Below are 144179 nucleotides of genomic sequence, written 5' to 3'. Positions count from 1 at the left end.
CCAGCTACCGGCCATGGTGCACAGGATTGTGCATAGGAGTTATGAACAACACCTGTGCTGGATTGAGGGCATACTCGAAAACCTAGTGGGCCCTGGTCGCCCTGGCATCCAGCCTCCAGCAAAGCCACCTTTGGGGCAGAGAAGGAGCAGTGTTGACTTCCCATGGGTGGGCAGCTCAGTCACACTGCTGTTGCCTGGGAGCACATGTGTCTCTGATCCCAAAACACCCTCCCCATCCAAGGCATTTACCCCCCTCATGTCACACACCACCCTGGTAAGCTGTCTTGTCTGTCTTGTCTGTCTGCAAACGCAACCTCTTCTACCCAACTTACCTCCCCACACATACCTACATCCCTTCCCCAATGTTCCACTCTTTCCTTAAAAAAAAAAGTGGGCACCTGTCCCACAAAAAAAAAAAAAAAAAAAATTGCCCATACATATCTCTTCATTTCACACGTGTCCACTGAGCATAGCTAATTAGGTCCAATTGGCTGGACAACTCATTCATGTTCTCACCCATCTCTCTTGAGTTTGAGGGTCCAAATACATAAACAAAATCTGTAAAATGACACAGCTGTTGCTGTACAAGAAATGGAAAGATATGGGCCTTTCCTTCACCTTTCCTGCACAACCCTACCTGCCTTTCAGTATGTTTTGCCCCTGCTTGCCCCCATTTCACCACTGTCTTATCACCCTCTTTTATTTGTTAATTGTTAGTGTGGGTTTGCGCAGAGCTAAGTAGCATGCCACGACATGGCGGTTCAAGCAAACCCATGCAAACCCTCTTAAATGTGCTTTAATATTCTTATGTGTTTCTCACAGTGTTAGGCACATCTGCAAAATAACCACCCCTGCCACAGCTTGAACCCAAGGTCCCTGTCAACTCCAGCATAGTGCATTAATCCACTAGGCCAGTCATCTCTGAATTAATGTAACTGTTTCCAGCAAAATATACTGAATGCCACTGACACACTGTAACTACATATACTGGGAAAATGAGAGTGTACCTGGGACTGTGATGCCAAAAAAATAATGGATGTACATGAGGCCTGAGATAGCAGGCATACCTGTCAACTGTACAGATTGTTGCAGAATGTCCCCCTATTTTTGGTTCAGTTTTCATAAAAGCATATTTTTCTGGCAAAGTAGTGGCAAATCATGAAAGACTGTGGTTAAAAAATCATGGCAGACATTTCAGTGTCACACTTCATACCCTTCAGAAAACAGATGCTAATGCATCACCTGTTATTCTATCAACATTCTAATTTTGTAAGAGAAATATGTATAGATTGTCCCAATTCATGGGCCTTTGTCCCACTTTCATTTATGGCTTTGTCCAGATTCCTTGCTTTAACAGGTTGAGAGGTATGATAGCAGGTAATTATTCCCTTTTATCAGCAACATCTTTGCACACACTTGCAAAGGCAGCAACGGCAAAGTACATGTGTACAACTGGGACCGTGCTGCACAACAACTGCCTTTGAAAGCCAAGCACGTAATGATGGATGCAGACATGTGTCACCGACTGTATGTATGGACATATATCTTGCAAATCCACCTGCTACAGCACTGACCCAGTAGCTCATCTGTTAAATGCTTTCCATGTGGTATATTTTGCCACCCACAGTCCTGGGTTTGAATCCAGTGTGTTGCATATTAATTACCTTCTTGTGAACACAGCAAATAATGACTGAATCATGCAGTTTTAACCCACACAGGTTGCTGTTACTGCATTAACTGCTACTTATATTTGCAAGTCAAAGGCATGTAGGTAGGGACACACTGCACACATTTGTATAGCCAAACTATATGCTGCCTACTACTCTGTGATTGGCACTGTTACATAACAGATGTAGCTTATGCACATGCCTTGATTGGACTGTAAAGGGTACCCTTGCCCTGGCTCTGCTGTGACAACCCAGCTAACACTGCTGCCTCAGTTACATGTACATCTTGCTGTCCTCCAAAGAGTTCACACTCCCCCCTATGTGTCCTAGGCTGCAGAAGCAGCTGCAGCCTGGAACATGCGCAACTGTATGTTCAGCTAGCTGCTACAGATCTACCATATCTCACAACCCCCTAGAACAAGGGATCCAGACACACCCAGACATAAAGGTTGAGGGGCAAAGGTCCATTGACAGGGACATGTTTCATAGTTTGCCCCTACAAAAATAGAGAGCTGACAGAATAGCAGCTATTGCATCAGCATGCATAGTCTGATGGCTATGACATCTGACATTCACATGTCTCCCTCTCCTTACTGACCTCAACCCACAATGTATACAACTGAAATGCCAGACAATCACAATGTCATGGAACAATGGCCAAACATATCATGTAAAACCGTGAACATACCTCAGAAAACTCAACTGTGGACAGTATTGCTGTACTCTCCACACCTCGCTAATGTCCATCCAAAGACTAAGAAAGGGGTCAAAGCCTAACTGAAGGCATTAAATATTGCACTGTGGTGCCATGTCATTGATTAATGAAAGTGCAGTCTAGCTGTTTTGGATGCAATTAGCAAGTCTGAGCCACAGATTGGTGCACAGGCAATTAACTATTAATGAGCATTACATACAAAACACAATCAACTGCCTATGGAACAGGTCTGTATGTTGTTTTGCTCACACAGACAACAGATTTGAAAGCTATTTGCAGAGGAGCACTTCAAAAAAGGAGTACTTCACTCTACCAGGTATGTAATACATTTCCCTATATAATTGGATACAGATGGTATTGTAGAGATATGGGGAATAGGGATTACAACAATAGGCCAGTCATACATCTATGGTATTGACATGTTGGTGATACTGTGCTGTCCAACAGCTACATGCATACCTCTTGACTGTCCCTGCTTTTAGTCACATCCCAGCTCTGCCCCAATTACTCCCTCCTACAATGGTCAGTTGTTGTAGGAAAGCTGGTGGAATCTGTGTTAGACATAGTGACACTATGTAAGAGTATACACTCCTGTAACATCAAATGATGTACTGTCATTCAAAACCTCTCAGTCTGTCAATGCCACACATAAATAGTGCTGGCATTCTACAGGTGTCCCTGACTGCCCATGATGTACCCTGGCTAGGTCACTGTTTTGTTGACCTTCATCCCTCATAGGTTGGGGGCTATGGCTAACATACCTGTCAACCCCCTATAGCAGGGATTCAGTCATAGCCATAAGTAATGGGGGAACACAGGCCCAACCTTATTGACAGGGGATAAATATTGGCCATACAATATATAACTATGAGTACACTAACATATATTACTGTAGTATATGTGTTTTCTGAGGGATATGGCATGTGACAGACTGATTCTCTGTTGTCCATCAACAACCATTAATGAATGGCCAACTATATGTCAGACATCCACATGTTTGTGCTAAAAGAAACACATTCATGAGGCACACGTTCACAGTACACAAACATCTGTGTAGTGGGAAGGTGGGATGCCTACAGGGAACATATACTACAACAAGTTTGCATTGATGTCTGCCATTGTGGCACACAGCTGTTGCTGGACTGTCCACATATAGCTGTTGTAACATCACACAGCTATTTGTCCCACAGTGGCTGTATGGAATATTAGTCTGAGCTTGCCTGTAGGGGACACACCACAGTAGACTGCAGTGATGGGTGTAGAGACATAGAACAGAATCCGTCATTGCACACAGGGATGTACCCAGTACTGCTACTATCTTAGTGATACCACACATGTAGTGTGTTGATCGACTGCGGGATATGACATGTGAGGCAGCAGTGGATAGTGCAGGTGTATTGGTTGGGCAGTGTATGTACATAGTGGATGTTCACGTATCTGGTCCTGTAATGTGTCCCCCTTTTGTTGTCTTTCAGGAACAATGTATTGAAGGAGGCATCCCCCATTCACAGCTTCTGAGAATGCTATTATCCTGGATGGCCTCAGACTGCATCATCACATTCTGCTTTCAAGGGGTTGCCAACATCGTGACCAGCATGCAGCATTGTGGAGTGACCTTGTCTGGGTGGTTAACCAAAGTAGACATTAAGACAGGACCTACAAGCAGATCTGACACAGGGCCACTGATATGATCAATACTGCACATTAGGCAGCTACTGTGGCCAGGGATTGTGCTGCCACTGGTGGAGGGGCTGCAACAGAACAACCACTCAGAACCATAGAGGAATTCCTGGCAAGCCTAGAATCAACCACCAGCTCCCAGGCATCCATCACCCCATATATCCTGGAGTTTGGTGCCACAGAGTCCACATCAGAGGAGTGTCCAGGTAGGCTTACTTTGTTCAGCAGTGCAATACTGTATCAGTCACTATGGCCGGTTCTGCATACCTGTACATGGGTGCCAGGTATATCTGCATTGTCAGGGTTTTGTTTTAATGCACAGTTGTGCACACATATTCAGAATTTCAGCAATGTAGGCAGTATCACATTAGCTACTGTGCATATGGATATATGTACATATTACCCTCTAACAGTGCAACATTTGGTATTGCTGATAATCCTTCTCCCTCATATTTTCATAGGTACATCAGGTGTGGCAGGAGTCTGTGGTTCTGTACCTGGTAAGTGTGATACCATTATTTTATGGCTTATACATAACATACAAGCATTAAGGACTACCATTTAGCCCAAGGCACAACAGTTATGCTTAGCCAGAGTTGAATAGTTGTATGTTCCATATCAGAGCAGTTGACTACAGTGCATGCAATGGATAATCATAGGTGTGTATTTGTACAAACACTAACACATTTGCAGTTATAGTCATGATGAAGTATGCAGCCTGCTATACAGGAGGCAATGACTCCAAGATGTCTGTTAAATCGCTATAGGGAGATGGTATAACCTGCGGCAGTGATACTAATGCAGGCATATCATTCTCAGGATAAGTGTACTGAGTATTATGTATAGTTCTATCAAATACATTGTCATATAGCATAGCCCACACGTGTAGTGTACTGGCAGGATTCACTGGATGTAGCTGCAGTGTATGTTAGAAAGAACCTGTCTCATCTGTGTATGTTGTGTGTTGTGCATGAGCTCAATGATGAGAAGACATGTGATTGGTAATGCAGTTGTGTCTCCTCATCTGTTTGACTCTGTATTGATTACCATACATAATAGTGCAGGTAATTATGTACTGATTTTGTCTTCCTTTTCACAGGTGAATGGGGTGGTTGGAGTCTGTCCCCCTCACAACTTGATGTCAGTGTCCCATCAGGCTCTGTTGATGATGGTGGTCATAGTGAGGCACAGGTGGGGTTGTTGGGGGCTGATTCTGTCCCAGAGTTTGACATTCCTCTTCTGCCTCTATTGCCCCTGCACACAGTATTCCCTGTGAAAACTGGTAGAGATGGGTGAAGGCTGCCAGCTTAGTCAAATAGAATTTGATACATAATTCTGGCATTTGTAAATATAAATGTAAAATACAGGCTTGTGTCTTAAATGTAAAGAAATGCTGTTTCAACAATGTGGCAACATTGCATCTGCTGTAGGGGAAACTAAGTCAAGCATTTCAAATCTTCCTTTTGAAATTAAAATTATTTCATCACTGCCTTTGATGTTTTACAATTCGGCTCTGGTCCAGCTAGATGAAGGCTTCCTGCCTATTGTTTTAAGGCTAAAGTTAATGACCAGAATTTCATGTGGAATGTTCTTTATTGCTCTAAGTGTAAAATAATGTAATTGCAGTTTTTGTGTGGCCTGGGAACCAGGAAGGTGTAAAAGATGATATAATGTTTAGCAGAATTGCAGTTTCAATTGAAACAGTGAGAACCAGAGATTATTAAGCATTTTGATCTTGGACATCTAACTCAGCACTGCCTGTTTTCTTAAGTAAGTTGTCTTAGAAGTGTGTTTTCTTATAGAAATATCGAGGACTATAAAGAGTAGACTAAGTGTTTTTCTGCTATGTCAGAATTGTACAGCTGAATTATTTTAAGTTTCTGTGTGATCTCTGAACTCTTAAATAGCACTGTGGTGTAGTAGTATTATCTCGTGCTTTTAGTATTTATTATCAAATATTTTAAACCCTTTTCAACTGTGGCTGGTTTGTGTAGAGATAATTTAAGCTCTAGAGTACATTGCATGCTTATAATGATCCTATTATCAAGCCACTCCTATAGCTTTAGCCGTGGGCTATACTATCAATTGGATAATAATATTGCAGAGTAATAATTGGACACACTTTTAAGGGCCTTTGGGTAGCTGATAATTATTAGCTGGTGGTGGCAGTAATTACTACCATATAGTCTGGGTAAAGGGGCACAGCTGGAGAGTCTGTGTCAGCCTTCTCCAGGAGTGTCTGTAAAATTGTATAAATACTTATCTCTAAGTATGTGTGTGTGTGTGTGTGTGTGTGTGTGTGTGTGTGTGTGTGTGTGTGTGTGTGTGTGTGTGTGTGTGTGTGTGTGTGTGTCAGCTACTTGGCCAGGGACATGAAGACCTGGATGGACAGAGAGGGTACTGGAGGTTAGCTTGCCAGCCAGGCTGAGATCTGGACCCTATATCTTTGCCAGTGGAGAGTCTTATTGGGGACCTGGGGAGCAAGGGAGCGACCAGCCCCAGACTGAATGTGATCTCTGTGTGCTCTTAAGGGAAATTGCACTTTACTGGGTGTATTTGTTATCCTTTCTTGTCATATGAGACGCCCTCTCTGGTGTTAGTGGTGAGGATTGAGGCTCCTTGATTGCTGGGCCAGGGCACAGGTGTCACATGTGGTTTGCAGTGGTTGGGATATCCAAATCACATATTAAGTAGTTAGCAAATACTAATTGGCTTGTAGTGGTGTGGGTAGAGTGAATCCTGTAGCTTATGTACAGTGATCTCCAAAGGTGTTTTGTACTCTAAATCAGCCACACAGTGAATACTCAGAGTTCATATCACAATTGTTTTATTTCTTTTGTTAGCTTAGTTAGTCAGGGTGAGCAGGCAGCATGTCAGCAGAAGAGTATGGAAAGCTGACAAGAAGCTAGCTGGTGGAGATGGATAAGGCTAGGGGACTGGTGCATGGAAACCTGACTAAGGAAGTCCTGATTGCAGCCTTGGTTACAGCTGCATCAGAATACAGCATCCAGGAGGACAATAAGACTGGCAGTGGAGATACAATATTCTCAGAGAATGGACAGCTCAACCTTTCTGCAAAGGATACTCAGATTGGCAGTGGAGATATAATATCCTCGACGAATGGACAGCTCAACCTTTCTGCAGTGGACTTAAAAATCCAGCTGGAGCTAAGGAGACTTGAGTTGGAAGCCAGGCATTTGGAGATAGAAGCCGAAGAAAGGGAGCATCTGAGGAGGCATGAGAGGGAAATGCTGACTCTTCGCCAGAGTCATGGAGATAATGGGGAAGGGAGTAACTGGACACCAGAAGCACAACAAGTCAGTAATTTTCTTCTACAATTTAAAGAGGGGGATCATTTTGATTCATTCATATGTTTGAGATGGTATGCAAACAGTATAGAGTTGACCAAAGGCTCAGGGTATGGTTCCTGACCCCCTTACTCCATGGTAAATCTGTAAATGCATTGGCTAAAATGTATGACATTGCATGTTTTGGTTATACTGCTGTAAAAAATGTCTTTTAGAATGTTTTAATCTAACACCTGAACTGTATAGGGGAAAGTTTCATGAGCATAGACGCAAGGCAGATGAAAGTGTGTGTGAATATGTTGCTGAACTGAGCACTTATTTTTATAGCTGGGTGAGTGGCTGTCAGGTCATCAAGCCCTTAGCACTTTGCCTGAGGACATGAGGATCTGGTTACCTGATAGACAATGTGCTACTTCAGATGAGTTGGGGAAGAAGGGAGACCTATACGTGGCAAGCAGGGCAGCCCTGCACAGGAAGGGGACCCCCAGTCCTGTTCATTGGTCTAAAGGAACCCATGGTGGGCAGCACAGACTGCCACAACAAACTCTGCCAGTAGCAGGGGAAGCCACTAGTCCAGGTACATGTCCAGGAGCTAGGGTTAAATGTTTTGAATGCAACCATTGGGGCTATGTGGCATACAGGTGTCCATGGAGGCAAGTTGGGGAACCACAGGTGAGGGGAGCCAGTAAGTGGGAAAGACAAAATGCCAATAGTAGGTTGTTTTGAGACAACAGGGGTACTAAACTACCATCCTGCAGGTGTCCTGAGAGGGAAGGATTTGGATGAGTCAGTACCATGTAGTTATGCAGTTATACATGCTCAGGCTAGGAGACAAGCATGTGGGTCTGGTAGCCTGGGGGAGACCCAGGCAGACTGCATACTTGCAGCCAGGACTGCTGAGGTGGTTACTTCAGGAAGGGAGCTATGCTATAGCAGTGAGACTGAAGGTGAGCCACAGCTGCTTGTGGGTACTGATGTTCCATTGGACAGGGTAACTGCAAAGGTAGAGGTGAGTAGTAGTACCCAGGCTGACAGTGAGGCACCGCTGTCAGAGGATGCCAGACTGCCTGTGGAAGGGAAGCTGGGTAGGATTACAAGAAGAGAGTTGAGACAGGCTCAGCTCTCAGACCCTACATTGCAAGGACTGAGGCAGGTAGCTAGGATGGCACCTGATTCTCAAGGGAAGGTGGAATCTGTATACTGGAACAAAGGGTTACTATACATAGAGTGGACCCCTGAGGGAGGGCTAGAAGATGAGAGAGTACAGCAGTTGGTAGTGCCTAGAGCTTAAAATCTGGCACTTCTAATCATAGTCCATTAAATTCTCTTTGCAGGTCATATGGGCATAAAACGTACAAAGAGACGTATTATGTAGAACATCTATTGGCCTGGAATTTCCAGAGATATAACAGGGTACTGCAGGACCTTTGAGCAGTGCCAAAAGGTTGGCAAGGCAGGAGACAAGGTGAGAGCTCCTTTGATGCGTTTGTCTGTTATTGAGGAGCCATTTTAGAAGGTAGCTATTGATATTGTGGGTCCTCTGAGTACCTCAAATTCTACAGGGAAAAAGTATATCCTTGTGGTAGTGGATTATGCTACACTATACCCTGAGATGGTGGCTTTGTCTTCCATTGAGGCAGAGAAGGTGGCAAATGCTTTGTTAGAGATTTTCAGCAGGGTAGGTTTCCCAAAAGAAATACTGACTGACCAAGGTGCCAATTTCATGTCAGACCTGCTGGTTTGTCTGTGGAAGTCCTGTGGGGTGAAGCATATGAAGTCCACCCCCTACCATCACCAAACTAATGGTCTTGTTGAGAGGTTAAACTCTACAATCAAGTCCATGTTATGGGCATTTGCAGATCAGTTTAACAGGGAGTGGGACAAATATTTGCCCCATCTGTAGTTTGCTTACAGAGAGGTTCCTCAGGAATTTACAGGTTTTTTACCCTTTGAGTTGCTGTATGGGCATAGGGTGAGGAGACCACTAGATTTAATTCGAGATGAGTGTGAAGGTGAGTGTGAACCTCACAAAGAGTTTGTTGTGGAATACATCCTAAACCTCAGGACAAGGCTCAGGGAACTCATGGGCTTGGCCCAGGAGAACCTGGCAGAAACCCAACAATAGAAAACGTTGTGGTATGACAGGAATGCTTGAGCTAGAGAGTATGCTGTGGGGCAGCATGTAATGGTTCTCCTTCCTATCAGACATAACAAACTGCAAGCAGTGTGGGAGGCACATTACAAGGTGGTAAGAAAGGTGAGTGATGTTAACTATATGATGGAACAGCCAGGCAGATGGCAGGGGCACAAATTGTACCATGTTAAGATGATGAAATCTTACCATAATAGGGAGGCCCTTGTGCAGAACATTTGCAGTGGATTGCAGAAGGAGTCTGAGGGAGATCAGGGGTTTGATCTCCTTAATGAGGCTCAGGCTGACACCTCAGTGGAAGGGGTACCAATATCCCAGCAGCTATCACCTACCCAGGTTCAAGAAATCTGAACAGTGTTGCAGGAATTTGAAGAGATGTTCACTGGGAAACCAGGGTGCACCCACCTAGTACAGCAACAGGTGGATACAGGGCCCTAAAGGCCTATTAGGCAGGCCCCTTATAGGGTGCCTGGGAGTGTCAGACAGACTCTGAGGGAGGAGGAATAGGAGATGTTGGGACTAGGGTTGATTCAAGAGTCCAACAGTCCCTGGGCTTCCCCAGTGGTACTGGTGCCAAATAAGGATGGCAGCACCAGGTTCTGTTTGGACTACAGGAAATTAAATAGCCACACTGAGACAGATGCTTTCCCCATGCCTAGGACAGATGAGGCCCTAGAGCAATTGGCTGGGGCTAAGTATCTGACAACCATTGATCTTACCAAGGGTTACTGGCAGGTAACCTTGACTGCCAGTGCTAGAGAGAAGTCAGCCTTTATGACTCTTTTTGGCTTGTCCGAGTTCACAAAGATGCCCTTTGGAATAAAAAATGCCCCAGCAACTTTCCAGAGGCTGGTAGATAATATCCTAGCAGGAGCAGGAGGGTTTGCCCTTGCCTACCTGGATAATATTGCCATCTACAGCCATTCTAGGCCAGAGCACCTTCAGCATGTCAGGGAGGTGCTGGGCAGACTACAGAGGGCAGGGTTTACCATTAAGCCGAGCAAATGTCAGATGGGTATGTTAGCGGTCTCCTACCTATGACATAGAGTGGAGTGTGGTAAGATAAGGCCAGAACCTGCCAAAGTGGAAGCTATTCAGGCATGGCCTGCACCTGTTACTAAAAAGCAGGTGAGGGCATTCTTAGGGACAGCAGGCTAATACAGAAAGTTTGTCCGTAGTTATAGTACCATAGCTTGCTCCCCTCATAGACCTGACAAGGAAGAACAGGCCAGATAAGGTAGTATAGACCACAGCATGCGAGCAGGCATTCCAAAAGCTTAAAGAAGCTTTGGGAGGACCCCTGTGTTAGCTAATCCAGATTACAGCAAAGAATTTGTTGTGCAAGTGGATGCTTCAAACCGTGGGGTAGGGGGCTGTACTTAGTCAGATTTCTTCAAAGGGATAAGAGCACCCAGTGGTTTATCTCAGTCGTAAGCTCCTACCCAGAGAGGAATGCTATGCAGCAGTGGAAAAGGAACAACAACAAGTACAAATATGACTCCGTCATTGTCCATGTGGTTGTAAATTATCTGAGACGTACCTCCATGGACTACATGAAAAGAGACATGGAGGAGCTCTCCGATCTTGTAGCCCAAGCAGGTATGACCCTAGCACTGAGTAGCATCCTGCCATCACCCAGAATTATACCACAGTACAAGGACAAAATGATTGACTTCAGCAATTGGCTAAGCTTCTGGTGTCATTCTAAGGGGATCCAGTATCTGTCTGCCTGGGATGACATGATCGACAGTCCACAATGCTTTGCCAGAGATGGCCTGTACCTGACACCCTTGGGATTCTGGATACTGGCTAAGGCTCTTGCCAACCCTATAGTGCCTTTTTTAGACAAGGTTCAAATGACAAATTCACCACCGTAACATGTAGAAGCAAGCAAAATCTGAGGGTAATGCTACTCAGTGCTAGAAGTCTAAACCTCAAAATCCATTCACTGGAGGCACTCCTTAAAATGGAGAACAACGACATCTGTACAGTGACAGAGACCTGGTTCAAGGCTCCAGAGAGGACCCCTGCATTACCAGACTATAATTCATACCACACCTTTCGGGCATCTAACCTGGACCGAAACACTAAAGGTGGAGCCATGTTCATATTTATTAAGGATATCCACATTTCCAGGTTAGTTGCTCAGCATAATGCATCTGAAATTATCCAAGTGCAACTAACTCTGGGCAAGACTGCAATCCAAATTGTAACTTGCTACAGATCCCCCACCATGCCCCAGGATTCTCACTCCTCATTTCTTGATATACTGGAAAATATTAAGGTACAACCCAACACCCTAATAATGGCCAATTTCAACTACCCCAGCATTAACTGGGAAAACTACTCATGTACCAATTCTTTTACTCAACGTTTTCTGGAATTCATAAATTCCAATGCCTTGTATCAACTTATCCACACCCCTGCCAGGGGCAGCAATATCCTAGACCTGGCCATTACCAACATGGGTGACCAGTGTTCCACACCAGAGGTCAATTCCTCGTTGGTCAGATCTGACCACAAGCTAATCAGCCTAAACATCCACATCCCTCCCTCACCCTGCATTAGGGAAATCTCCATAAAAAATTACTCCAAAGCCAACTTCACGCTTCTTAAGACAGAAGTGGCAAACTTCACAACACCCATGCAGATGGACAATAGAGGTATGACTGCTAAATCCTACACAAATGCACTTTATAATCACTTACACAAATGCATGGATCATGCTATCCCTAACAGAACCAAGATGCTATCCTCCAAAAAAAGGAAGACAATCTGGTGGTCCTCGGCCATAAACAAACTATATAACAGAAAAAAGAAACGGTTGCAAAAAAGAGTAAAATCCCATGACTGGAAGAACTCCCTGGTCAGCCTAAGTAAGAAGCTGAGATCCCTCATAAAATCCTTCAAAGATAGTTATGAAAGGAAAATTGTCACTGATTCTAAAGACAAACACAAGGCATTCTATAGCTATGTCAAGAATCTCAATGCCAACACTCAGATCTGCTCTGAGTTACAGCACAACGGCACTAAATATACAGAACCAACTGATATTGCCAACATCCTAGCAGATAGGTTCAGTGCTAACTTTACCCACCCTCACCCCCTAAAGGGCCCATCTCTATACCAGAAGAATGCAAAGTACCTGTAATCATGGCTGCACAGGTAAAAAACACACTCTCCAAAGCCAAGAACACAGCATCTATGGGACCTGACAACATCCCAGGCTGCATTATACATGAACTACAGAATGAAATGGCACCCCACCTAAGCACCATGTTCAGTCATAGCCTCACCTCAGGCTTTGTACCCAATGAATGGCACACAGCAATGGTTATCCCACTCCACAAAGGAGGAACCACCACGGACACTGGGAACTACCGCCCCATTAGCCTAATGAGCCTGGTCTGCAAGGCCATGGAACGTATCATCATGGAACTTATAAACAAAGACATTGGTAAACTCTGGATCCCACCCAGTTCAGGTTTGTAAAAGGCATATGATCATGTCTCCTAATCCTGATTGACTTCTTTGAAGCAGTCACCAAAGCTGTAGATGAGGGTAAGGTGGTTCACACAGCCTATCTAGATCTCGCCAAGGCGTTCAACACCATCCCACACTCTGGAATTATAGATAAACTCACTAAACTAGGTATAAATCCCTAAGTCACAAGATGGGTTGCCAAATGGCTCACTGACAGAACCCACACTGTGAAAGTAGAAGACTACAAATCTGACTTCAGACCAGTGACAAGTGCCGTACCACAGTGTTCAGTCCTGGGTCCTCTCCTGTTTGGTATCTACTTTTCTGAAGTACAGGCTAACACAGAAGGTCTTTGGCTAATGAAGTTTGCAGATGACTGCAAACTAGGAGCCATAATTGAAACTCCTAACGATGTGGACATCCTAAAAAGGGCCTCACTGAGACAGATGCCTGGTGTCAAAGCCATGGCCTCAAGCTCAGTGCCAAAAAGTGCATTGTCATCCCCTTTGATAAAAACTCTGTACCCATGAGCTACCACATAGGTGGTAGTCTACTTAACACCGAAAGTGTAATAAGAGACCTTATGACAAAGGTGGACAGTAGTTTCTCCTTTGATAATCACATTGCCACAGTAGTCAGGAAATCCTTCTATGTGGCACACCTCATCACAAAAGGTTTCTCATCCAGGAAAAAAGAGGTCATTGTTCCCCTCTACTCATCACTCATTAGACCCATTATAGAGTACAACGCCCCTTTTGGTATGTACCTCACAAGACATCTACAACTGGAAAGGCCGCAGAAATACCTCACAAAGAGGATTATTGGCCTCAAACAGATGCATTACACAGACCGTCTCAAAAAACTCCAGCTTTACTCAATCGCATATCGCCTACTCAGAGATGATCTCTGTCTAACATACAAAGCTATGTCAAACCCAGAGCTGTTGGACATGCTCCACTTAAAGAAATCCAAATCCCTCCGAGCTACATGGTCTAGGGAACTAAACCTTGTCACCACAATAAACAGAACATGCTGGAGGGAAAGATTCCTGTCCCAGAGACTTCCCATACTCTGGAACAAACTACCTATCTATATCAAACACATCTCCTCATTAGCACTCTTCAAAGAAAACTTGATGATTGGATGGGAAATAGGAAATTCACCCCAGGGATCTCTCTGCAGTTCTGCTCGACAGGGGCACAGGAAAATAATTTTCTTGGGTGGTGAAAGCCAGGGTACCTTTTTGGCTAGGCTTGTATAGGCCTTAGGGCCAATAGCCCAGTACCTACCTATGAACCTATACATCTTCATTAAAGACAATATGCCTCAAGACTGATAAAACAATATGATAACCTAGCACATCTCTATGTCCAACTAACTGTAGGTAAAACCCCCTTCTAAGCCATTGTTAAGTATAGATCCCCCACTATGAACTACAAGAATCACTCTGCCTTCATGGACCTACTTCAGTCACTCACTATACAGCTAAACACCTTGGTCAAGTCTAATTTCAACTATCCTTCCATAAATTGAGAGTCATATATGAGTACAAACACACTCACCCTAAGGCTCCAGGACTTTGTTAATATACATACTCTGTAACAGATAGTCTGCAACTGCACAAGGGGCTCAAATGTCCTAGACTTAGTACTCATCAACATAGGGGGGGGGGTCCCTGCAATAACCCATGTGTTGCCCTCCCTGTTCAGGTTGCATCAGAATTCAGCCTTGTTCAAATTAATAATCATTCCTGACAGTACCTCAAGAGCAGAAAGAATGAAATATTTATCCAAAGGAAAGTATAACCTCCTAAGTGATGCCATAAATACTTGCAACCCCCCTCCCACTACCGCTGTCAACAATGACTGCTATACAGAGGTAAACACAAATGGCCTGTATAAACACCTATACAGTTATACAGAGTCAGCTGAACCTGAACACATCAAAACAAGGTCCTCAGTAAAACAAGCCTCCCTTGTGGGCATCAAGCATAACTAGGGAATACAACAAGTGGAATAAAGTAATGTCTTAGAACAAGAGTTAACTGACTCAGCAGAGGAAGGATACCCTCCTCAGCTTGATCAAGCAAATTAGCTATCTTGTAATGTCCTCTAAAGCCAAGTATGAAGCTAAACTAGCATCCCTAGTTATAGATAATCAGGAGGCATTCTTTAGCTACATCAGAAATCTAACAGGGAAGGGCCAGCTTTTGACGAACTAGTTGTGGGCAGTGCCACTCATACTGACCTGACAATATCACCAGTCTGCTAGCAGACAGATTTGGCTCAAACTTCTCCACTTCTGTCCCCACTTCTGTCCCCACCAGACATACCCCAAAAAGAATACCTGGCATCAGTCCTCTACCTAGTATCTTCAAAGAGCAAGTCATAACTGCACTCTCCATGTTCAAAAGCACAGCCTCTATGGGACCAGATAACATCCCAAGCTGCTTACTAAATGGTCTGAAACAGGATCTAGTGGAACCATTTGGCACTCTATTCAACCACAGTTTAAGTACTGGCTTTGTCCCAGCAGAGTGGAACACAGCAATATTATTTCCCATGCACAAAACTGGTCTGTCAACTGACCCTGGGAACTATAGACCCATAAGCCTAACCAGCCTTATCTGCCAGGCTAAGGAGAAAATAATCATGGACCTTATCAACAAAGAAATTCTTGACCTTGTAACTCTTGACCCAGCACAGTTTGGCTTTGTTAAGGGTAGATCATTCTTATTAAAGCAGGTGGACTTCTTCAGGAATGTCACCAAAGCCCTGAAGAAAAACAAAACACTACATACAGCTTATCTTAACTTATCCAAGGCTGTTGACACAATCCCTCACTCTGCCATCAATGTGAAACTCACACAGCTTGAAATTAATCATATGTCACTAGATGGGTAGCCAACTGGATTTATTTATTTATTTATTTTATTTTACATTTGTTGACTGGGCTAGTCTAACTGGATATATGTCCATTTTCAGTAGAGGCCCAGGGAGAAAAGCTCCACATAAAACAGATAAACACAAAGAGCATTAAAAATTCAGTTACAGAACATTAAACTTCAGATACAGATAGTTTGTCAGACTAAAACAAGTGTTTAAGGTAATTTAGCATACTTGATGGAACAGAAAAATAGAACAAAATATAAGATAAGGTAATCCTTTGTGGGGTTTTTTTTGTGAACACTGTGGGAAGAAACTATTCAGAAGAATATGGAAGATTCCGATCTCAGAGCTATAAGTAAGGAACAGAAGAACAGACTAGTTAAAAACAGGATTGGGAGAGTAGGTGGAGGGGCCGATCATGACTGCACTTCAAGAGGGCTAGAAGTCAAAGAAAGCTACTTCCTGACTGAGTTACATCACTTCCCGAGGCTTGCTACAATGCTGTAAAGATCTCCTGTAAGTAATTTGTATGTTGTAATTCTTTGTATTTAGAAGTGCTGTATATTATATATTCTGATATGTTGCTATTTGTATTGTGTTGCAGGTTTACAAAGAGTTAAGCAACAGAACACATACAAAGTTGGGGATTTCACCTCTGTCAGCTGACTACTTACCACTGGTGTATCACAGGGATCTGTGATGCACCCTCTACTGTTTGGAATGTATTTTTCAGAAGTCCAAGGGAAAAGAGATGGCCTGTGGCTTACCATGTCACAGATGACTGCAAACTAGGTGCAATCACTGAGTTTCTCAATGATGATGACATGCTATTAAAAGGTCTTACAAAGACAAATGATTGGTGCCGATGTCACAGAGTCAAAATAAATGCAAAATAATAACTTATCATTCCTTTGGCAAAGGGAAATCCCTGCACATTACAATATTAACAGTACCCCCTATTCTGCCCTTCATAGCAATTTAGGCAGCTTATATCATAGTTTTACAGTTTGAGCATTTTTGATCTGTTGTTGCCATCTAGTGGCCTTTTATTTATAACAGTTAGATTAACTTGTTTTACAGCATTGTCAGAAAGCTTCTTTCTTTTCTTCCCTCTTGGCGCATTCATCATGATCTTCTTTTCCAACCCCTGCATTTCATCCCCCCTAAGTAATTTGTATGTTGTAATTTTTTGTATTTAGAAGTGCTGTATATTTATATTCTGATATGTTGCTATTTGTATTGTGTTGCAGTTTTACAAAGAGTTAAGCAATCTCAGTAAAGCTACAAGAAACCCTGATTCTTTCGCTTATTGTATTTTCTTAAAGTGTTAAGCTACCCGTGTAGCTGTACTGCACCTTGCACAGTGATGTGAGAATGGGACAGTAAAAAAGGAGATTCTTGCAGTCCTGAATACAAGAGGTTGCTGCACTCCAAATATGAGTCTGAGATCAGGGAAGAAGTATAAACCTGAGGATATGTCCCCCATGACACGGCATGGCAGGGAGAACATCTCTAGTGTCCCTAAAGATGATGCATAGTCACATGGCTCCAAATCATCAAGATCCAGTAAGATGTCCTCAGCATGTTCCTTAGCAATCAGAGCTTGTGCCAAAGCAGATGCAGCAGATGCCCAACTGGCATTTGCTGAACAAGAATCCATTATGATGCAGCAAAAGGCAGAATTGGAGGCTAACCTACATATTCTTCAGCGCTAGAGTGCAGCTGCTGCAGCAGCAGCAGAGGCCGCTGCTTACCTGGAAGCAGATTCATGATTAAGCAAGATAACTCACTTACAACCAGAAGACCCAGAGAAACCTCTCTCCTCAGCTGAATGTACAAGTGAGTACATCCAGAAACTTACTAGTATGCATGCAATCCAGCAGTCACTTAGGATTATGCAAGAAGTATCTAGCCCAAAGCCAGCAGATGTCCCGAGTATGCCCTGTCAGTCTCGTGATGTCAGCAGTGACAAACCAACAAAAGAACAACCTCCAGAGCTCCTTAGAATTGGAAATCCAGGACTCCCACTACTACAGCCTAAAGATTACATGCCTGAACACCAAAACATACAAGATGTCACAAAGTATCTTATCAGCAAAGAAATGGTTAACTCAGGTTTTATCAATTTGACGACTGTCCAGAAAACTATTGGGCATGGATGTCCTCCTTTCTGAGTGCAACTAGGGACTTAAATTTGGCAGCTGCAAAAGTGCTGGACTTAATGATAAAATGGTTGGGCATAGAGTGAGCAGAGCATGTAAAAAGCATGCATAGAGTACACTTATTTAACCCTTTGGCAGGACTTAACATGGCATGGCTGAGGCTAGAAGAAAGGTATGGTTCACCTGAAGAAATTGAAGGTGCTCTACTGAAAAAGCTTGAAACCTTCCCCAAGTTGAGCAATAAAGACAATACAAAATTACAACAACTGAGCGATCTTCTAGAAATAGAGTGTGCTAAAGAGGAGGGCTATTTGACAGGGCTTTCATATTTAGACACTGCTCACGGTACAAATCCAATAGTGGAAAAACTACCATATACCTTGCAACAAAAGTGGGCATCTGTTGGAGCTAACTACAAAGAAGAAAAAGGTGTAGCTTTCCCCCTTTCTTTGTGTTTTCTAGGTTCATTCAGCAGCAAGCAAAGATTAGGAGCGACACCAGCTTTGCTTTCATTAGCAGCAGTAATCCGCCATCCAGACCAGAAAAGCCTTCCAGACCTCATGGTAATACTTCTATGTTCACACACAAAACAGTTGTACCTTCAAGGGCCACAAACTGTCAAGACAGCGGCAAGGTGAGCCCTACAGAAAGTCCTGATAGACAATGCCCAATTCACTGGAAGCCTCATCCTCTGAAAAGGTGTAAAGGCTTTAGAGGTAAGCCTATTGAGGAAAGAATGTCCTTTGTTAAACAAAATGGCATCTGTTTCAAGTGCTGTGAATCTACTAAGCATATAGCTAAAGACTGTAAAATATCAGTCGAGTGCACAGAATGTGGCAGTGAGAAACACATAGCAGCCTTACACCCTGATCCAACTCCACAACCAGCATGGATAGTAGAAGCCAGGAAAGATCATGGCAGGGAGCAAAAAGAGTATTCCCCTTCTTCAGTGATGTCTAAGTGCACTGAAATCTGTGGCCAAGGTAACAATCCATGGTCATATTCTAAAATCTATTTAGTTACTGTGTATCCCACTGGGAAGAGACAAAGCAGTGAAGATTTATTCAGTTCTTGATGAGCAGAGCAACAAATCACTTGCAAGGTCAGACTTTTTTTGATATCTTTAACATTAAAACAACTGCAGCTCCCTATACTCTATAGACATGCACAGCCATTATGGAAACTGTAGGCAGAAGAGCCAAAGACTTTGTTTTTGAATATTTTGATAAGGAAAAGCAATTTCTATTGCCTACAATGATACAATGTGACATGATACCTGATGACAAGTCAGATATTCCTTCTCCAGAGGTGGCTTATCATCACCCTCACCTCCGCCCAATTGCTCACCTCATTCTAGCTGTTAATTCTGGTGCTTCTATCCTTTTGCATCTTAGAAGAGACATTTTAAAAGTACACAAAGTGCATGAGCAGATTAATGGACCGGTCAATGCCCTTATGCTCAGAAACTTGACTTTGGGTGGGTCATTGTAGAATAAGTTTGCCAGGGATCAGCTCACCAGCAAACAGCATCAGTTCCTTCAAGACATCTGTGTTAACAAATGGCCGCACATCCATTTTCAGCCCATGACAGAACAATTTTACTGTTAAAGAAAGCTTTGATAATTTAACATGGTTTTGGGACTCTTCTTCACACAGCAAAGAAGATAACCAGCTTTAACACAGAAACTGACAATCTAGTGGTTTCAGTGTTCCAGAATCAAAGGATGATAATAAACAAGCCCTGTCCATAGAAGATCAAGCTTTTCTCCAGATCCTGGACAGAGAGACTTATCAGGATGATAATAACAGCTGGGTGGCCCCTCTGCCATTTTGCACACCCAGGTATCATTTACCTTGTAATAGAGAACAAGCCATGAATCACCCGAACTCTCTTCATAGTATCTTACAAAGAAAGCCAAAGTTAAAGAGAGATTTTACAGAATTCATCAAAAGGTTACTGGATAATGATCACGCTGAAATTGCAGGACCACTGGATCAAGGTAAAGAACACTGGTATCTGCCAATATTTGGTGTTTACTACCCACACAAACCTGATCAAATAAGAGTTGTGTTTGATTCCAGTGCAGAATGTGAAGGTATTTCTTTAAATAAGGTACTGTTAAGTGGTCCTGATCTAAATAATAATCTATGAGGGGCCCTCATGCACTTTAGAAAAGAGCCCATAGCCTACACAGCTGATGTGCAGCAGATGTTTTACTGTTTTCTGGTGAGAGAGGACCACCGAGATTATTTATGTTTTCTCTGGTACAAAGATCATGACATAGACGAAGAAGTGGTGGAGTACAGAATGAGAGTACCTGTCTTTGGGAACAGTCCCTCTCCTGCTGTGGCTATATACTGTATGTGTAAAGCTGCCCTAAAAGGTGCTGAACATTATGGACAAGATGCCAAACACTTTGTGTTGTGACATTTCTATGTAGATGATGGACCTGCATCTGCTAACACTCCTGAGATAGCAATTGACATTCTCAACAAAACAAAGCAGATGCTGGCAGAATCTAATCTGCAGCTTCATAAGGTTGCTTCTAACAGCAAACAGGTCATGGAAGCCTTTCCTGCAGAAGATAGAGCTAAGGACCTTAAAGATCTTTGTCTGGGTACAGACTCCCTTCCTCTTTAGAAAGGTTTAGGACTAGGCTGGGATCTAGAAACAGACAGCTTTGTTTTTCAGGTCTCTTCAGAGGAAAAACCTTTCACCAGAAGAGGAATCTTTGCTACCCTGAACAGCCTTTATGATCCCTTTGGGTTTGTTGCACCAGTGACTATAAAAATAAGGCCTTAGTCCGTGAACTGTCATCTGGGAAATGGGAATGGGATGCATTACTCCCACAAGACAGACTGCATGAGTAGATTGAGTGGAAGGAGTCTTTGCAGGCTTTGAAAGGCTTAAGGATACCCAGATGTTATGGGCCTGTTTCACTGACAGTAGCCTATGTCCAACTAACTGTAGGTAAAACCCCCTTCTAAGCCATTGTTAAGTTTAGATCCCCCAATATGAACTACAAGAATCACTCTGCCTTCATGGACCTACTTCAGTCACTCACTATACAGCTAAACACCTTGGTCAAGTCTAATTTCAACTATCCTTCCATGAATTGGGAGTCATATATGAGTACAAACACACTCACCCTAAGGCTCCAGGACTTTGTTAATATACATACTCTGTAACAGATAGTCTGCAACTGCACAAGGAACTCAAATGTCCTAGACTTAGTACTCATCAACATGGGGGTCCCTGCAATAACCCATGTGTTGCCCTCCCTGTTCAGCTTGCATCAGAATTCACCCTTGTTCAAATTAACAATCATTCCTGACACTACATTAAGAGCAGAAAGGATGAAATATTTATCCAAAGGAAAGTATAACCTCCTAATTGATACCATAAATAATTGCAACCCCCTCACCACTACTACTGTCAACAATGACTGCTATACAGAGGTAAACACAAATGGCCTGTATAAACACCTATACAGTTATACAGAGTCAGCTGAACCTGAACACATCAAAACAAGGTCCTCAGTAAAACAAGCCTCCCTGGTGGGCATCAAGCATAACTAGGGAATACAACAAGTGGAATAAAGTAATGTCTTAGAACAAGAGTTAACTGAATCAGCAGAGGAAGGATACCCTCCTCAGCTTGATCAAGCAAATTAGCTATCTTGTAATGTCCTCTAAAGCCAAGTATGAATCTAAACTAGCATCCTTAGTTATAGATAATCAGGAGGCATTCTTTAGCTACATCAGAAATCTAACTGGGAAGGGCCAGCTTTTGACGAACTAGTTGTGGGCCGTGCCACTCATACTGACCTGACAATATCACCAGTCTGCTAGCAGACAGATTTGGCTCAAACTTCTCCACTTCTGTCCCCACCAGACATACCCCAAAAAGAATACCTGGCATCAGTCCTCTATCTAGTATCTTCAAAGAGCAAGTCATAACTGCACTCTCCATGTTCAAAAGCACAGCCTCTATGGGACCAGATAACATCCCAAGCTGCTTACTAAATGGTCTGAAACAGGATCTAGCGGAACCAGTTGGCACTCTATTCAACCACAGTTTAAGTACTGGCTTTGTCCCAGCAGAGTGGAACACAGCAATATTATTTCCAATGCACAAAACTGGTCTGTCAACTGACCCTGGGAACTATAGACCCATAAGCCTAACCAGCCTTATCTGCCAGGCTAAGGAGAAAATAATCATGGACCTTATCAACAAAGAAATTCTTGACCTTGTAACTCTTGACCCAGCACAGTTTGGCTTTGTTAAGGGTAGATCATTCTTATTAAAGCAGGTGGACTTCTTCAGGAATGTCACCAAAGCCCTGAAGAAAAACAAAACACTACATACATCTTATCTTAACTTATCCAAGGCTGTTGACACAATCCCTCACTCCGGCATCAATGTGAAACTGACACAGCTTGAAATTAACCCATATGTCACTAGATGGGTAGCCAACTGGATTTATTTATTTATTTATTTTATTTTACATTTGTTGACCGGGCTAGTCTAACTGGATATATGTCCATTTTCAGTAAAGGCCCAGGGAGAAAAGCTCCACATAAAACAGATAAACACAAAGAGCATTAAAAATTCAGCTACAGAACATTAAACTTCAGATGCAGATAGTTTGTCAGACTAAAACAAGTGTTTAAGGTAATTTAGCATACTTGATGGAACAGAAAAATAGAACAAAATATAAGATAAGGTAATCCTTTGTGTTTTTTTTTTTTTTGTGAACACTGTGGGAAGAAACTATTCAGAAGAATATGGAAGATTCCCATCTTAGAGTTATAAGTAAGGAACAGAAGAACAGAATAGTTAAAAACAGGATTGGGAGAGTAGGCGGAGGGGCCGATCATGACTGCACTTCAAGAGGGCTAGAAGTGAAAAAAAGCTGCTTCCTGACTGAGTTACATCACTTCCCGAGGCTTGCTACAATGCTGTAAAGATCTCCTGTTTGTAATTTGTGTGTTGTAATTCTTTGTATTTAGAAGTGCTGTATATTGTATATATTCTGATATGTTGCTATTTGTATTGTGTTGCAGATTTACAAAGAGTTAAGCAACAGAACACATACAAAGTTGGGGATTTCACCTCTGTCAGCTGACTAGTTACCACTGGTGTATCACAGGGATCTGTGATGCACCCTCGACTGTTTGGAATGTATTTTTCAGAAGTCCAAGGGAAAAGAGATGGCCTGTGGCTTACCATGTCACAGATGACTGCAAACTACGTGCAATCACTGAGTTCCTCAATGACGATGACATACTATTAAAAGGTCTTACAAAGACAAATGATTGGTGCCGATGTCACAGAGTCAAAATAAATGCAAAATAATAACTTATTATTCCTTTGGCAAAGGGAAATCTCTGCACATTACAATATTAACAGTACCCCCTATTCTGCCCTTCATAGCAATTTAGGCAGCTTATATCATAGTTGTACAGTTTGAGCATTTTTGATCTGTTGTTGCCATCTAGTGGCCTTTTATTTATAACAGTTAGATTAACTGGTTTAACAGCATTATAGCAAGCCTCAGGAAGTGATGTAACTCAGTCAGAAAGCAGCTTTCTTTCACTTCTAGCCCTCTTGACGTGCAGTCATGATCTTCTTTTCCCAACCCTGGCATTCACATCTCCTGTAAGTAATTTGTATGTTGTAATTCTTTGTATTTAGAAGTGCTGTATATTGTATATATTCTGATATGTTGCTATTTGTATTGTGTTGCAGTTTTACAAAGAGTTAAGCAATCTCAGTAAAGATACAAGAAACCCTGATTCTTTCGCTTATTGTATTTTCTTAAAGTGTTAAGCTGCCCGTGTAGCTGTACTGCACCTTGCACAGTGCTGTGAGAATGGGACAGTAAAAAGGAGATTCTTGCAGTCCTGAATACAAGAGGTTGCTGAACTCCAAATATGTGTCTGAGATCAGGGAAGAAGTATAAACCTGAGGATATGTCCCCCATGACACAGCATGGCAGGGAGAACATCTCTAGTGTCCCAAAAGATGATGCATAGTCACATGGCTCCAAATCATCAAGATCCAGTAAGATGTCCTCAGCATGTTCCTTAGCAATCAGAGCTTGTGCCAAAGCAGATGCAGCACTTGCCCAACTGTCATTTGCTGAAAAAGAATCCATTATGATGCAGCAAAAGGCAGAATTGGAGGCTAACCTTAATATTCTTCAGTGCTAGAGTGCAGCTGCTGCAGCAGCAGCAGAGGCCGCTGCTTACCTGGAAGCAGATTCATGATTAAGCAAGATAACTCACTTACAACCAGAAGACCCAGAGAAACCTCTCTCCTCTGCTGAACGTACAAGTGAGTACATCCAGAAACTTACTAGTATGCATGCAAGCCAGCAGTCACTTAGGATTATGCAAGAAGTATCTAGCCCAAAGCCAGCAGATGTCCCGAGTATGCCCTGTCAGTCTCGTGATGTCAGCAGTGACAAACCAACAAAAGAACAACCTCCAGAGCTCCTTAGAATTGGAAATCCAGGACTCCCACTACCACAGCCTAAAGATTACATGCCTGAACACCAAAACATACAAGATGTCACAAAGTATCTTATCCGCAAAGAAATGGTTAACTCAGGTTTTATCAATTTGACGACTGTCCAGAAAACTATTGGGCATGGAAGTCCTCCTTTCTGAGTGCAACTAGGGACTTAAATTTGGCAGCTGCAAAAATGCTGGACTTAATGATAAAATGGTTGGGCATAGAGTCAGCAGAGCATGTAAAAAGCATGCATAGTGTACACTTATTTAATCTTTTAGCAGGACTTAAGATGGCATGGCAGAGGCTAGAATAAAGGTATGGTTCACCTGAAGAAATTGAAGGTGCTCTACTGAAAAAGCTTGAAACCTTCCCCAAGTTGAGCAATAAAGACAATACAAAATTACAACTGAGCGATCTTCTAGAAATAGAGTGTGCTAAAGAGGAGGGCTAATTGACAGGGCTTTCATATTTAGACACTGCTCACGGTACTAATCCAATAGTGGAAAAACTACCATATACCTTGCAACAAAAGTGGGCATCTGTTGGAGCTAACTACAAAGAAGAAAAAGGTGTAGCTTTCCCCCTTTCTTTGTGTTTTCTAGGTTCATTCAGCAGCAAGCAAAGATTAGGAGCGACACCAGCTTTGCTTTCATTAGCAGCAGTAATCCGCCATCCAGACCAGAAAAGCCTTCCAGACCTCATGGTAATACTTCTATGTTCACACACAAAACAGTTGTACCTTCAAGGGCCACAAACTGTCAAGACAGTGGCAAGGTGAGCCCTACAGAAAGTCCTGATAGACAATGCCCAATTCACTGGAAGCCTCATCCTCTGAAAAGGTGTAAAGGGTTTAGAGGTAAGCCTATTGAGGAAAGAATGTCCTTTGTTAAACAAAATGGCATCTGTTTCAAGTGCTGTGAATCTACTAAGCATATAGCTAAAGACTGCAAAATATCAGTTGAGTGCACAGAATGTGGCAGTGAGAAACACATAGCAGCCTTACACCCTGATCCACCTCCACAACCAGCAAGGATGGTAGAAGCCAGGAGAGATCATGGCAGGGAGCAAAAAGAGTATTCCCCTTCTTCAGTGATGTCTAAGTGCACTGAAATCTGTGGCCAAGGTAACAATCCATGGTCATATTCTAAAATCTGTTTAGTTACTGTGTATCCCACTGGGAAGAGACAAAGCAGTGAAGATTTATTCAGTTCTTGATGAGCAGAGCAACAAATCACTTGCAAGGTCAGACTTTTTTGATATCTTTAAAATTAAAACAACTGCAGCTCCCTATACTCTATAGACATGCGCAGCCATTATGGAAGCTGTAGGCAGAAGAGCCATAGACTTTGTTTTTGAATATTTTGATAAGGAAAAGCAATTCCTATTGCCTACAATGATACCGTGTGACATGATACCTAATGACAAGTCAGATATTCCTTCTCCAGAGGTGGCTTATCATCACCCTCACCTCCGCCCAATTGTTCACCTCATTCTAGCTGTTAATTCTGGTGCTTCTATCCTTTTGCATCTTAGAAGAGACATTTTAAAAGTACACAAAGTGCATGAGCAGATTAATGGACCGGTCAACGCCCTTATGCTCAGAGACTTGACTTTGGGTGGGTCATTGTAGAATAAGTTTGCCAGGGATCATCTCACCAACAAACAGCATCAGTTCCTTCAAGACGTCTGTGTTAACAAATGGCCGCACATCCATTTTCAGCCCATGCCAGAACAATTTTACTGTTAAAGAAAGCTTTGATAATTTAACATGGTTTTGGGACTCTTCTTCAAACAGCAAAGAAGATAAACAGCTTTAACACAGAAACTGACAATCTAGGAGTTTCAGTGTTCCAGAATCAAAGGATGATAATAAACAAGCCCTGTCCATAGAAGATCAAGCTTTTCTCCAGATCCTAGACAGAGAGACTTATCAGGATGATAATAACAGCTGCCATTTTGCACACCCAGGTATCGTTTACCTTGTAATAGAGAACAAGCCATGAATCGCCTGAACTCTCTTCATAGAACCTTACAAAGAAAGCCAAAGTTAAAGAGTGATTTTACAGAATTCATCAAAAGGTTACTGGATAATGATCACGCTGAAATTGCAGGACCACTGGATCAAGGTAAAGAACACTGGTATCTGCCAATGTTTGGTGTTTACTACCCACACAAACCTGATCAAATGAGAGTTGTGTTTGATTCCAGTGCAGAATGTGAAGGTATTTCTTTAAATAAGGTACTGTTAAGTGGTCCTGATCTAAACAATAATCTATGAGGGGCCCTCATGCACTTTAGAAAAGAGCCCATAGCCTACACAGCTGATGTGCAGCAGATGTTTTACTGTTTTCTGGTGAGAGAGGACCACCGAGATTATTTACGTTTTCTCTGGTACAAAGATCATGACATAGACAAAGAAATTGTGGAGTACAGAATGAGAGTACCTGTCTTTGGCAACAGTCCCTCTCCTGCTGTGGCTATATACTGTATGTGTAAAGCTGCCCTAAAAGGTGCTGAACATTATGGACAAGATGCCAAACACTTTGTGTTGTGACATTTCTATGTAGATGATGAACCTGCATCTGCTAACACTCCTGAGATAGCAATTGACATTCTCAACAAAACAAAGCAGTTGCTGGCAGAATCTAATCTGCAGCTTCATAAGGTTACTAACAGCAAACAGGTCATGGAAGCCTTTCCTGCAGAAGATAGAGCTAAGGACCTTAAAGATCTTTGTCTGGGTACAGACTCCCTTCCTCTTCAGAAAAGTTTAGGACTAGGCTGGGATCTAGAAACAGACAGCTTTGTTTTTCAGGTCTCTTCAGAGGAAAAACCTTTCACCAGAAGAGGAATCTTAGCTACCATGAACAGCCTTTATGATCCCCTTGGGTTTGTTGGACCAGTGACTATAAAAAGTAAGGCCTTAGTCCGTGAACTGTCATCTGGGAAATGGGAATGGGATGCATTACTCCCACAAGACAGACTGCATGAGTAGATTCAGTGGAAGGAGTCTTTGCAGGCTTTGAAAGGCTTAAAGATACCCAGATGTTATGGGCCTGTTTCACTGACAGTAGCCTGTAAAAAGGAACTGTATATTTTTTCAGATGCATCCATCACAACTATAGGTGTAGTAGCCTACTTGAAAACAACTGATGTAGTAAGTGTATGCCATGTTGGGTTCGTTATGGGAAAGTCTAAGTTAAGCCCTAGACCAGCACATGCAATCCTACATTTGGAGCTATATGCAGCTGTATTAGCGGTAGAACTGTATGAGCTAATCAGAGATGAAATAGACCTGGAAATGGATGTTGTGAAATTCTTTACAGACAGTAAAACCATTCAGGGGTACATCTGCAATACCTCTAGAAGATTCTTTCTGTATGTCTCTAACCGAGTAAATAGAATCAGACAAGTAACTCATCCTGATCAGTGATTCTACGTACCCACAGAGCAAAACCCTGCTGATTATGCTAGAAGGCCCACACAGACAGCCTGCCATCAGAACACTATCTGGTTCTCAGGCCCTTCTTTTCTTTACCAGCCAGTTAAAGACAATTCAAATTACATATATTGACAATGGTAAAAACGGAGCAAAAGCAGGAAAATCTGATAAAAAGTTCTGTTTTATTCTCCAACAAATAAAACGGATGAGCGTGCTTTCGCTTACAAAGCTTCATCAGATCCATGTTAAATAGCCTTCCCATAGGACATTTATACCTAAATTCAAAAAACTTATGGCCAATCAGGCTTACATATCAATTGCTACTTCAGAACAATGTATATTTAGTGAAGTCTTTTAAGAACATTTATACATTATAAACAACTTTATTATATAAATCTCCTTACAAAGATAGTAGAAGATATATACAAATATATAAAAAATATGTATGTATGTGTGTATACTAAAACTATAAATAGCTATATATTAAAAATAATATAAACGCACACCTACATCTATAACTAAATCAAACAAATAAAAAGCCGATGCCCTAATATGCATATAATACTGATAGATTAAATTACTAAATGAATTCGGTATAGTAAATTTCAGCTATATATATATATATATATATATATATATATATATATATATATATATATATATATATATATATATATATATATATACAGCTCTTTATGCATCCTATAAAGACCATATGTATTCTAGTTGAATATTAGATAGAAGGAAACATTCATAGTATTCCGTAACTGGGTTATCTTAGGAGAATATATGTAAAAAATGTGTGCAATGAACATTATAGTCATCTTTTCAAAGCTATCATATATTACATTTCCTTAATGATGGTTTTATAGATGCCCTTTCATTGAGTCCCATCCCTCTATCAGCCCTCAATATTATAATCCAATTATTCTCCCTAAACTCAGTATGGTTCCTAATATCTCCTTCACGTATACTGGGAGAAATGACCTCTAGGGCTCTAAAAAGAAAAGTATGACTTTTGTCATGTTGTTTAATATGTTTAGCTAGTGCATTGTGTTCCTGTTGATGCTCTGCTACCCTAGGGACAAGGAAGTACACTCTGATGAAGAATATACTAGACCATGTGGGCAATGTAATTTTTGTATGTACATAGACATTAATAAGAGTTTTTTTCATCCTGATTTATGTAGAGAATTTAGGACATCAGCTAGAGCTGATTGTATGACATCTAATCTAGTTTATCTGGCGGTATGCCAGAATTGTTCTTCCTTTTATGTCGGAAAAACCAATAGACTGTTCAGGGATAGAATACGTGAGCATGTGTACCATATTAGGAAACAACTGGAACACAATGCACTAGCTAAACATATTAAGCAACATGACAAAAGTCATACTTTTCTTTTTAGAGCCCTAGAGGTCATTTCTCCCAGTATACGTGAAGGAGATATTAGGAACCATACTGAGTTTAGGGAGAATAATTGGATTATAATATTGAGGGCTGATAGAGGGATGGGACTCGATGAAAGGGCATCTATAAAACCATCATTAAGGAAACGTCATAATATTAGATAGCTTTGAAAATTTGACTATAATGTTCATTGCACACATTTTTTACATATATTCTCCTAGAATAACCCAGTTACAGAATACTATGAATGCTTCCTTCTATCTAATATTCAACTAGTATACATATGGTCTTTATAGGATGCATAGAGAGCTGTATATATATATATATATATATATATATATATATATATATATATATATATATATATATATATATATATAGTTGAAATTTACTACACCCAATTCATTTAGTAATTTAATCTATCAATATTATATGCATATTAGGGCATCAGCTTTTTATTTGTTTGATTTAGTTATAGATGTAGGTGTGTGTTTATATTATTTTTAATATATAGCTATATATAGTTTTAGTATACACACATACATACATATTTTTTATATATTTGTATATATCTTCTACTATCTTTGTAAGGAGATTTATATATTAAAGTTTGTTTTTAAAAGACGTCACTAAATATGCATTGTTCTGAAGTAGCAATTGATATGTAAGCCTGATTGGCCATAAGTTTTTTGAATTTAGGTATAAATGTCCTATGGGAAGGCTATTTAACATGGATCTGATGAAGCTTTGTAAGCGAAAGTGCGCTCATCCGTTTTATTTGTTGGAGAATAAAATAGAACTTTTTATCAGATTTTCCTGCTTTTGCTCCGTTTTTACCATTGTTGATATTTGTTTACAGAGAACGTAGCTACAGAGCATTTACTTGGTTGGCTGGTGGTGAACTCTCTGTTTCTGACAATTCAAATTACATGGCTACTGGTTATCATCTCATAGAGCCTGAAGCTGATCCTGAAATTAAACCAGCAGTTACAAGCTTTAGCACTAGATTCCACTATTCATTCACATTGTTTTTAAAGATTTTCCACCTGAAAGGCACTAGTTGAAACTATAGCCAGACTTATTCATATTGCCAAAAGTTTTCAGAGAAAATTGGGTAGCTCTCTACTTAGAGGCTGGAAAAGTTTTCGTCAGCAAGTTAGCTTAGAGAAACTTTCACAAGCAAAGAATGTGATCATCTCTTCTGTTCAGCACAAACATTTCAAAAAGGAATATAACTGCGTAAAACAGCAAAAGGCATTGCCAAAACAAAGTCATCTCAAGATGTTTAGTGCTGTTATAGATCAAGATGGACTGCTGAGAGTTGGTGGACGCTTGTCCTTTGCAAAACTGACTGAACAAGAAAAGCAACCAATTATCATCCCCCACAATCATCACATTGCTATACCAATTGTGAGATATTACCATAATCAAGTGGCTCATCAAGGATGTCACATAACAGAAGGTGCAATCAGAGCTGCAAGTTTCTGGATCCTTGGTGGTAAACGCCTGACATCTGAAATTATTCACAAATGTGTTATCTGTCGTAAACTGAGAAGGGTATTAGAAAGTCAAAATATGGCAGATTTACCAGAATATAGAGTGTCTCCTGAACCACCATTCACTAGCATGGGTAGTGACGTTTTTGGCCCATGGACAGTGGTAAGCCACCATGCTAGAGGAGGTAGTGCTGACAACAAACACTGGGCAGTACTTTTTATATGTCTGTCTACATGAGCTGTACATATAGAACTAATTGAATCTATGTCAGCTTCCAGTTTTATTAATGCCTTGAGAAGATTTGTTTCAATCTGCGGCCCAGCAGAGTTACTTTGCTCTGATAGAGGGACAAACTTTGTGGGAGCTTGTAAGGAACTGAATATTTGTGCAGGTGATACAGCAGTACAACATTATCTACAAGACAAAGGATGCACATGGGTCTTCAATCCTCGGCACTCATCTCATATAGGTGGTGCTTGGGAAAGACTAATAGAGGTAGCTAGATGCATCTTGGATGCAGTGTTGGTCCAAGATAAGCCTACTCATCTGACCCATGTGAGTTTAAGTACCTTTGTGGCAGAAGTTATGGCTATTAAGAATGCAAGACCTTTAGTACCAGCGTCAAACGATCCAGATAATCCTGAGGTTATTATACCAGCCATGCTTTTGACTCAAAACTTCAAAACAGGAGGCCTTCATGTAAAACAATGGAAGCAAGTTCAGAGTCTTGCTGACACCTTCTGGAAAAGATGGAAAAGGGAATACTTCTCCACCTTACATAGTCACAGAAAGTGGAATCGAGACTATCCAAATGTTAAAGAAGTTGATGTTGTGTCAATGAAGGACAGTAAAAAATGCAGGAATGAATGGCCTGTGGGACTTATCATTGACACATTGCCAAGCAGAGATGGTAAAGTGAGAAAGGTGGAAGTAAGAGTTGTCAAACAAGGAACTGCTAAAGTTTATTTGGGGCCATTCTCGGACATTGTAGTTCTTGTTTCTGAAAATGGTTAAAATGTGTTATTGTGTGTAGTAATATTAATGAGTGTAGTGGCATCCCATAATATGCCAAGCAGGGAGTACTCTGGCCTTCATAGCAATTCAGGCAGTTTATGTCATAGTTGTACAGTTTGAGCATTTTTGATCTGTTGCTGCCATCTAGTGGCCTTTTATTTATAACGGTTAGATTAACTTGTTTTACAGCATTATAGCAAGCCTCAGGAAGTGATGTAACTCAGTCAGGAAGCAGCTTTCTTTCACTTCTAGCCCTCTTGAGGTGCAGCCATGATCTTCTTTTCCCAGGCCCTGGCATTCATATCTCCTGTAAGTAATTTGTATGTTGTAATTCTTTGTATTTAGAAGTGCTATATATTGTATATATTCTGATATGTTGCTATTTGTATTGTGTTGCAGTTTTACAAAGAGTTAAGCAATCTCAGTAAAGCTACAAGAAACCCTGATTCTTTCACTTATTGGATTTTCTTAAAGTGTTAAGCTGTCCGTTTAGCTGTAATGAACCTTGCACAGTGCTGTGAGAACAGAACACCCCCCTTAGCTGATTCCCTGTTGCTAGAGATTTAGGAGCACAAGTGATAGCAACCTTAACTTTGATCCCATGTTTCTACAGTGGTAAGAAAGGCCTTATTTGTTGCACATCTCATAACTAAGGGCATCACATCCAGAGCTAAGGATGTTACAACTCTCCTGTAGTCATCCATCATCAGACCACTAATAGAGTACAATGATACCTTCTGTATGGTTCCTCACCAGACTCCTGCAGTAGCTGGAGAGACCTCAGAGGTTTCAGAGCCTTCAACACATGACCTCCATGGACAGACTGAAGGCCCTGCCATTGCACTCTGTATCTTATAGGCTGCTGAGAGACAACTTGTGCCTGGCCTACAGAGCATTTCAATCCCTACCTTAATTGAAAGACTGCACATCCATGAGTCACGTGGGACAACATTCACTTACTCTAGATATCTTAACCTAGCTTAGAACATTAACAGAACATGCTGGAGAGACAGATATATCTCCCAGAGATTGCCACTCCTCTAGAACAAACTCCCAATTCACATAAAACAGAGCTCTCCAATTACCATATTTAAGCATAAGTTAGACAACTGGATGGGAGTCTATAAATTTACCACTGGTGTGTTACCCATGTCCCTCTTGTTTAAGGGAATTTGGTGCTGATCATTCATTTGGACTGGAAATATAGACCATACAAGTTGGTCAATAAGGAAACAGTAGTATAACATGGCTAGGCTTATAAAGACCCTAGGGCCAATAACCTAGCAAACTCCTATGAACCTAAGGTGACATCAGCCTGAGCTCCAGGCCAGTGTCTGTTCCTGCCCTGATGGGATGGTTGCACATGAAATAATCTGATATAGTTGATTACATCAACATTGTCTGTTGAGCATATGGTAATACATCAGTATTGTCTATTGAGCACAATTGAGCTAATGGTAATAATAGTGTCCTACATGCTGGTGTAAAATGCTCTCTGTAATGTCAAGTAACAGCTCACGCAACCACACACACACACACACACACACACACACACACACACACACACACACACACACACACACACACACACACACACACACACACACACATACACACACACACACACACACACACACACACACACACACACACACACAATTGAATGCAGTGAGAATAAACCCCCAACCTAACTACACAAACTACAGAACACAGTGCTATTTGCAAGCGTCACAGCACAAGTCTGACTTTTACATGTCTGCAGGTCAACTTATAGTGGATGACATCAGCAGTGCATGTTGGAGAGAAGAAGATGAGAGGCCTGCCTGAAATAGATGTGTAAACAGGTGCAGGTATCAAAATACTGCATAGCCATGCCAGTGGAGAGGTTACTGTAGATTAAAATGTCTACTCTGCTGAGTACAGACATGCGCACAGTTGATTGCAGTGAGAACAGAACTCCTACCTATCTAAGTACACATAATATAGAATGCAGTACCCTACGCAAGTGCCACAGCACAAGTCTGACTTTTACATGTCTGCAGGCAAACTTATAGTGGACAACATCAGCAATGCATGTTGGAGAGAAGAAGGTGATGGTCTGCCTGAAATGGATGTGTAGGCACGTGCAATTATCAGAATACTGTCAATTTATGGGTTTAGGGTGATAACTGCAGAATACATACTTCCTCTTCTGGATGGACACATACATAAACATACACAGTTGACTGCAGAGAGACCATAACCCTTCTTAAATATACAGACTACAGAACTCAGTACTTTATGCAAGCACCATGGCAAAAGTCTGACTTTTACATGGCTGCAGGTTAACTTATCATAGCTGACATCAGCAGGCCATGTGGGAGACAAAAGGTTGGGTGGCCTTCATTGGCAAATTGATTCATAGGTTCATATTGCCACTCTTTTTATGTGCATTGGGAAGATGTTGAGGCTTAGGTGTTCACTGAAGCAAATACATCAGGATGGATGGCAGGAACATTGAACTTTAATGAACTATCTGACTGGCTACATACTTGCATGCTCACACTCTGGCTTCTCACTCAAAACGAGCACTCTTGATTGTACATGCTCAGTACTTATATGTAAGTGCTGACTCAATGGACAACTTTTTAAAGGTATATCACACACACACTGATCTACATCCTGCCTCTTTACTCAGCTGTCTCATATAAACAATGACATTTCAATAGGCATGCAATTAATTCTACAGACACCAATACAGAAAAACAACAGTCATGTCTAGGTTGCCATGTATATGGAACTAGGTTTCCAGATGCAACCTGCTCTCATAGTTAGGACTGGGTTTAGGAACAGGGACAGTCTTTGGGGAATGTTCTGCATGAGGAGTCTCAGAGATTTTCTCAGGAATGGGGATTGCTGATGGAATGTCCTCTGGAACAGGAAAATTGGACATGTCTCTCTGAGAACTAGAGTCTTTATCACAGGCAAGATGCTGTAAGACTGGTTCAGACACTGGTAACAAATACTTCTGATTTCATCTGAATTCCACTCCTTGTGATTCCACAATGTACAATCTCGGCTCTTGACACAAAACTTTTAACAAATCTGATGCACTCAAAACCTTTTGACGTGTACATCCTCAATATCTCCCCTTTATGTAAAGAATGTAGTCATTTGCTGGTTTTATTATAATAAGACTTCTGGGACAAATGCTGTTGCCACAGTTGGCCTTTTGCTGCTTTGTTGTTTTTCGCACATGGAACCAATAAATTACTACCAATTGGTATTACAGTTCTGGTTTGTCTCTACATAAGTCTCTGGGCAGGTGAACCAAGAAGTTTATCATGAGGAATGTTTCTGAGATTTAATAAGTTTAGAAAAACATTGGTGTTGGCATGTTTGGATTTTTCTAACAGCTTTTTTGCACTTTGAACTCCATGTTCATCCAAGCCATTTGACTGAGGGTATTTGGGACTTCTCATACTATGAATAAAGTCCCACTTTCCATAAATTTCTTGAACTGCTGACTTGTAAACTTTGTACCATTGTCAGAAAAAAACCTGTGTGAACTACCACAGACAGAAAAATATCACTTCAATTTAGTAATGGCAGTACTGGAATTTAGCTTGAGTAGTAGGTCAATCTCAAATAAAATTGAATAAGAGTCTACAAAACCAAATAATGTTGACCATTCCACTCAAAGATATCTGTGGCCACTGTCAACCAAGGTAGTTCAGGAATCTGGCTTAACTTGAAGTGTTTTTTTTTTGTTGATGTGGCTTAGTACTATTACATACTGAATAAGATGAAAGTACTTTCTCACTATCTCTTGACATAGAAGGCCAAAATACTAGACCTCTCATCCTTCTTTTGGTAGAATCATTTCATGGGTGGGCATGATGCAAAATCTTAATATGCTATTGTTGCAAGGACTTTGGAACAATCACCTTGAGACGTTTCCTGATAATATCATTGTCTAACAAAATCTCATCTCTGTATGGAAAATATGTTGTACTTCTATTGGTAAGCAAGATTGCTTTGAAGGCCATCCTCAACTGATAAAGAAGTTTAGCTTCTGGAGAACTAGATCTGAAGCTACGTGAGTTTTGAGCTCATCAAGACATGAGGAAGAAACATTTCTCACTTCCATGACCTTAAAATCAAGTTGCTCATTGTTATGCTGTTCTTTGGTTATTCTGGGTAATCTGGATAAAGTATCAGCAAGATAAAGAAGTTTGCCTTTTGTGTAAACAAGATTGAAACTGTACTTCTGCAATTTGAGTATCATGCATTGCAGTCTAGCTGGAGCTGTATGCATAAACATTTTCAAAATAGTAACTAGAAGTTGGTGATCAGTTTCAATCTGGATAGGTCGACCATAAATATAATCATGAAACTTTGAACATGCAAACACAATTGCTAAAAGCTCTTTCTCAATCTGGCCATACTGCATCTCAGTCTGGGTAAGAGTTCTCGATGCATAGGCTACTGGTCTACCCTCTTGAAGAATGATTGCACCTAGACCAAATTTAGAAGGATCACAGGAAAGAGTAGCTGGTTTGTGAACATCATAGTAGCTGAGAGTTGGTGGGTTGGCAATTTTCTGTTTCAGGATATCAAATACTTTTTGGTGCTGCTCTGATCATGACCAAATTACACCTTTGCATGTTAGCTCTCTGAATGGTGCTGAAAGGTGGCTTAAATCTGAAATGAACTTGCCTAGATAGTTGGCCATGCTAAGAAAATGTTGTAGGGCTTGAACATTGTCTGAAGCTGGCATCTCGAGAATTGCTGCTTGCTTGGAAGGATCTGATCATAAGCCTGAAATGGTAAACAAATTACCAGCGTAAGTAACTTCTCATAGCCTGAACTTGCACTTCTGAGGATTCCGCTTAAGATTCTCTTCATGTGCTCTTTCCAGAACTTTCTTGAAGTTTCTGTCATGTTCAACTTCAACATTGCCTCCTAATAGAATATCATCTACTATAATAGTACAGGGATAGCCAGAAAATACTTGCTACACCGCACGTTGAAAGACTTCACTGGCAGAATTTATCCCAGATGGCATTCTCAAAAATCTGTATCTTCCAAATGGCATACAGAATGTGGTTAACAATGAAGATTTTCGATCAAGCAAAAATTTCCCAAAATGAACTCTTTGCATCTAAGACAGAAAAAAACAGTGGTGTTTGAAATGAAGGCAGCAACCTCTTCAACTGTGTGCATTGGATGATGAGATATTTTTAATGTTTTGTTCAGATCTCTTGGATCAATACATATTCTGATATCATCTGAGTTTTTCTTTTGAGCTACAACCATGGAGGATACCCATTCAGTAGGTTCTACTGGACAAATTACTCCTTGCTGTACCATTTTGTCTAGCTCAGCTTTGACTCTGCTCTGCATAGCTACTGGAAATTTCTGTGCTAGTGTGATAACTGGGCTGACTTCTGGGTCTAACTTCATAGAGTACAGAACTGATAGTTTGCCTAGTTTGTCTGCAAAAATATCATAAATTTGGGTGAAATTTAAGCTGTTGTCATTCAGGCTTACATTGTGAACTTCTTTATTAAATGAGAGCAGCCCCATTTTTGAACTGTCTCTGAGGCCTACTAATGACTGCACATGTCTCTTGACTATGAAAAATTGCAAGTTGTAGCTGTTCCCAGCAGACTAACATGAAAGCACTACTGAGCCTTCTGAATCTTTTCAACACCATAAGCAACAAGCTTCACACACTTTGGCAAATCAAGTTGTTCTACAGGTTTTACTCTAGCATAAGTTTCTGCTGACATAACATTGCACTTAGAGCCAATATCTACTTTGAGCTCTATGGGACTCCCATTAATCCAAATGTACAAAAGATTCCATTGTTTTCCCACAAATCTTCTGCATTGACTGTTTCACCAAGCACAGAACCACCATCAACATAAAAAGTAGGTTTGCAGCTTTCTAATTGATCAAATTGCCTCTTGAAATGCCCTCTTTTAATAAACGAATGTGCCTCATTTGACTTACAAAACCCTTTGAAATTATTCCAGTTATTGTAAGAATGACACTGCTGACCAAAAGCTAACCACTTTTCTCTTTTGGGTTCATGGCTTCCTCCACAATTACAACAGTTGACTATGAAGCTGGGTGGGAGCACATGTTTGGACTTTGCTGACTCACACTTATGCTTCACTGAACATGTCCTGGAATTTGCTGGAAAGATTCAGGGTTTTCCAGGGACTGTTACAGGACCTGCAGTAGCTGCCATGTGCTTAGGCCTGTTTTTTTTAACCATCTGCTGCATACTATCAACATAAGCTTTGCCACTGTGCCTTTCATAGCTATTCTCATTTGTAAGCATACTTGTTTGCTTTTCTGTAAGCTCATATATCTGACAAATCTCAGTGGCCTTATTTAACATTAAATAACTGTCTCAAAGAAAAATTGTTATCACTGTGTCATTATTAATACCACACACAAGCCTGTCTTTTATCACCTCATCTCTCAAATCACCAAATCTGCACATTTTAGCCTTATTTCTCAAGTCAGTTATATATGCTGCAAAAGTTTCACTAGGCTTTTGATCCCTTGCGTAGAATAATTGCCTTTCCATTGTAATATTTGTTTGGGGGTTATAAATTTCTCTAAATTTACATTTTAAGCACTCAGGGTCTTCCCTTATTTCAGGTGGTCTTCCCCCTCCCCTGCAAACACAGCAGGTACATACACAAATGAATGCTGTTTTTCAATGGCCTCTGAACCAGCTAAATTAAGCAGAATAAATGCTTCGGTGCGTGCATCTTTTTCAGAGAAAGCAGCCTGTGTGAAAATATCATATTCTTGCTCAAACACTTTCCAGTTTTCGACAATATTATTATCAAACACAAGAGGTGTGAGTCTGCGAAATCCTTTTGCCATGCCCACAGAATATAGCAAAACAATGCAAAATGGCCCTTGGAATTAAGTACAAACATTCACAAACACTAGGTAGTTGTATTTATATTCAAATGCACACTAAACTTTTCAAAATACTGTACTTTGCAAATATGCTTTGAAATAACTGTACTTTGAAACAACTTTCCTTTGTGAAATAACACCACTATAATACTGTACACACTTGCAAACACTTTGCACATTTTAGATATTTTGAATAGCTTTAGTTAATATGAAAAAGTAGCACATAGTGAAAAATACGGTCATTTTCCCTTTTTTGTACATTTTATGTGATTCAGATATTGTTTCAAGCAGTTTTGTAATTATTTCAGATATTTTTATCAATATGTCACAGTTTCGGACATTTAATTTAATAAGAAATTAGTTTGGAGCATTTTGAGTGTTTCATTTTATATTTGTAGCAAAATAAATCATATATGCAAGATTTAGTACCTGAAATTCATTTCTGACCTGTTTTGTGAGTCATTTGATCAGTAGGCATGATCCACTTCTATATATTCCTCCAACATTAACTGGTTGCCTCATAGATCTAACTCTGGATCCCATTCTGACACCATGTCTCTCTTCTTATGTGCATTAAGAAGACATTGAGGCTTGGGTATTCATTTAAGTAGTTTATTGTATACAAATACATCAGATGGATGCCAGGAACATTGAAATGAAACAAACTATCTAACTAACTGACTGACTACATACTTACCTGCTCACACTCTGGCTGCTCATTTAAAATGGCACTCTTGCTTGTTCATGCTCAGTATTTATATGCACGTGCTGACTCACTGAAAAGCTTCATAAAGGTATATCACACACACACACACACACACACACACACACACACACACACACACACACACACACACACACACACACACACACATACACTGATATGAGGGCAGTAGCCTAACTGTAGAGTGTGTCCTAGGTGTATAGAAGATTAGCTGTGTAAAAACACAAGTATCCTTGTGGAGTAGTTGGATGTGTTAGTTTAGCAGAGCAAGGTTGTAAGCACCACTAAATGGCCTGCCATGATGAACCACACAACATTATATATTACACTTTTTAGTGTGGTTGATATATGTATGTAAAAAATACTGAGCCCCTAGGGCTGTACTGGTTGTGGGGAGTGGGGTCGGACAACACATGTATGTCTTGTGATTATATGATGCATACTTAGAATGTTTCTACATGTAGTTTTATTTCATACAAAATAAATGGAGAATAAATACATAAGAAAGCATCATATATGCAGTTCCACAGTGCAGTGAGCATCAGATTTGCGTGATGGTTAACAAAGTGTACACACATGCAAGTTATGTCTGTTTGCATGTTCTTAAGAGGTGAGCAAACATGAGCTGCATTGTTAACATCAGTAAAAATAATACTATATTGCATATAGTGTATTTAATACCATGACCATGGGTATGCCAGTCATACACTTATACCTGTTGCCACAAGAATGTTGAGGAAACAGTTGTCTATGTTGCACTTCATTGCTGTAAACTGCAATGTCACATCAGTAAAACAAAGGTTACACACTCTGTACAAGAACCCAGTACCATCTGTATTCCAAGTCAGGTATTCACGATGGTGAAGGGCATTAATTGACCATATTCAGTTCATATTTATGGCTGTCAGCTTCATAGGTGGTCTGTCATGCTTCACCCAAACCCGACAAACACAGCCATTACCTGCTTACGCTATTTGCGCTATGCAATGCATCACACAAAAAATGCAATGATAAACAAGAGGAATAAAAAAGAAAACCTTAGTATTGGACACATATAAGTAAAATAAGTGTCTGCTGTCACATGGAAAAGAATTTCTTTGCAAATCCACCACTATTTACTTAATTCAAGTTAAGATATACAAGGCTATACCATAATATTATTACAGAATACATTCTAGGTTCAAGACTTGCCTTGCAAATGCAACAGTTGACACAATTTTATTTTAGGCCTATAATTTCCTTGTGTCTATGCCCATGGTATTGACGTATGCAGATAAAACAGAATGTGGTCTACATAGATGCTTTATAGCTTGGTGAATAGCTCCACTGTAATAAAAATCACCTGCTTATACTTTAATTAGCAGCTTTGAAAAACATCTGATACTTTACTGAATATATGAACTCTGTTGGTGCCCAATAGTGCATGGCACACACCTACACACTGCAGTGTGTACTGAAGCTGCATGCACTGAAGCTTAAATAAGATGAACACAAGGGATCTTATTATTTTTTTCTGTGCCTGTGATATTGTGCAAACATGCAGCTCAAAATGTTGAGGGAAGGGTGCAGACCCTGTAGTCGAACTCAGGATCTTCTATACTCTAGCCCTACACATACATATGCTGCCACAGGAATAGCTATGTGACATGCACCGAGAAACTTGCCATTCACTGTTTCATTTCTTGTGGTTGCTCTAAGCACTGCATAGTGCAAACAAGGACAAAAATGAAAAAATACATTCTAACCTAATGCAGACAGATATGATACATTTTAGCAAACAATAATAAGATGGCACAGAATTTGTGAATTGTGCATTGCTTCATGCGTTTGTTCACTTCACAGACTTACATGTACAGCTCTGTAAGTATAACCTGACACCCCTCCCCCAGTGTCATCATTCACTATTGCCATGCATTCGACACAAACACTGTAGAAGTGCCAACATGAAGTGAACCTCCCTACATGGCTACAAGTTTTTGGGATTCAGCAATTCTAATGAGTTTTGACCTCATTTGTATCTTCACCATGTTGACAGCCCTGAATCTACATGGTTGGTAACCATGTAGGCAGGGAAACTGAAGGGGAGCCCGATGTTCTACAGTCAAGAGAGGGTATTACTGAGGTATATATCTGCACAGAGAGAAATGCAGGTTTCGGATTCTATGTTGCACGGGGTTTACACCTTTTGCTGTCTCCATTAGTTAACAGTACATTGTTCATTTGTGAGTGGAGGTTCAAAGCTGCATTTATGTCATTGCACTTAATAAGGAATTGTTGGTATTGTTAATATAATTTTCTAGCATCCAACATGTCTGAGAATGTCATAATATGCATGGAGTTACATGTTAGGGTCTGTTCTGTAAAAATGTATGGACATTTACTTGCTCCTATTTCTTTGTAGACTCCATTGTGTGGCTGTATTTGGAAAACTTTTGAATACATGGCCAACGCAAGCATACAGCCCACACAGTTATTTTACAGCTTGTTGAATCATTTCACCATGTTGTTTTCCTTCATTAACATACAGTACAGCTACTTATGCTATCATGTGCATGGCAAGGAAGTTTCCGTGTTTGTGCATGAGTGCGCACCACTACACAGAGTTTACTAAATCTATAACTTTTCACGGCCATGTGTGCATCATATCACGATGCAGACAGTCAAAATTGTTGTGTAGGCTTTATTGAATTCCCCAACATGTATCTAAAACTTAAATTTTTAAAATAGCTGCTGTCACACCATTTCATCATTTAATATTTACTTTAATAAAATATTTTATTTTTTTAAATTACATGTTTTCCTAGAATCTTTTACTCACAAAAGCACATTTTACCTGTAAATTGTAATTGAGACAGTTCAAATATTTTATATTTGATTTGGTTATTGTACATGCAGTTTCAAAGTATGCTTTTTTAACTGATTTTGTATATTTCCAGATTTGTGTTTGTTGATTCGTATAATCATATATAATGTTTTATAAGAGAAATGGGTGGCATTTCAACTCTTTTGTTCTGATGAATACACTAGTGTTGATATGGAATGAAAGAACTTTAATTATTAAAAAGATCAGTTTATCCATTATTTTAAGTGCTTTTTTTCTTCTGATTTTTTTTAACTTTTACATGCCTGAGTTCAGATGTAGATAGTATTTTATTAAATAAGGAAACTTGTCTTATGGTTGAAGACAAGGTCCTTTCCATTATGCACGCCTCTCCAAGTCTTGATTTTAGAATCAGAAGCAAAACCAAAAAAGAATTAGTAGTAAAGGAAATAAATCAGTAACACCTTTCAAATACTAGCACTACAAATTTAGAAAGGTGAGTGAAAAAGAGAACATGAATTTGCACAAATTTCATGAAGCAAAATAAGTCTGCAGCATTAATGACTGACATTATTTTGTGACTCTAATCCATTGACTTTTCTCTGAAAAAAAACCCACCAATTGTAAGATGGACAGAGCAAAATTTTGAGACAAAATCAGAGATGCCCCTGTAAATCAGGGAAAGTAAAACTTATGCCATGTTGACATCGTGATGTGTAGTCTTAGAAATTGTGACAAAAAGGAAGTGGAGTTGATGGTAAATGTCTTGTAAGGTGGGAAATGCATGGAACATAGCATGCTTGGAAATAATGAGCTTATTGAGACAATGCTAAAGTGGCAGAGAAGCATCCATAGCTGGCTATCAGCTAATTAAATTGATAAAGTTAGGAAAACTTTTTGTCAGATAAATTCATATCAATTAAAGGATGACATGTTTCCTCTGGCCATCCTTTGTGTGCTTTGGGTCTCTGGCCTGACTGGAGAAAGATTGTGAACTGAATGTGTATGGATTTAATTTGGCTATGGTGTAGAAAGTTGTTAGACAGAGCAGTAATAAATATGTGAAGAAAAAATGATGTGGAAATGGGAATTTAAATAAGATCGATACAATGATGTAAATGTGAACACTTGATAATTTTATAAAGATTGCTTATTTGTGTATTAAAGCCTGTTTGGAATGGCAGTAGGGTGTCTGTCATTAATGGAAGACAGACAGAGTGAGACAGAGAGAGAGAGGTAGAGATCAAATAGGTAAAACCTATCCACATAAGTCTTAAATGTATTAAGCTGCTTATTTTGTTTTATGGTAAAGTCTTGGATAAGTGAAATTTAAATATTCTGAAGCAGTATTCAGCTGTTGCAGATTTACCTCTGAATCAGAACATCTAATATTTTAAGGGTGAATGTAGCAGTACTTTGGTACTGATATAAGATGTGTTTCTCCAGCTTTGTTGTAGCAAGCTACTCCCCATTTATTGGCATCCTGTGTAGACATGGACACTCATACTCATTTATAAGAAAGAGACAGTTTGGTCTCTTCTGCAACAGCGAGTCACTGGATTTTCTATGACAGTTCTGGCAGATGCCATATAGAATTATTGTTAAGCATCTAACACTCTACAGCTCAGATTGCGTGAGTGACAACCAAAGCCATGTCACCTCCGGACTACAATATACAAGAAATGGATATAAAACTTCAAAACCAATATTGATCAATAACACTTGCAAAATAAATGTTACCACTTAATCAAGAAACGTTAAAAGAAAGATGGCCTAGATGCAGATTTTTGTTACTGTTAGCACTTCTTACTATATTTGAGACACAGTTCTCCTAGTGCCACTGAAACTAATTTCCTGAATGTTGCATGAATGTTCTATAAATTTCAGTAAAGCTTTTTATAAATGAACAATATTTTCCAGCATCAGAACATCTGAGGAAGTATATTTGCATAGTTAAATTCAAACAAAAAACATTTAATGCTAATGTATTTGTATTACTACTATATGCATAGTTTAGTTTTAATAGCTAGTTGGCTTTGTACTCAGCACCATCTGAGATTTCTTATGGTAACCCATATAATAAATAATCTCAAATCTTTTTCAGGTTTATACAACACAGCAAGCCCCAGCTGCTGCAACAGCAGGTATATTTCTTATTTCTGTTTAACCTACAGCAAGGACCTAGCACCATGCTAATAACATTCCTGCTGTGCATTGCATTACATGATTGTTTTCACAGCTGATAGCATGGTGAGGCCTACTACATGCTATTAAACTAGCTCTTTCATCCTCTTCTTTATATTAGTAATTGCTATAAAGCTACAGTGTGTTTTATTGACCCCATTCTAAATAGAGCGGGCTTATACTGATTTCTTTAATTGTACAGATGAATTCATTAGCTTATCCAAAGACAATGTATCTAAATATTTTAAAACAAACATAGGATATCCTTACTTCTTGCTAGGCTATAAAGAAAATTTGTAGTTCCAAGTGTTAGAAATATTTATCTTGGAAGTTTTAACACATTACAGTTTAGGCATGGAATTCTATTGATATGACTTCTACATAATATTGAAACCAAGCACAACACCTGAAAACTGTACAATGAATGACACAACAGGAATCAGAAGCTATCAGGGACAGGTCCAAGTCTTAGTGCCATACTAAATCTGGCTGATTCAAACAACACAAACAATTATACATGATTGTATCTCCTATTCATTTGCCTAGCAAACTTATTTAAATAAATAGGCTGCATTCCATTTCCTTGTTCTGTTAGTCTATTTGTTCTGGATGCTTTTCCTACATTTAAAAAAAAGAATTACAAAGGACTGTGATATAGAGGTGACCCTCTAGCCCTATTGGTGTAATGAAATATAATGTTATTCTCAACTCATTAACTATGGAGATAAAGTGATGCATCTAATATGGTAAAATGAAGTCATGTATTTTCTCAAAAGATAAAGAAATATGCCATCTTTTCTGCTATAGCATAGAATACATTACTCTGTTATATGACTAAGCAGAACTAAAATCTTCTAACAGCTTTTTTGAGGATAATACTTCATAATGGTCTGTTCCTTACCTCATAATATCGATGTTCTGCTTGTACTATCACGTGTACATTACAGCATTTTTTTAAATATAAGCATATCATGAATTTATATCTGTATGTTTTACTTGTTGACATAAGGGCACAATCTCAATACAAATCTCTTTTTTTACGGTCTAATGTGATGCATTTAGGTATATATGCATATAAGGTAACCAAGTGTGCAGCTTTTCCAAATGAAATTGAATTTACTCATTTGCTGACTAGATAAGTGAACAGCTCCATCCTGGGCCTTTTTCAGTCACAAAGTAGTTAATGGGGAGGGGTAAATATGGTGTATACTGCATGCTTAAATTGAAGAATCAGAATGCATGTTTTGTGGAAGTGTAAAGACACCAACATACCTAGAGAAAACCTGCACAGACATGGTGTAAGTAAGAAAACTCCAGAAAAGAGTTCAGGATTGAACCAAAGACTTCAACATATGAAGCAATGTTTTTAACCATTGGACTTATTTCATCAAAAGTATATGAAATATTGAAGGTTACAAAGAGTACAGTATTATATGTAGGCAATAGGACACACTAGAAAATGTGCAATACTAATAATTGTATTGACAGGCACCGGAAGAAAACGTATGGGTATTTACTAGCTCAAAACTGTAGAAACAATGCATCACATCAGAGATGTTAGCTGTTAGGATGAACTGTCCGATCTTCCTGTTGGCTCTAAGATTTTTAAATCTGTACAAAAACACTTCCTACATATAGTACAACTACGACACATTAAATGCTGATTCAAACGAATCCTGACTGGAAAAACAGTATCAACAATAATTTCTGTACTAGCATTCAAGAATGTCAACACAAAATTCAACTCCAGTATTGCAATATTAGTCAGTCAGCAATTGCTCTGAAATGCCTTGCGTTGAAGGTGGCTGCCCCCTCTGCCCCACCCTAGCCATACATTCCTCATCTCCTTATTATGATGAAACTAGTCTGTAAACAGCTCCTTCTGTATAAAATTAGATAACAGCAAAAGGCAGAAGAAAAAAAGTAGCAGTACTGATCAGATGTCATCAGAATAGATAATGAATAAGAAAAACATGCATATTAACAACATGCAGGTAGAGAGAATTTAGCCAGGTTTGCAGAATTCATCTTGTGACAGCCAAATAAATGGAAAACAGTGAGGGAATATAATTAACCAATACAAGACTGAAACTGAGATTCAGAAAGAATAATGCATTACATTAAGCAAGGCTAAATTATGAGCAGCAGCACACAGGGTGAGTTTGATTTAAAGAAACAGGCAGCGTTATGGTGCAGCCAGGCAAGACTGCACGACCAGCATCATATGCCAATGACCATACAATAATATGGCAATGAGTCCAACTGTGAGTGCAAAAGAGTGTTTTCAATGTGAAAGAGTGATTCAGAAATATACAAAAACTGTGTGATCAACGCCGGCCCTGATTTAGTGATAGCCATCCTACAGTGTAAACAATGGCTCTAGGCAATTTGGTTACATTGACTAATGTTGTTGTGACACCCAAACCTTATGAAAAATAGGAAAATGGAGTTTGATGATGACAACAATGATCAACCACAGGTTCCACAAAGGTAGTACTTGAAAAATTCTCAATAAAAAGGAGACACACTAAGGTGTTAGGAATAGCAGCTATATTGGCAAAACTGAACATATAACAAGCAACGTTAGCTGATAGTGTCTATGATCATTTACATTATCACTATCTGTATTACAGATGACTATGACTGTACCTAACATGCCATTATCAAGACAAGAAGGACCTAGTTAAATGCTATTGCATGGACAGTGACCCTGTAAAGGAGCCTTTGCTCCTGTCCCCTGTACCATCCTCACATGAAATCCAGTGAGATGTGAAGATTACTGATCCAAGTGAAGACAAATGTATGCAACACTGGCAATCTTTGCTTAAGGGGCATTAGATGTGGTTACACTGTGTTTCTCACAGATGTTGTAGTACCCCAGGTGGAAATAATGCAGATAATGCATGCCCTGGTCATTGGTGCATCCCCCTCTGAGAAATGACACTGATACCAACACTCACCAGTAAGGACAAATGTGTACCATAGGACTGTGATCATATGGCTGGGTCCTGTGCCTGGCTACCACATAGGCTACATTTGTATGGATGGCTATATGTACCACATCAGGCATATCACTGGTGGGTGGTATGACAAAGTTAGCAATATATCATCTTGATCTACATACCTTGCAGGAATGGCATTGGCCATAGTATGCTGAGACTGATATCCTATGGAAGCAGTGAGGTAACCTATATATCTGTCCAACATCAATATCCAATCATTTGGACAATTTCTTCATGTGCATAGTCGCTCAGGTTATACAGAATGCCTACGACTGCTCTCTTGCAGCATCTACCACTGCCTGGATGACAGTTCTGCACATCCATTGAGTAATACCCATTACTGTTATCCATTTTTGGCAATAAGATGGTGACATGGCATTGATGGTCTCTAGAGTGTTGCTCATAACACCTACCCCCACAATATATGTAGGCACTAATGCTTGCTACTAATGCATAGGCAGGGTATGAGGGTGCTCCCTGATTAGTACATTTGGAAATTGCCTCTCCTTCCACTAGCTCTGGAGAGATGGGGTGGTTTCAACATGCAACACAGCTATCCCATTGGACAAGGATAACATTATGCCTTCCTCAGTCATCATATCTAGTCCCAAGGCCACCATCAGTGTTCTGTGATGGAGCAACCTATGACCTTATTACCTGTGAAATCATGTGAATGTTTATGTGTAACACATCTTATATGCAATAACCCCACATCCTTGTGATGTGTTAATGGTAGAGACAGAAACTATGAAAAGAATGTAAACATAAATACTTTGTAACGCATGTTTCAGTGCTTGCATCCCAAATATGCTTATGTAGGAAATATGGTAGTGTTGAGTATTCCTGAGCTCACAGCTCAGGCACATCATAAAACGTTCTTACTGACATAAGGAAATATCAGTCTGGTGCTTCCCCTATAGACTCACAGGATGGTCACCAAGCTCAGGTGACAAGACTTACATTGTAACCTCTGCTAGGTATCATGGTTCTTTCACTCTCATCAGACAGGAAAAACAAGAGCTCCTCCATAGCAATAAGGCTGATCTGAGGGAATGGTATCTCACCTGTGACCATCCTGTACTGTGTAGTGACATGCACCTTGTTAAAGGCATTCAGGATCATGTCAGTGACCCAGCAACAAAACTGATGTAGTGCCTTGTTGTGGTCACTATATTAATGTCTGCCAGTAACTTATGCCACACAAATTTCTGGATGTCCTTCTCACTCTTTTCTCTGCTCAGTATCTGTTGTATGTGCTTTTAGAGACCCTGCTGTAGTATATCACTCTTTGCATGGGAGATCTTTTCAAGGCACATTTGTTCTTTAAGCATCACATATCTGCCTTCAAATGTGGACATACACTTATAGTCAGTGATCTGCCATGAATTATGAGGAGTACCATCTATACTGGTCATGCACCTATGTGGCAACAGAGACACAATTAATTGCCATGCCTGCCACATTTCAGTATCACAGGGTCCTTCCACATAGCAATCTAGCAGGGCAGCACTAGGATAGATTGTGTTGTGACATCATCAGCCTATACTTACCTGTGGTCAAGAAAATGCAGCCACTGTCTGCCTCCATATTCACCCCAAAATTTTATCATTTATCTATTGCGCCCTCCTCACACAATCCCATCCACTGTATTACTTGTATGATCCATGGATGCAGAATTTATGCACTTCCAAAAAGTTCTTTCCATCTGAGCCAGTTATCTAGTGACATAGTCCATCTCACACAGCTTCACAGCCATACATTCGGTGGGTTACTGCTACCTGCACCTATTCCCTGTCTTATCTCATTCATCATTGCAACCTTCCCTGTGCCTCCCAGCAGGCTGCTGTGGAGCAACCATAAAAAATAACAGTATTACAGTTACAGTGGATTTTGTAACATCATCACAGGCTATATTCCACATTTCTCCGTACCTCTCATCTGTACAGGTTTTTGGAGAATGTCCAGATTTTTGCCACATATTTTTGGTCTGTTCCTCATAAAAATTCAGTTTTTTTGACAAATCACTGGGATGATCAAAGGATTAAAATCACTAAATAATTATGTGCATTTGAGTTTCATACTTCATATCCTTTAGAAAATGCATGACAACAGAAACCGTGTTATTCTAGCAACTTTCTAAGTTTATCTGAGCAATATTTAAAATGTGTCCCTATTTTTGGACATTTGTCCCCTATTATGTCAAGGTTTTGTCCAGATTTCTTGTGCTAAGAAGTAAAGAGGTATGCAGTAATATATAGATCAATGCAGGAATTTACTGCCAAGGTCCCTCAGAACCTTCTCTAAGCACCCCATCCCCCTGTGATAGGGCAGCTGTGGAGAAACTCCCTAACAACAAAAGATCATGACTTGCCTATGGCCTGTGCAACCTTGCCACAGCAGATGTAGAGCAGTTCTTCCCTCAGTAGGCAATCTTCTGTGTAGTCAACTTGCTATATTTTGACAGCAAAATAAGGACCAAAGTGGCAACAGCTGTGTGTATCGCTGTATTTTGGAGTTTGTAGCACAGCAATTTTTCTAATGAGTCAGTTTAGGGTAAATTACTCTGAACATCATACCTCTCTACTGCCCAGATTTTCAAAGAATGTCCAGATTTTTGCTATCAACTTTTGATCAGATCCTCATAAAATATGTGGTTTTCTGTCAAATCAGTGAGGGCTGACTTCTCTAATTAAAACCTTTTTATTATAACTACTGTCTAAGTTTATAAGAGCAATACTTATTTATTTTTATTTTACATTTGTTGACTGGGATAGTCCAACTGGATACATGTCCATTTTCAGCAGAGGCCTGGGGAGAAAATCTCCAAGGTAGAACATACAGTAAATAATCACAAAATGATTATAAGTTACACACAGTTTACAGGCTCCACTTGAGCAAGCAGGTAATATAATCATTCATTTTTGAAACAGTGTTGACACATTGACTAGGCCATGTAATATGATTACAGACTATAGAGGAGGATCTAGTCGGGTTTTGAACAAGGACATAGCCAGTGAGTTTTAAAGTATAGCTTGAGGCTTTTTTTTGAACTGAGTAAGAGAGGGTTCAAGAGTAAGATCAGCAAGAATAGAGGTCTAAGTTTTGCCAACAGAGTTAGAAAACAGAGAGTCCCCAGCAGAGTTGTTGATTTTGGATGTTTAAACCGGTAGTTTATTAGAAGAGCGAAGTGATATTTAATATTTGAAATTTGTCCCTATTTTGGGGCCTTTGCACTCATTATTTCTGGCTTTGTCCAAATTTATTGTGCTAGGAAGTTGAGAGATATTCTGCATATTAAGTGTAATATATACCAGCCATTAACTGTGTAATGAGGCTTGTGTCAGCCCATGGAGATGCATAGAAGACTGCAAAAATACTTGCACATATATGGACAGGTCCTTGACCCCCATGTGGTTATGAGAATCTTTGTTTGTTATTTTTTCTGCAATAGGTGGTAGTTAGGGTGGCACAGTGGTGTAGAAGTTAGCATTGTTGCTTAACAGCAAGAGGCTCTCTGGTTCTATTCTCAGCTGGGGTGCCTTCTGTGTGGAGTCTGTATGTCCTCCCTGTGTTCATGTGGGTTCCCTCTGGGTGCTTTGATTTTCTCCCACATTCCAAAGACATGCAGTAGGTGGATTGGACATTCTAAATTGGCCCACGGTGTGAGTGTGTATGTGGTGTACCCTCTGAGGAGGGTTGGGTCTTGGGCTAGCAACCTGAGCCTGTAAAACCCATAACTGCTACAGAAACAACAAGTACTGAAAGGTGCTTGTTGCCTGATGTACCACATGGTGCATAAATGGGAAAGAGAGAGAGTTGGTAGTTAACTGCTGAATATTCCCTGTTTAGTTATAATTTAAAGCGTGCTCTCCAAAATTGTGGTACACTCCATGGGATATAGTTTGTGGATGCTTGCCGATATGCATTGATGTTGGAGCTACTGGAACACTGTTTTTAGAGAAGAAATTGTAAAGCTTGTTATGCTAGTCTACTGTTTTCCTGCTCATGTTTGTTGGTACCAATTATTTATTAGTATAACAACTGTCAAAACTGTTGGTTTAGCAAGAATTTCTTAGCAAATCATAGCATGTTTTGTAGCTATTTTAATTGGTTCAAATAATCATTTAAACTGTTTAAGTGATGGCTTAATGATATAAAGTTCTTAGATATAAGCACTTTAATCATGTGAACTTGATCTTAGGCCATTCCCACAACCATGGGCACCAGTGTGGTTGCTACTTGGCCTATTCTCTGAATTCACTGCATCTGGAAACCACCACCCAAGCAGCAGATTATTGACATGTGACCGTGTAATGGTATTGGGTTACATAACACTGCCATGCTGTCTGTGGATGCTACCATTTGTGTTGATGTGAATCTGCTATGATTTTCCTCTTGATAGCATCCTGTGAAGTGTCCATGACTTCTGAAGCATTTTAGTCTGGAAAGTCTCCTTCATGGTGCAGAAAACAGGCTAAAATATTCCTTTACCTCATACATCAATGCCCCCAGGACAAAATGGATGGTTGGCACTACCTTACAAGGACAGTGGGTGAAATCACTGGCATCTCCCACATTGGTGGCTAGTCCTAGTATTATTATTACATTGACCTAAAGAAGCCCTAGCATGGCCTTCTTAGTCAATGGCTCATAGATTCATAGGTTGGTACTAGGCTATCAGCCCTAGGGCCTATACAAGCCTAACCATAACAATTCCCTGGCTATTTCTTCCCACATTATTTACTTTCCTGGACCCCTGTCTAGCAGGGCAACTGACGTGATCCCTGGGGTGAATTTCCTTTCTCCCATCCAGTCGTCAAGGTTCATCTTGAAGAGGTCCAAAGAGGCACTCTGCTTGACATGTATGGACAATCTATTCCAGAGACTGGGGAGTCTCTGGGTCAGGAACCTATCCCTCCAGCATGTTTTGTTTATTGTGATGACAAGGTTAAGATCCCTGGAGCATGTAGCTCTGAGGAATTGGGATTTCTTTAAGTGTAGCATGTCCAACAGCTCTGGGTTTGACATGGCCTTGTATGTTAAGCAGAGATCGCCTCTGAGTAGACGATATGCTACATGGTATAGCTGGAGTTTTTTACGGCGGTCAGCGTAAGGCATCTGCTTTAGGCCTGTGATTCTTTTAGTGAGGTATTTCTGAGGCCTTTCCAGTTGTTGCAGATATCTTGAGAGGTACATACCAAATGGGGCGTTGTATTCTATAATGGGTCTAATGAGGGATGAGTACAGTGGGACAATAACCTCCTTTTTTCTGGATGAAAAGCCCTTCGTGATGAGGTGTGCCACATAGAAGGATTTCCCGACTGTTGTGGTGATGTGGTTATCGAAGGTGAGACCACTGTCCACCTGTGCCCCTAAGTCTCTTATCACACTTTCTGTGTTTAGTGTACTGCCACCCATATGGTAATTCATGGATACATGTTTTTTCCCAAAGGGGATAACAATACATTTTTTGGCATTGAGCTTGAGCCCATGGCTCTGGCACCAAGCATCTGTTTCTGTAAGGCCCTTTTGTAGAGTATCCACATCATTTGGGGATTCAATAATGGCTCCCAGTTTGCAGTCATCTGCAAACTTTGTTAGCCAGAGTCCCTTAGTTTTGACCTGTACTTCAGAGAAGTAGATGCCAAACAAGAGCGGCACCAGGACTGAACCCTGAGGTACTCCACTTGTCACTTGTCTGGAGCTGGATTTGGAGTTGGCTACTTTTACAGTGTGGGTTCTATCATCAAGCTATTTAGCAACCCATTGGGTGACATAGGGATTAATGCCCAACTTAGTAAGTTTATCTATGATTCCAGAGTGGGGGATGGTGTCAAAGGCCTTGGCAAGGTCTAGATAGGTGGTGTGGACCACCTTACCCTTGTCCATGGCTCTGGAGACTGATTCAAAGAAGTCAATCAGGTTCAGGAGACAAGATCAGCCCTTCACAAACCCAAACTGGGTGGGGTCCAGTGTTTGAAGGTTGCCAATGTCTTTGTTTATAAGTTCCATGATAATACGCTCCATGGCCTTGCAGATAAGGCTTGTCAGACTGATGGGACGGTAGTTTCCGGGATCCAAGGTGGATCCCTCCTTGTGGATTGGGATAACTGTAGCTCTGCGCCACTCAGTGGGCATGAAACCTGAGGTGAGGCTATGATTAAACATGACACTGGCAAAGGCAGATTAGAGAGAGAGAGAGAGAGAGAGAGAGAGAGACAGAGAGTTCAAGATAGATTTGTACAGTAAGTATTACTGACTGGTGTTTTCTTATAAGTAGGTAGGCATTCTTGCTCAGCTATATGCAGTTTTTGGAGCTCATGGACATGTTTTCATTTTTTTTCAGCATCTCATGAGCTACAGGACAACTGGATGACATAACAGATGAGGTCAGAATGAAGGTCCAGGTGTCAGTGTATGTATATGAATTTGACGTTGTATCACCTAGCTGTTAGGCATCTTTTTTGTCATCCATGGTAGCACTTCTGATAATTATTTGAACCATTGCTTACAGTTTTAGTTTATGTATCACATACCTTGCCACTGCAGTATGAAATGTTCTACTGTCCATCTTACCACCAGATTTTCCCTCCAGTGGTATGCTAATACAAAATGAGCTGACTAATGTGTTTCACCAGTATCCTGGGGGGGTCTTTCTGTATTTTTGACGCAGATGGTTGAACTAATTTAGTGCCACAGCCTTACCTGCCCACCTTGCCCTCAATACATAGTGCCATGGACAATCTGCCTTGCATTACTCTTATACTCTCCATTCCTTTACTCTTGCCAATGACAGTTACACATAGGTTCATAGGTTGGGTCTATATTAGAAGACCGACTGCTTAGGTGATCGAACACCTAAACATCCATCTTCTAATATCAACCCGCACAATGTAGATCATCCCATGGAAACACGTCCGTCGGCCACAACACAAAAAAACATTACTTTACATCTAAATTAAGTGGGGGGCTTCACCCCCCACACCCCCTGACGTGGGGGCTATGCCCCCCACACACCCCTTAACTAAGTATACCAACTCCGAGATCACTCAACAGTAGGGAAATAGCAAATTCTGGTGAATGGCCAACTGAAATATTTCCCTGTTTTAAATCGTCCATTCATCATTTTTTGCTTTCGATATTAGAAGATCGATGTTTAGGTGTTCGATCACCTAAACATTCAGTCTTCTAATATAGACCCCATAGGTTCATAGGCATGTACTAAGCTAATGGTTCTGGAGCCTTTACAACCCTAGCCCATAAGATTACCCTGGCATAGTGCCACCCATTCTTAGTTCCCAGTGCCTCTGTCAAGTAGAGCCACTGGAGTGATCCCTGGGGAATTTTCTATTTCTCATCCACTCATCAAGATTTCTCTTGAAGAGGGCCAGTGAGGTTCTCTGTTTGACATGTATGGGAAGTCTATCCCATAGCATGGGCAGTCTCTGGGTTATGAACCTGTCCCTCCAGCATGTTCTGTTGATTGTGGTAATGACGTTGAGGTCTCTGGAGCATGTGGTGTGGAAGGATTAGGATTTCTTTAAATGTAGCATTTCTAACAGAGCTGGGTCAGACATGGCTTTGTAAGTCAAGCAGAGATTGCCTATAAGCAGGCAATATCAGACAGAGAATAGTTGGAGTTTTTTGAGCCTGTCCATATAGGACCAAGTGTTTAAGGCCTAGGATCCTCTTTGTGAGGTACTTTTGCAGCCTCTCCAGTTGTTGCAGGTGTCTAGTGAGGTACATGCCAAATGGGGCATTGTACTCAATGACTGGCCTAATGAGGGAAGAGTAGAGGGAGACAATGACCTCTTTCTTTCTGGATGCAAAACCCTTAGTAATGAGATGTGCCACATAGAAGGACTTTCTGACCACAGTGGCAATGTGGTGGTCAAAAGAGAGGTTGCTGTCAACCTGTGTTCCCAGATCTCTTATAATGCCCTCACATCCAACAGGCTGTTATGGTGGTGGTCTTATGACATGATATAGTATTAGTACTGTGCTTTGTTCTCCAATGTGTATTAGTTTTAGATTTCTATGGGGGTCTCTATGTAGTATAGTTTCCATGGAGCTATGGAGGGCACAGTTTGTTATACAGTGTTTACCTACTGCTGGGGAACTCCTTTGGGCTAGGCACTGCTGATCGGTTGATTGTTTAACCTGGTGTACTTAACACTCCATAAACATTACTTGAATCTAACAGATGGTGCACATGACGTACACATGAGGTGGTGGTAGGTGGCATTTAATCTTGTCTCTTGTGAAACAAGTACCACTATAGTACTTCTGTATCAAGCCACTATAATGTTTTTGGATTGCTACTGCATACATAACAATGATTTACTCTTCCAGGGACTGCAATGATACACAGACTAGTACGCATTACTGATAATTGCTTTTGATTTTGTGTTTCTCTCTTTATATCTGTCTTATTCTTTGGTCTTTATTTGTCATTTTGCTTCTCTCCATTTATGTCAATATTTTTTGTCTGCTGTGGTTGGACACACTAAACTGGTCATACGTGTGAATGTGCATATGACTGTGGTATGGAAAAGCTACCATGACAGGGCTAGCCAGTTGGTGGTATAAACCTTGGCTCTAGATGATTATTCTTGGTAAAATGGCACCCCAACTCCATGTGCAAAAATATGGGAAAGAGGTTGTGGATGGATGGATGGATGGATACATGGATGGATGGATGGATGGTAGTAGACATACTTTGGTAGTGGCCTGCATGCATTGTTATTCAATATTAGGCCATGTTGCTCTACTTCAGTGGTGTTATTGTCAGCATATGAACTTTTTTTCTGAATCCCACCCAGACTTGACAATAATGCCATTTAATAACAGTCATTTTAGTTTCAAATAGCTTTCTGGTAACTAATAAAATTGGAAATCACCATAATTATTTAAAGATAATGTTCAGTTTTTAAGTAAAATGACAAAAACAAAAACTTAGTTAGTTAAAATTGTTATGAAAAAAGTGTGACAGAATGGATATAAGATCTGGTATAAAAGTTTGGAAACCTTCATAGTTTATTATATGGTCAAGTGCATTTCAAATCAGTGCAACTGTATACAAATTTAGAAAGGCAATACATTTCAGAGTGATCCATTTATAATTTCCGGATTTTTCTTGGAGGTCGACAAACAAAGGTATAACATGCAGTTTCAAACGACATATTTTAAGTAGAATAGGACATGTTATTTATGCCTTATATTCTCTTAGTGAGGATCCTTTGTTGACATTCCAGTTGTTGGATGTGGCTGGTTACGTACATACCAAAAGGGCCATTGTACTCAATAATAGGTCTGGTGAGTACCAAATATAGTAGAAGAATGACTCCCATGGACTAACCACCATACCTTTGTTTCTAAGTTGTTCAACACAGAATGATTTCCTCACCACTGTAGACATGCGATGGTCAAAGGCTAGATTACTGTCTATCTGTGTCCCCAAGTCCCTGACAACAGGGTCAATGCTTAGAGGATTGTTGACATTATGGTAATTACCATTGGTGGCTTACTTCCCGAAGGACACTGTTATGCATTTCTTGGCAATTAGTTTTAGCCCACGGCGCTAACACCAGATATTTGTGTCAGTCCTTCTTGGAGAGCATTAATGTCAGTGGGGAATTTTATGACTGCTCCTAATTTGCAATCATCTGCAAATTTGGTCAGCCAAAGGTCCTTGATGTTGACCTTCACTTAAAAGAAGTAAATGCCAATAAGGAGCGGTCCCAGGTAGAAGTGCAGCTGTCTCAACCTGCACCCTACTCTATCAGAGTGGATTTTTAGTTGAGTTTTTGCTACAAATTTGGCAGTTTATTTAGTAACATGCATCGAGTTTACTTTTAAGGATGGCGATGAAATTTGCAAAGATGGGGGAATATAAATAAAAGGGATGGAAGTAGGTAGGTGGTGGCTTTGGATTTTCTCGTAGACCCTATGTGAAAATGTTTTGCTGTGTGTAGTGATTATAGTTTCCAGTGGGTCTTTTTGATGGCCTGGGGCAGGAGTTGGTCATATTTAAGTTTGTCATCAAGTAAGACTCTGAGTGGCTTTGTTTATGAATCGCATTCTGTTTTTGCATTGTCAGATGACAGGATGTGGAATTTGTGTTTTTATTCTAAGAGACTTCTGGGGATAAATTAGTTTTGTTTTTTTGGGGATCAGGAATAGATCTGAATTAGTAAGCAAGGATTCTGAGGGTATAAATCCTGCTGAGTGATATCTTGTAGGGTATGTAATTATTGTACAGAACAGATGGTGTTGCAACATCTGCATATTGAATAAGAGTTGCTTGTTGAGAATCAATATAGAATTTGTTGGTAAATATATTAAAAAGGGTGGCCAAACTACTGAACTTAGGGGAACCCTGACTGTAACTGGGAGGAAAGTAGAAAGTCTTGCATCTACTTAAATGTTTTTTGCCTATTTCACAAATAACTATAGAATGGGGTTAGAGCTGATTTTTTTGGACCAAAAGATGTTTAGTTTATATAATAGTTTCAGATGTGATACCATGTGAAGGCTTTTGACAGGTCAAGAAAAATAAATGACTAGATGCCTATTGTTTTTGTGTCGATTGCTGGTGTTGATAAAGCTGAGGAGTGTGGCTGTGATGTTCTAATTCGGTTAGTAGAGCTCTATTATTTAGATTTAACATATTTTCTGGCTTAGTGTACGTACCCCATTAACAATGAGCTCAGCACATTGCCTTTGAGGTTCCAGACATAGCTAAAGAATACTTGTAGTTGTTCTTGGTCTGGGAGGCAAGATTTACCTAAATCTGGCTTTGAAAGACTTTATTTGCACTCTGAGTTGTTTGTTTAGTTTGATGACACTGTTTTTATCATGCTATGAGCTAAGCCTCCTAATTTTTCCCATGATTTTCTTCCTTCTGTTATACAGCCAATTGATGTTTTGATTCCACCATGATGGCGTTTTATTTTTGACTTAGTTCTGTACTTACTCCTGGTAAGCAGTGCTGTCTCTATGCAGCTATCAACATGCTTGCATGGGGTTTTGTTGAACAGTTCTGTGTAAGCAGCACTGTTCTCAGGGTTTAGGAGGCTTGAAATTTTGCCAGGTTATCACTTAATAGAAGGAAGCTATCCTTAGAATAGCTCCTGAATGTTCCAGTGTTAGTTGAGTTTCCAGGTTTTATTTGCATTTCAAAGGAAACCCTTTTGTGGTTTGACCTTAACAGAGCGGACACTACACTAGGGGGACTGCAGTACTTTTCACTATTAGTGAAGGCTAGATCTAGTATATATACAGCCCTGGTTAGTGTATTGGCAATCTGGTATGGGGAGTTTGTGTTTACAAAGCTCAGGAATCTCTTTAACTCCATATTTGGTGTCATATATGATACACGGTTAATGATGGGGTAATTAAAGTCAACCATGAATATGGTATTGAGTTGGATGATGAGAGCCTCCATTAAGCTTAAATAGATGTCATGGGTCAAAGAGGTGGAGCTATAGCTTTCAAGGAAGCAGTATGGGATTTTGCCTATGGTGATTTGAACATGGAGAAGCTCAAGTATGTCATTCTATTTGACCAGTCTTGAGGTTTATTTATTCATCTATTTATGCAGTTGTGTAAATTCAAGAGTATCTCTTTCACAACTCTGGGGCCCATGCTTGTCACTGTGCAGACTAGCTGTCCTGTGTACAACTAGGTATTTGTAAAATTTCAAGGATGATTCCCAAGAAAAACGTCAGTTTGAGGTGCCTATATATATATATATACATGGCACTGCCAAATACCTGAGGGAAACTACTGCAGAGTGAGACTCTGACGTCAGGTTAGACAGTGGCTAATTAAAAGGTAGTTATTAAAAGGGATGAACTAGCTTTGTCCAAAGTGATGAATAGTGAGGAGTCATCGAATTTGCTATTAACTGGCTACTACTAGTGCTGATCTCACCACAGTTTCACACTGCTGGGCTTCATCGTCTTTGCTTCTTCTTTCACCAGAAACAAAACAGTAGTACTAATCCCAAGATAAGAAGCAGGCCACAGGCTTTTCAGTGATCATCAATCTATTTACAGATGATGCAAGGATCTGTAGGATTATTGCATCCTTTTACTGGTAGATGCCTTGCATAGCAGCAATGTCGAGCAGGAAGATTCCACACAGACACTCGCCATCCAGTCAGAGACAGGAATCAATGGCCCTCTGCTCTTTCTCTCACCATGAGCAAAACAGTAAAATAGATTCCAAGCTGGCCCCTATGAAACAGTTATCAGGCTTTCCAGTAATCATTATTCTTCAGGAAATAATGTCTCTGTACTCCTTCTCTCAGCAGAATGAAAAAAGAAGCACTAATATCATGATGGATACTAAGAGGCAAAATGGGGGCTCTGCAATGACTGGTGGCATTGGACCAGATGTTGCAGATTTTAAAACTAAGATGGGAAAAATGGGTTAATATACTGAGTTACTGAATGTGCTAATCTGTTAGATGCAAAAGAAGGAGTAATGAACTTTAGCAGTCTTGGGGGAGAGTCACTAATTTTAAAAGAGCAAGATGGATCAGATAGGGATGAGCAACCAGTATTCTGGCTCATCTGAATACAGTGGAAGGGTAAATAAATGTAAATAGTATAAGGAGGACCAACTTCACCTAATTATAACTTTGTGCTTACTGAGAATAGCCAATGAAAGAGGTGCAGGAAGGATATGTGTGGTCAAATTAACATAAGAGGCTGGCAACTAGAGAGATAGTGAGTTTAAGAATACAACACCAGAGTAGGAATGTGGAGAAAATCAAATTTCTGTGTGAATCACAACAGACACAGCTCTGGTTTCTTTCCTTGTTTAAATATGTAATAGAAAACAGAATGCAATAAAAACACAGTAGAATGAAAATACACCACAATATACAAAATAGAAGGAAGCAATAGAACAATACAAAATACAAGGAAACATTATAAAATACTAGCTAACTTTTCCCTCATGACAGTCTGTGGTGAAGTCTGAGTGAGGTTTTCTAGCAAAATGTTCTTCTTTTTAAATGATCTATAAATCTATCACATTTTCAACTATTTTATCAACAGCAGCTGTTAAATTAATATCTGAGAGGACATGTCTATTAAAGTGTCCTTCAGACATTTTCTATGCTGTCCAATAATCAGAGATGTTAAGTGTCTTACTTGTCTCTTGAAATATGCTGCTGCCATGATGGGCAACCCGTTAAGTTCACCAGGAAGTGTTTTCAACAGTGTATAGTCTGCGATATACTTGAACTTTTTAACAGAAAGGCAATAACAGAATGTCTTTACTCCGGAAATTAAAGGTATAGCCTCCCTTTCTATTTCTGAATATTTATGTATTGCAGACAAGAGAGGTTTACAGCCCTAAATGACGGTGTTTTCTTTACACGATAACATTATTTCTTGAATGGCAGCTTCGGTACCATAAGCAGAAGCATAATTGGTAATGAAAAAATTAGGCCTTTATCATAATGTACCAGAATTGCATCACACTTTGCTAATTCTCATTATATTTTTTTTAATTCATTTTTTTTCTTTTGGATGGAATTTGCTCATGAAGCAAACATTGCAACTTTCCCCAGTACTGCAGGCTGATTTTCTTCAGACTTTCCATTCCTGTTATCTGTGCACAGAAATCCTTATACTGCTTTCAATGAGTGTGTATGTGTGTTTTAACTCATACAAGCTCATAGTGCCTTTTCATGTGCATCCAGTTAACACTCATAACTTCTTAGGGAATCCAGACTTTTTCTTTTGGTGTGGCTTTTTTAACTAGGTGAGTTAGTAGCTAATAATAGGCACTATGAAAAAGGCCAACCAAGGAGTTCCTGCCAAAATGGCATTAAGATTGTTAATCTAGGGTTTCTCGCAGTTGACAGATTAATTACTGTTTGCCATTTGTCATTCATATTTTCATATCTATGTTCAAATTTACATAACTGACAGACTTAGATGCTACTGATAGGTATGGCATGAAACACCATAGTGGAAGACTGGAAAATTCCTTGTCAATGTCCATTTATATCACACTATATTGGTGATATTGATAGTTATCAGTTAGTGGCTATGAAATTAAGCAATATTTCCATCTGCACTTAACACTTCAGAAAGTGACTTATGAAGTATTGCGATCAGGGGAAGCCATAAATTTTGTTGAAGAAAACTGTCTTTCATATTTGCACCATAATTTGCACATACTGAGAGATATTCAGGTATATGTATATTGCTAACTATACAATTAAACATATAGTTTCATAATTTTGTAAACATCAAAAAATATGCACTCAGGAATTTCTTGCTGTCCTGTGAATACTTATTTTTGGTTAACAAAAGTGTTCTACGGTTTCCAATACACAACCTTTTGTTTGTAAAACTTTAGCAAAAAATATGATTCGGGCTTTTATGTGTATTATAATTACATAATTTATGGAAAGACTGTGAATGCACTATTATCACCATAAAGAATACTTCCTACTGATAATATCACTATTTGTACAGTTTTAATAACTTTTACTTTTCATGCAATATTTGTATTTGTTTGTGTTATGTCTTTTAAGTTGATTTTTCAGAAAATGCTCTGAAATGTAAGAATGTATAAAGACATTCCAAGATACACAGGTTTTTAATAAGTTAAAGGGGAATTGTGAATTGCTTTCACTTTCTCAAGTGTGATTCACCAAACATACATTGTTCATAGGTTCATAGGTAGGTACTAGGCTATTGGCCCTAGGGCCTATATAAGCCTAGCCAAACGGTACCCTGGCTTTCGCCACTCAAGAAAATGATTTTCCTGTGCCACTGTCGAGCAGAGCCACAGAAGTAATCCCTGGGGTGAATTTCCTATCTTAATAAACCAACCACAGGATCTGGGATGCTGCAACAATTTATTCTTCTGGTACCTCGGCTAAATGCCTTCAAGGGAATAATCACAGAAACAGTTGCTGCATCTTATATACTATGCATCACACCAATAAATTAATTAATCAATTAAACAAAGTTTATATAATCCAAGAATTTAAGGAGACCATACATATATAAATACCATGCAGGAAAAATATCTAAATAGGCAACATCAAAAAACAGTCACAGAATAAATATGAAAAATTCCAATAATTACTATAATCTCAATTAAATAGTCAAATTAATTTCTAAGTTTAAGCCCCTCGGTTTCAGAGTACCAAATTTCAATATGAATCTACTTTCCAGATTCAACAAGTTTTGCAAAAAATTACCAGCATTATGCAATTTAGGTTTGGCTAAGGCACAAAAAAATAAAGAATCCATCATACCATTATGAACTGTATTAAAATGTTCAGAAATCGAACTATCCATCCTAGCATTTCGAATATCCCCCATGTGTTCCAAAATACGTATCTTTAATTGACGTTTGGTTTGGCCTATATAATATTTGGGTGGAACACATCCACAGCCAACAGTGTACACCACCCCACATGACTTACAATCAAAATTATTACTGGCAGTATATTTTACCCCATTAATATTACTGCCTGATAAATTTTTGACTTTAGAACAGACTTTACATTTACCACACTTAAACATACCATGTGACAAAGTGACACTATCAGAGCTAACAAAGTCACGAAACTCATGCTTGGATTTCAGAATTTCCTTTAGGTTAGCATACCTTCCATAAGAAAAAGAAACATGATCGGGAAACAAATGACCTATGTCCTCATTTTTACAAACTATAGGCCATAAGAAATCTACAATGTCTTTTAGGACTACTGAAAAAGGAGAATATTTTGTAACAAAAAATATATTCTCACTACTATCACACAAAGCCCCATTATATTTTCTACTATTATCAAAAACTTTTGATACCTTGTTCCCTTTCCTATTTAAATTTAATAATCTGTCACAACTTTTATGAATAAGACTTTCTGAATAGCCTCTAGTTATAAGTCTATACTTAACATTCTCAAATTCCAGCTTCAAAAAAATATTTTCAGAGGTATGTTCCAAGATGAGTTTAAACTCCCCTAATGGAAGTGCCTCTATCAGATGGGCAGGGTGTGCACTACTGGCATGTAAGAAATTATTTGAGGCTGTATCCTTCCTAAAAGGTCTGAACTGAACTAATTCCTGCTGATCTACATACAGCAGAATATCCAAAAACTGAATTTTTTGAGTATTCACTGTATAGGTAAATTCCAAACCAAATTTATTTTGATGAAGATTGACAATAAATTTGTCAAAATCTGATATATCTCCCTTACAAATAAATATTACATCATCAATATATCTATGGTAAGAAACAACTCTTCTCTGAAAGAATTCTAAAGTATACAAAAAATTAATCTCAAAATATGACATAAATAGGATAGCATAAGTGGGGGCAAAATTAGCCCCCATTGCAGTCCCCTCTTTCTGAAGGAATATTTTTTGCTCAAACAAAAAATAATTATGAGTAAGTGCAAACTCCAAAAGTAAAATGATAAATGAAGTGCGTGGACCCTCTCCCAAGATTTTACTAATAGCTTCCAAACCAAATTTCGTCCTAATACTAGTATATAGAGCCTTCACGTCAACAGTAGCCCAATAATAACTATTGTCCCATTTAAAGTTTCTGATCAATTCACAATACTGGTTGGTATTGCTAATATGAGAAGTTACATTCTTCAGTTCTTTTTTAAGAAGACTGTCTAGAAATATGCCTACATGTCCCAAGAAACCTCCACAGCAAGACACAATGGGGCAACCAGGGGGGGTCCTGCAAATTTTTATGTATTTTAGGTAATGCATAAAAGGTAGGATCCTTAGGATTAACAATAAAGAGTCTTTTAACATCTCTCCTATTTAGGAAACCTAACTTTTCACCCCTTTCTAGCACCTCCAAAAGCGCTGAGTTGTATTCACTAATAGGATTGTTAAATAGTTCAACATAAACATATTCATTACATAATAAATCAAAAATCATTTTTAAATAATGACACCTTTCCATAATTACCCAGTCGCCACCTTTGTCAGCTAAACAAAAAACATATTTTCTTGAAGAGTGCTAATGAGGAGCGTTGTTTGATATAGATAGGTAGTTTGTTCCAGATTACGGGAAGTCTTTGGGACAGGAATCTATCCCTCAAGCATGTTCTGTTTATTGTGATGACAAGGTTTAGGTCCCTAGAGTGTGTAGCTGGTAGGGATTGGGATTTCTTTAAGTGGAGCATGTCTAAAAGCTCTGGGTTTGACATAGCTTTGTGTGTTAGGCAGAGATCGCCTCTGACTAGGCGATATGCGATGGAGCAAAGCTGCAGTTTTTTTAGATGGTCTGCATAGGGCATCTTTTTGAGTCTGGCAACCCTCTTTGTGAGGTATTTCTGTGGCATTTCCAGTTGTTGTAGATGTCTTGTGAGGTACATACCAAAAGGGGCATTGTACTCTATAATGGGTCTAATGAGTGACGGGTAGAGGGGAACAATGACCTCCTTTTTCCTGGATGAGAAACCTTTTGTGATGAGGTGTGCCACATAGAAGGATTTCCTGACTACTGTGGCGATGTGATTATCAAAGGAGAAACTACTGTCCACCTGTGTCCCAAGGTCTCTTATCACACTTTAGGTGTTAAGTAGACTACCGCCTATGTGGTAGTTCATGGTTACACAGTTTCTACCAAAAGGGATGACAACGCACTTTTTGGCATTGAGCTTGAGGCCATGGCTTTGACAGCAGGCATCTGTCTCAGCGATGCCCTTTTGTAGGATGTCCACATCTTTTGGAGTTTTGATTATGGCTCCTAGTTTGCAGTCATCTGCAAACTTCATTAGCCAAAGACCTTCTGTGTTAGCCTGTACTTAAGAGAAGTAGATACCAAACAGGAGATGACCCAGGACTGATCCGTGTGGTACTCCACTTGTCACTGGTCTGAAGTTGGATTTGGAGTCTGCTACTTTCACAGTTTGGGTTCTGTCAGTGAGCCAGTTGGCAACCCATCTTGTGACATAGGGATTTATACCTAGATTAGTGAGTTTATCTATAATTCCAGAGTGGGGGATGGTGTCAAAAGCATTGGCGAGATCTAGATAGGCTGTATGAACCACCTTATCCTCATCTACGGCTTTGGTGACTGCTTCAGAGAAGTCTATCATGTTTAGGAGACATGGTCTGCCTTTTACAAACTCGAACTGGGTGGGGTCCTGTGATTATTTTATTCTCAGACAACATTCTTGCCATCTTTCTAATACTTTTCACAGCTGCTAAGGTACTGTCTCTTTACCAATAACCAGGAAATCAAATAAATTCACAACTGTGTGAAAGTCTGTAAGCACATCTCTCATAGTTCCCTAGAAATGGCAAAGGACTTATTAGGAAAATTAAATATATTTTACTAAGACAGGTCTCTCTGTTAACTCTGTAAATGGAAGATAAAGAACTTACTATAAAAACTAATCTGTTATACATAAAGTTTCCCCCTTGTGCATTAATCATTAGATATTTCTGAGTCATTATTAGACAATTCTTGTACATAAGAATATGCTACATCCATTTCTGAAAACACAATTATACCCCTTATTTATTATTTTTCACGTCTTGTGCATACATATACATCTTTTTTATCAGCTTTTTTTACAGCTAGCCTGTAACTATCTCACAGAGTTTACTTCATATGATCGAAATTTCATTTGAATGAATTTCATTTGACCAAGACCATAATCCCGAAATGTCAAAATACCGAAAACTCATTTGACTGAAACCTTAAAATGCTAAATTACAACATAGTAGTGGCAGCATGTAGACTACTGTAAGGTAAGTAAAAGGTGTTTGCCACTTTCCCCACTGTAGTGGGATCCTGGAGTTAGTATATATAGTTGGGGGGTGTTGGGGGTGTAGCCCCCCACCTAGCTTGGTTTTATATTGTCTGGTTTCTGTTAAGAGGATACGTAAGTAGTTTTTAAATTCTGTAAAGAGTTAGTAATTGGTTTTGTAAGTGTGCATGTCTATGGTTTACAATTTAGTATGTTTTAATGTAGCATTGCAATGTTTCAGTATTATGAGTTTCAGTCAAGTGAGTTTTCAGTATTTTAAAATGTCAGTATTATGGTCTCTGTCAAATGAAATTCAGTCAAATTAAATTTCAATCATATGAAGTACACCCATCTCACAAGCAAATTGATCTGTATGACTTTCATACTGGAGTAATAGTCATGCAACATTTACTATGCTTCAATGGAATGAAAATATTTTTTCTAACTTTTTTATCTTATGAACAGCTTTGCAGTTCACTACAAATGCCAAAGCTAACTTTTATTTTAATTGCATGCAACATTTGAAGTCATGTAAATGTGAGCTCTTACTCCACAAAGTGTGTCCAGTTCTTCATAAAACACATCCGCATACATTTTCAACACATCCTTTATAAAATTTACCTTATTTCCTCATATACTGGTTCACAATCTGTATGCATTTTTTTGTTTAGGCTAAGGGTTCTGCAAATGCATCTTCCAAAAGAAAATCACCCATCGCCTTTAAAAACAATCAAGACAATTAATTATTTAGCTTTTTATAGCATGCTAGAGCCACAGCTTCAAAGTTTGTTTTGGAAATATTTGCTGAAGTATTTTACATATATGATCAGCAATTCTGTCCCTGTATTAGACTCCTTGTCATTCGTTTAATAATTTATAAGAAAAAAATATATAAATGACCTTCTTCCTTCATGGCTTAATATTAAATTCATTGACAGATCCACTTTTCCTTTTGAAAAATATGTTGCATTCATTGTTCAGCAACTTTTACTTTTAATTTTATGTACATCAACATGTTATTGTGAGATATTCATTTTATGAGCCCAAACACTGCATAATAAAGTCACTTGTTTAATTATAGTATTGTGCACTATTGCTTTTAATATTTTAGCAAATAATATATATATATATATATATATATATATTTTAAAATCCCAGTTGTTCATCTGAGTTTTGACTTTATGTAATGCAGCAGCAGCTACCCCATGCCTCTCTAACAACTGAGGATGCATACCTGAAGTTTCTATGCTTAGTATTACTTGAAATGCTCTCTGAAACATTAAATTCAATCCAGATAACAGCTTTTTCTGACAAGCTTCACTGTGACTCAATTAATGAATCTAGCTCTCAGAGATTTATCTAAATATGAACCAGCTTCACAGTTCACTGCACACATCTTCATTTCTACTATGTATTGTGTGAAAATGTCATTGACTTTTCATTTGCAATGAATAAAGGAAAGTCTTTCTGCAACTCCTACTGACTTAGCTCTGAATAATCCTTTAAAATTTCAAGGGTTTGTTTGCTTTCAACTTTCATCCTTTGGACTCTGTGGATGAACCAAGTATAACTTTACAATTATTGGAGGAGAACAATGAATTTTAAGTCAGAATTGTTGGCCTTAACTAAGACAGAACGACCAAAAATATGCATGTCCACAGCTAATGGGGTTTGGCTTTATTGGCCTGAATGCATCCATAGAAACTAAAAGGTAAAACAAATAAAATTTAAAAAAAAGTCATGGACATTCACAGGTGTAGTTTGCATATATTCCAGTGGTTTCATGTACAGAAGTTTGAGATATCACACAGTGAAAACTGTAGCGTGGCTGTTTAGATATATATATATATATATATATATATATATATATATATATATATGTATATATACACACACACACACACACACACACACACACACACACACACACGCACACATTTTAAAATACACATACAAGCACACTTTGTGTCCCAAAGACTTCCCCATCTGTGGAATAGACTCCCTCTCCATGTCAAGCAGAGTACTTCTCTGGCCCTCTTAAGATAATGGTATTGATGGTATGAAGCTGGCAGCATATACAACTTTTGCATGTGAATTACTCATATGGTAGGAGTCCCATAGACTATTATAACACCAAAATCTGTTACTGCAAGGCAGCTGGACAAAGCCAGAGAAAATGGGGGGACAGAGGGGCAAACCTACAGACAGACATTATACATGGTCTGAGTAACCTAGAAGGTGGCTAGTATAACAGCAGGTTGCAGCAGGTCAGATTATCTGCAGGTTGTAAAGCCCATCACTTAAATGGATGATTGGATGGGAAACAAAAAGTACACCCCTGGGATCCCACTTGCATCCCTGCTGGACAGGGGAAATAGGTGCCGACATTGAGGGAACAAAGGCAAAATTCTTGGCTAGACTTATAAGGGCCTCCAGGCCAGTAGCCTTGAATCATCATATGAACCTATGAACCTATGTATCCTAACAATGTACTCTGATAACCAGGTCTCAGACAGACTGCAGATATGTTTTAACACTGTTCTGTGCATGTCATAGAAAAGTTATCATTTTCGCCACTTCTGTGTGGTTTATCAGCGACCAAAACAGATTCTCTCTTTTTTTTTTTATTTGAAGAAAAATAAAAATAACCACTCATTCTACAATATTTGGAAACCGCTAAAAATAAACTGGCAAAATCCAACACTTTCACATAATGCAAAGTCTGCATCCCATATGGTGCACAATTTAATAAGTTCAAACAAAAACAGAAGGAAAACATAAAATAAAACAAACAAGGAAGGCAACCACTTAGCCAGAAACATTGATTACCAGGACGTCACTCCAAAACAGAACAGTACAAAAATCTTCAGTAAACATGCCAAAACCATAGAAAATAACTACATAAAATGAAATTAAATGAAATGCAAGAGATATGACCATATATGCAAGACTGTAGATGGTATCCACAAACACATTGCATTGCATTATAATGTAGCTGAGTCTACTTTGTTTAAGGCATAGTTATGCATATAAGCAGTTTGGCTGCACTAATTGCACAAATGATTATGGGACGTATTCCTGTTTCTGAATCATGTATAATAGCTAGTTAATGTCAACATACCAGACTGCTCCTGACTCTAAGACTCCCAGCGATGAGAAGGATTGATTCTTAACAGCGTTCCTCCTTTGCCAATACTGCAGGGCAAAATACTTTCGAATACTATACTAATGCAGTGATCCAGCCTTGTGAGTGCTCCTCACTGAATGGAATAGCACTGCATCTTCATTACATGGAATACCACTGCATCCTCATTACATGGAATACCATTGTATCACTGCTGAAGTGTGGATGGAGTGTGCTTATAGTAATGGTTTAGCCTTCACCACAGGGAAACTAGAAAAGGTAGAATTTTGCTGTTTTAAAACAAAGAAGTTTTTGCAGGGTTCATACAGATTTTGTTCGTGATGTTGCTCGGATATAGACTGCTAAGCAACATGCTAGCTTAACAGGCAGTTGCCATCTTTCCTTATTATTAACACCACTGTTGATACTCAGATAGGTCCCCATAATTTATGGAGATGATACAGCCCATACACAGTAGTCTATTACATTTTAAATATTATACCATTATGTTGAGAGTCATTTACATAAAGTATGCATTCTGCATATGCAGTACTGTCGCAGCAGAACAAAGACCACTCACTTTGTCTTATCCTACTTTGTAGTACTCTTTATAGCTAGCAAATGGTTTTGTTATGCCATTCTAAAGTATACCACCTCTACCCCATGGGGAACTAAGTATAAAAATCCTGCCCAGCAAGTACAAACCTCATATTTCAAATAAATATACAGGTGAATACTAGGATCATATATGACATGAATCGTGCAAACTTCTATGCAGCTTAGATCTCCAAGGATATGGTTGGTCCTCTACATCAGTCCTGAAAGCTGTGCCACTCCCTATCATCTGACTCTCACAATAAGTGTAATGAACTAACTGACCATACACAAAAGGTAGGAAAAAATGGGATGTATGAATGTAATAGGGTAAGAGGATGCCTGGTGCTTACACCCGGTGGAACAAATGGGCTAACTTGGAAAAAGTGTAGTTATTTGACAAAGCCAGTAAAAAAACTACCCTTAACTTGATGCAGTAAACAGAGAGATAAAAAATAACCACCATTTCAGAAAGCATATAATACAAAAAATGAACAATAATGCATTACTGACTAACCAGATAACTCAGATATTCAAATTTCTGAACACAGGCATCTCAGACACTTAAACCTATATCCAATAATTAGCAATAAGCAGTACCACAATATATTTAGTATTCTAGCTTCAGTCACATAAAGAAGACAACACAAGCAAAAAGACAAATGGTATAGACACCTAACAACATAATCTTTCCAAAACCTATGGTGTTCTTTTTAGACATCTTATATTTATTTTGAAATATCCCAACAACAAAAGCTAATCAAAACATTAAAAAAAATCATTATACTTGAAGGGGGATTTAATAAACCCTACACATTTTTTCCATGTAGGCATCTCGCTGCACTGCTTACATGAGCGTAAGCATTTTGAGATTCAGTGATCACTGCTGAGCAGCACGCACACACGTGCAAACAAGTAAACTTATGTGGAATGCAAATTGCCTAATAAGCAGGTAAATCTCATGCAAATGAGGCAGATACAGCAATCCAACAACCAGATAGGCATCTGTTCAGACATCGTGTCAGTGTCTGTAGTGTATGTGGAAAATTTCCATGTACAGGAGTGTAGACAGACAAAAACGGGAGCAACACTATTATCCTGTATGTTAGAAATATTAAAGGAAATACGTTAAATTAATGTTTTTTAATAATCCTGGCATGTTTGCACACTGTGCGCCACAGTATGCAAACATGCTTTATGGAAAAAAAAAAAATAATAATATTATGTGACAGAAATGTATTACAGGCCCTTGCATGGGGTCCCTACAATGATGCATTGTTGCTGTTGCTTACATGATAGGGCTATAAAGCATGTAGTTTCCAGGCTGTGGGCACAGATGTGTATACAAATGAGGTGGAGTTACTGAATAGCAGAAAGGAGTAATTGTGTCCACATATCTCCTCTGTGTAGGCTTAGACCCATGTTTATGTTTACATAAGATGTAACTGACATGGGGGGTGTCCACTGACTTCTAAGGTCTTTTAAGCTTCAGTGTATGTGCTTGCATGGTGCACCACCTTGCTGTGCATGTCTCAAAACTGGATGTATGCAATTAGAAGTTTTGACTTTTTTAAGCTATGCTGCATGCTGTGGAGATGTGTGTGGTATCACACACTGAATTAGGGCCATTAAATTATGTTAATTTTATTGTAGGCAGGTAGAATGCATCATAGTTATCCAATCACACATTCTGCTCCTACAGCAGAACTATAGAAAGTATGCATACAGCCTACATTCTGATTTTTCCCCAGTTCTATACAGTGCAAAAATCCACTGCCAATGAATAGCGGACAGGTGATCCACTGTGGCAACCCCTAACTAGAAAAGCCGAAAAAAGACTATGCACCATTGGAGTATAGACTTTGGAATGTTAACTGAGATAATGCTAGGGGCTGCTGGAAGTCTGCTACATCTGTATGTGCTAGATGCTGAATTCAATCCTGCTTCTGATGATGATTGCAGGCCTAGACAGAGAAGGGGATGAGTGTTCCGGCCCAGGGTAACCTTCCAGGGGCTACATGAGCTGGACATTGTAGCATGCTACAGGGTGGACAGGGAAATACTACAAGAACTCACAGAGTTCTGCCACCCTCAACTCGGACCCAGAGCCAACAGAGGGGAGCCAATCCCAATGTAAATAAATATATGTGTAGCCCTTAGGATACTAGCTCCAGGTACTTTTCAAAGACCAACTGGGGACATGATGGAGGTCGCACAGGCATCAATATCCAGGATACTACACCAGTTCTTGGATGTCATGCAAACACATGACAGAGACCACATTTATTTGCCCCCCCCACCCCTGAAGAGAGGGCCAGCAGTATGTATCTCTTCTACCATGTAGCACACTACCCTGAGGTACTAGGTGCCACAGACTGAACTCATGTGCACATCAATGCACCACCCAGTGAGGAGGGTAGAGTCTACGTCAACCACAAGGGGTATCACTCCATCAACTGCCAGATCATGTTCAATGCCTAGGGCATTGTCATAAATGTGTGTGCTGGCAGCCCTGGTAGTTATCATGACTCCCATATTTGGCACGCATCACAGCTGTACCAGATGTTTGCCAGGGGTGACATCTCATATACCCATCTACTGGGGGATGCTGGGTATGCACTGGAACCATGGATGATGATACCCATCAAAATTGCACACACACCTACCAAAGAACACCAGAATGAGGCACACACACACAAGCTAGGAACATAATAGAGCATGTGTTTGGGCTGCTCAAGTCATGGTTCCAGTGCCTCAATATATCTGGTAGAACCTTCCAGTACTCTCCAGCCATATGTGCTCAGATGTTCACAGTATATGAAATGCTGAACAATATGATCCTGTGGAAACAGCTGCATCAGGATCATCATATTGAAGGGACACACAGTCCCCCACCAGTGCCTAGGTCCCCATAGCCACACCCACAGGAGGACTCAGAGGAAGATGAACCACCAGATGCTGTCCCGGTAGGCAGACGTAGACATGCCCAGTATTCCCTAGCCTTGGCCAAGAGCAATGCATAGCACATGCACTGATAACCTGGGGTCCTAGGGACTGATACTTTACTCTGACTCACATACATAGTAAAAAGGATGCAAGCTACATCACACAACCTGTAACTAACCATGCATTGGCTGTGTAGTGCATGCATCAGACAGAGTCAGCCCTGAAATGCAGGTCTCTCAGCTGCTGCATTCCCAAGGTAAGTCACTCTCCTATACAACAAATGTAGAGCGTACTAGACTATGGTAGCATATGCATGGACCTGCTGCATGTATGCAAGGGAATAGAGTGGGCTACTGGGCAACTTGCAGAGATCTAACAGCCACTTGGGACAACAGGTATTCTGTCCAATACTGAGTGCCTCATAATAATTATTAGGTCACATGGCTGGAAACCCCACCACTGTATTATGCAAGCGAAATGCCAAACAGTGGAATCTCAGAGTCCCCTACATCCAACACATCTGTGTTCCCATACAACTGCAGTAAAAGAGTATGTTTGCAAGGAATTATCAGCACACCACACATTTCCAGGGCTGTGACATACAACCTGGCCTCATATTTTACCCACAAAATGCAAGGGTCAGTGTATGTCTGTGTGCTGTTGATAGTGTGAGTTAAACCTCTCTCTCACAGGAGCTGGTGTGGCTCACTGGGCTAAGGGCATTAGCATGGGTGATGGTATTGATGGTATGAAGCTGACAGCATATACAACTTTTGCATGTGAATTACTCATATGATAGGAGTCCCATAGACTGTCATAACACCACAATCTCTTTCTGCAAGACAGCTGGATAAAGCCAGTGAAAATGGGGGGGCAGAGGGGCAAACCTACAGATAGACATTATACATTGTCTGAGTAACCTAGAAGGTGGCTAGTATAACAGCAGGTTGCAACAGGTCAGATTATCTGCAGGTTGTAGAGCTCATCACTTAAATGCCTCAGTAGTTACAACACTGCAGTGCCTGGATTTTACAGTATAGTACCGGAAAACCGCAGCTGTATGAGGAACAGAGCTGACATATGATGTAATAGGGTGGACATTCTGCAAAAATATACAGAGAGAGATATGCAAACTGTCACCCTGTATGTGGTGTTACAGCATGTACCCCCAGTCACATCAAATCTCTCAACCTCTTACAGCAAGAAATATGGCCAAAGCCATGAATATAAGTGGGACAAACACCCAAAAATAGAGGCAAGTGTTAAATATTGCACTCACAAATGTAAATAATTAATAGAATAACAGGTCTTGCATTACCATGAATCTTCTGAAGTGTCTGCAGTCTGAATCTCAAATGTCTGTCATTATTTCTTAACATCACTCTTTAATGATTTGTAACTAATGTGCCAGAAAACCACAGTAATATGTATCACAGACCACAGATATAAGGCAAATATCTGGACATTCTGTGCAAATCTGTACAGTTAATAGGTAGGAGTCACATATAACGTTCAGCAAAGAGCTGGGGAATGCCTTGGACAAAATATCAGGGAGGTGCTGAGTGTGGAAACAGGTGCAGCAGCCAATGGTCTGCAGCACAAAAAATCCCGGACTGGAGTACAGGTAGGTCTGGCCTGGAGTCACCTTGTAAGTACTGACAGGCACACTTGGAAAGCTCCTACACTTATCTAACTTGAGCCCATGTCTCTTGCCTCTTCCACCCAAAGAACACTTATGTGGAAATATGTCTGTGCATACGGACAGCTATGTATGTCTCCCTCATCCCCCTCATACATGATTATCCTAGCTATCTGTATGTGGCAGTATGTGGCACATATATATGTTAACAAGATATATATATATATATATATATATATATATATATATATATATATATATATATATATATATATATATATATATATATACATATATATAAACTAATGTGCGGACTGATATACCCTGGGATTCATTAATATAAAATCCCATGACGTGGCTCGAACACGCAGTTCGGAGCCTGGGCAATTCAGGAAAGTAGGCTGGGAGCATGCACAAGCCTCCCAGCACTATTCTGGCATGGACACCACTGAATAATGCTAATTGCCTCATTTGCTGATGAAAACCATGCAAATGAGTTAAATTAGCGATTCAGGAAGAAGGCAGGTATCCATGCCAGAATAGTGCCTGCTGCAGAAATGTAATCAGCTACTAGCCGAATACATTTCTGCAAAAATCAAAATGGAGGCATGACAGCTCAAAGTAAAGCTGTATTATAATCATTAGGCATGCCAATGAACAGAAATATGGCCATTGGCATGGAAAAGAGTTGCAAAAAATAAAAATCTATTTTTGTTTTTGGCTGATGTCAGCCATTTAAGCATAGGGCAGCGGTGCTCAAATGGGATCATGTCGAAAATTAAAATAAAAATCTGAAAAGAAAATTTTAAGTGAAATCTGAATTTTGCCATTATAGTCTATGGCATGCAGAATCAAAACAATAACAGGGAACAGTGGTTGCTAAGGAGAAAGGCTGCAGTGTATTGGTGTAACAAGGGACTAAGGCAGTGGGGTATGCAAATGAGCAAATTTTAATGAATCACAAAGTGGGAGACCATGTCCGAATGCACCTAACCAAGTAGGAACTATAATTCTGCAGTATAAGCAGGAGAAGCAACTGACATGAAAAGGGGGTGTGTCATACTTGGTGTAAACATGTTGGAGATCCACAGTTCCCATATGAACTTAGCTAAGCACAGCTAAGCAAGGGGGTGTGTTCAGAGCTGTCTTGACTAATTCCATGAAATTAAGAACGTGTTCATGTCGAGGGGAGGGTCTTTCTTACTGCAAAGTGTTTACTTTAGCTAAACAGGTTTGTGCAGTGTGCCCCGGGTCTAAAACGAACACCCCCCCCCCCCGTAAATAGCAGGACTGTTTACATCTGTGCACCAGGTTTGTGTGGTGCACCTTGGGGCTTAAACGGAGTGGAAATAGGAAGGGATAAAAAAGGGAAATAGCAGGTTAAAAACAATCAAGCACAAATACAATAGCAAGCAGGTGTAATGTATTATAGCCAGCCAATCATACAGGCAACATATGCAGCACAACAGTATAAACTGTGCAAACACCTTTCAATTTGTTTTTTCCCACGAACTCTGCACCATTGGTGTACACATTCAGGGGAATTTTAACCAACAAAATGTTAGGAGTTGCTGTCACTTTGATACATCAGTATGTGCTAGAGGCTGAGGGCAGTGAGGAGTATAATGCTGGCAACCACCTTAGACTGAGGAGGAGGAGAAGAGTGTTCAGACCTAGGATAACCTACCGGGGGCTACATGATCTGGAGATAGTAGAGTGCTACAGAGTGGACAGAGACATACTGCAGCAAATCATCAAGCTGTGCCAGCCTCAACTCAGATCCAGAGCCAAGAGAGGGGGGACCCATCATAGTGGATACCAAAGTATGTGTAGCCTTAAGAATACTAACTACAGGTACTTTCCAAAGACCTACTGGGGACATTATGGTGGTCTGTTAGGCATCTAAATCCAGGGTACTCCATCAGTTCCAGGATGCCGTGCTACCAAATACCAGTGAGCACATTGACTTCCCAAGCACCTGTGAGGAGTTGACCAGCAATATGCACCACTTTCACTGTGTATTAGACTAACCGGAGGTACTGGGTGCCATAGACTGCATGGTCATCCATATCAAAGCACCACCAGGTAAGCAGGGTAGGGTGTACATAAACCGCATGGGCTTCCTCTCCCTCAACTGCCACATCATGTGCAATGCCCAGGGCATTATCATGAATATGTGTGCTAGCAGCCCTGGAAGCTATCACGACTTCCACATCTGGCATTCCTCACAGCTGTATCAGGGATCTGACTGGAGCCATGGATGATGACACCCATCAGAAATGCACACAAACCCACTCAAGAATGCTATAATGCGGCACACACATAAACCAGGATCATTACACAGCATGTGTACGGGATGCTCAAGTCTTCGTTTTGCTGCCTTGACATATCTGGTGGAGCCTTACACTACTCACCAGCCACATGTGCACACATGTTCATAGTATGTGCCATGCTACATAATATGATCCTGCAGAAACAGCTGCAGCAGAACAGTACAGGGAAGGGCCACACGACCCCCCCACCATTGCCAAGGTCCACACAGGCACAAAGGAACTTGGAGGAGGAACCCCCTGAGCCAGCTCCTGTAGGCAGAGAAAGTGGCATGTCCAGTATGGCCTGGCCTTGGCAAAGAAGCAATGCATATCACAAACACTGACACTGTTGCCACTAAGGGACTTACACCACTCTCTGACTTACACACACAGTGAAATTGATGACACACACATCACACTACCTGTAACTTACTATGTATAGGCAGTGTACTGCGTGCATCAAACATAGGCAGCCCTCAAGCACCATCAACACAACTGCTTCAGGCACAAGGTAAGTCAGTCTTCTTAACAATAAATGAATGCATTAGTATGTTCTGGTAACATATCTATGCTATTTCTGCATGCATGCAAGGGAATGGGGTGGCCTACTGGGATAGCAGCAGACAACTGACAGCTATGTGGGGCACCAGGAAATGTTTGCCCAATACTGGCCTCTCGACACTATGCAGTAGTTCCCAAGGTGACAAATCCCACTGCAGTATATGTGGGGGGCCAACTGACTGGGGGTTCATAGGTCACAGACATGGATGTCAGTCTGGGGGTTCCATACTCACCCCTCAGCCTCACCCAACAAGTCATCTGTAGAATACCATAAAGAAATGTCTGGCAAAGGCCCACAAATGGCAACAATGATGTAATACCCCCAACAGATTTTCACAGCGATAGCACAGCAGGTCTTGCAGTTGCAGTAAGGCTCTGAAGGGTAAGAAGTCTGAAACTGAAATGTATGCCATTACAATCTGACCTGTAGTCATTAGTGATATGCCTGTAGTTCCCAAGACAGGGCACAATAGTATGCTAAATGGAGCCAAAATGTAAAGCAAATAGCAGCACAGTCTGTGCAAATGTGTACAGTTGACAGGTGTGCCCCACCATATTCCCATAAAAATGCTGTAACAGGTATGTTTGCAGGGAAATAGCATCAGAGCACACATTGCCATGGCTGTTCCAATGCGCATAATAACTTGTTGCATGTCCACAATATGCAGGGGTCAATGAGCTATGCATATGTGTGTTTAATACTGTCAGGATTTGGCCAGCACCGACTCCTGGCTTATTGTAGTGGCTTAAGTACAGTACCATATTTGACAAGGCCATGTTCAGTGAACTGCAGTGCCAACAATTATGCATGTCAGCAACACCTAAGGTAGATGTACAGACTGACCAGATCACAATATCTGTTAATACAGGAAAGCTGTACAGGTCATGGAGAGGGGACCACACATATGGACAGTACACAGTTTGGAGTAACCTACACAGTGCCTACCATACCTTTCAACTGTACAGACCTATTGCACAATGTCTGGAAGTTTGCATAATAATTGTGGTCTGTATAACATGAAATAGTGGTTGCCTGGCAATTCACTGGCAAATCACGCAAGACTAAGGTCATAAAATAATGACAGATTGTAGTGTCAGACTGCATACCCATTGAAACATGCATGCTAATCCAAAACCTGTTATTGAACCAGCTTTCTAGGTTTGTAAGGCCAATACTTAAAATTGGTCCCTAAATTTAGGCCTCTGTTATCCCAATCATTTATGGCTTTGTCTAGATGCCTGGCTCTCAGAAATTGAGGTAGCCGAAGGTCACTGTACTGCCAGTGTATAAAAGGCTGCCACCTCTCTATGTCAGCACTGACAACATGTCAGTGGCCAACAGCCTAACTTCTGGAATGACACAGGTTGTCACAGAAGGAGCACAAGTATGCCTTATATATCTGTTCTGCTTGTCCTAACAATGCATTTTCCTGCCAACTATTTGCCAAACAAGAAAGGGTCATGTAAAAACAACAGAGGCAGACAGTGGGAAAGCAGTCATCAAACCCATAAGACCAAACAAGCAATTACCAAACCGGTCTCTTAACTGTCTATGTTTGACAGAACATGATTAACACCCCATCCCCATTTGTGGGCCTTTGTCTGACTGTCATATTTTGGCCTGTGGATATGTCAGTCTGTGATGGTATGACAGTTAGGCCCACGTGTATCCTCATAATAACATATAGCAACACAAACCATCTAAGGACCACAGCAAATGGAGTGGTGCAATGATGGACAACCTGCTAAATAGGTACACTCAGAGGTATAAATCCCACAATCATATGTACAATGTAATGGCATGTACCCCACCCACATCAGAGTTACAAATTCATAACAGTAGCCACTGTGGCCAAAGGCTATGACTGGACTACAGAAGGACAAAGAGAGACACACATAAGGGGAAGGGACACCACTGGCCAGACAAATGGAGAATCTGCACACCAGAACAGAATGCGCAGTAGCATAGGTACCACGCAGTGTAAGGAGTCAGTAAACATCACCTGCAAATAAACAATACACACTCATGTAAGTGGAGATCTGCAACTAAACAAAACCCAAACAATGGACACCAAAGAGGCAAAGTCACATGAGAACCCCACAAAACTACACACCACAGACTATGTAGACTCCACTCACAAGGGTCTTGCAAAGACTGAGGACTTACCCCAATCCACAAACACCTACCCTACACAAATAGGCTAACAGCATTGTCCTTCCACCCTGTGCCATACAGACTATCCTGAGATAACCCCTGTCTGGCATAAAAAGCAATCCAGACCCTGCCTTGACTGGACTGTGCACATCTGGAACTCAAGGCCCACTCCATCAACCTGTAAGTGCAGCATCAACCTGGGCTGTGATATCAGTATGGCTTGTTGGTATGATCGTGTACCACACCCCCCATCTGTGGAATTCACTCCCTGTCAACAGCAAGCCAAGTGACTCAATATTCCTAGTGATGTGCTCCCTGTATAAGTGAATGGGAAACACAGAAGACAGTCCTGTGATCCCACCTGTGTCCATGCTGAACACGGGCTATGTGTGCTTGCTGACATGTCTTAACATGGGCTACACTCTCATCTGCGTGGGTTATAAGTGCTTCAGGACCAATACCCTACTAACCTCATAGCAAACCACCAACCTATACACAACTGCCTGTCAGTGGTTCACCACAGTACTCTGTACTGTTCTGCCACTGACATATCTGGAAGTCACAGTGCTATGTAGAATATACTATACATATAATGGACATGTCTGCACAGTAGAATGCACTCTGTACCCACACCCATACCCCCAATGTCTTACAGCAAGACATCTTGACAAGGTCATAAATAAAAGTGGGACAAAGGCACAATGATAGGCACATGTTGTAAATATTGCCCTTACATACTGAGAAAGTTGATAGGATGAGGGGTTTTGCATAAGAGGGAATTGTCTCAAGGTCATGTAGTCTGAAACAGTAATGTCTGTCATTAATTTGTAATGTCAGTCTTCAATTATATGCAACTAACTTGCCATAAAAACACAAGTTTATGTAGAGTGGATGATACATCTAGGCAAACACCTGGACAATCTGCCAAAATATGTACAGTTGTGAGGAATGGCCACACCAGGATATGACTCCTCAGGTAAGAAAGATACCTAACAATCAGGAGATCCCCAGCCAGTATATCACCAAGTTGCTGGACTGTTTTCACAGGGTCATCAGTCAACCGGCTGTAGCCACACCTCACAACTGGCCTTGTTGTGCAAGAATGTATATAGCTGGGCTCAAAATATTGGTCTGTGCATCATACATCTTATATTCCTTTGGTAAAGCATTTTGATGATCTGAGGGTGTCTGTCACTAGGTAATGACACAATAGATTGCAGTGTCAGACTACAGATATGTCAGTAAATGTCTGCTAAATAGACCCAGTACCCCTAGGAAAGTCCTGTTTATTTCTGAGAGGTATAGCTGTAGCACACAAAGCACCCAACTGGAGTACACCTATCTCTGGAAATGAGTCCCACTATCACTTTAAAAGGTCACACTGGGCATGCTCCTACACTTAGAGAATCGCAGGCCATGTTGGAACACACATCAGACTATATTAATGTATTGTGTAGGTATGTCTTTGCATACAGACATCTGTGTTACACCTTAACTGTCCCTACACACACCCATCAGACGGGACTATCCTCAGCTAGCTGTAGGTGGCCTATATGTGATATATCTGCATCTGTTGTGTGTGATACACAGACACACACACACACACACACACACACACACACACACATATATATATATATATATATATATATATATATATATATATAGGCAACAGATAATATGTCAAGCCTACACACACACACAGATGTGGGGAAGTGAGAAACAGGCAGTGATAGAGAGAGAGAGACACACACAGAGGACACACACAGAGTGAGTCACACACACGGATACCCTAAATGGCATAGAGTGATGTCCTGCTGTGGACAGTGGCATACCAGTCATAACCAGTCACATGTGTCAACATGAAGGTGAGCTCCACTGTGTAATAGTACTGAGGTGGGGATTATAATATCATATCATCTGCGTGTGTGTGTGTGTGTGTGTGTGTGTGTGTGTGTGTGTGTGTGTGTGTGTGTGTGTGTGTGTGTGTGTGTGTGTGTGTGTGTGTGTGTGTGTGTGTGTGTGTGTGTGTGTGTGTAGATCTAGGTATTAGGAGACTGTTCCCACTCAGTACACATCCCATTGCCCTACTTCACAAGATCTGCTGCTGTCATTCACCTTAGAAATACCATTGGATACCTATCAGCCCTATAAGCTCTGTAGCACATGCAATAACTGCATAACACAATAGTACAAATAACTAGATAAGTAGGGGTTTTAATCTCAGTCCTGATAAATGTAAGTGTATGTGTGTGAGTGAGTGAGTGAGTGTGTGTTTGTAGGTGAAACAGTTTTAGGCCATTCCCACCCACAACAATTCCCAGTGCCCTACTTTAGCAGTCCTGCTGATGTCATTCACCTTAGAAGCACCTTTGGGCACTTATCAGCTCTGTAGCGCATGAGATAACTGCGTAACACTATAGTACAAATAAGTAGATAGGCAGGAGTTCTACTACCAGGACTGGCAAATGAGTGTGTAAGTGTATGTGCAAGAGTTTGTAAGTGTGTATGTTTGTAGAATGAAGTATTTTGAGGTCTTTCCCACCCAGTGCCCTACTTTAGCAGTCCTGCTGATGTAATTCACCTTAGAAGTACCTTTGTGCACTTGTCAGCTGTTTACCTATGTAGCGCATGCGATAACTGCATAACACAATAGTACAAATAACTAGATAGGCAGGGGTTCTACTACCAGGTCTGGCAAATGTGTGTGTAAGTGTACATGCAAGAGTTTATAAGTGTGTATGTTTGTAGGATGAAGTATTTTGAAGACTTTCCCACCCAGTCCCCTACTTTAGCAGTCCTGCTGATATCATTTACCTTAGAAGTACGTTTGTGCACTTTTCAGCCCTGTAAACTATGTAGCACATCTGATTACTGTGTAACACTATAGCACAAATTACTAGAGAGGTAGGGATTCTATTCTCACATCTGGCAAATGTGTATGTGTTTTTGTGTATATGTGTATGTACAAGAGATTGATAGTGTGTATGTTTGTAAAACAAAGTATTTTGAGGACTTTCCCACCTGCAACACTTCCCAGTTATCTACTTTAGCAGTCCTGCCGATGTCATTGCCCTTAGAAGTAACTTTCGACAGCACTCATCCCTATAAGCTCCATGTCATTTGTAATAACTAACAGTATAGTACAGATAACTAGACAGGCAGGGGTTCTACACTCAGTTGTGGCAAATGTATGTATGCATGAAAGTGTGAGTATGTCTGTAGGGTAATGTATTTTGTTGCCCTTCCCACCCAGTACATTTCCTATTGCCATACTTTACAAGGGCTCTTGATGTAATCATCTTAGATATACCTTGTGACAGTGTGACATCCTATAAGCTCTGTGGTGCATGTGATAACTGTGTAATACTGTAGTATACATAACTAGATAGGTAGGGGATCTAATCACAATACTGGCAACTGCTATACTGTGTGTGTGTGTGTGTGTGTGTGTGTGTGTGTGTGTGTGTGTGTGTGTGTGTGTGTGTGTGTTTGTAAGACTCACATCAGTGTGTGTTTTTGGGTGACACTCATATCCTCTGGGGTTGTGGGTTATACCATATTGAGGTATGTACCACCCAGTACAGGTCCCATTGCCCTACTTTACAAAGCCTGCTGATGTCATTCATCCTATATGTACCTGTATACACGTCATCCCTCTAAGCTCTGTGGTGTTTGCAATAACTGCATAATACTATAATGGAAATAGATAGGTAGGAGTTCTAATCTCAATACCGACAACTATGGTACCGTGTGAAGCTTATCCCCTGTGGCTGTTCTGTATGTGGGTTATACCATTTTAAGGCATGTTGACACCCTACCCATGACATTACTTTAAAGACCCTGTTAATGTCTGCCTCACATGCACCATGTAACACTGTACAGCCCATACCAGTCATCAGTACAGATGCACATGGGATATCCACATGTTTGCAACCTATATTTGGTCTGTGTCTCCTGACAATGAGTATTTCTGTGATACAATTGCCAAATATACCACGGTCACTGTACTGACACAATGCCAGCATCAGACATTATACATGACTGACACATCATGCTAATACAAAGTCTGTCACACTATCACTTGTGCAGGTATGTAGTAGCAGTAGATGAAACCAATCACTATGTCTGGTGGGTTATCCCACCATCCATGAATGCATTTGCAAGGCTACCTGTTGTAAGAGGTTGTGTGCTGTGTCCCAGGCATATAATGTATGTGGAGCATGGCATGTGTACGCAGCACTATAGTGCATACAACTGGATACATAGGGTTACCAATATGTCTAATGGCAACTGGCATGTGTTTTGGTATGCACAGCCCCTGTGGCTGTCTTTAGTGTGTGTATGTGATGCCTATACCATGTTGTCTGCCTCTTCCACCCTGTGAACTCCCCCATTGCCAACCTAGTGTCAACCCATACAAATGTCATCCACCATACAAGCACAGTTGCACAGTTTTTAACACCAAGCCACTGTGGTGCCATAGTCATATCACAGTGTATTGTACATTAATAGATGGGTAGGTTCATAGGTTCATAGGATACAAATGTTATCCACCATACAAGCACAGCTGCACAGTTTTTAACACCAAGCCACTGTGGTGCCATAGTCATATCACAGTGTATTGTACATTAATAGATGGGTAGGTTCATAGGTTCATAGGTAGATACTGGACTATCTGCCTGAAGGCATATATTAGCCCAGCCACGTTGTGTGGTATTCACCACCCCTTTGGTTAGTTCCCTAGGCCCTTGCTCTAGCAGCTAGTACCCTTGGCCCCTATCTAGTAGAGCTGTTGGTATGATCCCTGGTGTGAACTTTCTGTTACCCATCCACTCGTCAAGGTTCCTCTTGAAGAGTGATCATGAGGGGCTCTGTCTTATGTAGATTGGGACCTTGTTCCATAGCAAGGAAAGTCTTTGCAAAAGGAATCTATCCCTCCAGCATGTTCTATTCATTGATGTGCTGAGGTTTATATCCCTAGAGCGTGTAGCTTAAGTGGATTTGGTTTTGTTAAGATGGAGCATGTTCAACAGTTCTGGGTTGGACATGGCTCTGTATGTTAGACAGAGATCGTCTCTGAGAAGGCGGTATGCAACAGAGAAAAGCCTTAGTTTTTTCAATCGTGCTGCATAGGGCAACTGTTTGAGGCCAGTAATCCTCTTAGTGAGGTACCTCTGTGGTCTCTCCAGCTGCTGGAGATGCCTAACCAGGTACATTCCAATTGGTGCATTGTACTCAATAATGCATCTGATGAGGGAAGAGTAGAGGGGCACCACTACATCCTTAGATCTTGATGCAAACCCTTTCGTGATCAGATGGGTCACATAGAAGGATTTTCTAACCACCTTGGCAACATGGTTATCAAAGGAAAGCTGACTATCTACTTGAGTCCCTAGATCCCTTATTACTACTTCAGATTTCAGGGGGTTACCTCCTATGTGGTAGTTCGCGGGTACTCTGTTTTTTCCAAAGGGGATTACTATGCATTTTTTTAGCATTTAGCTTGAGATCATGGCTTTGACACCATGCATCAGTCTCATTAAGGCCCTTCTGGAGGATATCCATGTCGGCCAGAGACTCTATTATAGCACCCAGTTTGAAGTCGTCCGCAAACTTGGTCAGCCACAGCCCATCAGTGCTTGCCTGTACTTCTGAGAAGTAGATGCCAAACAGGAGAGGACCCAGGACAGAGCCCTGAGGCACACCGCTCATTACTGGTCTGGATTCGGACATAGATCCCGGTACTCTAACTTTGTGGGATCTGCTGAAAGCCAGTTTGCGATCCATCTTGTGATGTACGGGTTTAGGCCCAGGTTGGTGAGTTTATCAATAATACCTGAATGGGGAATGGTGTCAAATGCTTTAGCAAGTTCAAGGTAAGCCGTGTGTACCTCCTTTCCCTTATTAATAGCCTAAGTAACTGTCTCAAAGAAGTCCACCAGGTTCAGGAGACATGATCTGCCCTTAACAAAGCCGAACTGTGTGGGGTCAAGTGTTTGGAGGTTCCCAATCTCTCCATTTATGAGTTCCATAATGATTTGCTCCATTGCCTTACAGATCAGACTGGTCAGGCTTATTGGTCAGTAGTTCCCAGGGTCGGTTGTAGGCCCACCCTTGTGCAGCAGAACCACCGTTGCTGTGCACCATTCTATGGGCACATATCCTGTCGAGAGGCTGAGACTGAACAGGATATTTAGATGTGGGGTTAATTCATTTTGGAGCTCACATATGACACAGCCCGGGACACCATCTGGTCTCATGGAGGCAGTGTTTTTAGCTTTAGATAGAGCCTTATTAACCAACATATCAGTAATAATTGGAGTTGCACAATCCCCTGGAATAGTAATAGGCCCTGTAGGGGGTGAGGGGGGGGTAAATTTGCACTGAACCTGTCAGCCAAGATGTTGGCAATGTCAGTGGGGTCAGTGTATTTTGTTCCATTTTGTACTAGCTCAAAACAGACCTGAGCATTGCCATTTAGGTTTTTGATGTAACCATAGAAGGCCTTATGGTTATCCTTGGCATCCTTGGCAACTTTCTTTTCGAAATTGGCTTTAGTTGACTTGATGAGGGCCCTCAGTCTCTTACTAAAGCTGATCAGGGAAGGTTTTTCTACTTGAGATTTGGCCTTTTTTTGTATAAGTCTCCTCCTTTTATTGTATAGTTTGGTTAAGGCCGAGGTCCACCAGACTGGTTTCTTCTTGCTTGAGGAAAGAGTCTTGGTTTTATTTGGATAGCACAGTCCATGCAATCCTGAAGATGTATAGAGAGTGCCTTGGTGTAGGATTCTGCATCCTGGATATCATTACCTTTCTGCAAGGGGACAGTGAAGCTTTCCACTTCTGACGCAAGTAGTTTGACGTTTGCTTTGGAAAGGTTTTTTATGATGGTTTCTTTGACTGGGGGAGATGGAGGGGTGAGGATGTCTAGGGTTATCAGTTTGTGGTCTGATCTGACCAGAGAGGGAGTGATAACGGGTGTGGTACAATGGGCGCTCATATTTGTGATAACTAAATCCAATATGTTGCCCCCTCTAGTGGGAGAACATATCAGTTGTTTGAGAGCATTTGAATTTATAAATTCTATGAACCGCTGGGCATAGGAGTTAGAACTTTGGTAGTTCACCCAGTCTATACCAGGTAGTTGAAATCACCGAAAAGTATGGTGTTGGGTAGGACCTTTATATTTTCCAATGCCTCAAGGAATGCTGAGTGAGCATCTTGGGACATGGTGGCCGATCTATAACAGGCTACGACTTGAAATGTGGTTTTGCCTGCTGATAGTTGAGCATGGATGATCTCTGGGGCATCATGCTGTGCCACTAACCTGGAGATGTGGGTATCCTTGATGAATTTGGATACACCTCCGCCCTTTGTACTGCGATCCAGTAACTGAGGCCGGAAGGTATGATATGAATTGTAACCTGGTAGTGCTGAGGTGCTCTCTGGAACCTTGAACCAGGTTTCTGTCACTGCACAAACATCGATTTTCTCCATACTGAGGAGTGCCTCGAGTGTGTGCATTTTGAGGTTGAGACTTCTGCCATTGAGTAGCATTACCCTTAGTTTTTGGTTACCTGTGCTGGTTATGGTGGTTGGTATGTCCTTTGAGCCTTGCCTAAAAAAGGCACTATGGGGATGGCCAGAGCCTTGGCTAGTATTCAAAATCCTAGGGGTGACAGGTGCAAACCATCTCTGGCGAAACAATGAGGCTTGTCTATCATGTCATCCCAGGCAGACAGACACTGGATCCCCTTAGAATGACACCAGAAGCCTAGCCAATTGTTGAAATTGATAATTTTGTCTTTGTATTGTGGTATCATTCTAGATGTAGGTAGTATGCTACTCAAGGTCAGGGTCATACCAGCCTGGGGCTACATGACCAGAGAGCTCCTCAATGTCTCTTTTCATGTAGTCCAGGAAGGTACGTCTTAGATCATTCAAACCAACATGTACAATGACAGCATCATACTTGTACTTGTTCTGAAGTGACCTAAGTGCCTGTGTTATGTGACGGATCCTAGCACCTGACAGGCAGCTGACAGTAACCTTCTCCTTGTTCAGCCTGGTGAGTGGAACATCTGTATGCTTTACTATAGTGTCTCCTATTACTAGCGTGTTGGGTATGGTGTTTTGCCTTAGGGGCTGTCGTGAGGCACACTGCTGAGGTGAATTATGTGTTTTCTGGCTTTTGTTTGGAGGTGCAGGTTGCTTGCTTGTCTGCTTTGGAGGACACTGTTTCTTTTTCAGATTTGTACCTTGTGCCTCCGAATATGTTTTATGTATTTATGTGTATGTTTTGCCGGTGCTTGTTTTGTAGATCCATGTGTGATTGGTGGTGTGATGCTAGTGTGTCTCTTCTCCTCTTTACTGTCTGTTACAGACATGGGTTGAGAGTGCATAGCCTCCAGTCTGGCTGTGTATTTGCATCTCTCACAAGTGTTTGTGTCTAGAGGTAAGAAGAGAGGATTGTCTGTATACATGAGGCAGTTGTGACATTGCCTCAGGATGCCCAATTCCACCAGCTGAACTGGAGAGTACACCTGAAGCTGACCTCTGGACATGCTTGGAAAAGTAAATTTCACCTGTCTTGCGGACAATCAAGGGTCTTATGCTGTATTATAATAGTGCTGTCTAGGAAATTTGGAAAATAATAGTGCTGTCTTGGAGATTTGGACAAGTGCTGATTTGGGTTATGCGAGTGCTGCAATAAGAGCAGTTGATCTGAAGCACTTGAGTTGAGGCTTGCCTAGCTCTAAGGGAAAATTTGCAGTGCAGACTTTGTGGAGCCGGGAATAGCATAACCCAGCTAACCTGTGCTGCCCGACGCTGCTCTGTTTGCAAGACCACACAAAAAAAAGAGGGTTTTAAGAGAGAGAGATCAGGGAGTTTGGAATTGACCCAAAATGGCCAATAAAACTACAGTTTCTAGGCAATAACCACTCCTACAGGGACAGACAGGCTGCTCAGTGTTAACCACTGCCACTGGTGAACACAGAGACTTCCCTTTAGCCCAAGTAAGCACTGGCCTCCAAGAAACTTACAAACAGTTCAGATCAGCAACACTGTAACTGAACTTTTTTTTAAATTATAGAAAGTGGGAAAATAGCATTTTTTTGTTGTGTGTGTGTGAGTGAGATGGCTCTAACATGTTAAGGGTAGGTCATCTACTCTGATGAGTGTCACCTCCATGTGCATGTGTGTCTCAATGCATGTCCCCATGCAGTGGTGTGAGGTGTGTGTGTGTGTGTGTGTGTGTGTGTGTGTGTGTGTGTGTGTGTGTGTGTGTGCGTGTGTGTGCGTGTGTGTGCATGTGTGTGCGTGTGTGTGTGTTTGTGTGTGATGGCTCTAACATGTTAAGGGCCTCTGAACCCACCATTGCCAATCCTAACAGTCCCTGCAATTGTCACCCACTTCAATAGTAGTGGCAGACACACTACAGTAGCACTATGCTATCTGTGTTATGTATCTAGCACTATCGTTCACAAGACTGTGCAGGTAGGGGCTGTTCTCAGCCCTTTGTCAACTGCCCCATGTACAGGACTATGGCTCTGTGTGCACTACCAGCGCAAGAGGTCAGACATGCATATGAGAAAGCAGACACACATGCTGCTGATTGTCAGGTTAGACTAACACAGGTTGATCTGTGTCAGGAATACATACCCCACACCTGCCATACACAGTACCAGGCAAACCCTCATCAACAGCATGACGGTGGAGTAGATGTGACAGAAATGGCAGGGGCAACAGGTGCCAAATCTGTTGCAGTGAATGTAATGGCAAAACTGGTGAGGGCGTTAGTACCAGTGCCAAGAAACCTCCTCTGTATGTGTGAGTCTCCGGTCCTACAGAACACCCAGGTGACAAATACCTCAACAAGAGGATAATGGGCCTAAAACAGATGCCTTATGCCACCAGGCTAAAAAAAAACACCAACTGTAATCAGTTGCATACTGGCTACTCAGTGGTAATCTCTGCCTGACATACAAGGCTATGTCAAACCCCGAACTGCTGGAAATGCTCCACCTAAGGAAAACCCAATCTACCTGAGCTACACGCTCTAGGGACCTTAACCTGACTTCAACAATAAACAGGACTTGTTGGAGGGACAGATTCATGTCCTAGAGACTCCACCTGCTATGGAATAAGGTCCCCATATATGTGAGGCAGAGCTCCTCATTAGCACTCTTCAACAGGAATCTTGATGAGTGGATGGGGAACAGGAAATTCACCCCGGTAATCACTCCTGTGGCCCTACTCGACAGAGGCACAGGTAACTATATCACGTGGGAGGCGCAAGCTGAAACATTTTGGCTAGGCTTAATTATGCCCTAGGGCCAATAGCCTAGTACCTACCTATGAACCTATGAACCTATGTATGCAGGCTAGGTGGCTGTGTAAAGGATTTGTATGCAAGGTCACACTGTCTGCCACAACTGCCCCACACACAGTGTTCCATGTAAACACACCTAGTAAACAGGTTATGTTACCCCAAGTTTCAAATAGAGACAAATACCACAGCTATTGGTGCAAAGAAATGTCATGTGTTCATATTGTCAATATATTGATGAATCTACCTCTTTCAAACATGCCGACACTGGACAGATATGATATATAAGAACTTGTTCTGATTGTAACACTAAGAATCTAGTATACATTGCTCACTGTGTGGAATGTTGTAAATTCTATATTGGCAAGACTAATCACCGACTTAGAGAGCATATTAGGGACCATGTCTATTGCACCCAAAGGGGGTTTGAATATCGTGGACTTCCCAAGCAAACGAGATGTACAGGACAAGAACATACATTTCTGTTCAAAGTCATTCATGTTTTGAAGGATGGTGTTAGTTTGGGTGACATGGCTAATTAGACTGAAAATGTAGAACTCAAGTGGATTTTAAGGCTGGCTGCCCACTTGGGCTCAGACCTTAATGATTCTGTACCTCTCAACCCCCTATTAAAATTACGTAAACTTAAAAAATGAATATATATATATATATATATATATATATATATATATATATATATATATATATATATATATATATATTTTAGATATATTTCGATATCCCTATTTTATGTGTATATATTTTTTTTATATGTGTATATATAATATGTTTCGTAAATGTTAAATATTTTATGTTTGTCATTAGTTTTTAAGAACTGCATACTATATTGTATTGTAGCTTTAATGAATGAGGGTTGTAAGTAACTGTTGCATTAATTGCTTAATTGATTTACAAAGATATATAAGGCTTGTTGCTAGTGATTTAGATTGTCTGATGAAGCAATGTTATCATTGTGAAAGGGCTTACATCTTGTTCGTTTAATTAAAAACTGGATTTTTTATATTGGATTTTGAGTTCTCTGGACTTCTCTGCCATGTGGCTTCACAGTTTTTTGGATTTTGCTTTTGCTTACAGAAGTGAATTTTGTCACTGTCTTTTGCCTGTGGTTCCACACCTGGTAAACATGTACATGTACAGCTGTACCTTCGCCATGAAAAGGTGACTGTGTTTCCACTCTGCCTTACTCATCATTGCTACTGTCAGCAGGCCCACATCCCGCAGACACACAGACACCTGGAACAGAACCAGAATACAGTACGTGACACGACAATCAGTCAGCAGTACTAACAGCAATAGTGCATCATGGCTGCAAGGTACATACACCTCAATATGTACCCATAACTACAGCTTCCAGACAGCACCTTACACAGCATGACATTGCTACACTGTACTATAGTCACCCTGTGCATCAGACACATATGAGCATGTCTGGGCATCAATGGTATGGATACACAGGGTTGTGGTGCATGTACCATCATCTGCACAGAGTGTGGTGTTGGATTGCCAGAGGTCTAAGCTGGGCCATATGGCTGACATCATGTGTGTATGTTCTTCTGTAGGGATAATGTTCAACTGGGCAGTGCAGAATAGCTGCGCATGTCTGGTGGTTACTGGCCTGGGGTAGGGATGTGTAAGTGTTTGTCTGCACACTAACAGGCAATGTGGGTGCCTGACACAGGGCTATGTTGAACAGGTGTGGACTGTACATGGCAGGATGCATGGTTCACCATCTCCCAGCAGGGATGCGGTAACTGGTTCTGCCAGGAGTATCAGTGGCACTGCCAGCCCCAAGGACAGATGCAGTACTACTCCCTGATGGTGACTGTGGTCTTCTGGACCCATGTCCCTTATGGGACTGGCCAGGGAAACATGCCTATGGCCTGTTCCAGTGTGGTCTGGACAGCACTCTCCCTTCAGTAGTACTGTTGGTACTGCCACTACAGGACTGTGAATGTGCATGGCCATGTGAGCTTTCACCTGATCATGTTGCTTACCTACATCCACCTGGCCAATGCCCTACTCCCAACACATGCTCAAGCACAGACATTGCATGGTCAAGCAGTGACAATGTCTCACCCCACTGTCAATCCCCACATATGGGATCACAACTGCCATGGAGGTTGCCATGCATGGCAGGGAGTGCTACAATTATGACCCTAAGCATCTGTCTGGTGTTGCAGTTAGTATGCACCTGTGCCTCCATGACAGACCATAACATGCATCTAGTGACACCTGCCATGGCACTTGCGACAGGGGCTTGATAGGCAGGAGTCCTCTGTTGAACACCCTTGTCCATCTGCCTGTGTGTGACCTCGCCTGTTCTCTGCCTATACCTGGTGTATATACTCACACTTTCCATACTCAACACACTAGCCTGTTCCATTCCACCACCCTTAACCTGTCCATTATCCATGGCTGTCGAGGACTGGGCATGTGTGGGTATACTGACTGTGTGCGGGGACATGGTGGGTGAAAGTGAGATACCAAAAAATGGTATGGATCCAGGCACTGACAACACCAGCTGTGCCTCACTATGACTACCACCATCATGGGATTCCGCTAAGATACTGATATCAGGTTATGAGGAGGAGGGACACCTGTGAGGGAACACAACATATGTACATTAATACCGTGCAGTATTATGTTTGCTGATACACACACACACACACACACACACACACACACACACACACACACACACACACACACACACACTCTCGCACACTCCTGGTACAGTCTGGCACAACTGTGACACCTATGGGCCATTCAGGACAGTCCTTACAGTAGTTCTGCCTGCCACAATCCATCTCTTTCACTGCTACTGTCAGGCCCACATCAAAGGGTTACAAATCCTACTGTGTGATGGGCCTAGTAGCAGAATGGTAATTGTGGCCAAGACCAAGGCTATCGGAGTGAGCTATACAGTGTCACCAAGTGCATATGCATGTACTGTAAGAGCTGACTTATTGCTATACAGACCACACACAATGACAAGGTGTAACGATATGTGATGATAACTGATAAGTGAACAAGACTATAAACTATCACTGCAGTACATGCACAATTCAGACTCACAGAGATTCATTTCAGACAACATTGCAGGACAGTCTGCAATACATCCGGGAGACATGTACAATACTAGGTGCATAGCCTCATAAGATGATAACAGGCTATTGGCCCTGATGCAGACATCTGCCCATGCCCCTTCCAAGCCAGCACCTGTTTCCCCTGTCCAGCTGGGACACATGTGGGATCCCAGGAGTGTCTCTGTTTCCCATGCAGTCATCCAGCTTCTTCTTCAAGAGGGCTATATATGTACACAGCAAGACATGGGGAGGGAGTTTATTTTACAGACAGTGTATTGTGTGGGACACTAACAAGTGTAGACATCTTGCAGACCAGGAGAGGGCCTTGTGTGCATGATTTGTAAGTGCAATCTATGTTACAGATATGCAGAAATGCCATCAAGGCTGGTTTGGGCATGGCCTTATATGCCAGACACAGGTCACCTATGAACAGTCTGTATGAGATTCAGTACAGAGACAGGGCTTTCAGCCTACCTGTATAAGATAGGTGTTGCAAACCCTGGAATTGTCTGGTCAGGAACCTCTGTGGTCTCTGCAACTGCAGCATTTGCTTGGCAAGGTGCATGCCAAAGGAGCCATTGTACTTGGTAATGTATCTGATAAGGGTGGAGTAGAGGGATGCTGTGGCCTCCTGGTTCCTGGATGACATATCCATATTTGTAATGTTGGCCATGTAGACAGCCTTCCATGCAATGGTGCCCACATGGTGGTAAACTGTCAGGTTGCTACCAACCTAGGTGCACAAGTCGCCTCACATCTGATTGCATGCTCAGTACATTATTACTGTCATAATTAGTGTAGATGACATCTGCCACAGCAGGGAGAATGATGCCACTCATGGCATTCAGTTTGCGGAAATGCTTCTTGCACCAGTCATTAATTGGGCGAGGGCCTCTTGGGGGATGCTCACATCAGTAGGGGAATGTATGACAGTGGCTAGCTTGCAAGCATCTGTACACCTGGTCAGCCACAGGCTACTGCTTTTGTCCTGTACCTCATATACGTATATCTGAAACAGTTGAGGCTCCCAAACCGATCCTTGGGGTACACCGCTTTGGAAAACTCTAAAACTAGAGGCGTGTTCCACTACTTTGGCTGAGTGGGTACTATCATTGAGCCAGTTAGCTACCCATCTGGTAACATACAGGTTGGACCTAGCTGTGTAGGCATATGTATCCTGGCTGCCTGGGGATTATTGTGAGAGAATTGGGCTAGATGAAGGTAGGCATTGTTCACCATCTTCCCCTCGTCCTTGTGTTTGTTGACCACTTCAGACAGGTCAACCAGGTTTAACAGGCCTGATCTCCTTTTGACAATACCATGCTGTTAGGGCTCAGGCATTTGATGTTGCCGATATATCTGTTCATAATGTCCTTGATATTGCCTTCCATGCCCTTGCAGAGCAGGCTAGTTAAGCTGATGTGCATATGATTGGCTGGGTCAGTGGATTGCTCCACCTTTGTGTATAGGGATGACAGTGGCTGTCCTCTGTGCAGATGGGATGACACTGGTGCTCAGGCTGTGGTTGACTACAGTCAAGAATGGATCTGAGAAGCCATGCCTATGTTCATGTAGGATGCACCCAGGGATGGTATCAGGCCTATGGAGACTTCTGTGTGTTGTCTTTGAGAGGGCATTATGGACCTGCTTCCTGATGATGAGGGGAGGGGGGAAGGTGTTGTGCATGCACATGTGTACCGATTGGGGGACAGGGGGTGATGTTTACACTTCACCTGTCTGCAGCCAGTTGCCTATATCTATGCCATATGTGTATGTGGTGTTATTGACCACCACTACAGAGCTGATTTGTGTGTTGCATCTGAGATTACAGACACATGTGTGGAAGGCCTAGTGATTGGCCTTGGTGGATGTATTCAATTTGCACTCAAAGATAGACTTAGGGTAATTCACCTGTGACCTTATTTGCTTCTGCAGACCAAGGTGACATTGCTTCCAACAAGGCACCTGTTCCTTTTTGGCCCTGTCCAGCAATTATTTCCACCTCTTATGGTATTTGTGTATTGCTGCTGTCCACCACGGACGTATACCCTACCTTGTGAGAGATTATGTTGCCCTGCCAGGTATTGCTGAGTCATTACAGCTATGTAAGTGCCCACATAGTATTATGGTGTGGGTTTGAACACTACTGCTAGTTCCAGCTGATGGGATGTTGGCTGTAAAGCTACTTCTACCTGCTCTGAGGAGATTTATAGTCATTTGTGTAAAGTCAATTTTGTTTGACCCTGATGGGGGGGCAGGGGAGATGGCGACCCGAGCAGTGATGGCTATGTGGTCAGATCTTAACAAGGAGGATGACACTGTAGTAGTGCTACAATGGCTACTTCTGTTGTTTAGGATTGGGTACAGGTTATTACCACCTGTTGTAGGAGTGTTGAAAGGCTGATCCACTGTATTGTCATTAACAAATCCAAGGAATCTATATGCATTCATGTTCCAGTTTCATAGGTCATGCACACAATGGCTGGGTAGTTGAAGTCAACCAAGAGCAGAGTAGATGACTGAATCCTGACAGATTCCATCAAGTCCCAATAGGTGTGCTGGGTGTCCATTGTCATGGTTGGAGGCCTGTAGCTAGCTTTGATTTGAGTAGGTATTTTGTCAACTGTTAACTGCACTTGGGATGTTTCCCACACGTCATGCTGTTTGGCCAGCCTGGAGGTGTGTATGTGTATGTTATGTTCAACTCTCCACCTCTTGTGGCTTTGCAGCCCTCCATTTGTGGTCTAAATGTATGATGGGATGAGTAACCTGGAAAAGTTGGTGTGTTCTCCACAGCTCAAAGCAGGTGTCAGTGACTGCACAAATGTCGGCATAATACAGGACAAGGTCTGCCTGCATTGACATGGGTTTCATGCTAAGACACCTAGCTCCTGTTAGAGCAAGATTTCTGCACAATGGCACACGTCACTGGTGGGCAAAGTACAGAAAATAGTGTCACATTATGAATCTAACTGAAACACACATAGTTGACAGCAAAGACGGTGTCACATTCACAGGTCTACTCTGCAGTATATGACTTCTGACAATCAAATGTATGCTATTATGTTATGACTTCAGTCTTTAATGCGTTGCCAGTGATGTGCCAGACAATACAAAACTGTATGAGGCATTAACTACAAATATGTGGCAGACATATGTTCAGTGTGCAAAACTCTGGAGAGTTGTCAGGTATGGGCTCAGTATATCACATACAGTTCAACACACACTTCTGCGCCTGTTGTGTACTATGCACATATCCTATATAAGTTTCCTACATTTGTAGGACAAGTATATGTATCATAGTAGCATTCACAGGTGACATATGAATATGTACAACATCCCAGGTAGCTGGCCTAGCAGTATCACACTCAGTATTGCACAACAGACACTCCAGTAGTAGTCATAGATGAGCTGACCTTTGCTTCAATGACTCAGGGGCCAGAGATATAATCCATGTTAATGCAGATAGGGAAAGCAGGAATGGCCATAGGTACCAGACAGCAGCATGTGAGTCCAGCAGGTCTTGTTGTGACCTAGTTTTGACTGTCCTATTTGACATTATTGCATCCCCCTTCTGCATTCCATTACAAGCTTACGTGATTGACATACCTGTTATAGTGCTGAAGAGTTTCTTCAGAATACTGCAAATGGTTAGGTTTATGTAGTCGCAGTCTGTCTTTGTGTAGATGGGTTCAGACCTTTGTTGCATAGGCAACAACTTGCCTTTTATGGGTAATGCTCATGAGCAGGTGATGACCTCTGCACCATTTGGTGTCTCCCACTTGCTACTTGCATCCAGATAGCTGTGTTGGCTTTTCATTAGCCAATGCCATAGCAACACAGTGCTATAATTAGGTTCGTCATGTTGGCCTTGTTTCTTTTCCTTGCCTGTGTGGGGGACATTATGGAGGTGTGGGGGCTACAGCTTCACAGACAGTATGTGGAAATACCTTCAGGATAAGACATGTGGAGATGGCCCAATAACATGGGGGACAAAGCTCCAGAATTGGGTACAGACTGTAAGTATTGCTGGATTAACAGGGTTTGTCTCGACATGCATTTTCTGCATGACTTGATGTCTAACAGAGATATGTCTCTGACATACCTCTCAATTGTCCAGATGTCTACAGACTGCTCAGAGGTTTGCCTGTTATGTTTGGTCTGTTCCTCAGACAACTTCTGTTTTTGTGAAATCAGTAGGATAATGTGAGGATTGCAGACAGTAAATGTTGACATCCGTTAGTGTTTCAGACGTCATATCCTTCAAGGATGTTATGTTAAAACAAACCCTGCAACACCAGCAACTGTTTCAGTTTGTAACACCATTATGTGGGATATGTCAATCATTCTGGCCCCCTGTCTCCCATGTATATCATGCTTTGTCCAGATGTCTTGCAGTAAGAGGTTCAGTAGTATGGTTTATCATTATTTAGTGACTGCGCTCCTGGTATCATCCCAGTAACGTAGCAGATTCCTGGATGTGGTATGCAGCAGTGACCATAAATACGGTCCCACACCCTGGACATTCTGTGGAGATCTGTACAGTTGAGAGTTATGTATGTCTGGTTATTGTTAACAGACTGACAAGATTGTATAGCAGTGTTGTGTGTAAATATTTGTTGGTCTGCATAGGGAGAGTAGCAGATGTGAGTGTCATAGCTCCTTTTCTTTCTGACTGGGCATGCTGCTGTAGTTGCTGGTGGTCTGTCAGGTGTATATGTTTGTAGGATCAGACCGGGAAATGTCCTGTAACACCTCAGGATTCCCAGTAGACTGTGTGTTGGGCCAGTATATGTCGGTGTAGTGTGTGACTGGCCATCAGGATATGTTTGTTCAAACAGTTGTACTACCCTAGAGTACAAATGGGGTACTGGTATGTTGCTGTGACTGTGGTCCAAATGGTTGTGGGTGGAGATTTTTGCCCCAATATCTTCTTTTCCCTACAGTTCTACCCATGAAGTGCATGCTATATTTGGAAATATATGGGTAATTGCTATGAGCTGTTGTTGGGTAGTGTCATGTTGGTCTTACTGTGGTTCAGAGGGTGCTGGGTGAAATAATTGGCAGCTCTCACAGTTTTTTATCTTCTGTTACATGACTGCTGTCATACCTCTCCACTGTCCAGTTGTCTAGACACTGTCCAGATGCATGGCTCATATGCTTGGTCTGTTCCCCATGATAGTTGTGAGTTTCTAAAAAATCATAGGGAAGATATGAGCATTGACATCAGTAAATAATAGTGTTCATTTGTGTTTCAGACCTTGAATCTATCAAAAATTATATGTTAAATCAAACCATGTTACTCTGGCAGATTTCTATGCAATATAACAGCCATATTTCAAAGATGTCACTATTGGTTGCCCTTTATCCCCCACATTGTCAGACATTGTCAGACTTGATGTCTCACAGTAAGAGGTTGGTTATTTATATATCTATATCTATGTATATATATATATATATATATATATATATATATATATATATATATATATATATATATATATATGTGTGTGTGTGTGTGTGTGTGTGTGTGTGTGTGTATGTATATATGTATATATATATATATATATATATATATATATATATATATATATATATATATATATGGGTTCAGCACTTAGAAGTGATGTTTTTTTTTCATTAAGATTATATGACCATAATGCATGATATGTTTGTAAACGCATTACAAATTCACACAACTTAGATGTTGTAGTGGTATGTGGTTGTGAATGTAGTGCACAGTGTGCTGGGTTCGAGACTTGGCAGGGTGGGCTATTTTGTTGCTGGGCAGAACAAGGGCTGATGGAGACAGAGTGATTAAAGCACTTTTAAGCAGTTGTAACCCGCTTTGTGTGGTGTTAAGCTAAGCAATGCTAAGAGACAGGTAAGAGCTGGATGTTGTGGGATGTTGGGGAAGAGGTGTAGGTATGTTTGGGGAGGTAGGTTGGGTAGGATAAGTAACACTTGCAGACAGACAAGACACACAAGACAGCAGACAGGGGCAGTATATGACACATGAGGGTGTAAACACCTTGGACGGGGAGGGTTGTTGTAAATCAGAGGCCCATAAGCCCCCAAATGGATATAGTAAGACTGAGATCCCCACCTATGGGCAGTCACCACTGCACCTTCACGACCCCAAAGGTGGCTGTACTGGGGGCTGGACAAGAGGAGAAGCCTGCCCCTTGTGGTGCACCAGCCAGTTCTCCATCTGGCAGAGCTGCCTAAGAAGCTCAGAGTGGGTGATGCTGTGCACTATACCCCGGATCTCTCAGCGGGTGACGGGCTCCTCTCTGTGCCTGAGCCGAGGGGGGAACAGGCCATGTCCCCTGTGATGGTTCCACCCGAAGATGGTGCAGGACCAGTGGATGAGAATATTCTGGGTAGGGTCCCAGACGTGCTGGTGCCCAGTGCCATGGACAGATGGTGTGGGACAGGTGGATCCACCAGGATCTGCCTTCCCAATTGTGCTATGGTGTTGTGGTTTTCCCAGATTTATTGGTTAGTCATTAAAAATACATTTCAAAATTAGTTAAAACTGCATGCATGGGTGCTCCCATTAACCCAAATCAACAGATTTGAAACAGTTGCATAGCAAACAGGACACATGCATACATGGAACAACAATCAGCATTTTAACAGCATGCAAGTTACATTGACAGCAACAGGCCAACAATAATGGAATTTGAACAAGGTATGTTAATATGCAACCGATGAAATATATGAACAATACGAGAACATATACCTCAAGAATGGGTATATAATTAATAATTATTGATGCAGATGATCTGTGGGGGCAGAGAATAAAAAGTCCATTAACAACTGTATTGGCTTCTATTTTTCACAACAGTACTGCTCAATACTCTACAGGTCTTCCCTCACTTTACATCTACCTATGGCCCATAGCTTCTGTGGCACATACATACCTGTTTGACTGTCAACCTGTAATGGTATGGTGCAGACTGGGTACACTGTGGCTACTTTACTGCAGGGGTCCTGTACATGTCAGTGTTACATACTTGACAAAGAAGGGGTACCCTGCAATGATCTTGTGTGAGTTTGCTACTAGCACAGTTCACCTGAATTCCTATTTGTGTCCAAGATGATTGGCAGCAGTGACCACTAGTTGTGACAGTGTGACATTTGGGAGACATGTATCGGGAAGAGGGCATGGTGTATGCACCTATTCTGCTGACATTTGCAGACATATGGGGTTGGACAGTGGAACAGTTGTTCACGGTGTATTATTATACCCTTCATACAGCTACTATACACATTTCTTTACCTGTAAGACCTATGGAGGAAATATCTGTTTACACCTTCTGAACGTTTCTTCAAATATTCAGGTGTATTAATATATCCCCCTTGCAACTACTATACACATTTCATTACCTGTAAGAGCTGTGGAGAAAATATCTGTTAACACTTTCTGACTGTTTATATATATATATATATATATATATATATATATATATCTATGTAGATATATTCAGATATATAGGTATACCCTTCATACAGCTACTGCACACATTTCTTTACCTGTGAAGCCTGTGGGGCAAACATTTGTTAACACTTTCTGACTGCTTCTGCAAATATGCAGGGCTTCTATTGTGTATACACACACATATATATATATATATATATATATATATATATATATATATATATATATATATATATACAGACATCTCAGTACCACTCCCTGGATTTAAACTGTGTGTGGGTGTGCTAAAATGAACATCAATCCTGTTTTCCATCACACTGAGCTACTTTGGAACTGCTATGCCTTGCTTGACTGATTTCTGACTAATACTCTCTGGGTTGGACAGTCTGACTTTGCAATCCTGAATTTCGTGCATGGCAGATAGTTATTATACTGTATATTACTCCTTTGAAATGCTACAATCTGTAAAGCAAAGGCTAACACAAGACTGCAATGAATACTATCTGTTTCCCAAAACAGCCACAGTTATTTCATGCTGCCAATACCATATTTGCTGTAAAGAACCTGTATGCATTCTATTTCTACAACAATATACCAGAGTAAACACAACAATTTGTTGTAAAATGACACTTTTATTAATGGACATACTTTGGTAAGTATTAGTGTGATGAACATGTTTTATTCATTAGACACAGAACACAGTATACCTACTGGCAGTAATCAATGTACTCCTTCTACTTTATGGCACTATATACTGCAAGATAGATCTGTACTCACCAGCCTGTGGACGCATCCTTGTCAGTCTGTCAGCATGGGCCTCAATGTTCATAGCCCTCTCTTCTGCAGCTGTAGTGGTGAGAAAGAAACATTATGCATACCTGTGTATCACATACTCAGGCTAGAATTTGGTACCACTCTATATGGGATACTTGCAGTCTGCTGGAGCATGCCGGTCCTGAGCATCTTGGATCCATTGGGCCAAAAGCTCCCCTTTCCTACGCTTTAAGTTGACATAATGATGCTGTACCCACTCACAAGTTCTGCTTTGAACTGATAGCCCTGGTACTGGCCCTGCATCAGTCTGTCATCATGTTGTTCTATGAGGAGTCCAGCCATGACCCTGGACTCCAGGATGCCCCAGTGCTACACCTGAAAGTGCACTCCCTCTCTAACACCAGACATGTTTCTGCAGAGATCAGGCTAAACAGGTTATGGGTGTAGTCCTTGCCTGCATGGTTTAAATAAGGCCATATTCCCATCCTTTGCCATCACTGGACCATTTTAAAATGCTAAGCTCAGCTAAGCAGTGCGTAAACCTTCTATGTTTGGATGTTTAAAGGGGTAATTACTGAGCATTGCTTAAAAGTGTGCAAATCCATTTAGCTGAGCTGACTGCTGCTTGACATTCACGTTTAAGCAATGCTTACACCAACTAAGTATAGCTATCCATTGCTCAATTTTCATTTTAATAAAATATCAGAGTAATGACTTCATTAATCATTAATGACATATTAGTAAGTGTATATGATTTACTTTACGTGACATCCCTCTATGTGCTTTTATTACATTACCATGGGATGTGACTATACTGTATGTGACACTTGTATATACATGGGTCATTTCACATGTTATGTGCACTCACACTTACATTTTAGACAAGCCACACTACCCTGCTTGACAAATATCAATTACTACATAAATTAAAATAAAAATAATAATTTTAACACTGCTTTCCCATGTAAAAAAAAGGTCCTGTTTTTGTACTCGAACCACAAATGCCTGCATACAAAGCCGGCACACTAACTACTATGCTATGTTGGCATGAGAATTTCAGTTGTATATTTTTATTTATCTCCTATGGGATGTTTCAGCAATGCTGAGCAGAGGGCCATAACGTGCACACCTGCTCAGCTACGCTTAAACATACCTTAGAATGGAAAAAAAAATCATAAACCCACTTTAGTTACATGTATCTGTACTCCTTGTCAGTCACAGTAATGGGAATTGTAAAGGGACACATAGAGACAGATTTTAATTATTGGTCTTACAAGGTTAGGAAGTGTGACTGTGGTTTTCTAGCAAATTATTGGCAAATCACTCGCGTGTAAGTCAGAACATATTGACAAACATTTGGATTTCAGACTTCATATACTACAGGAAATCCATGGTACTGCAAGCCTTTTATTCTATCACCTTCCTGGGATGGTTAGTGCAATATGTAAAAAGTGTCCCTATGTTTGTGCCTTTCTCTCCTTCCCATTATTTATGGCTTTGTATAGCTTTCTTGCTCTAGGAGGTTGAGAAGTATGTGAGGCGGGCATGTGGGCATTCTGCAGAAACCTGTACAGTTGACAGCTATGACCGTACGGCACTTTTACAATTCAAGGGGTGTGTGACAGAACCTGTCACACACCCCCTGCACTGTTTCTTGCTCCCCTATCTATTTCAGTGGCCACAGAGACTGAAATACTCAAATTATTTAATTTCAGTGTCCACGGACACTGAGATGCTTTCCAAAAGTGCCGTATAGCACTTTCTGAGTGCATGGGGCATGTTAGACACCCCCTGTTCTCAGTGGTGTTCATGTCCACTTAGCCACAACAGTAGCACACCTTCATGTATATGCAAGGCACACTACCAGCCTCGCTTATATGGGCACAGTCCACATGCTATTCTGACACAGAGTTTAATGAATCCACACATATCTACATAACATATTTACATAACATACACACACAGCAAGCATTAACATGACATCCCTGTTATACACATCTATATATATATATATATATATATATATATATGTGTGTGTGTGTGTGTGTGGGGGGTATGAATTTCCCCACTTACATGCAGAATGGTGGGACTATATACACCTAAAAACACAACAGCTTTCTGATGGTAACAGACCAAGGCCACAAAAGGACAGAATTCACACACCCACAGTACTCTGTGCCTGTGAAATGTCACCCTGTGACAGACAATGGTGAGCAGGTGGTGTAATGTGCAATGGTTGTAATGCAGGCCTTGGACAGGCCATATTGTCCATGGCCAATTGTCCACCTACCAAACTGCAACCAGCCAGACATGGCCATACTGGGAACTGTACACACATACAGGGGTATTAACAGGTATCCCACTCCTATTACAATAGGGACAATAACAGCAGCATGCTGTAGCACTCTACAGACAACACATGCTATGTAATACAAGACCACTTTGCATAGACCACAAGTACTGTGGCTACTTCAATAAGTACAGCAGACATAAGCATATAGTGTGTACAACTAGATAGGTAGGGGTTCTAATCTCACAACAGGTAATCATGTGTGTGTGTGTGTGTGTGTGTGTGTGTGTGTGTGTGTGTGTGTGTGTGTGTGTGTGTGTGTGTACAGAAATATCCCCTGCAGCATTAATGACATGACCATCTGACCTATGTTTGTGCTATGATTATTCATGTTATGGCCCTGTGACTAGCTGCTTTCTCTAACAGTGGCCTCCATCACAAAAATTCCTGATGTCAACCACTTTAACAGCACTGGCTGACAATTTATTTTTAAGTAATCTCCATGATGCACGTGATAAATACTGCAAGCTGTATTGTGTACTACTAGACAGATAGGGATTCTAATCTCACAACAACCCTGTCTGTGTGTAAATGTACCTCCTTGCAGCAGCACAGACATTCCTATCTCTGAGCAATTGTTATACATTTCAAGACCATGTGACTACCAGATGGGAGCAATTGTTATACATTTCAAGACCATGTGACTACCAGATGGCCTCTACATTGGCCTCATTTACAAAGCCTGCTGACATCATCCACCATAACAGCACTGGCTGACAGGATAACTTCAAGTAATCTCTCTGGTGCATGAGATAAGCACTGCAAGCTGTATCAAGTACTACTAGATAGGTAGGGGTTCTAATCTCACAACAGCCAACTCTCTGTTTGTGTGTATACATGTATCTATCTGCAGCACTACAGTGAAGCCCATATGGACAATCTCGATGCAACAGTTATGCATTTTATGGGCCTAAGACAAGCTGCTGGCCTCTAAATGCCCTCCCCTACAAGACCTGCATATGTCACCCACCTTAGCAGTAGTAGCTTACTGCCCAAAATCAGATAAACTCTGTGTGTGTGTGTGTGTGTGTGTGTGTGTGTGTGTGTGTGTGTGTGTGTGTGTGTGTGTGTGTGTGTGTGTGTGTGTGTGTGTGTGTGTCCATCGGTGGCATTACAGATATATCCCCTAGTATCATTACGGACATGCCCATATGGTCTATATCTGTACAATGGTTATGCATTTTACAGCCCATTGACAAGCTCCAGGTCATATATAGGCATCATGTATGTCTGCTACTATCTTGGTTTGTGTGGTCGGAAAACCCAGGTGACATGTAAAAGGGTAGCAGACCTTCTTTCAAAGTATGAGTGCACAATTATGCCAGCTCCCCCATTGTCCCAGACATGACCTTCTACACATATGCAACTAGGGAACCATTTACAAATACTGCAGTACCTTGCTGACATCATATTTGTGCTGTGATGCCATGCTGTCTTGCACCACTGTATTGCCACCATGTGTCTACACCATAGCCACTCAAACCCCTGGAAAAAACATACACAAGTCCATGATACACCTGTCATTCTGTCTCACTACCACCAGTCAAACATAATGCACCTAAGATACACAAGGTTGTGGCCCATGACACCTGCAATGGCATAACAATACTGCACTACACAATTACATTGAAAGTAATATAGTCACCTTGTGCATCAGACACATATTTTCATGTCCCTGCATCAATGGCATGGATGGCAGGGATGTGGCACAGGTATCATCACATGCACAGGATGTGGTGTGGAGGTGCCAGAGAACTATGCTCTGCCATACAGTTGGCAGAATGTGTGTGAGTCAGGAAGGTGGTGCTGGTCAGATGTGCCTTGGAGAGGTGCCATGTGTGTCTGTTGGTGACCTGCATGTGATAGTGATGTTTGAGGGTGTGTGTGTTCACAGTCAAGCCCAATGCTAACCCTACACATGTGTATGCTAGACAGCTGTAGACCATACATGGCAGAGTGCACAGTTCACCATCTCCGGTCATGAACACGGGGACTTCCTCTGTCAGGAATGGCACTGGCACCACCATGCCCAAGTTTGGATGTGGTGCCTGTACCTGATGGTGACTGCTATCTGCTGGACCCATGTCCACTATGGGACCACCCAGGACCCTGGGCCCATGGTCTGTCACATCATGGTCTGAACAGCACACTTCCCTCTGTAGTAATGGAGGTACTGCCACTATGGGAACGTGAGTGTGCACAGACATCCTGTCTTTCAGCAATTGGTGTTGCTGACCTACATCCACATGCTTGATTCCCTTCCCCAACCAGATGTTCCAGCACAGACAATGTGCAGCCAAAGACAGACATTATCTCAGTCCACCATCTGTCCACTACATCAGTGAAATGATCCATGGTGTCACCAATGTGGTAGAGTTGGTCACAGATGTCAGATTGTGCTGCATCCATGACCCTTAGCATCCATCTGCTGTTGCATTTGGTACATGCCTGTGCCTCCATGACAGTCCAAAACATGCACCGAGTGACCCATGATGTGACACCTCTGACAGGAGGTGGATGGACACCAGACTCCCTTCGAGCACCCCAGTAATTCTGCTTGTGTGGGACCTCACCAGCTGTATGGCTATGGCCAATGTCTACACTCACTGATCACATAGTTGTCACAATGTCCTGTTCAATGTCGACACCATGTGACTGTCCAATATCTGTGGCCTCTGAGGACTGTGTATGTGTGGGAATCTGATACCTGTGCCCTGGCCCAGAAATCAAGGAGCCTCAAACTTGTCCAATAACACCAGAGAGGGCATCTCATATGAGAGGAAAGGATAACAAATACACCCAGTAAAGTGGAATTTCCCTTAAGAACGCACAGAGATCACAGTCAGTCTGGTGCTGGTCGGTGCCTTTCTCCCCAGGTCCCCAATAAGTCTCCCCACTGGCACAGCTATAGGGTCCAGATCTCAGCCTAGCTGACAAGCTAACCTCCAGTACCCTCTCTGTCCAACCAGTGCTTCATGTCCATGCACAAGTAGCTGACACACACACAAACATACACACACACACACACACACACACACACACACACACACACACACACACACACACACACACACATACACACACACACACACAGAGATAAGTATTTATACAACTTCATAGACACTCCTGGGGAAGGCTAACACAGATTCTCCAGCTGTGCCCCTTTACCCAGACTATACGGTAGTAATTGCTGCCACCACCAGCTAATAGTTATCAGCTACCCAAAGGCCCTTAAAAGGGTGTCCAATTATTACTGGGCAATATTATTATCCAATTGGTAGTATATCTCATGGCTAAAGCTATAGGAGTGACTTGATAACAGGATCACTTTAAGAATACAATGTACTCTAGAACTTAAATTGTCTCTACACAACCCAGCCACAGTTGAAAAGGGTTTAAAATATTTAATAATAAATACTAAAAACACAAGACAATACTACTACACCACAGTGCTATTCAAGAGTTTAGAGATCACACAGAAACTTAAAATAATTCAGTAGTACAGTTCTGACATAACAGAAAAACACTTAGTCGAATCTTTATATTCCTAGCTATTTCTACAAGAAAACACACTTCTATGACAACTTACTTAAGACAACAGGCAGTGCTGAGTTAGATGTCCAAGATAAAAAATGCTTAATAATCTCTGGTTCTCACTGATCAAATTGAAACTGCAGTTCTACTAAACATTACATCATCTTTTACACCTTCCTGGTTCCCAGGCCACACAGATTAACTTTAGCCTTAAGCTGGACTGGAGCCGAATTGTAAAACATCAAAGGCAGTGATGAAATTATTTACATTTCAAAAGAAAGATTTGAAATGCTTGAGTTTTCCTTACAGCAGATGCAATGTTGCCACATTGTTAAAACAGCATTTCTTTACATTTAAGACACACGCCTGTATTTTACATTTATATTTACAAATGCCAGAATTATGTATCAAATTCTATTTGACTAGGCTGGCATCCTTCACCCATCTCTACTAGTCTTTACATCTCTCCCTCCCTGGAGAACTCAAGCTAGTTTTTCAAGTGACCCTTGAGAAATGCCGCTTGAGAGGGTTAGGTCTATCTGAATGTACCTCACCCCATTCCCTGTCTTGAGAGGCCATCTGCATTGGCATTGCTAATCCCACTGCAGTGCTGCACTGGCATATATGCTTGCAACCCCAGGATCCATCTTAGCAACTTGGAATTTTGCTGACTGGCTCTGTTTAACCATGTTAGAGGGTTGTGATCTGTCATAACAATTAATTTTCTTCCATACAGATAAGGCTGAAGTTTCTGCAGTGCCCACATTATGTGGCAGATCCTGGCACCAGACAGGCAGCTGACAGTAACTTTCTCCTTATTTAGCCTGGTGAGTGGAACATCAGTGTGCCTGACTATAGAGTCACTTATGACTAGAGTGTTGGGTACGTTGTTATGTCTTATGAGCTGTAGTTGAGTGGCACAATAGAGTTTGTGGGCTATGTGTCATTTGGGTTGTGTTGGGGGGTGGAGGTTGCATGTGTTTCTGCTTTGGAGGTCTCTGTTGCTTGAGCAGATTTTTATTAAGAGCCTCTGTGAATGTAGGTGTGTGTTTTGTGCTGCTATGTGTGTGTTTTGGTGGTGTAGGTTTTGAGGGATTATGTGATGAGTGTGGTGTGGTGCAAGTGTTTACCTTCTCCTCTTGACTGTCTAGTCCAGTCTTGTGTGAAGAGAGCTTTGCTTCCAGTTTGGCTATCTAAGTGCATTTCTCACAGGTTGTAGTGTTGGGTGGTAGGAGCAGAGCATTGTCTGTGTACATGAGGCAATTGCTGATTGCCCGAAGATGCCCTGATTCATCAGGTAGACAGGAGAAAATATTGTGAGCTGACCCTTAGACATTCCTGAATAGGTGCTTATTTATTAAGTACTAAAAACTGTTTTCCTCTAGACAAGTGAGGAAAGTTGAGTGCTGTAGTAATTTGTAGCTCATTTGGTGCTTACAATGAGTTCTGAACAAGTTCTGAGCTCAAAGAAACAGATTTGAGTGCTAAAACTAAAAACAAAACCTGGCTAGTTCTAAGGGAAAATTTGAAGAGCAGACTTTATGGCTAACTCTAGCTAAGCAGCGATGCATAAAGTGTATTTTTTTTTATATAACAGTAGCAAATGAGCAAACTGATTTAAACAAATTACCAATAAAAAGCTAAAAACTGAGCCTCTTTCCAGCAGTCTTCAATCAGACAAGTTCTATCTGCATACTCCTGCCACTAGGGTGCAGGGGAACCTCCTCCAAAAAAGATGGTCTAGATTAGTGCTCAAATTATATAAACAAAGCTAGATTCAGCAGGTCTGAATTTAATCTATGCTACAGGAAACAAGGTGTACCAATTTCAGAAATAAACAGTTCAAATAAGCAGGCATAACAACCCTTTAACCAGAAACTCCCAGCTCAGAAGGGCAGAATCTACCCTCTCCTCCCACAAGAGTGCAGACCACACCTTATTAATGTAAAATAACTGGCCCGAAGCTCAAGTGCTTAAACCAGAACTAATACACTCTTAGAATAACAGACACTAAGCCTTCAATCAGCAACTCCCAACTTAGAAGGATGTAAGCTACATTTCTTGCCACAACAGTGCAGACCACAAACCTTCTTAATGTAAAACAACTGGTCTGAAGCCCACCTTCTTAATGTAAAGCAACTGGTCTAAAGCACAAGTGCTTCAACCAAAGGCTTAGAATAACAGTTACAATTTAATCAGGCTACTAACAAGCAGTAATAAATGCAGCAGAATAAATGCAATCAAGTAGAAAGAATCACAAATACAGCAAAAGCAGATGAATAAAGTGCAATTTTTATATAACAATAGAAAACAAGTAAGCTGATTTAAACACATTACCCAATTAACCAGTAAAATAGCTCAAAATTGTGCTCTGTTCCAGCAGTCTTCAATCAGACAAGCTCTAACTGCACACTCCTGCCACTAGGTTGCAGGGGAACCTTCTCCAAAAAAATATGGCCTGGATTAGTGCTCAAGTTATACAAACACAGTTAGTTTCAGCATGCCTGAATTTAGTCTATTCTACAGCAAACAATGTGCACCAATTTCAGAAAGAAACAGTTCAAATAAACAGCCACAATAATCCTTTATCCAGAAATTCCCAGCTCAGAAGGGCAGAATCTAACCTTTCCTCCCACAAGAGTGCAGACCACAAACCTTCTTAATGTAAAATAACTGGCCTGAAGCCCATGCTTAATCCAGAACTAATACACTTTTAGAATAACAGACACTGAGCCTTCAATCATCAATTCCCAATTTAGAAGGATGTAAGCTACCTGTTCTGCCACAACAGTGCAGACCACACACATTCTTAATGTAAAACAACTGGTTTGAAGCCCAAGTGCTTAAACCGAAAGGCTTAGATAGCAGTTACAATTTAATCAGGCTACTACCAAGCAGTAATAAATGGAGCAGAATAAATACAATTGAGTACTTTTAAGAAGAGGCAAAAGCAAAATAAAGTGTGCATTTTTTTGGTTCTTTCATTTTTGCTTTGATGTCTGAATGTGTGGAAGGCATTGTAGCCTTGCATTGCCAGGGGGCTTTCTGTGGCCTTGAAAAAAATGTCTCTGTGACTGCACACACATGTGCATCTTCCAAGGAGGAAGTGTTTCCAGTGAGTCCAGTTTCTGATTTACACTCCTTTCATTAAGCAGCATAACCCTCAGTTTGTTTTAGTGGATTTTTTACACTGGGATTTTTTCTGACATTCACTAAAAAGGCTACTATGGGAGAGGCATGTACCTTCCCCAGTAACTGAAAGCAAAGAGGCGACAGGTAAAGACCATCTGTGGCAAAGCAGCATGGTCTGTCGATCATATCTTCCTAGGTTGACAGATACTGGATCCCCCTAGACTGACAGAAGCTAAGCCAATTGTTGAAATCAATTATGTTTTGTTTATGTTGAGGCATCATCCTGGTTGAAGGTAGAATGTTGCTTAGGGTTAGGGACATACCTGCTTGGGACAAATAATCTGAGAGCTCAGTCATGTCTCTCTTCATATAGTACATTGAGGTATGTTTCCAGTCATTCACTGCAACATGGACTATGACAGAGTCATAACCATACTTGTTGTTGAGAGATTTGAGTGTGTGCATGAGCTGATGGACCCTGGCACCTAACATGCAGCTAACCATGACCTTCTCCTTGTCCAGCCTGGTGATGGGGACATCTGTGTGTCTCACTCTGGAGTTGTTTATGACCAAGACATTCAGTTTTGAGGTGTTTTGTCTTAGGGGCTTGTTGACTAAGACTCTGTGTGAGTATTATTATGTGTAGTAGATTCTGTTGGGTCTGCAGTGCATGCAGCAGGTTTGTGCTTGGGTAGTCTCTGATCTTTAGGTAGGTTTCTAGCGAGTACCTCAAAGTATGTGGGTTCATGCATTGTGAGCTTGTTATGTGCAAGAGCTGAAGTGCATGTGCTGACAACATGTTTAATATCCAGTTTGCTGTTATGTGAGAGAATTGACTCCAAATTCATGGTACAGCTACAGCTCTCAAATGTTGTATTAGTTTGTTTTAACAGTAACTGGTTGTCAGTATACATGAGGCAATTTCTCCATTGCCTCAGGATACCCATGTCAATATGACTGCCTAAAGAAATGGTGGAAAATTGTCCATCCATTATGGAAGGTCTATACTGTAGTAACTAGTGGGGAGTGGGCTAGATGGACCAGGTTTTGCTGTGAGACTAACAAAAAGTGTCTATTCTATGGAGAGTTGAGGGTAGAAAAATGTATCAATGTTGCCCAATGCACAGTTGAGTTGCTTGCAGGGCAACAGTGCAAGATCTGAGCAGCTCTGGCAAACTGAGAGCAAACCTGGGCAAACACAATGCTGGAATGCAAGCGAAGTTAAACAATTTTAAAAAGTAAACAAAGGGAAAGGCCAAGACTGAGCCTTATTCCAGCAATCCCCAACACAGATTGGTCCTTCGGTGCACACTTCTTCCACAAGGCTGCAGTGGGGGCCCTCTTAATGAAAGAGGGCTGGTTTTAGTGCTCAAATGATACCGGTCTAGATTCAGCAAGTCTGAATTGAGCATATGCTATAAAATTCAGAAGTACTAGAAATTCAAAGTGCAGAAAATCGCAATCACAACAGCAGGAAAAAAACAGTTTAAATAAAGCAGCAGTTCAGTAGAATACTCCAAAAAGAGTGTAAACAACAACCCCTCCTATTGTGAAATAAATGGTCTGGAACCCAAGTGTTTAAGCCAGAAGTAAGACACTTTCAGAATAACAGACACAATTAGCCTTCAACCAGCAATTCCAAGCTTAGAAGGTTGTAGGCGATACTCTCCTGCCACAAGAGCTATATCAAAAACCTTCCTAATGTAAATTAACTGGTTTGGGGCCAAGTGCTTAAACCATAACAAAGGCACTTAGAACAACAGGCACAATAAGCATTCAACTAGCAATTCACAGCTCAGAAGGGTAGAGGCTACCATCTCCTTCCACAAGAGTGTAGACTACAAACCTTGTTAATGTAAGATAACTGTCCTGAAGCCCAAGTGCTTAAATCAAAAGAAAGAGGCTTACAATAACAGCTGGAATTTAATGAGATGCCAGCCAGATGACAGTGACATGTCTTTTAATCTGCCTATTTGCAGCATGTCATGGTTGATAGGCCCTGTGTTGTCTTGGTGAGAAAGCCCTGTGGTCTGCCCAGCTGCTGCATGTGTATGGTGAGTTTCTTGCAAAAGAGGGCATTTTACTGTATTTCTATTCTGATGAGTTTGACTAGAGTGCTGTCATAAAATGGTGAGATCTGAATGTGATGGTATGAGTTGTAATGTGCATCATATGTGTGTACTAGAAAACATTAAAGAGAAAAGTTATAAAGTAAGGAGACACATTGCAGTTCCTGACTTCACAACCTTTACAAGAGAATACATTATAAAGAACTCACATGACGTTGTTATTCACTGTGTAATTTGGCAAGGCAAATATAAGTGACAAGTATAATTATCAAGTCATCAACACAAAGTGAAGATATACTAGGCACTAATGTAGCTATGCACCCTGTGCTTCAGACATACAGCTTTTCTATCCTTGAATCCAAAAGAGAGAAAACAGGGATATGGCACAGTTATCATCACTTCCACAGGGTGCTGGGGGGGAAGGAGGCCTAAGCTGACACAAAAGGTCGGAGAGTGTGTGTTAGGGAGAAAGGGAAGCAGGCAGGCTGTATGTGTGTCTGTAGGGGTCATCCATGTGAAAGTGGTGTGTGAAAGTCTACATGAACACAGCCAAGCTCAGTGCTAGCTATACATCTTGGTATGTCAAACAGGTGTGAGCCATGCATGGTAGAGGTGGCATTTCATCATTGTCACCCCTGACTATGAGAACTAGCTTTGCCAAGAGTTACGGTTGTACCTCCACTCCCAAGATCAGATGCAGCGCTGCTACCTGAGCATGACCGATGTCTGCTTGACTTGCTCCCTTCATGGAACACCCAGGACCACAACCCCATGGCCTGCCATGTATGGGTGTGGACAGCACACTCACCGATGGACCAGCAGAAGTACTGCCACTGCAGGAACATGATTGGGCATGGCAACATTGGCTATCAACAGATTTTATGGCTGACCTACACCTACAAGGACACCGTTCACCTCCCAGCAGACATTCATCTGTCCCTGAAACATTTGTTCATATGTATCACACAGCTTACTATTTTCATGTATTGTCAATCATTTGTACCTCTAAAATAGCTTGAAAACATGGCCATGCCATCAGTACACTTCTAACCTCTGCATACAGATATGCTTTGCTTCACATTATTCATTTATATCAGGACATCACATCGTTGAGCTGCTTGCGCTGCGCCAAAAGCACACATACCGTGTGTCGTGAGAATGAGAGATCGGTCGAGCGTTATCTAGCTAAGCAGCATTTGGCTTGGCTAGTAAGTTAAAAAAAAAAGCGTGGTGCCTGTGTGTGATGGACTGGAGGAGCGATCCCTGGCAGCAGCTATTTGGAAATTGCTAGAACAGTTGGGTTTAACTTTTGGAAGAATCGGAAAGATATCGGAAAGATACTTCCTCTGTCTTATTTGGGTGTCTTCTTAACAATTTCAATCCCAACCAATTAACAGAATGTAATTTAAAAAAAGAAACAAAAAATAAACACAAGCAGAATAACCATTTTTAACAAATGCCAATTAGTTCTTGTGAGACTCTGTAAACCCTTGTCCTTCGTCCCCTTGTCCTGATAATATATATATATATATATATATATATATATATATATATATATATATATATATATATATATATATATATATGTTATATCTTTATTACATTTTAAATCATTTTTGAGTTACATGAAAAGGAGTTAAGTTTTTTTTGTGTTTTTTACTTTTTGGCTTGTTTGACATTTTTGTAATTATGATTTTGTTTGCATTATGATTATTTATTGTAGATATTGTAACCTGAAGGGTGTCACAGCAGTTGCTGCATAAGACTGACTAGGAGTCCTAGCTAGGTAGTCTGTATACTAGTAAGTACAATACTAGTAGAGTAAAGTCAAATCCAGTCCAGAAAAGCCATATAAAGTTGATATAAAAATATAGTATACAAGTTGATATAAAATACATAATATTTTTATGACTTTTTTCCTTTTGTTCTACTAGTTACTTTTATTTACAAGTGATACTATATTCATTCTCAGTGTCAGTGTCAGTGTCACTTGCACACTGTGTGTGCATGGAGGGTGCATAAGCAAAGGTGTGTTGAGCTGTGGTTCTCTATAGCAGGTCATTTCATTCTGAGGAATTTCATCAGAGATATATTAAATAAGATATATATAATATATATTATTTATATAATATTAATATTATATAATTATTATAGCAATGACTTTATATCACTTTAATCAACACATATCACACTTTAAGTCTCAAGTAAATTATTTAGATATAACTTTTTAGATTGATGTAATTAAATTAATTTATTGTATTCCATCTCTTTGTCACCCTCTCAAATGAGGAACACTAAAAAATGATATTGTGTGGAAAAAATGAACAATGTGGAAAACATGCAAAACTAACAAGGAAGGCCATAGGACTAGGAAGGCCAACTTTTTTTTAAATTAAAATGTTTTTTTAGTTTTTACAATTTTTTTTTTTAAGTTTTTTTTTTTTTTTTTTTTAATTGAAAATTATATTATAATATTATTAAATTATTTATTTATTTATTGTTTTAAATTCACCTATGAAGCTAAATTCTTTTGTTCTTGGCCTTGGGTAGTCTTTTTTTTTTTTTTTTTTTTTTTTTTTTTTTTTTTTTTTTTTTATTTTTTTTTTTTTTTTTGTCACTGCTTTGCGTTTGCCCCAGACCATTTGACTTGATGCGCCCCTGCAACTGAAAAGGTTGGACACCCCTGATTTATATATTCGAGCATATGCGTTATATAGGTAACACAATTATAGTATACCTGCTGGAGTTCAATATCTTCCTCTGTAAAGATAGCTTTGGAAGTATTTTGCATTTCTGAATATGTAGCAAGTGTCATCACCATCAGTTTGGTTAGCTACACATTTGCCTTTTTATAATGGAGTAGGTTATTAATGAATTGCACCTGTCTAGGTTGTGTTTCAGAGATGCTAATTACAGCATAAGCAGCTGAATTGCATGCTAATCAACCAATCTAGTGGAGCTATTCAACAAGTTATAAAGCAACCATGTAGACTCTATGCTGGTTTTTCATGTGGATTTCAAAAGTGGTGGAGGACAGACACAGAAAATCTACACCAACCGAATGTTAGAAGCTGCTGCTGCTTAACTCTCTTAGTATGTGCTACAGGTTGCAGGCAATGTTGCTGCTGCTTCCAATAGGCTTTGGCCAATATGGACAACAGTTTTCAGGTCGCATTTAACTTATCACAACATATATGACATGGACATTGTAGAGTGCTACAGGGATGACAGGGACACAATACAGGAAACCTGCTACCTCTGCCAGTCTCAAAAAGAGCCACAGCCTTTACCTCCCCATATACTGGTTGTGTACTGCTTGCATCACATGCAGCCCTGAACTAACACTGTGGCAAGTGCTGCATTTACAAGGTAAGTCCTAAAGATGTACTGTATTGTATAATAATATTATGACATGTCCTTGTATTTAATCACTTGGTACAGTAAGCAACTACAAGGTGGGAGATTTGTACAGAAATTAATGTAACGTGACAGCAGAGAGTTATTTGACTTGTTTGTGCCCATTAGCAAGTAGTAGGTCTCAGGCCTTAAAGATTCATACATTGGTACCTCTCAATGTACTGATAATCACTGCATGCCCTCAGTTTAGCACCATATGTTTGTAATGGGAAATAATAACAGAGAGAAGTTAGAAAGTAATGAGACACATAGCAGTTTCTGACTTCACCACCCTCATGAGATCAAACAGGCAGGATGCAAAACAAGGAGAGCAACAAGAGCAGCATAGCATTGTTTGTGCCATAGCAGTAAGTCAGCCTGGGTCCACCACCATAGAAAGAACACTATCCCCTTGCTTGTGCCATGTCAGGACCCCACCTTTGCTCCCAACCCCCAAAACAGCAGTCTATGTTTGTGCCATCCAGCTTTCCCTTAATTTGATAGCAACTGCATATCATAGTGTTCCCAGTTAATATCCTCGCACATTTTAATGTAAATGATATACACTGGTTTACACACTGCATGAGATAATTGATGAATGACCAAGAAACACAGAAGGGTAGGACACAGCTGTATATTTGCAAGGAATAATCATAACAGGTTGTGTGATCACTAAGTGTACTTCATCCAAATATATTAAATAGAATACATTTATAAATAACAGGTCATGCCTTGAAATCAGAGTGCATTCAGTTGCACTTGGTTGTGTGAGGAGTTGCATCATGTATTTGCTGCAAAGCTGTTTGTAGGGCAAAGATGGATAATTCCCCCCTTGTGTTTTCTGACAGTGCATTGCAGTGATAGTTGGGATCCATACCTATGTAGTCATATTTCATGTGTACTAACATTTTCTACTGTGCATGTCATAGATTGATTTTCCGCATTTCAACTAATTCACTAATTCTCTATTTTTTATACTTTTTTTGGGGTGGCATTGTTTGTTTGAAGTGCCACTTAGCACAAATGATTTTAGCTGTAAGCATTTAATTTGCACATAGAGCAGCAGTGTACAAACTGGATGATTGGGCCACCAGGTAGCACATAGGACCCAGACAGCCACAAGCATGCACAGGATGCATTCAATTAATACTATTGGCCATCATGCAAACACATTTCCTGGCAATGGGCACTCTCGTGTAATGTGATTGCATGATGGTAAACAATGTGCAACACTTTCAAATGTTGCAAAACCAGAAAGTACCCATTCACAGTAAGAGCAATACCTGTAAGTGGTGGGAAAACAACATTCTACATTGGTCTTGATCTGTGGTAGGCATAGCAGGTGTTCCTGGAGAGATTTTTAGATTCCATGCTCAGAGATGGCATGTCCAGGAGTCCAAAGTGATTGGTGTACTCCTAGTGAAGGAACATGGGCCCAGGCTTTTCCAGTGGGACTACTGTGGCTCAGATTACAAAGCAGAGGAGTGGAATAGTCTGGCCCAAGCTATGACCAGCACTACCAGTATTCCCCACACGGGTGAACAATGTAGAAATCACTACAGAGACTTCAGGATGATGAAGAGGAGACTTTCAACCATTGGATCAAGGGGCACCCCACAGATGTGTAAGTATCACTTACAGAGACTACTTGAAAGAGTTAAAAGCTGGATATAGTCAGGACTGGCATGCTTCATAGGTTCATAGTTGTGTACTAGGCTAATGGCCCTGGAGCCTACAAGCCTAGCCATAGAAGTGCCCTGGCATCATGCTGCCCAACGTTAATTTCCAGTGCCTCTATCAAGTAGAGCCACTGGAGTGATTCCCGGGGTGAACTTTCTATTACTCATCCATTCATCAAGATTTCTCTTGAAGAGGGACAGCGAGGTGCTCTTCTTGACATGTATGGAAGTCTATTCAAGAGCATGAGCATTCTCTGGGTGAGAAAGCTGTCCCTCCAGCATGTTCTGTTGATTGTGGTAATGAGGTTGAGGTCTTTGGAGCATGTGGTGCGGAGGGATTGGGATTTCTTTTGATGTAGCATTTCTAACAGAGCTGGGTCAGACATGGCTTTGTAAATCAAGCAGAGATCGCCTCTAAGTAGGTGATATGAGACAGAGAATAGCTGGAGCCTTTTGAGTCTGTCCCTTTAGGACATGTGTTTAATGCCTAGGATCCTCTTAGAGAGGTACTTCTGTGGCCTCTCTAGCTGTTGCAGGTGTCTAGTGAGGTACATGCCAAATGGGGCATTATACTCAATGATTGGTCTAAAGAGGGAAGAGTAGAGAGAGATGATGATCTCTTTCTTCCTGGATGCAAAACCCTTAGTAATGAGATGTGCCACATAGAAGGACTTTCTGACCACAGTGGCAATGTGGTGGTCAAAGGAGAGGTTGCTGACAACCTGTGTCCCCAGATCTCTTATAATGCCTTCAGTATTTAGTGGGCTCCCATCAATGTGGTAATTAGTGGGAACTGAGTTTTTACCAAAGGGGATGACAGTGCAATTTATGGCTTTAAGCCTAAGGCCATGGTTTCAACACCAGTCATTTGTCTCAATGAAGCCTTTCTGTAGGATGTCTGCATGACTTGGGGAGTTAATAAGGGTTCCCAGCTTGCAGTCATCTGCAAACCTGGTCAGCCAGAGTCTCTTTTGTGCTGGCCTGGACTTCTGAGAAGAAGTAGATGTCAAACAGGAGAGGACCCAGGACTGATCCCTGTGGGACTCCACTTGTGACTGGTCAGAAGTCTGACTTGGAGTTCGCTACTTGTATACTGTGCATTCTATCTGTGCGCCAGTTTGTAACCCACCTAGTTATATAGGGGTTGATGCCTAGTTTGGTGAGTTTGTCAATAATTCCCAAGTGCTGAATGGTATCAAAGGCCTTGGCTAGATTGAAGTAGGCTGTATGCTCTGCCTTACATTCATCTACAGCCCTGTTAACTGACTCAAAGAAATCAATCAGGTTGAGTAGGCATGATCTCCCTTTCACAAAGCCAAACTGTGTGGGGTCCAGAATTTGGAGATTTCTGTTTACAGCAGACCAGTGGTGTTATTTGCTTTGGTTCTGTTTTTTTTCAACAGCAGCCACAGACCGAGAACTGAATGTGCAAACTCATGCCACTAGTTTGGTAATGATGGAGAAGCATGTGGTATGTATGCATCTGAACAGTACTTTTATTTTAGCATTAAAAGTAAAAAAATGTCTTTATTGGTTTATTATACAGTTGCATCAAATTGAGCATTCATTTCTTAACTATCATAGGCAAGTATGCATGCATTAATCTGGAGGTAAAACAACAGTTCACTATTACAGAGTAGTCATAAGTCGTGCCTTCAAATTCCACACTTCCCAAATATACAAAACTGTTAAGTTGTTATAGATATTGCAATGTAATATTAGACCTCTAAAGTAGTGGCACCACTGGTCTGCTGTAAACTGTAATTAGTAGCACTGGAATATGCACGTATGTGAAATATATGCAGACATTAAAGGATTGCTTACTGCAATCTGTATTATATTGTGCATCTGTTAGGAGATGGGTAGTCTTTACAGTAAACAAGGTATTTGTTAGGAGTTGATAGTCTTAAAAGCAAAGGCAACAGAATAGAGACAAATAATTGTATCAATGCTTTGTATATCACATATGAAGTTATGAAGGTTGTCCTTTTTTTTTCTCTCACCACAACCTTTTTTTTTAATTTTTAATTTTTTGTTTTTTCCCACAGAACAGTGGAGTAGGCCCTTCCCATGGGATCTTTCTGCCCCCACTCCACCGGCTACAGCACCGCTGCCCAGCACATCTGCTGTGTGACCTGGTAGCACCCCCTCTGCTGCCCCTGCACTACCTGGCCCATCAGGTAGTTCTGTCCAGCAGGATAGGCCAGTGGTTCCCTCCAGGACCATTGATAGAGGTGGTGCATTTATCACCCATGAGGACCTGCCAGGGATGGGGCTTAGCATTGTGCACAACACGGTTGATGCATGCCTACACTGGATGGAGACACTTCTCTCCATCATTGTATTTAATAACCAAAGGAGGTACAGATGTCAGACACTGAAGCCATTGGTGCGGTGAGGTGAAAGTGATGACAGTCCAGTTGGTGAGGACTTGACTCTCACTGTCAACCAACTTGACTTCCATGGGTTTGTCATGTCCCCACCCTCACCCCAACCATGATGTTCACCCACCTCTTGTGTCCTTCACTTTCCCTGTCTTTTGTCTTGTCTGTCTGCAATTGCTTCCTCACCTGCCCAAACACCTCACCCCGACATTCTTACATCCCTTCCCCAACATTTCTCTCTCTCTCAAAAAAAAAAAATATGCACCTGCCCCCCCCAAAAAAAAATGTCCTATACATAGCTCTCCATTTCACACATGTATATTTGTGACACACGTGCTTTATTCCAATTCCCTATTCAAACATATTGTGTTGTGGTCACCCCTCTCTATGGAGGTGACATTCCAAATTCAGCAAATATTTTGCATATATGCTCATGTTTTATTTTTGAAAAAATGGATAGCTATGGTTCTTTCCTAAATCTTTATACATCAAACCAACACAAAATCTCCAGAAAGAAACATATATTCCATGATCAGGAACACCACCGCAGGACAAAGCAAATTCTTGTATTAACACGTTCTGGTACCTCGGCTTCTTGCCTTCTGCTGGAACATTTTTTCAGCATAATTTTGTCCCGATATATACCCCCTCTTCTGATTGTTTAATTAACCAGTTATCAAATAAAGCACTACATATTTCAATACCTTAAGCAAACATTTTCAGACTTTCAAGCTATTGCACTTCCTTTATAAACCAAATGGTATCAAATATTTTAACAATAAATGTAAATGCATTTTTTTAAATGCATTTCTTAAAACAACATTAAACATATCATTATTATATCACTGTATATCTTATTAACTATATTCAATATTGTATAACTTTAATATCTTGATGTCAAAAAATATTTTACCATGTTATAAAGTGTTGTTGCCTCTAACTTCCCTATTACAATTTTAATTACAATAATAAGCATAAATATAATTCATATCCCAAAATATACTATTATTGCACTTTCATGGATAATCCAAACAACTTTGTAACAGATTATATTTGCACTTTTAAACAAAATTCAATAACTTTAATAGTTGTCATTCATTCTATCATACATCTTACAGCAGTCTATTTTTTAGTATTCAAGCACGCCCAGTTAGTAACAGGGGAAACTTTAAGAAACTCTTAAACAGACTAGAGAGCAGAATGATTATTAATTTCCACACATTGTATCCCAATGGAAGGAATTTGGAAAATAATTTGAGCATCTGAAACAGGGAGGTTAAGATGTAGTTTGCACTTTATATTATCCCCCGGATTCGGCAAGCCCTGCATGGCATGCAGGACTAGTGCAGGAGCTCCAGCAGGCAATATGTCTACTGTGCAATCCAGGAATAACCTGTAGGGGCATGCACGGGTGACCCTGCACTAGTCCTGCATGGACTCAGCCCCTGTATGCAAATTACCCCATTTGCAGGAGAAATCCATGCACATGAGGTGCATTTGTGATCCAGGAAGCTGGAAACTGGCTGTGCAGGACTAGTGTAATCTGCAGAAATGTAACGGAGTACATTTCTGGAAATTATAAAACGGAGCCATGACAGCTCCAAATAAAGGGTGGGTATCATGTATAAAGCATGCCAATGGCCAACTATAAGGCCATTGGCATGGAAAACAAAATCAACTTCTATTTTTTTTAGCCAATCTCGACTGTTTAAGTGTAGGGCAGCTGCGCACAAACAGGCTCAGGGGGAACATAACAAAAACACCCTAAAATAAGCATTCTAACCAAAATCACTATTCTGCCATTATACTCAATGGCAGGCAGAAGACAACATGGCCAGTGAATAGTGGTTGCTGTGGGGGGAGGCTCAGTGTGGGACATGTAACTATGCATTAGCAGGCAATCCTATGCAAATGAGGGGAATGATAGTGAATCCCAGACTTCCCCTGCATGCTAGGAAGCTCCCAACAGTGTAAGAGCAGGAATAGCTTGGTGCAAGCCTAGGAGTTAGTTGACATCCTAGGGTGTGTGTCAGGCATACTATGAGTGGATTGGAGCCCTGTGGTTCTGGTTTGCTCCTATCTTAGTACAGCTAATCAAGTGGGTATGCACTCTTTACATTGTCTAAGCATGTGTGCATGCCGCACACCGGGTTTTAAAGGGAAAAAAAAGTGAACCAGGCAATAGCAGCTCTGTGCACATTTGAGCACTGTGTTTGCGTGGTGCACCCCTAGGCTTAAACAGGAAGGCAATGGGAAGGGAAAACAGTAGTAGGAAGGTAATCTAGGAGAACTAGCATAGCTGGTAGGTGAAATTTATCAAAATCAGCAAATTACACAGGCAGCAGACTAGCCCAGCCCAGAACACTAATATAAACTATGCAAACACCTTTCCCCTCTGTTTTTTCCCATACTCTACACCACCGGTGTATACAAGCAGGGAACATTTAACAAACAAAACAACAAAATGATAGGGGCTGCAGCAGCTATCATACAACAACACGTGGAAGAGTCTGAGGGTGGTGAGGATGGGAATGCTGTCAACCAACCCACAGTAAAGAGACAGATATGAGTGTACAGACCCAGGGTAACCTAGCAGGGGCTACATGAGCTGGAGATATTGGAGCACTAAAGGGACCTCCTACAGCAAATTGTTGAGCTGTGCCAGCCACATCTGACACACCAAACTAGCAGAGGTGATACCAAGGTATGTGTAGGCCTAGGAATACTAGCCACAGTTTCCTCCCAAAGCCCAACTGGGAATATCATGGGAATCACACAGGCATCAGCATCCAGAGTATTCCACCAGTTCCTGGATGCCATGACAGCACATGCCTGTGAGCACATATGTTTCCTCAATACCCATGAGGTGTTGGCCAGCAATATGCATCTCTTCCACCAAACAGCAGAATACCCTGAGGTAGTGGGTGCTATAGACTGCATGAACATACACATCAAGGCACCACCCGGTGATCAGGGTAGGGTCTGCATCAACCGAAGGGCTTCCCCTCCATCAACTGCCAGGTCATGTGTGATGCCGAGGGCATTATAATGAATGTGTGTGATGGCTGCCCTGGAAGCTATCATGATTCCCACATCTGACATCTGAAGCAGCTGTACCAGAGATTTGCCAGTTGGGACATCCCTTACAGTCACCTGGGGGGGATGCTGGTTACGCACTGGAGCCGTGGCTGATGATACCCATCATAAATGCACACACACCTGAACAAGAATGCCATAATGAGGCACATGCAAAGACCAGACTTATAACAGAGCATGTGTTTGGGATGCTCAAGTCACAGTTCTGGTGCTTAGACACTTCTGGTGGAGCCTTGCAGTACTCACCAGCTACATGTACTCAAATTGTCATTGTATATGCCCTGCTACACAATATGATCCTGCAGAAACAGCTGCAACAGGAACAGCATGGGGCAGGGACACACAGATCCCCACCACTGCCAAGGCCTGCACAGGCACAGAGTGACTCTGAGGAGGAACAACCTGAGCCTGCCCCAGTTGGCAGATGGAGTCATGCCCAGTATGCCCTGGCCTTGGCAAAGAGGCAACACATAGCACATACACTAACACAGTAGAGACCCAGGGAATGGCACATCTCTCTGACTCGTATCTACAGTTAAAGGGATGCCAAACATGATACTACCTGTGCTCTACCATGTATAGGGAATATACTATGTGCATCCGACATAGGCAGCCCTCCAGCACCATCCTCAATACTGGCAGACTCACAAGGTAAGTCACTCAACCTACCAATTGCTGAATGGAGTAGAATGTGTCATTACCTGTATCTATGGTATAGATGTGAGCATGCAAGGGAATCAGGTGGCTGAATGGTATGCCAGCAGATAGTAGACACCTATAGTGGCACCATGAGATCTGTAACAAATACTGGTGTCACCATAGTAGCCAGTACTAAACTGGGTGACAAAACCCACTGCTGGAAATGTGCTGGGCCACATGTGTGTCCATATGACTCACACATGCCAGTCAGGGCGGTTCACATACCCAACAATAGTCTCAGCCAGCAGGACAGGTGTAGACAAACACAAACAAAGGCTGTGCTATAGCCTCTGAATGATGGCTATGGGTACCCCCCCCCCGGCCTACATAGACAGACTACAGCAGTTCAGGCAGTGGTATGCTAGTTCTGAAGGGTAGGAAGTCAGAAACTAATATGCAGGTCAACCAAAGCTAAGACCTGTAGTGCAATGATATGCCTGTAGTCAGCATGATAGGTTAGAATACAGAATGAAATGGAGTATCTGACATACCAGTACAGTCATAGCAAATGTGTACAAATGTCAGGTGTGCTCCCCCATCCTATGTAGAAATATAGAAACAGTCAGGTGTGCCCACCCAATCCTGTGTAGAAATGTAGAAACAGTCAGGTGTGCCCCCCAATCCTGTGTAGAAATGTAGTAACAGTCAGGTGTGCCCCCCAATCCTGTGTAGAAACAGTCAGGTGTGCCCTCCAAATCCTGTGTAGAAATGTAGTAACAGTCAGGTGTGCCCCACCATCCTGAGTAGAAATGTAGAAACAGTCAGTTGTGCCCCCCCCAATCCTGTGTAAAAATGTTGAAACAGTCAGGTGTGCCCCCCACAATCCTATGTAGAAATATACTAACAGTCACGTGTGTACCCCCCCACTCCTATGTAGACATGTAGAAACAGTCAGGTGTGCCCCCCCAATCCTGTGTAGGAATGTAGAAACAGTCAGGTGTGCTCTCCCTAACCCTACTTAGAATTGTAGTAACAGTCAGGTATGCCCCCCAAACGTATTTAGAAATATAGTAATGGTCTGGTGTGCCCCCAATTCAATGTACACATGTCCTGACAGTCAGGTGTGCCACCCCCCACAAACCTCTGTAGAAATGTAGTAACATGTATGTGTAGGTATAATACCAGTGGAGTACAGATTCCCAGATGTGGCTAAGGTAGCAGGATATGTTGCAGCATTTGCACAATACGCAGGTATGTGTGTGTTAGGTTGGTGTGTGTTTAGTATTGTGTGAGAGTGGTTAGTATGTACTGCATGTTGAGGTAAGACCTGGTGGCCATTGCCCACTACTGCTGATGACAGGGACAAGTCCTCACAACTGCAGTGCCAAAGACAATTCCCACCAGTATAACACATGCTAGCAGTAAGCTATTGTAAATGTATGGTGGTAATATGTGTCACCATCTGAAAGACTGATATGGCATGGCTGTTGGGCTAGATATACAAGCAGTACACAGGGGAAAGTACCCCAGACATACAGTATATATTGTGTCACTGTGAAATGGAGACACCCTTGGAATTGTACCTACAGATATGCATCACATTATCTGGTCCTGTAGTAGGGGATACCGGTGTTGTCTGCACGAACAATTGCAGATCACAAAGGAGGTAGGACTGATGTATTGGGAAACAGCTGATGTACCTGCACATGCCAGCATAACTGGAATGCCCCATGCATATCTGTGTGTCAGATGCAAGTAGTGTCCATAGCACACATGCACCCAGCTTACACAAACACCACCCACAGGTACCTCTCTGATCGTATCCCTGCTGTGTTAATGGGTACGATATGAACCCACCTGTATATGGCAATAGTGAAAGAAATCAGCAGGAGGTGCAGGTGTCCCATGCAGGTGTGTCCCTAGCCATAGGTAGCACCCTGCCAACATCCACACCACCTGATCAAGACTGATAGAAGGTATTGGCATGAACAACTAACACACCTACCCTGTCACCCCAGGGGAATATACTGTATGGCAGTCTGAGACTGTAGGACTGACAGAATGCAACGGCCTGCTACATTAGGCCCGCATCAACACTTAATGGCCCACAGGCCTCTGCCAAAGGCCTGTGTCTCACATGTACTGCCAATGCATGTTATGTCATGGACACTCAAATAACATAACACACTCCACATAAGCCATATGCAAGGCCATGTGGACAAACCACAGTAACATGTCCACCATGTCCCACTGTATGAACTGTGGATTAACACCAACACACATCTGTGATGGGGTGATAACCTTAGGGAAAGTATCAGAAAATGTATGCATAATGTATGGAAGAAGTTAGAATAACAGAGGGGGGTGGGAGCATGGGCAGCATGAAATGTGCAAGGTCCAACACAAAGCTGTGTGCACACACTATCCCTGGCTGCAAACACATAAATGGGTGGCTACATACCTGCTCCTACACCACAATAGGGGTAATGTCCTGACTCATGGCCCCTGCCTCTGGGAAACCTGTGCAAATTTGTACAGCTGTGAGGTATTGCCACAGCAAGATAATGCCATACTGTCATGCCAATGGATGTACAAGTATGGTATCCTCTGCCAGCACTGTACCAAGGTGCTGAACCGGATACACAGACCCAGCAGCATGTCTGCAGCTCCCCTCCATAATGGTATAACTTACCACGGATATGTAGGCATCTGTCCACAATACAGGACACAACTTCAGTCACCCTTGTCCCCCAAGACATCACTGTGAGCAAGAATGTCCACCTGACAGTACATGAGGGCAGAAAACATCACAGTTTATAACAGTACACATGCCTGAATATCTCTGCTAACAGCAGTACCATGTAGCTGAAGCAACACAGACACAATCACCTACAATACACACTATCCCCTGCACAGTTTGTTCCCATATTGCCAAATGATCAAAGGATACCCTGCAGAAACAGTTTGCTACCTGTAGGTGTACAACACAAAGGTCTTCACTGGAGTACAAACTACCTGGAATCGATCCACGCATTCAATACAGAAGGGCACAATCGGCATGCTAGCACACAGACAAATGAAGGCAATGTCAGACAACAACATACTGAAAGGTCATACTGGGCATGCTCACACACTTAAACAAATGATGCCAATGTCTGCAAACAACAGTGGACCATACATATCTAGCAGTTGCAGATGTTAGTGCATACACTCATCAGTATGCACCAGTCATGTTTTGCACACACACTGCATAGGAATACAGACATATATCCAAGGACAACACACTATAATAAGCCAAATTTAGATGTACAGAGATGAATGGAAGAGATTGACTGTGACAAGGAGCCATCCATTATGAGACCTATCCTACCCAGCACACAGCCAAATGGCTACAATCACATGAGGTGTAAATGTCACTCACTGTAGGCATTAGCCACCCATATCCATCAGCATTATAGACTATGTGGTGCAAGTGCTAGCTGTCATCTAGCAGCTGTATACACGTACCTGTGGAATATAATCCTGCGTGTGCCCATATGTGGTGTGTCAACCTCTAGATGAATGGTTATGGCCCATGCATGCACACTGCCCTCCCCATATCCCTACTATGACAAGCCTGCTGAGGTCATCCACATTGAAATACACCTTTGGGAAAGGTGTAGCCTAGTAATCTACATGGCGAGACCTATAACTATGCACTGCTGTAGTGTGATAAACTAGTTAGGTAGTAGTTCTAATCCCAGACATAGCAACTGTGTGCATGTGTGTGCGTGTGTGTGTGTGTGTGTGTGTGTGTGTGTGTGTGTGTGTGTGTGTGTGTGTGTGTGTGTGCGTGTGTGTGTGTGTGTGTCCCTGTTTAAAAAGCAATGCTTTTTAGGCTAGTCACACTCATTACAATTCAAATTCCCTACTTTGGCAAGGCTGCTGATGTAATTCACTGTGAAATACACCTTTGCTAAAGGCGTAGCCCAATAATTTCTGTGGCACATTCCATAACTGCGTATTGTGGAAGAGTGATAAATTAGTTAGGTAGGAGTGCTAATCCTCAACATGGCGCCTGAGTGTGTCTCTTTCTGTGTAGAGAACAATGCTTTTTAGGGTAGTCGCACTCACTACAATTCAAATGCCGTAATTTGGCAATCCTGCTGATGTCATTCACTGTGAAATACACATTTGGGGAAGAAATACTCCAGACATCTCCGTGGTGCATCCTATAACAGCGTAATGCTGTAGTGTGATAGAGAATTCTGGTAGGGGTTCTATTCCCACACGTGGATGTTTTTGTGTCTGTTTCTATGTCTGTGTAGGGAGCAATGCTTTTTAGCCTAGTCACACACACTACAATTCAAATGCCCTACTCTGGCAATCCTGCTGATATAATTCGCTGTGAAATACACCTTTGGGGAAGGAGTATTCCAGAAATATATGTGGAGTATCCTATAACAGTGTACTGAGATATAAAACTCTACTAGGGGTTCTATTCCCACACATGGCAGTTGTGGATGTTTTTGTGTGTGTTTCTATGTCTGTGTAGGGAGCAATGCTTTTTAGTCTAGTCACACTCATTACAATTCAAATGCCCAACTTTGGCAATCCTGCTGATGTCATTCACTGTAAAATACAACTCTGGAGAAGGAGTACTCCAGTAATCTCCATGGCATGTCCTATAAGTGCTTAGTGCTGTCGTGTAATGAGCTAGTTAGGTAGGAGTTCTAATCCCATGGCAGGTGTGTGTGTGTGTGTGTGTGTGTGTGTGTGTGTGTGTGTCTGTGCGTGTGTGTGTGTGTGTGTGTGTGTGTGTGTGTGTGTGTGTGTGTGTGTGTGTGTGTGTGTCCGTGTGTGTGTCTCTGTTTGTCATTTGTATCCTGTGTGGATGTGGTTGTGAGTGTGTAACAATTGGACTCATTGTGGAGGGTTTTGCAAATTTATTATATGGTGGCTCTAGTATATGTCACAATGTCCACCATACAGGGATAACAGATGTGAAATAGCTGAGAGGCTGGGGTGCAAATCCATACCCCTACATGTGACATCAAGGCCTGGTGAACAAAGTTAGCAACCCTTGTATTACCCAAAGAACACGCTCAACCCATGTCTCATACACACACACACACACACACACACACACACACACACACACACACACACACTATTTTGGTAGTACCCTGCATATTTCCCAGTGATCATAGCCATGGTGTGATTGCAGTGGGCTACAGAGAGCATGGCACCCTGTCCATCAGTCCAATAGGCATGCACATGCAGAGAGTGCACCTAACCTATGTTCCCCACTGGAAACCTGCAACATCTGTGGTGCCATTAAATGTGACCCACAAAGGACATACCATGCCTGAAACACATGCCCTGTATGGACAGATGCCACTGACACCAGGGAATACCTGTATCATGCTATCAATGTAGGTGCAGAGTCAACCTGCTGTCCATTAACAGTTCCCATCACATGAGGCCAGGACTGGCACATCTGATGATAACAATCTATGTACAGAATATGGGCCAGACACCCCAGGTACAGTTCCACATGTCACTGTACATGCATGTAGGACATGTGCACATCCCAGACACTGTCCATGTCATGGACTAAGGAACACATACATGTCAAGCAATGCACAGCAATGGCCACACACAACAGTTACCCAGGTGACTGGATGGTGAATACAATACCCACCTGTGTGGGCAAATCCAGACACTACACCCCTGAGCCACACTGCAGACCATTGTCATGTGAACTGATACCAAGGTATACCCATCACCTAGCCTTGTACAGCCATCTGGCACAGTTGACCATTACACGCCCGTGAAGTAATGCACCCATGCATGTCAGTACTGGCACCCAGTGTCTGTGTGTGTGGAGTATGATTCATTTGACCACATTCACACTTTCCACAACCCCGACTGGCATACTGAAGCATACTGTCTGATGTCAGACACCTCCACATGCCTTTGCCCATATAACCTTCGTATAACCCCTGTGGTGACCTGCTCAGTATTGTGTTGTGACAATCTAACTAGTGATGAGTTGTATTCCTGACCAAGTGTGTCAGTGTGTGTGGGTCGCTGAGAAAGTGTGGTTGTGTTGACGTTGACACCTGTTCATGCGGACAGGCACATGTACTACACCTACCATATAGCTACCATATCACTATTGCAGCTGTCACTCACCATCACATATATGTTTGGAGGGCTCCTCAACATGTAACCAATGTGGCACATCCAATAACTGCATAGACATGTGATAGCAATACATAGTCAATCAGGGGTTTGATACCCTGTACTGGTTGGTGTGTGACACAGACATGCTTAATTTTACTCTCCCACCCCTCCCCGACTTATTTTTGCCTCTGTCTGCCTCTCTAACTCCCTCTCTGGTGGATGTGTAGACTTAAACCTGCTTTGCTTAGGCAGCAGCATGTGTATTGTAAGTGATGCTCATGATCAGTTGATGGCCTCTGCACATATTGCAGCCCTCCTCCAGCTGATTGCATGTGGGACAGCTGTGGTAACATTCCCATACCCAATTGAATGGAAACACACTCCAATATCTAGGAACATTATGTTGGTGTTGGCATGTTGGTGTTGGGCCTTTTCATTCACTGTGAGCAGGAACTAGATCTGCTGTTTTGCAAACAGCATCATAGATGAATTGGGGATTTACCTCTAACAACATACACTGTGGAAACAGGCCAACACACAGGAGGGAGATGTGCCTGACTTGACTACAGACCATAAGTGCTGCTATACTGCATTTGGAATAATGTTGGTTTAACATGGTGTGTGTGGATATGGCTGTCCTACATGTTTTAATACCTATCATGGCAGTGTTATGTTTATGAGGAAACCCCCATCTGTAGGGTCATCTGCAGACTGGGCAGTGTGTGTGGTGCCTTTTGTTTCTTATGTTGCCCACAGAGCACCTATCTGTGAACTGCAGATGGTAGTGTGAAGAATGCAGTCAGTAGATGGTGACAGCTGTGGGAGTTACTGGCTTCATATCCCTTATAGGACATATGTTGCAATAAACCCTGTTACAACAGCAAATGCATGAGATCATCTTAGCAACATGTCAATATTGGCCCTGTGTTTGTACCTCCAGCCACAAATCTGTCAATGTTTGTACATATGTCATGAAGTGAGAGGTACATATGTTCTGCACACCATATTTATTGACATCATATCTGATAACAAGCCAGTGAGATATCAGACTGCTGCACATGTATAGTAGGGGTTATATTCGAAGACATAACTTGGGCATTCTTTAGTTGTGTGTACAGTACTGAGGTCTGTGTACTTATGGTGATTGCCGACAGTGTGTGTATTGTGAATATGTACCTTGGCCTGTGTACAGACTGTGGTAGATGTCATTGTTCTTGTTCCTGTTCTATCTGATGTTACATGCTGCTCCACTGTATGTTACCCTATCAGCTTACATGTTTGTAGAGCCAAACACACACATGTCCCATACCACAGACAGGCATCAGACCACACTGTGTAGTGGCCCAGTATATGTAGGATTAGTGTGTGAGTGGCACATATGAAGATGGTGTTGATCAGATAGTCCATATACTGTAATATTACGCTAGCTTACCATATGTGGCTGTGATTACATTGGTTGTGGTTATGCACTTTCACACAGGTGTCTGTTACTCTGTGCTGTGGCATGCCTTTAGAGTCTGCAGGTACATGTGTATTCCCCCATAGGAAATGTAGGCCAGTGTTGAGCAGTCTGACTGTAGCCTGCACAGTGCTTTGTTACATGCCCAGCAGCTTAGTGTACTTACCCAGTGAGATGTCATGTCCAGATACTTGCCAAATGTACTGCTGCCAGGCCACCATAACAGGCATGTATGTCAGACAAAGCAGTGGGATGCTCTACAGATGTATGTCACTAACTAGTGGATAGTATGTGGCCTTGGCACCTCTGTACCAGCAGTTATTATGTGTCAGGACAGACAGGGATGTGCGAATGCATAACCTATGGGGGCAAATGTATACCAGTATTTACGTGATATACCCATCTACATGGCTGTTAACATCCACATTGTAAGGCTTGGTCCACATGTCTTGCACTAAGGGGTTCTGTGTATACCTCTGGACTAACCAGAGTGTGTCAGACTGTCCACATATATTAGCCATACCTCTGCTGTAGTCCACAGAAGAATTGCTGTGCTAGCAGTGGTACTGTACTATGATGTCCTTAGGATGTCTGTTAGTAGCCAATGGCGCACATGTTAAAAGCAGATGTGACCTCCCGCACACACCATGTCTGTGAAGACAATCCCTATTACAGTAGCAATAGTCTACAAATATACCTGCAGTACATACCCGACATCCCCTTGCACTAAGAGGTTAGGACCATTGGGGCTGAGGTAGGACTCCACTCCATGTTCAGGACATATGGTGAACATATATGTATATATAATTGTTCATATATCTATATAGATATATATACATATATATATATATATATATATATATATATATATATATATATATATATATATATATGTGTACACTGAAATATATACATATACAGAGCAATATATGTCTGACCATATACAGATAGAGATACATATGCACATATACGTATGGATATCTACATATATATTGACACTTATAGAAATATCATAATAGATATGTATGCACATATAGTTATAGATATCTACATATATACCCACATAAATAGGCATATCTGTACACATAGGATGCACATACATATATAGCTATATATACATCTATATATATATATATATATATATATATATATACACGCACACATACATACGAAGAGATGTACACATGGCCATATATATGTTGCACTATACAGATGTGTATACAGACATATGTATGAGTATACATGTGCATGTACATGTAGACATATATCAACCTATTATATGTATAGATCCATATTACTGTCATGTGCAAACCTCACGGTTGTGTATACCCTCTCAGATGTATCTAACCGTATGTATCTGCTATGCGTACATTATGAAAAAACAACATATGTGATGTAACAGTCATATAAATAACAAGCACTACACAATTGAGGAAGTAAAGACTATTGTTCAATACTACTCAATATGTGTATTGACAGCTATATAGGTAAAACAACAACTGTATTCACAGTGATCATGGTGTAGTGGTTAAGTATTGTGACTTGAGTGTACAGGGTCCTGAGTGCAAGGGCTGTTCATTTTGTTGCTGGGCAGAACAAGGGCTGTCAGATACAGAGTGGTTAAGGCAAATTTTAGCAGCTTTAAGCACATTTGCGTGGGTTTGCACAAAGCTATGCAGTGCTCAGCTATGAGTAAATGTATGTGCGCTTACACAGTGTAGGCTTCACTTACCAGTGCATAATACAGCTCAGCTATTATACTGCAGCAATGTTGATACTTACTAAGCATGGCTTAGTCCTGGTAACCAGTTCACACCACCCAGTCTGATAACATAGCAGGGTAATGACATCTGTAATAAGTGTATGTAATGCCATGTACAATACATGCACCTATGTGCTGTCATTACAGCAGCAAGGGGTGTGAGTGTCATGTGTGAGACTCAGATGTATATGAAGCCTGTACAGCACTGTTATCCATGTGACTACATTACATACAGGGGTAGTAGCCCAGGGTATATGCTGTCACACTGGCAGTGTATCATGGCAGTACTACTATTGACAGTGTTTACCCAGGCAAGAGCAGTGTGCTAAATGTAGTACTGACAACAGGCACACCTGCAGGCACAGCTGGACTCTGAGCCCTCTCTGTTGTATAACTGGTGCGTGAGCTCTCTCACAGTGTATACCCTATACCGGGTAATGATCTGACATGTGGAATGGAACTGTAGACTACTGTCTGTACAGCACATATTAGTGAGAGATTCTGACATCTAGTTATGGCATAGATATTGCTGTCAAACATCTATTTGTCAACACACTCATCCTACTGCATCACTGCTTGCCAAGCTGATGACTGTCAGTCCCTTTACAGATTTGCAGATGGCAAGTATCCAGCTGGAATATGTGCAGGCAACCTAAGTTTGACTGACACTGACACGTCTGCCCAGCTGTGTAAGAACTGGCACATATAGGAGATGTCACCCTGTATGTATCACATGCCACCGGTACCTCCTCTACACTACCACAGTCAACAGAACTTGCTTGGGTACAGGTCTCCATCACAGACACTAACCATGTGTTGTAATGCATGTTGCATACATGTCAACTTGATCACCTAAGTGGCCATGTGCAGGAGGCACATGGAGGATTGGCTGATGCATGTCATTCTTACCCTGAGGATCACCACAGTAGTGTATGTCGATAGATTGCCTGCTGCCACCTGGCAGGTGGCAGAATACCACTATCCACACAACCCCTACACAACCAATTTCTCCTTGGACAATAGCTATGTACACAGCTATGACAACCTGCAGCGATGCACCCCTGTACTGACACAGTGTATGTGTGTATGTGTGCATGACTGAGTATAGCAGTGTCTGTGTGTTAGCACACCTGTACGTGGAAATTCCATGAGGCCCTTCACAACCAATGCAGCACCCATTGCCATAGTCAGTTTTGGCTGCTGCTGTATGGGACATTACATGTACCCTGTTAAGCTCCTACCCACACCGGCTACATGGGCCCTGCAGTACCAGCAATACAGTACAAATGGGTTGATAGGCATGGGATACCCATTGTGTTCTGGCATTTGTGTGTATGTGTGCATGTCTGTATATCTGTAGGGTACAGCATTCCAAGGGCCACATCCTTCTATTACAATACCCATTGCCACACAGTAGTACAGATAGTATTATTGCTGCCCATAGGTGAGACATGACAATGCAACACCCTACTACGTGTGTCTCATGTGCATTAGATGCATATACCTGTAGTACCACTGTTGGGGTATACTACGGGTTGTGTCACAGTCGTGGCCAATGTGTGATGGTGGGTATAGCAGAGTGTCATCATGGGTTTTTGGGAGTACAATATCCACTGAGGGATGTGGGTGTTGTGTACACTGTCATTACACCAAGGTACCCCTGTATATGTCCCATTTATCACGTTATGGTTACCACTGCATCATCAACCATAGAGGTAACTGATACCACAATTCAGGCCAGTTATCCATGTGCTGTGTGTAGCCTGCATGTAACACATTGGACATGTGGTCAAGTTAGTTAACAGCGATAGGCCCTTGTCTCTCAGATGTGTGTCTGCCTGTTATGTGTCTGTTAATGTGCATATGAAGGTATGTTGCACTATGTATTGTCCATATACACCCATTACATCCCCCATTAGCATACTGTACATGTCTTAGGATGTTCTGCATGTAACATGTAACCTGGGACACACCTCACTCTAATGCTGTGTGGTGTGTGCAATGTAAGCCACACACTTCAGTATCACTACATAGGTAGATAGTGGTCTAGTCTCAGTGTTGCCAAGTAACAGTGTGCGTGTCTGTGGATGAGTCTACATCAGGATGCAGGGTATATACACCCCAGCGGGTCAACTGTCCATGTGGCACAGACAAGAACCGTTTTAGTAACCTGTGACATGTGTTCAAATGCACCCCAGATATGTCACAGCCATGATGTCACCACAGTGCCATACCCCATTGTGGAATATGACTGCAGACCATCTTCATGCTGACACATGTACACCTACAACACAAATGGATAACATTATAGGGATGCAATCAACCAGTGTTACTAACAGCTATAATGCAACATTGCTGGACAGCTACACTACCTGACATATATGCATTACACTTCACTCCTTGCTACATGTTACACTGCAGTACTGTGGTACACTGTAGTACATTCACCACCATGTACATCAGAACCATATAAGTCTGTCCCTGCATTGATGGATGACAGGTATGTGACACAAGTATTATCACATGCACAGGGCATCCTTGTGCTGACACATGTACACCTACAACACAAATGGATAACAATATAGAGACCACAATCAATCAGTGTTACTAACAGCTATAATGCATCATTGCTGTATAGGTTGATAGGTTGATAGGTAGGTACTAGGCTATCGGCCCAAGGGCCTATGTAAGTCTAGCCAACAAGGTTCCCTGGCTTACACCATCCAATAAAGTTATTTACCTGTGCCACTGTTGAGCAGAGACACAGAAGTGATCCCTGGAGTGCATTTCCTATTTCCCATCCACTAATCAAGATTTTTCTTGAAGAGTGCTAATGAAGAACTTTGCTTGACATAGATGGGTAGCCTGTTCCAGAGTATGAGAAGTCTCTGAGACAGGAATCTATCCCTCCAGCATGTCCTGTTTATTGTGGTGACAAGGTTTAGGTCCCTAGAGTGTGTAGCTCAGAGGGATTGGGATTTTTTTAGGTGTAGCATGTCCAACAGCTCTGGGTTTGACATAGCTTTATATGTTAGGCAGAGATCACCTTGGAGTAGGCGATATGCTACTGAGTAAAGCTGGAGTTTTTTAAGGCAGTCAGTCTAGGGCATTTGTTTGAGGCCAGTAATCCTATTTGTGAGGTACTTCTGTGGCCTTTCCAGCTTCTGCAGAATTCTTGTGAGGTACATTCCAAAAGGGGCATTGTACTCTATAATGGGTCTAATGAGTGTTGAGTAGAGGGGAACAATGACCTTTTTTTTCCTGGATGAGAACCCTTTTATGATGAGGCGTGCCACGTAGAAGGACTTCTTGACTACTGTGGCTATGTGACTATCAAAGGAGAGACTACTGTCCACCTAGATCCCAAGGTCTCTTATCATGCATTCAGTGTTAAGTAGATTGCTGCCTATGTGGTAGTTCATGGGTACAGAGTTTTTACCATGGGGATGACACTGCACTTTTTAGCATTGATCTTGAGGCCATGGCTCTGAAACCAGGCATCTGTCTCAGCGAGGCCCTTCTGTAGGATGTCCACATCATTTGGGGACTTGACTATGGCTCCTAGTTTTCAGTAATCTGTGAACCTCATTAGCCAGAGGTCTTCTATGTTAGCCTGTACTTCAGAGAAGTAGATACCAAACAGGAGGGGTCCCAGGACAGAACCCTGTGGTACTCCACTTGTCACTGCTTTGAGGTCAGATTTGGAGTCTGTAACGTTTACAGTGTGGATTCTGTCAGTGAGCCAGTTGGTAACCCATCATGTGATGTAGGGATTTATACCTAGTTTAGTGAGTTTAGCTATAATTTCTGAATGGGGGATGGTGTTGAAAGCCTTGGCGAGGTCAGGATAGGTAGTGTGAACCACCTTACCCACATCTACGGCTTTGGTGACTGCCTCAAAGAAGTTGACCAGGTTCAGGAGGCATGATCTGCCTTTCACAAACCTGAACTGGGTGGGATCCAGAGTTTGGAGGTTACCAATGTCTTTATTTATGAGTTCCATGATGATATGTTCCATGGCCTTGAAGACCAGGCTCGTCAGGCTAATAGGTCGATAGTTCCTGGGATCAGTGTTGGCTCCCCCTTTGTGGAGTGGGATAACTGTTGCTGTGTGCCATTTAGTGAGCACAATGCCTGATGAGAGGCTCTTATTGAACATGGTGCTTAAGTGGGAAGCCAGTTCATTCTAAAGTTCATGTAAAATGCAGTCTGGGATGTTGTCTGCTCTCATGGATGCTGTGTTTTTGGCTTTAGAGAGTGTAGCTTTTACCTGCTTAGTTGTGATTACAGGGACTCTGCATTCTTCCTGTATAGATATGGGCCCTTTAGGGGGTGAGAGGGGGGTAAAGTTAGCACTGAACCTATCTGCCAGGATGTTGGCAATATCAGTTAGTTCTGTAATTTCCATGCCTTTGTGCTGTAACTCTGAGCAGATCTGGGTGTTGCCATCGAGATTCTTGACATAGCTATAGAATGCTTTGTTGCTGCCCTTGGAATTAGTGGTGATTTTGTTTTAGTAGCTAGCTTTGGAGGATCTTATAAGGGATCTTAGCTTCTTACTGAGGCTGACCAGGGAGATCCTCCACTCATGGGATTTTACTCTCTTTTGCCACAGTTTCTTCCTTCTGTTGTACAGTTTGTTTATGGCAGGGGACCAGCAGATTGGCTTCCTTTTTTTGTAGGATAGCGTATTGGTTCTGTTTTGGATAGCACGATCCATGCACTCGTGTAAGTGCATATAGAGTGCATTTGTGGAGGATTCAACAGTTGTAACTGTACTGTCCATCTGCATGGGTGTCATCAGGTTCACCACTTCTGTCTTAAGAAGCATGAAGATGGCTTTGTAGAAATTTTTTACTGTGGTTTCCTTAGTTGGGGGTGGGGTCGTGATGTGGATATCAAGGGTGATTAGCTTATGGTCAGATCGGACCAACGAGGAGTTGCCTTCAGTTGTGGAACACCGGTCACTCATGTTGGTAATGACTAGGTCTAGGATATTGTTGCCACTGGTGGGGTTGTGGATAATTTGATCCAGGGCATTGGAGTTTTTTTAACTCTAGAAAGTGTTGAGCTAAGGATTTGGTACATGAGTAGTTTTCCCAATTAATGGTGGGGTAGTTGAAGTCGCCCATTATTAGGGTGCTTGGTTGAACCCTAATATTTTCCAGTATATCAAGAAAAGATGAGTGGGAATCCTGGGGCATGGTGCGAGATCTGTAGCAAGCTACAATTTGGATTGCAGTTTTGCCCAGAGTTAGTTGCACTTGGATAACCTCGGATGCATTATGCTGGGCAACTAGCCTGGAGGTGTGGATATCCTTAATGAATTTGGACACACCTCCAGCTTTGGTGTTTCGATCCAGGTTACGTGGCCGAAAAGTGTGGTATGAGTTATAGCCTGGTAGTGCAGGGGGTGCTCTCTGGAGCCTTGAACCAATTGTTAGTCACTGCACAGATATCAATGTTCTCCATTTTAAGGAGTGCCTCAAGTGAGTGCATTTTGAGATTTAGACTTCTAGCATTGAGTAGCATTACCCTCAGTTTTTGCTTGCCTGTTCTTGTTATGGTGGTGAATTTGTTATTTGAATCTTGTCTAACGAAGGCACTATAGGGGCAGCAAGAGCCTTAGCCAGTTTCCAGAATCCCAGGGGCGACAGGTGCAGGCCACCTGTGGCAAAGCATCGTGGTCTGTCTATCATGTCATCCCAAGCAGACAGATACTGGAGCCCCTTAGAATGACACCAGAAGCTTAGCCAATTGTTGAAGTCAATCATTTTGTCCTTGTACTGCAGTATCATTCTGGGCAATGGCAGAATGCTACTCAGGGCTATGGTCATACCTGCCTGGGCTACATGATCAGAGAGCTCTTCCATGTCTCTTTTCATGTAGTCCAGGGAGGTATGTCTCAGGTCATTTACACCAACATGGACAATGACAGAGTCATATTTGTACTTGCTACACTACCTTACATATCTGCATTACACTTTACTTCTTACAACTTGTTACACTGCAGTACTGTGGTACACTGTAGTACAGTCACCATGTGCATCAGAACCGTATTAGCCTGTCCCTGCATTGATGGTATGGATGACAGGGATGTGGCACAGGTATCATCATATGCACAGAGTGTGATGTTGGTTTGCCAGAGGCCGAGTGCGGGCCATACATTTGACACCATGTGTGTGGGTGAGGGGTGTACTGCGGTGAGCTGGTTGTAGTGATGTGGTGTGTGTAGGAATGGGGTTGTCCTAGGTGTATTTGTACAGTGTATGGGTATGCATACACACAGTTCTGCCATGTGGCAGCCATACACAGGTGTTTATGGACAGCTGCAGACCATACATGGCAGTGTGTGCAGTTCACTGCTTCTGGCTACGGACACATGGACTGTGCCTGCAGGGGTTCCATGGACACGGCCAGGTACAGGACTCAATGTGCCATTCTCACCTGCTGATGACAAATGTCCACTGGTACCACATCCCTCCTGGGACTGGGCAGGACCATGTGCATGTGGCCTGCTGTGGTGTGGAAAGCCCTGCCCGCACTGCTGGGGCTGGTACTGCTACTAAGGGAGCTCCTTGGTGTCCTAGCATGTCCACGTTGACTGCAAGCTGTTGGTATTGCTGGCCTACGTCCATGCGGCCATCACCACACCCCCACCACACGTTCAAGCACGGACACACCACAGCTGATGAGGGCCATCATCTTACCATGTCATCTATCCATGAGCTTGGAATAAGCACAGAGGGCACCATACAGTTCATGGATTTTGTCGCTTACAGATGTGAGAGCAGCCCTCTGCAGCCTCAGGACCTGTCTGGTGTAACGTTCCATATGTGCCTGCATGGCCATGACAGCTTGAAATATGCGCCTTCTGGTACCAGCTATGTCACCTCAGCCAGGGGCATGATGTCCAGTGGCCCTACCATGAGCACCCTGCGACATCTGCCTATGTGGTACTCTGCTGGGCATCCAGCTATGCCTGCTGTGACCTGACACAGTAGGCATGCTTACCACACTTTCCTGTTCACTGCCACCAAACGCAAGCTGTCCCTCCGCTATGGCCACTGGTGGTGGGGTATGTATAGGCACTGTAACTGTGTGCGGGGTTGGGGTGGCTAAACGGGGGATGTCAAAAGATGGCACAGTGTTGGCCCCTGACAACCCCACCTGTGCCTCAACAGTACTATCATCATCTTCGGTGACTTTATGGACACCAACATCAGATTGCATGCAGGAGGGACCGTGACCAAACTCGCCACCTGTGGAGGAAAACAATAAATGCACCTTAAAATTGTACAGCATTGCCTAACAGTATACCCACACACACACACGCACACACGCTCACACATCCACACGCAAACAATCACACACACACACACACACACACACACACACACACACACACACACACACACACACACACATATACACACACCTCCATAATACTTACCTGTCCATGACTTTACAGACAGTCCAACGTGTATGTCCATGTATAACCCATCCTGCATCACCCTTGTTAATATACACACATTGATACTGCTCATTAACATATCAGTCCTCTAAATGCCTATACAAGAGGTCACAACACACAACCTGTTACTACATTACCTGCCTGACCTGTGTGTAGTGGTTTTAGATGGCCTTACTGCTGTCATTCGTTGTTCACCATGTGTATGTCCGGACATCATGAGCATGGCCCCTATATGCGTGGGCTACTATGTTCTATCCATAATATCACACACAAGTGCGTCATGTGCATGTAATGCTCAGTACATGCCAGATATGCTGCTCAATCAGCCTATCATGTGGCAACATTAATATTTGGATACACTCCCTGATGTTGACTAGTACTTCCCCAATGCATCTGTAGTGCTGCGTACGTGGGTTGTAGGGGACTTCTCTGCTGACTGTGATATTAAGTGTGTATCTGGTGTCTACCTTCCCTCTCAATGCCTGTTCCATGCTACAGACCATATTATACTATCAGCTCTCCTGTGATTACACACATGACATGAATTCCTGATGTGTAATGTGGCAGTCCATGTACATGTACTGCATGATCCAAGAGGGATGTACTGCTGTATGAACACAACAACCACACATGGGCATACATGGCCAGCAACACAAGCACACACACATTCACACAAGCATCCGACATGCATCAACCTCCCTCCACTTCACCAGAGTGACCCTACAGACAAACTAACTACCCACCAGGATGCACACATACACACATACAGTTGATGTTGCACAATGATAGTACATACAGTCCTCCTATTACCCCTCTGTCAACATGCATAAAATATGGTACCCAACAGCACGCAGTGCAGCTATAGTCAATCCATGCTAGCAGCAGTATACACGGCTTCCAGCAACACATACCTGGGATGATATGTTGGCAGATGTCATTTGTGAATGCCTGATGTCTAATTCACAGCTCTCAACATCAACTGACCATGTATGACCAATCCAATACTCTTACACTGACAACCATCAGAGCATACCATGGCTATGGGGGGTGTACACACCCTTATTGCTATGATGCACCCATCCTTGATCTGCCATGGGACCACACCACCACATATCTTAACAGTACATGAGCCCAATATGTGACATACGTCCTGTACTTTCACATGCAGTGTCTACGGAATATGCAAGGTGTGCGAATGCTGAACATGATGCATACACACCATATGAGCATATGTGTGCAGACCCTTATCATGATGGTTTGTCTCACCTCTTGTTGTGTGTACTACAACAGTCGCTACTCCTGGCAGGGGTATATCAGCATGGGCCATCTGCATTTACCAGTTTATGTTCAGTCTGCCTTACACATGTCCCCCTATTCTGCATGATTGCAAGGTATACTCATGTGCACATCCCTTGGTGTTCACACACTGCCATCACTATTGCTGTGGGGGTAGGGTTATGGCTGCCACAGGTCCTGAACCTGACTATGTGCAGATCCAGCCATTCTTAGCATCCCTAGGATCCCTGCTGCAGTGCACTGATGTGTCATGCTGACACCCCTCTCCACTTCTTCAGCTTTTTTGCAGATGCATGCCAAGTAAGCCCTACACATGTGTGTCACTTTGCAGTCTCCCATATACTGAACACCACATGTTACAGCCTAGTCCCAGCTGATAATGTGGACCACTGTAATGCCTTATGCCATAGTGTATCTCTGCAACAGTTGCCATTGTCCTACAGGTATATACACTGGTGTTGCACTGTATATGGGTGTTGCCCCAAACATTTCCCTACTGTAGGCCATGTCTCCCACCATTATGTTACTCCCTGTGGACACTTCCACAATGACAGGATGTTAGTTATCATACAGGTGTCTGACATACCCTTCCAATACCCCATCATGGTCACCCCTGTGATGCTGTGCATTTTGCAGCAAGAATACGTGGACATGTACAGCATGCATTCTGGGTAGGTGTGTTAGATGTGTGCATGGAATATACCATCACCATTAAATGCCCGGTGTATTGGCAATCATCTACATAAACCATATTCAACAGCTACAGGCTGCTGCCTTGGTGGTACCTCAGAGGGACCTACATAAGAGGGCGAGAGATGCAAAGTCAGTGGCCACAACTGTGGCAGTACTACAGGGTGGGTACAGTATTACAATACATCAACAGTACATTTCCACAATACTACCACATGTGGGCATCTGTTTATCACTACTATGCAGCAACAAACTATATCTATGAGATGTCAGATGTGCATGATCTACCTGTATCGATACAGATGTATATGCAACAGTGGTCTATGAATGTGCCCTGTGGCATTACATGCATGCTCCTCGGCTGGTGTGTGGGTGCCACCCAACCCCACAAAGGTGTCTGGCAGTTGGTGGCTGGCTGGATGGGCAGGTGCCATGAGGCTGACCAGGAGCTCCTCCACACATGTCAGGGGGGATGGATGGCATGCCCCCACCCATGGCAAGGTGATCCCCCAGACTGCAGCAGCATGCTGATGGGCATTGCGAAGCAGGTCAGAACAATGATGCGAATCTGCTCATAACTGCTGTTGTGCAGTCCAACATCATTGTCCCTGTGGACTAGATCGTTCCACAGGGTGGTCCGCTCCTGCGGATAATGGGCAGCCTGTCCAAATAAGTTTGCATAGCGATGAATGAGTCCATCCAGCAGGATGTCATTTCCCTCTGCTGTGTAGGCTGGCAGCCTTCCATGAGACATTGTGCCTGAAAGACATAAAGATGGACACAGGTGTGAAAAAGTCATGCAGCAAGGTTACCGCAGTTCTTAATACACATTATTGTCACCCCCACCATATCAGCGACAACAAACCATACACACAACTCAATAGGAATGGCTACTGAATACCTACAAGTGGGGCAGATATTGTACTGTACCATGCTTTGTGCAATGTGTTTGTAGCCATGTTCCCTGTGTGGACACTATCAATGCTGGCCTGTTACAGACTACTTACCTGCATGCCATTGTCAGGGCCACAATGGTTCCATATATGCATGTGGTATGGTTGCTATGTGTGTGCTACACATCTGACATACTGTGTTATTACATTTAACTATACATGCTGTTGGACATGTTCTGGGATTGTGTAGACTATTACTACCAACATATGTTGTATAACAGTGACACAATAGCATGTATATGTACTAATGGCCAGCAGAACCACCTCTCCAAACTCATCTGCTCATGTTACCCGGCCACATCACATGTGTGTCCCAACCTGGGGCCTCCTCATATACTGGTCCAGCAATATTGTCAGGTGGAACCAGCCCAGGGGATGTTGTCCCCCCCGGGGGCACACACAGAAATGTTCCTGTCCCCTGAGGTCAGGTCCAGGGTCTGTTCCATGACAGGTTCCTCAGACACAGGTGGGATGTACTACATCACTCTGAGGAACCTAGTATACATTCACAGGGCTAACATGCTCCTTCTGCTCAGCCTCCAGGCTAGGCACCTTCTGGACATGGACTGCTGTTGTGAGTAGCAGTGGGTGAGAGGCTTGTTCCCATTGTGTCCATATTGGGGCCCATGGGGCATCTACATCACAGACCACACACACACCATCCAGGGTGTTTACCCACCACATGTGTTACATACCACCCCTGTAGGCTGTTCTCTATATCTACCAACCCTGACCACCTCCACAACTATACCT

Source organism: Protopterus annectens, chromosome 2.part0, assembly GCF_019279795.1.
Source record: "Protopterus annectens isolate FY-2018-M chromosome 2.part0, PAN1.0, whole genome shotgun sequence".
Lineage (NCBI taxonomy): Eukaryota > Metazoa > Chordata > Ceratodontiformes > Protopteridae > Protopterus > Protopterus annectens.
This window is presented reverse-complemented; position numbering follows the sequence as displayed.